This window comes from Saimiri boliviensis, chromosome 5 (assembly GCF_048565385.1).
Source record: "Saimiri boliviensis isolate mSaiBol1 chromosome 5, mSaiBol1.pri, whole genome shotgun sequence".
In the NCBI taxonomy this organism is placed as follows: domain Eukaryota; kingdom Metazoa; phylum Chordata; class Mammalia; order Primates; family Cebidae; genus Saimiri; species Saimiri boliviensis.
Window position 1 is genome coordinate 7,527,410 of NC_133453.1, and position 121,896 is coordinate 7,649,305.

Genomic DNA, 121,896 nt, shown 5'->3' on the forward strand with positions numbered 1-121,896 from the left:
GGCTTCATTGAAATTGAACATGGAAGAATTGATCACTGATGAGTAGATATAGATACAGACACACATATAGACCCACATAATATACATACGCACATATATTAGGTATATATGTGTGTGTGTATGTATACATATATATGATACAAAAATAAAGTCATAAATGAATCTGTAACAAAATGTTTGCCACCAAGTAACATGCTTCAGGTGAGGGGCATAAAACTGAATGGGTGCAGGAAGCCCTGTTTCTGATGGCCACTAATAGTCTGGTCTCAAACTGACTCAGCTGAATAACAAAGGCTCAGTAAACTTATCATAACAACCAAAATGGTATGTCCTATAATGTAATCTACAAAGTAGGCATTCAACAAACATTTGCTATTATTAGCAAACATTAGCTGTTATTAACAAACGTTAGCTATTATTAACGAATGTTAGCTGTTATTAGCAATTACGTTTTAAAAGCACACATCAGCTCCTGTTGGGTAGCTGATGCCTGCTGACATCTGCTTGGTGGCTCCATTTCTTAGATGCTTCGCCATCTGGAGGGAATACAGCCATGGACACACTAGTGATTAGAAAGGTTAATCCCAATATTTCCAGTCCCTTTCCTTCCAGGCACTGTTCTTCCCTGCTCCCTGGAGAGTCGATGTGGCTGCATGCTTTGCTTTGGCTCACAAGCTGTGAGTGGAGGTGGTTGTGTTACTACAGGAGAGAAGGGGACCCTCCAACATGCTCTCTTTCCCTGCCTCATCAATCATAGCAACACCAAGCCATCGCTTGGAGGACAGCTGCCCTGGGCCTGCTGTGGCCTTTGCATCAGTGAGAACGAAAGCTTTGTTGCTTTGAGTCTCTGAGTGTAGAGCTGTCACAGCGGCATAGCCAGGCCTGTTCTGATCAATGAAAACTCCAGCAGTTACCAAATTTTAATCTGGGTCTTCTAACTGTGGTTAATATAAATAGGTTTCCCAAGTCCTCAACAAGCTTTCGAGCCATTGAGAACATGAAATGTCTAAATCTTCCAAGCCCAAAAAACAGGCCCTGAAACTACGGAGACCTTGCTGGAGACCCTAGGGTAAAAATCGCAGGAAGAATCAGCCTTGTCTTGTCAACATTCCTCAAATGGTGGACCAGAAGGGGTCTGTGGACCTCAGCGCAGGAAAGGCTCCTCACTACAAATAGAGGGAACTACGCATTCCCTCTGTCCAGAGCAACTATGCACAATGCAAAGCAGTGTCAATCCAGCCCTAGGCTGGGAGCTCTGGGCAGGGCTTGACCCCCGCAATCAAAACGCTGGTCAAAGTCTACATCATCCTTGATAGCCCTTACAGAGCCCACAAAATACGGTAAAGTTGTGTGTGTGTGTACAATCCTGTGCACTAATTTTTATGCAGCCTGAAGTGTGAAAACCACAGGAAGGAAAAATGGGAAGTTTTATGTGCACACGTCTGGTTCTTAAATCATATTGTCCCTAGGAAATGATCACATCTTTGCTACAGCTTTTCAAAGAGCCCAGGTCTACTGATAGAAATGTGATCATTCACCGTACTTTGTGGGACAGCTAGTCCATTTCCATTTTAAATTTCTACTCCACTCCCACAAAACAGCATGGCAGCCCCAAATGAGCACGCTGAGAAAGGAAGGGAGACCTGTCCCCGACTTGTACCCAGTATCCTGGAGCTCAGGCTCAGCAGGGAGCAGGGCTCTTCTTTATTTCCCTTCATTTTATATTGTTTTCACTTCTGAGGATGTCACCCAGGGACCCCAGGGAAGTCATACAGCTTGGATAGCAAAGAGGGAACAGCTCCCCAAATTGTGGGGAGAATTGGATGAGACTGCACCGTATTGGGAGTTTGAGGAAAGGCTCAAATGTAGTCTACTTCTTGTTAGAAGGAAAGCCACTACTAAATGTCCTTGAGTAGTAGGCAGCTCTTCTCCTCCTATGTCTTGTCCTCCCAAGGCTATATACCTGGGAAGGAATCCCAGGTACTTGGACAAGTGAGGTTCAGAGTTGGCCTCAGCACAGCTAGGGCAGGTCCCGCCTCCTCGGAAGAATGGGAGGAAACACACTCACTTCTCTTTCCTCCGTGAACTTGCCCTTGTGAGGAGTCATCTGTGGAATAAGCTCCCTTGGGGTAGCTCCCAGTCTTCATGGCTGGGACCCTCCTGAAGAGGCTACTCTGAAGCCTAGAGGGAGAGGAAGAGGAAGACCCTGGAAATGCATCGGAAGTAAACTATCGAACTGTGAAACACCATCATCAAGGAAGATGGGCTTGAGTTCAGTGCTGGTGAAGCCATGGGGCTAATTTTCAGATTAAATTTATCTAAAAAATGCTTAGTTTAATGTTCAGTCTGATAGCTGAGATGCACTTCAGCTTCCAGGGAGAGAATAACCAGCCCTATTCTAAAGAAATATTCCTCACACATGATTGTCCAGACTTGATCATGAAGGGCAGACTCCACCCTCTTGCCGATCACTCTATAATTAAACTTTCCCTGCCCATCAGGGCAGAAACACTGTGAAAAGCATTTTGAAGAGTAAGATGATTCTAACCTGACTTGTCTGAAAAGCAATGTCAGGAGTTATGACTTCCTGTGCCTTTGATCTCCTTATCTGAGTCTATCATCTAACAGTGCCAATTAACATTTTTACAGTTTGTGGTTAGATGCCTTGGAAATGCTTCACTGAGTGTCTCCAGGAGCCCATGTCAATTATTTACTGGTCTTAACAGGTTTCTCTTTAAGAGTTTGCTCCTTAGGGGTCAGTGCCAATTCGGAGTCCCTGGGTCTGGATTATACCACCTGTTCCCATAGAACTAAACTTGGAAGAAGGAATCGTGAATGCTTTGATAGCCATTCTGTAAGACCTCTGCTTCCTTAGTTTGTTCGGTAACTGAACTTGCAGCAGAATTCCCTCATGCCTGCTCCAGACATGGGCAAAACTTGTCCCTTGCTTATTCATGGCAGCAGCTCCACAGTATTCTCACTGGTGAGATGCTACATCCTCTGGCCACAGTCAACCCCCAGCAGGACTTAGCCCCTGCAGGAAATTTCTTTCTTTCTTTCTTTCTTTCTTTCTTTTTTGAGACAGAGTTCTGCTCTGTCACCCAGGCTGTAGTGCATAACACAATCTCAGCCCACTGCAACCCCTGCCTCCTGGGTTCAAGCAATGTTCCTGTCTCAGCCTCCTGAGTAGCTGGGATTATAAGTATGCACCACTACACCTGGCTAATTTTTTGTATTTTTAGTAGAGACAAGGTTTTACCATGCTGACCAGGCTGGTCTTGAACTCCTGACCTTGTGATCCACCCTCCTCAGCCTCCCAAAGTGCTGGGATTACAGGCATGAAAATTTTAAAGACATGCGAGAGCATGAAAAAGCAGCTTTATAAATAACAATTATGTCACTTGATATTTTATAAGTGGATTATCTCCTGTCATTTCTTTTCTCCCCCAGTGGTTCTATGAGAGAATCAGTACAGCCCTCAGAGACACAGCAAGGAAACTTACTGTACATTCCTACTGGTAAAAGTGAAGATCAATGACCCCATGTGTGCCCAGGCTAACATTTGGGGCCATTTGGTGGCTTCATCTCACAGGTAGCATGATCCTCACTTTTCCTTCAACATTGGCTTTCTGGATGACCTTTGCTGACCTTGGGGCAGCACACACTAGTGAATGTTAGAAAGTCTCCTTCGGTATCTGTGAATATGATGAATGTCTGTAGCACTCTCTGAACACACACAGCTTCCTGTTAATGAGAAGCAGAAATATGAGACAGGATGTGGTCTTCTCTATCCTGAGTGAGCCAAATTCTGGGCCCTAGTCACTTGGCCACTTCCTGCTACTCTCCTGTCAGAGACCAGGACATGGAAAACACATTGATAGTTTCCTTTTATAAGTTCAACGCAGGGCCTAGCACAGCACTTTGCAGTTTAGCAACAAATAATTCTATGTTTGTTGAATGAATCCAATGTATAAATTTTTTAAATTGATGCCCTGGTAAATAGTTAGACCTCTTAAGAAGAAAGTTAAATAAGAATTGTTGTAACATGCTTTATTGATTCTACATGTTTTTGAGTTTCAGCCAACAGTGGGTTTGACAGGAGAAAATGGAGCTCCTGCTAGGAAATGCAGTAGAACCCTTGCTATCATTGGCTTAACCATTCTGAATTTCCACAGACTGCCAGGACACTTTCTCGTTCCATTCTCCTCCATGCAGAAAATCAGCCTAATCTACTGTCACCAGGACCACACTGTAACTGCCCAATAAATTCTCCATCCCTGCTGCCCAGATGTAGCCTATTTATCAAGATAGGGGAATTGCAGTAGAGAAAGAGTCTAATACACATAAAGCCAGCTAAACAGAAGACCAGAGTTTTATTATTACTCAAATTAGCCTCCTCCAGAATTTGGAGGCTAGGGTTTTTCAAATATAGTTTGGCAGGCATGGGGCTAAGGAATAGTTTCTACTGATTGGTTGGGCATGCAATTATAGGGGTGTGGAAAATGGTCCTCATGCACTAAGTCCACTTCTGGGTGGGGACCACAGGACCAGTTGAGTCAAGAGTCACGGATCCAAGTGGTGCCATCCAGTCCTCGAAAGTGTAAAGGCCTGAAAAGACATCTCAAAAGAGCAATCTCAGGTTATACAACACTAATGTAATTGACAGGGATAATCAGGGAAGTTACAAATCTTATGACCTGTGGAATAGTGGCTGGTAATTGTTTAACTATGCCTACATCTTAGTGGAATTCAGGCCCCTCTCATTCTCCTAACCTGGTGACTTTTCATTAGTGTTACAGAGGCAGTTGAGTTTTGGGAAGAACTATTGTCATTTGAACCATAAACTAAATTACTCTCAAAGTAAGCTTGGTCCTTGCTTAGGAATGACCAGGGGCAGTTTGGAAGTTAAACCAAGATGGAGTTGGTCAGATCAGATTTCTTTTTCTGTCAAAATTTTCCCAGTGTTACAATTTTTGCAATGGCGGTTTCAATGCTATGATTTTTGTGAGTCCTATTGCCTTTGCAGGTCCCTCCCATAATAATAGATTTTTGGAGACCCTGATATGGGCTAAATTATGTTTCCCAACATTTCATATGTTGAAGCCTTAATCTCCAGTACTTCAGAATGTGACTGTATTTGGTGATGGGGTCTTTAAAGAGGGAACTGAGTTAAAAAGATGACATTAGGGTGAGTTCTGATTCCAAGACTGGTATCTTTATAAAAAGAGGAAATTCAGATACAAAAAATACACAGAAAGGGTGCATGTGCACAGAGGATGACTTTGGGAAGAAGCAGCAAGCAAACACTATCCACAAGTCAAGGGGAGGAGTCCCAAGGGAGTCAATGCTGCTGGACCTGGGTCCTGGACTTCCAGCCTCCGGAATCCTGAGAAAATACATTTCTGCTGTTTAAGCTACCTTGTCTGTGGTCTTTTGTTCTGGCAGCCCTTGCAAACTAATATAGTTTCTAACATTTACCATTTATTTTTGATAAGAGAAAAAAAATAAAACATCTTTCACCCTAAAAGTTCATTTTTTTAATCTGGTTTTAGAAGAAATTGAAACATTTTTGTGGGCTCCTAAAAGTATCATGGGCTTTGAGCCGTGAGCTCCCTGTCCTGATGGAGAAGTTGGCCCTGATGATCATAGGACCCCAGAGAACGACCGAATAGTTTTATGATGAAACTCATTTTCCATCCTTATATTCCTCGCAAGTCTCTTTAAACACCAGCTCACATTTTATTATGGCCCAAAGCTAGATTGCTGAAATAAAAGAGCTTGGCCATTTTATAACCCAGCCTCCTTAGAGGATCTTTGAGGGGTGAGATAATTTAGAAATGCTTTGATAAACACCGACTTAAAAATCAGCCACATAGACCTCAGATAACTCTTTGTAGTCTGAGCAATGTCACCTCCAGGTGTCTGTTCCCCAGCAGTGGGTCTTCATGCAAGCCCTTCATTAAACTAACTTATGCATTTGAAACCAAAATAGGAAATCAGAGGTGGAAATGATTAGCAAGAGGTCACAGATAGTGCTTTATCTTGCAGGAAACAATTACATAAATTTTATGTGCAACTTTGCTGAGAATGAGGGTGTATTAAATGGATCAAGAATCTACTTGAGCTCCTGTTTTTACCATGACAGTGGCTCCTGTTTGGCAGGGCTTGGGCAAAATGGAACTCAAGCAAAAGAAATTCTGTGGGGGAAGGTGGGTCCTTCCAGGATGGGAGGGTGGGTAAGAGTACATCATGTGGAGGGGAGGGAGTCTGCAAGGACACAGGGACATGGACCAGGCATCGGGCAGGGCTGACTCAGGAGTATGAGAAGGGGAGTTGGACCCGAAAGCAGAAAAGAGTGCTCAGGGAGGGCTTTTGATGCCACCAAGTAAAAGAGCATGAACTTTATCCTTGGGACAAACTAGAGCCATTAAAAGATCTTAAGGAGGAGGAAAAGAGAATTAATTTACATTTGGGAAAGAATATTCTGGGACAAGGTAAAAAGTAGACTAATGTGGTGAATGAGAATAGAGCAGAGACCTTATCAGAAGGCCTATTAAGATGGGCCTTGCAGGAGATGATGGAAACTCTGGCTATTGGTTGGTGATGGTTTTGAGTTTTATTCCTTCTATCTGTCTTTGTGTACAGCTCACTTGATACAAATTTAGCTCAAATGCCCGTTTCCATAATGCTCGGTCAGACTAAGCCAGCCCAAGTAAAGAGCTTCTTTAGCTCTTCAGAAATGTTAATGCGAACAGACCAGGCAAGCCCCTATTTCCTTTCTGAAGGAAACAAATTGGCCAAACTGGGCTGTTGGGGCAGGGAAATGTAAAGATGTGTAGGAGCTGAAAAACCCCTGCAATTTTTGGATGTTTTTATGGTGTGAGTGGCCTGTGACCACATGCCTGAGACCTAGCCTGGCCTCACACAAACGCCCAGGCTGCATGGATCACGGCAAAGAGGTATTTTTTTGTTTTTTTTTTTTGCTTTTGTTTCCTGGAGGTGGAATAAAGGTGTACCTGAGGAGAGGCTAGGAGAATAAGCGGGAGTATTATTGTAACCCGCCCAGCTCCTGGAACGTGGCAGGTGCATTCTCCAGGCTGAAGGGCAGTATGAAGCACTCCAACTTCCTAAACAGTCGAAAAGGCATTTGTCTTAGTCGGCTAGGCTTCCCTAACAAAATATCACAGAGGCTAGGTGGCCTAAACAATAGAAGTTTATCTTCTCACAACTCTGGAGACTGTAAGTCCAAGATCAAGGTGTTGGCAGCATTGGTGCCTGGTGAGGGCTCTCCCCTCAGACTGCAGATGGCCACCTTCTCGTCATGTGCCCATAGGCCCTCATGACATTTTCTTTGTGCACAAGCAGAAGAGAAGGAGAGGAAGCTCTCTGGTGTCTCTTACAAGAACATTAATCCCATTGGATAAAAACCCACCCTTATGACCTCATTTAATCTTAATTACTTCTTTATTTGAAATACAGTCACATTGGGGATTAGGGCTTCAACATATGAGTTTGAGAGGAATATCAGAGTCATAACAATGTCTCTATGTTTCACATCTTTTAACTATGGTCCATCCGAGCCATCCTGTAGGTCAGGAATTGTCAGTGCTAGACAAGCCAAGTTTCTAAAATCCCTTCTTCCCTGCAATGAAAACTTCAAGGCTCATGCAGGCTATGGGGACCACACTGTACCTGCTCTGTCCCCCACTTATCACGTGAATTCAAAGCTGATCTTCACATATTCCCATTCCCAGGAGGTCCTGATGTTTCCCAGAACATAAGATGTGAACCTGTGTAAAGTGAGCTCTTGGCTCCCCAGAGATGTTTACATCTTAATCTCCAAAGCTTAGGAATGTGCTGCTTTACATGGCAAACAAGGAACTTTGTTCATAACAATTTAAGGATATTGAGATGAAGAAATTAACCTGTGTTATTGGGGTGGGCTCATGTAATCACAGAGTCCTTATAAGAGAGAGGCGGGCAGGTCAGAGTCAGAAGAAGAAAACATGAAAAAAAGACACAGAGGTGAGGGGCAGGGGGAAATCTGAAGATGCAATGGACTGGTTTTGCAGATGCAGGAAGGGCTTTCCTGCCTAAGAATGCAAGTGGCCTCTCGAAGCTGGAAAGGCAGGGAAGCAGATCTCCTCTAGAGCCTCCTGAAGGATCATAGCACTGCCATCCTGTTTTAGACTTTTGCCCTTCAGAACTATAATATAATAAACTTTGTTGCTTTAAGTCACGGAATTTGTGACAATTTGTTATAGAAGCAATAGGAAGCTAATACACTGTGTAGAAAATTGCATCTCATCTACACGTGGGCATGCACGGCTGTCCTTTCTGGTGGTGTGATCCTTCTGCTCGAGGGGCTCTGCATCCAGCCAGCCCATGACTAAGCTGCCATACTTACAGTTTCTTCATCTTCGACAGGAATTTTTTCAGTTCATTGGGAGAGACTGTATCTGGGGATGCCAGCTCAATGCAATTTTTAAACCAGAAGTACATTACTATTGCAGTTTGATAGATTTTTAATAATAATCAAAAGAAGAATAGTTGCCATGGCAAAATATCATAAATATCACTTAAGCAATTCGCAGAGATGCTATTGCCTAAATAATTAATTGCAGCATTGCTGTTTTTGCTGCCCTTAGGTAAACACTGGCTGTATGTGATCTTTTATAAGATGGTTGAATCTACATAATGGACCACAGTTGTGTTTACTTTTGGTACTTTTAAATCTAGTATCCAAAGCTTCCAAGGAAATGCTTTTAGCATTAAGCGAGCTCTATATTCTTGATTTGATCAAGTAATTGATGTTGCCCCAGAGTGACAGGTGAGAAGTTAAAAGATGACCATTTTCAGCTTTATGCACAGAAAAACATTCTATGAATGAAAACCGGGAAATGAGAACCATAGAGAGAACCATTATGTGAACTAAACAGGAGGGCGTGATATAGTGGCGAGATCTTTCTTTGCCCTGCAGAAGTTACTGGAGGGTGCAGCTTCTTCCCTGAAGATGGGCAGTCCTACAAATGGTCACCACTCCCCAGCACGGCCATCAGAGAAGACCTGATTCTCAGCACGAACAGGACTCCCTGCGTCCCATGGAAAAGAGAAGGCAAACCAGTTAGCGGTTTCGGACATTGAGAGAAGCTCTAGAAGAGCAAAGGCTGATTGCTTTTTGGTGCAGCAAACACTGAGTTTAAAGAACAAAACTCCATATATTCCCCCTCATCTCTCCACGGGACCTCCACTTAAACCTCCTTTCATTTAAGATCCAAGATCCCATCACTAAGTCAGAGAATGGTGACTTCCTATACTCCAAATCTGAGGAAGGGAAGAACAGATTGTTCTTTGATGGTAGTAACAAGTAACCACCATGATCAGTTTTAAAGCCATTCCAATCAATCAACAGCATCTTCACATCAGTAGCTGCACCTCTAAAAGCCAGCCAATCAATAACAGCTATATCCCAGTAGCCACAATATCACAGCTACGGGACAACTCACACTGGCTCCAAAAATCCTCCAATCCCTGAAGATCATAGTTCTCAAAACCCTATATAAAGTCAGCAGTTTGCTTCTTCAGAGAGACTCAGGTGCTCAACAACACAGTCCTCCCCGGCTTACATGGCAATATACTCAACTTTTGGTTTCAGATACCAAGTAGTCCCCCCTTTCTTTGACAGTAGTGGTTGTCTCTTGTTTGAAAGTAGCTGAGCCACTCACCCCACAGAGAAAGTCAGTGGTGTGCTGATAAATTTTTAATAACCAGTTCTCTTGGTAGAAAATAACAGTCCTGGTGCACAGCTTTGGCCAATTTCTGTGGTGTAAATGCTCCCAGCCTGACATATTTCAAACCACCAAAGAAACATCAATCTGCCCACAAAATTCCTAAAAATCTAATCATTAGCTCCTATGAGCTGGTCCAAGCTGGCTCCTGTATACCACTGACTAAGGGAGAGAGAGCCAGGGTAGGAAAGATCCATCATTATCCCGGGTAGAGTGGACATCCTGGGCCAGAGCTCCCATGTCCAGGCACTGTTCCCACATAAAAGCCAGAGCAGGATGCCTGCTGCGAAAGGAAATGCATGGCTGCTTCACGTAGACAGAAAATCAACCTCAGTCACAAGACCAGCGCCTTGTTGCCACTGAGGTGGGATTGCCACAGAAGGGAGAAATGGTTCCTCTCAACCCAAAGGGCACAGCCAATTGCCACATAGAGCTAGAGCAGGCGATAGCTTTTCCTCTTTCCCTCCTTAATGCCCCAGCCCCAGGCCAGGAGGAAGGAGGCCAGACAGTGCCCTTCATTCCACACCATGACAGCCACAAGTGTGGCCTGCCCAGAGGGCTTTAGATCAAATATGAGACTGAAATTTTTAAATTGGACAAGATTGATTTGTAATGACATGAGACTACTTTAATAATTGGACATGCCTAGAAGGTTGTGGAGTCCGCCTGAGGTCATGGGAAGGGAGCTTGCTCCATGGTGGAAAAGGCAGATGGGTCTTGCCAGAGCTCAGATACAATCAGATCCTTTACAAGAAGGAGCGAGGCTCCTGTCACAGCACTGTACTGGGAGAGGCCTGAAAAGACGAGTCTCTGAAACACCTTCCCAGCAACCTCAAGGTCCCTGTCTCTCCATCTGACTCCATCCTTAGCTTCACCCTGTTTTGCCATGGCCTGTTAGATACTGCCCCGGCCCCAGTCAGCTGCAGGTTTAGGCTGGTGTACGTGTTGGTGCCATGCAAAGCCCTGCTTCATACAGTTGCTCAGGGCTTCAGGATGCTGGCAGCTATGCCACCTTCGCCGTGTGGCTTCCAAAGTCAAGGTCACCTTGGACATCAACCTCCAGCCAGCAGATGGCAAAAGAATCTAGAGGTTGGGACATGGGGAGTGTCAGCAGGTCAAGCCTAGAGGTGGTCCACGTCACCTCTGCCACTGACAAGGGGCAGCTATGACCACACCTACCTGCAAACAAGGCCGGGAAATGTGACCTAGCCGGGGCTCAGGGACAGGAGGAAATGGCGGCCACTCGGCTGGGACTTCCTCCCCCAGCTGCTGTCCTGCATTATCAGTTTTTACTTCCAAACTTTTATTTCTTATGCATATTGCTGTATTTTTCATGAAATCATTGACTGCTTTATAAAACTGCTTATTTCACAAGGCTTCTTATGAACATCTTTCTTAGTCAACCAATACTTCCGGGTTTTAATGACTGCACCACAGGCCGTTGGGTGCACATGCCATTCTGTAGTTAATTGATCAACTTACCATATGACAAGACCTCACTTGTATGGATAATTTTACCCTTCGTTAATTGAACATCTCATTTATTTTCTTTCTTTCTTTCTTTTGTTTAAAGTAATTTACATGTTTGGTAATTTGAGGCATTTCCTGACCACTCTGGTTATCAGAACAGGCACGGAGCTTAGTGTATCTGAAGTGGGGGAAGGAGGTGGGGACAGGGACACATCAAATAATCACATTACAATGAAAGAAGGATGGTGGTACTGGAAGGCATCACAGAAGGTCTTGACTGAATGATGGAGGGGTCGGGAGGGCATGGTCACGAAAGCCTTCTCTAAGAAAGCGACATTTTAGCTATAATCTGAGAATAGTCCCAAACCTTTGTAAATACTGTAGTTTTCACATTATCTTGCCAGTAGTTTAACATTCAATGCTTGAAAAACTTAATTTGGAAAAGAAGATATTTTGTATCCATATAACACCTACAGCAAAAGAGACATGAATTTAATTTTTACTTGCAAGCCAGCGTCTCCCAGTGGAGGCCTGGCCCAGGAGGCTGCCCACGACGCCTCACGCCTGCTCTCCCTGGAGAGGACCAGACAGATGCTAGAGTACCCTAGTGAGCCAACCAGGGACCTTTGAGACAAGGAGCCAGACCAAACCCAGAATGTCCCAGCTGAGGGCCAAGTGCTTCTGGGTGGTGTGATTTTGCCATCGTGCTGGCCCCAGAGGGCTGTGGAGACTCACCTTCGGCATACCCCTTTGAGGGGTTTTCATGGCTTCACCTAATTGTCCTGGGCTGCAGAATTCTTTCTGCTTCCCACTCAATGTTCTCACCAAGACCCAACTAGTAGAACAAACTTGTTATCATTACAGGAAACAGAATTCACCTCAATGAAATGAGTCACTGGTTAGAAATGTAACCTGCAGGCAGTGGAGGCTGAGGGAGTTCTAATTTCTCAAAGAACAAAGGCAGGCAATCTGACAGCTTTTGTTGACTGTCATAGAAATACCCTAAGAGAGGGAGTCCGTTGCTTCATCCCAAGGAGGTCTGAAGAGGTAACAAGGTTTTCTTTTCAACTGATGAGCTTTATTGAGATTAAAACTGTACAAAATTCATCTAAAACATTTGCAGCCGGGCGTAGTGGCTCACGCCTGTAATCCCAGCACTTTGGGACGCCAAAGCAGGCAGATCACCTGAGGTCCAGAGTTCAAGACTAGCCTGGCCAACCTGGGGAAAACCCATCTCTACTAAAAAAATACAAAAATTAGTTGAACATGGTGGTGGGCACCTGTAATCCCAGCTACTTGGGAGGCTGAGGCAGAATTGCTTGAACCCGGGAGGCAAAGGTTGCAGTCAGCCAAGATTGCACCATTGCACTCCAGCCTGGGTGACAGAGTGAAATTGTCTCAAAAAATGGCATAATTTCATCTCTGTCTCCTACTTGCTGAATGTGTTGATGAAGAGAGTCAAGTTCTGTAAAATCTTTATAGAGATTTATTCTGAGCCAAATATGAGTTGACCAATGGCTCATGACACTACCCTCAGGAGATCCTGAGAACAAGTGCCCAGGGTGTTCAGGGTACAGTTTAGTTTTATACATTTTAGGGAGACATAAGTCATGAATCAAATTCATATAAGATGAGCATTGGTTCTGTCTAGAAAGGTGAGTCAACTGGAAGCTGCAGGGGTTAGCAGTGGGGAGGATTCCAGGTTGTAGGTAGATTCAAAGATTTTCTGATTGGCAATTGGTTGGAAGAGTTACATTATTGTCTAACGACTTAGGAATGTCTGGGGTAAGATAAGGGGTTGTGAAGACCAAAGTTTTATCATGCATGTGAAACCTCCAGGTAGCAGAGAGAATAGATTCTAAATGTTCTATTAGTAATTCTAAATGTTCTATCAATAATTCTAGTAAGTAATAGATTGTAAATGTTCTGTCAGTAACGAGGGCATAATGAGGCATGTCTGACCTCTGATCCCCACTCCCCATCACAGCCTGAACTGGTTTTACAGGTTAGCTTTGGAATGTCCTTGCTGAGAGGAGAGTTCATTTAGATGGTTGAGGGGCTCAGAATTTCTTTCTCTCTCTTTTTTCTTTTCTTTTCTTTCTTTCTTTTTTTTTTTATCTGCAAATGACTTTGGACAAACTTTGCATTTTCCCTGTGCCTCAGTTTCCTCATCTGCAGGATGGCAATGATGGTAGGACCCAACCCATCATGTTTGTGTGAGGATCAGCTACATTGACATGTGTGAAGTGCTCGAAATGGTGCTTGGGCTGTGGTAAGAGTGGCATGGGTGTTGTTAGAAGCATCCTGAAAACCCTCCTGGGGGCTGCAAGGTAGGCCTGGGCAGCAGGCTTAGAGCACAGCCCCTTCTGGGTCTTCAAGAGCTCTTCCTCCCCGAGGCCCGTGGGGCAGGGTCCAGCAGCCGCAGAGACCTGCTCCGTGGTCCCTGGCTGCACTGCACACGGCCCTCCCGCCACTGCTGGCCTCCTGGTCTCGCTCCTGGGCTGTGCCCCACACCTTCGGCAGTGGATGCTGATGCACGGCAGGGCTGTAGGAGGGTATGACGGTTGGGTGAAGTCCTAATCCCTGCCGCGTGCCTCCCTGGTCTCCCGCAGACAATCAGGATGACAATGGCCACCTCCCAGGGTGGCAGCAGGGAGGACCCAAGCCCAGGTCCCAGGTCCGAGGCTGCTGCTGGGCCTTATCGATGCCTGATCGCCATCTAGTGCCCAACAAGAGTCACTGAACCTCTTCCATCACAAGCAGCTGGTAGCGGTGAATGCAGGGCCGGAAATCCTTCCAGCTTGGAGCCACCCATTTTAACAATCCCTTCTAAAGAATCCCCAGTCCAGTTTCTGCTTAGAGTTCAACACGGGACTCCTTTGCGTTTTTTAATAACTCTAGGTGTGAGAATCTTATTCCTCAGCTGGAGTCCTATTCCTTACATTTTTAACCTGCAGTTTCATCCCAAAGCTCCCCAAAATGAGTAACAATAGAAAGGAGAAAGTGTTGAAGTGGCAGAGGCCTGACTCCTCGTGTATACTTGGCTGGCATGAGATTACTGTTTCTAAGCATTCACTTCCTTTTCCTTTCTTTCTGTCAATTAAGCAGCTCCTGCGTTTTGTGAACTGTGCTAAGATCTGGGAATAGAAAGGTAACAAAAAAATGCACGGACTTTACCTACCCTCACCAGGCTGGGGCAAGACCAGCTAACAGAAGTCTACAATCAACTGGATGGGGAGTGAGGAGAATTAAATCCCCATCTTCAGTCCCTACGGCATCCAAAGACCATCCGGGATAACCCAGGAGCCTTTAAACTGATGGCCAGGCTGCCTGCCACATGCTCATATCCGACGGCAGCTTGGCCATTGGCCTTTGAAGCCCCCTGAAGTGCAGCTGCCCCATGGAGGGTAGGATTAAGCCCCATCCAAAATTGGTTAGGATACCCAGACTGGTGCCTTCCATTGTTAGGATGTGAAAAGGGTCACATAACGTGACTTTCTTGGGAGATCAAGTTAGGCTCAATACAGTCCAGGGGCCTTGAGCAAATGAAGTAGGAATGATGGCAGGGGCATTGGTTCTTACTGTGATTCAAAGTGAGCCAGCTAGGTTCACTTAGGGAAAAAAAAAAGTGAGCCTGCACATAGGCCAAGATTTCAACTCCTCACGGGCACCCACGCACCCGGGGAGAAGTCATCAATGTTCTCATCAACTCGCCTCGATGTGGTTCCAGCAGGAGGGAAAGAGAAGGGTTTGAGAGCCATCAGTGGTCAGACACAAAAATGGAGCCTTTCTCTTTATTACGTTCCCCCAAGTCATCGCAGGCAAGCCTGAGAACCCCTCAAATGAATGGTCCGTGTTTCCCCAGCTGCAGAGAAGAGTCACCCTCGGGAATTTGCTTCAACACTGACTCCCATGCCCCAACCCACACCCACTGAAGCGCGTGTCCCGGGATGAGGCTGGTCATCTTGGCATCTGTCCAAGGGGTTCTTATCATCTGGGAGGCCTGAGGAGTGCCAGGCTTGATTCCGGCTGCAGGACTGCAGCGGGCACCTCCACTGAGAGCCCCTTTCCAGGTGACAAGGGGTTTTCACACACCATGTGGCTGGTCCTCATGCTGTGAGGCAGGGAGGGGAATGTTCAACCTCATTTTCAGATGGGGAGCCAGAAGCTCAGAGGCACCAGAGGAGCCCCGGAAATCAGAGGAACTCCAGGCCGGGAGCCTGGAGGCTCAGCTTCTGCGTCACGCTCCCCATCAGGCCTGGCTGGTTTTGCCATCATTCCTCACACTTACTTTTCCCTTCCCTGAGTCCTGCAAGAACAACCCCAAGAGGCCAGGCCCTGGTTTGGAACAAGGACTTGGCCATCAAGATGGCCCAGACTCACTGCCAGGATACAGGTATCTCTGCTGCAGGTAACCCAGGAAGGGAGGTGCTGCCCAGCTGGTCTCCTCTTCTCTAAAGGCAACACAAGCAAAAGGCTTTCTTGGTGCAGAGCCCGGTACTCTGGGTCTCGACTCCTGGGGGCACCCAGAAGGATTTCCTTTGGTCTTCTGAGCTCGCAGCTCCCACCACACGTGCCATGTTCCTGTGTCTTGGATCTCACCATTTTCAAGCTGATAGTGGCAAAGATTTCCTGCTTGACCGAACACTAGTCAGGCTTCTGAAACCTCCTGGCTCATCTAAGTGCTTTCTTATAAAACCCAGTTTTAGCAAGAACCCGCTAAATCAGTTTGACAAGAATCCTACACCTTCAATACCTGTTGACCCTTGATATCTAATCATGGTCCTCACCCCCTACCATCCCCTAGATGCTGTCTGACCACCCTGGCCTGTCTTCAGGTAGAATCCAGGTAGGTCAGTTTAGCCAGAATCCCTTTTAACCCTGCAGACTTCCCTTAGCGGTTTCCATCCACTGCCCACACCATGATCCTTGGCTGTAAATTCCCACTTGCATATGTCATCTTCAGAGCTGAACCTGATCTCTCCCCATCTGTAAAACCCCATTGCAGTGGTCCCTATGTCTATATTTAGAGCTCCTTACCATGCTTTCACAAGCGCCATTGAATAATTTTTTTCTTTAATAGATGTGACTGCAAAAAAGTTGCAGAATCTCCTATCACAGTGAAGCAAAAGGAAGAAGTGAACACTCCAAATGAGGGTCCCAGACCCACTGTCCTCCTTGAAGTCCCCAACCAGTCACCTGAAGGATCGGCTGGATTTGGAGAGCTTGTAATTCAGTCACTCTTCAGAGAGAATGCATCAGACACCAAATCAATTACTTTAGACACATGCTCTTGTAGAGCACAAAAATCTCTGACAGGACTACACTTGCTCAGCCCAGGAAGCAAGCGACATGTTTCTAGGGAGCGTGTTAATCCAGCTGGTCGGTAGGAATGTGAGTTCCTGCAAAGCTACCGCATGGTCTTGGGCCCTCTGTGGAGGCAGGAGTGAGTAATAGCAGTGAGGGAGCTGACTGTAAAATAAGAACCATGGCACACTTCATGTGTGGAAGGAATTAAAAATCCAGCTGGGTTGGCATAGCCACTTTGGAAAACAGTTTGGTAGTTTATTGAAAAGTTATGTACATATGATATAACCCAGTAATTTCACTCCTAGGTATGTATCCAAGAGACATGAAAACATACATCCACAAAAAGATTTGAACATGGATGTTCATAGCAATGTCATTTGTAGCAGCCAAAAAGTAGAAATAACACAAACATGGATATACTGACGAATGGATAAACAAAATAGAGTACATCCCTACAACAGAGAATTGTTCAGCAATTAAAACGGAACAAACTACTAACACGCTCAGCAACGCGGATAACCCCCAAAACACTGTGCTAAGGGAAGGAAGCCAGGCAGGACACACTACATGTTGTATTATTTCATTTCAATGAAATTTCTAGAAAACGCAAAACTATAGGCACCAGAAAGCCGTAGATGAGCGGTTGCCTGGGTGGGGTGGGAGTAGAGACTGACTGCAGTTTTGAGCGGTGATGGAAGTTTTCTAGCACCGGGTTGTGATGATGGTTACACAACTGTAATCATTTACATTTCCTAAAAGTCACTGAACTGTAGATTTTAAAAAGTTACGTAAGTTATACCTTAATGAAGCTGTTCTAAAAATCCAATTCAGTCAAGTATAATACAACTCACACAGCAGTTAGCAACACCACAGAAGTCTTTGGTTTTTAAAGTATGGTTTTTTTTTTTTTTTTTTTTTTTTTTTGGAACCTCACCTTTGTGTTCTCCTGAGCAGATGACGCAATGCCTGTGTCCAGAAGCTTCATGACGACGTGTGGAATCACAGATGAATGAGTGTGCTGGCCTTCATGCTGATGTGGTGCCAGGCACCGTTCTAAGCACACACATGTTATTATCTCATTGAATCCCCAAGGTAAACCATTATGCTCTCCATTTTAGAGCTGGAGAAATTGCGGACAGAGAAGTTGCTTAGCTTGTCCCAAGTCACAGGCTGGCCAGCAGTGGGCTGGAGCCGGCGCCCAGAACCCCGTTCTGATTTGCTCCCCATTCACCTGCACCATGTTTCAAGGGCTTTGGCCCATTTTCCCATTTGCCCCTGGCTCAGCCCTGTGGGGAGGCGTCATTGCCCCCAAGGCTTACTTTGAACCGGGACCGTATCCAGGATCTCCTCCAGTGGTTTCTGCGGGCTCCTGACTCCAAGTGCGACCCTGCAGCCACAGCCTCCTTTCTCGCAGTAGGACCAGCATTTCCAGCCGGGTAGAGGCAGCCCTACGGGAACAAGCAGCCAGCAGTGTACACTCCGGCTTCCAAGACCGAACGGGGCGCCTCCTTTTCTACTCCTCCTCCAGCATCCACGCATATGAGTTTGCCAGGACTGCTGTCAAAGCACCACAGATGAGGCCGAAACAACACACGTTTATTTCCCCACACCTCTCAAGGCTGGAAGTCTAAACCGAGCTGTCAGCTGGGTTGCTTTCTCCGGAGGCCTCTCCCTTGGCTCACAGGCGGCTGTCTTCTCCCCTTGTCTCCCTGTGTTCTTCCCTCTGTGTGTGTCCGTGTCTTCATCTCCTCTTCTGAGAAGGACCCCAGTCATATTGGATTGGGGTCCAATCTAACGGCTTCATTTAACTTAAGTACCCCTTTACAGCCCCTGTCTTCGTGATCACATTCTGAGGTACAGGGGGTTAAGAATTCCAGGTGTGAATTGGAGGGGATACAGTTCAGCCCATAGCACTGTGAGTGGAACAGGGACGTGTCACTTCATGACTGCTGGGCCAGGGGTCGGAAAATAGAAGACAGGAATTAGAGAAAGGCACTGCTGAGCTGCTCATGTGGACAGGGATGCTTCTGTCTCCCAGTGCCTCGTCATTTCGGGATTCTTGCAATTAAGGAAACTCCAGGATTTACCTGCTTGTTCTTCCTGGACCCTCCTGAGCTGGGAGTCCCTCTGGACATCTTATTCTGCCATGATCTCATCTCCATACTCCCTCAGTTAACTTTCCTCTCCTCTTCTGCCCCCAAAGTATTTCCATGCTCTCTGGAAGAAAACTCACACAAAACCTTTCATGGTTAATAAACCACTCCTGTTGTAAAATGCTTCAGCAACTGTTCCTTTTCCATCCTTGCCCTAACAGAAGTCTGGCCACACCCTGAGGGAGGTGCTCCCCAGTAGTCTTCTAGTGGATCTGACTATTCTCCTGCACCCCCTACTCACTCTTCTCCCTGCTGCCTTGAGCCTGTTACTCCTCCCTCAGCACAGCCAGCTGCCTACCAGTCATCTCCACTTGGCATCTCAACTCGATACAGCCAAACTTCACCATGTTCCTCGTCTCAATGAATGACTGATCATCAATCCAGTCAAATATGCAGCCCATAAATGGGATCCTCACTCTGTTGCTCAGGCTGGAATGCAGCAGCACAATCATAGCTCATTGCAACCTCAAGCTCCTGAGCTCAAGAGATCTTCTCACTCAGCCTCCTGTAGCCCCATTCTTGATCCCTCTCTTCCCCTTGCATGTAATCCGTTGCAAATCCCACTGGTTCTGCTCCCCAGCTGGTTCCAGAATCTTCTCCCAGTCTCTATTCATCCCTGTGTTTGCTCTCCCTGTCTCCCCCTTTTCTCACAATCTATTCTCCACACTGGAGCCAAGAAGTTCTAAAATGCAAATCCGATGTGTCATTTCTCAGCTTAAAACATTTTAATGACTTCCCATTGCCCAGAGTCATATTCAAAATCTTTACCATGGATTATAAGGTCATTCATAATGGAACAGGGATAAAATAAAATCTCCTGGGTAAGTATTTACATTTCTTTTCCCCTGTGAGACGGCCCACTGTCCTCCACACACAGGAGTGCCCTCTAATGAAGGAGGCTACCGTGATCTGAGCTTTAATTCCTTGCTCAGGGCAGTGAGTCAGTTGCACAGCTGGAAGAAGCCCAGAACGCCTAGACTGATTTGCTTCAACACGAACAGAAGCAAGTTGCTAAAGAATTCTCAGACCTGGCTCCCTGTCCCCAAAATGAAGCTGGGTTTGGACCTCTTAGCAACCTAGCAAGTGCAGAAGCCTTGCCACGGGGACCCACTGGTCCAGAGGCAGTGCCCGGAAAGAGGCAGCCATGTCCCAATGGAGCCTATTACCACACGTATCAGAAGCAAATCAAAGCCACTGCCTGGAGAGCTCACATAATTATTTCAGATGTGAAAGAAGGCATGTGTGTGGAGCTTAAAGTTTTAAAAGATGTATTTCCTTGAAAAGTATATCTATATACTCATTATTATACTCATGTCTTGGAAATAATAAAAATAGATAAAATTTCTCAAGTATTTATTATATGATGTGTATTTTACACACCCTCTCTATTTTTTTTTTTTTTTTTTTTTGAGATGGAGTTTCACTCTTGTTACCCAGGCTGGAGTGCAATGGTGCAATCTTGGCTCACCACAACCTCTGCCTCCTGGGTTCAAGCAATTCTCCTGCCTCAGCCTCCCGAGTAGCTGGGACTATACTACAGGCGTGCACCAGCACGCCCGGCCAATTTTTATATTTTTAGTAGAGACGGGGTTTCACCTTGTTGACCAAGATGGTCTCGATCTCTTGACCTCGTGATCCACCCGCCTCGGCCTCCCAAAGTGCTGGGATTATAGGCGTGAGCCACCGCGCCTGGTCTACACACCCTCTCTTTAATCTTCTTACCCTTATTATGTCCATTTTGCTGGTAGAGAAATTGTGACTTCAAAAGATTCAGGTATAAGTGCACATAGCTAGTAAGTGACAGAGCCAAGAAACAAACATGGACTTTCCTGGTACCAAAGCCCAGGCAGGTGATTACTGTGCTACAGCATCCAACAGCTCTGTTGAGACAAGGTGGATGTCTCAGATCAGGTCAGATTCCCCGGAAGCACAGCCTGAGTCAGGGATTTGGGTCGACATGATTCCTAGGGAGGGCACCCTTACGGAGACACCTGTAAAGGAGGAAGGAAGCAGGAAAGGGGAGGGAAAGGAGGAAAGCAAGAAGGTGACCTCAGGTAAAGTCTAGCCTTGGTTTCATCCATGGAGCGGGTATGTGGTGGTGGTGAGGGGGTGTTTGGTACAAAAAAATGTGCCATAAAATTATACCACCTGGAGGCAGGGAAAATGTGCTTTTATTCTACCTATATCAACCAGCACTCATGTAGATGAAGGATGAGTACACCAGGAGGTAAAAAGAATCTAGCAAATTCTACTACTCCAAACATACACTAATAATTAAGCACGCAGTGAAGTTTCTCAAAATCTCTAAATCTAATTTGGGATAAAAAACGTCATCCTTTCCTGCCCATGAGAACACATCTGAAATCTCTTGGACTTCCCTAAAGCATGAGGCCATAATCACAAAAAAAAAGTGGCCAAAGGCAGGCAGATGTCTATGATGGGCCAGGATCCCTGCTCACAACATTCATGACCCGAGTCTCCCTACACCCTGTGGGTACTGGCAGGACCACACTTCATCTCATCAGTAGAATATGGCAGAGTTAATGAAATAGGGACCAGTACTTCTGTGATTGAGTTACATTATTTCAGACTCTGTCTTATTCTGTGGCTTCTCCTCCTCTTTCCCACCTTTGAATACTAAATTCCTAAGCTTTGGGTCAAAGTTCTTTCTCTTTTTAAAAATGATATTTTCTTGGGCTTTTCTTTAATTTCTATTCCATCTATTTTTCTCTTCCCAGATGATTTTAACTGTTCTGAGGGATTTAAATACCATTTTTATGCTGAAACATACCAGATTTATACCTCTAGGCAGGACCACTTCTCTGAGACCTAAACTCACATATCCACAGTTGATATTTCTAGTTGAATGTTGTACAGTCATTTAAATTTAACATGATAAAACAGAACTCTTATTTTCCCCAATATGTCATACTCCCAAATGGATCCTTTCATGTTTTAATTTAGAGCAGCACCATGAAGCCAGTGTTCATGTCAGAAGCCAAAAAAAAGAAAAGAAAGAAAGAAAGAAGGAACAAAGGGAGGGATAGAGGGAGGAAAGAGAAAGAAAGAAAAAGAAAGAAAGAAAGAAAGAAAGAAAGAAAGAAAGAAAGAAAGAAAGAAAGAAAGAGAAAGAAAGAAAAGGAGAGGAAGAAAAGAAGAGAAAGAAAGAGAAAGAGAGAAAGAAAGAAAGAAAGAAAGAGAAAGAAAGAAAAGGAGAGGAAGAAAAGAAGAGAAAGAAAGAGAAAGAGAGAAAGAAAGAAAGAAAGAAAAGAAAAGAAAGAGAGAAAGAAAGAAAAAAAGAGGAAGGAAGAGAGGGAGTGAGGGAGGGAGGATGGGAGGATGGGAGGGACTCTATCTCAGCAAACTGGAAAGAGATTCTCCTGCTGGCCTTGAGGAAGTACCAGCCATGCTGTGGAAGACCTCTGGAGAGGGCCACATGTCAGAGAACTTCCAGTGCCCTTTTGGGAGCTCCTGAGAGTAGCCCCTGCTGGTAGCCAGCAGTAAAACAGAAACTTCACCTTCAGCCCTATGGGCACAAGATCAAATCTGTCAGCATTGGGAGAGAGCTTGGAAGCAGACTCTTCCCCAGTCAAGAACCCAGATGAGAACACAGCCCAGTCAGCACCCGGACTGTAGGCTTGTTCGACCCTGAGCACTGGACTCAGCTAAGCCATGGCCAGACTGCTGACCCATGGAGACTGTGAGACGCTTTAAACTGCTAAGCTTGCTCAGTTTGATGGGCAGCAATAGAACACTAATATAGGGTGATGTTGAGTCATGGACTGAATTTGTGATTCATGTGATAATTAACATTTATATAAGCTTAAATATACTCCAGAAATACAAGGACTATTATTATACCTGTAGGAAAAGGAATTAGAAAACTCTCATTGAGTGTAGCATAATGAATTCACTCAACAACGTGTAATTAAATGTAGCAAACTTCATTTTGGGACTCTTTACAAGACTTGATACATATCATTTTAAGCAAACATCACCACACCACAAATCATAATTTATCAAGCTACAAAGACACTTTGAGTCTCTAACTTGTTAATAAAATCTCACATTTTACATCTCAAATAATTGCTCTAAATTATTAGGATAAAATTATACTCTATATTGTAGTTATAGAAAGTTACCCATTTTGTTTTCTTTTAAAGAAAGACATTTTGTATTCTTTTATGGTTACTCAGGTGTGGCCACAAAAGAGACAAAGGAGACAAAAAAAAACCTGTAAATATAATCTGCACAGGCTCAAGAGACAGGAGGCACAGCATGCTGCATAAGACCACGTGGGAAAGGCACCAGGATGTTCTGAGGCAGAAGACATGAGCTTTAGGCCACTGTCTTTATTGAGGTTTCTAAAGGAAAAGTAGGGTAGGACAGGGTAGCTAGAACAGTTTAGTGTCTGGTTTTGTTTAGGATTGGCCAATCTGAACAATTGTAGCAGGCTTTGCACTATCAGGTCTCTAGCTGCCGGGTACCTGGTCCTAGGATAGTTAAGGCAGAGAAATTGACTCCAGGGGCATTGGAGGGTATAGATAGGTAAACTCAGCAAGCGTTAGGTGCATATCAAAGGCACACTCCTGGCTGGGCCCCTTAGTATCTTTAAGAATTGGCTACCCAAGGAAGGGCAGCCTCACCCAGCCAGAGAAGTTTTTATATACAGAAAATTTAAAAATATTTACAATATAAGAGAAATAGCATTTAAATGTCAGGGTTAGAATAACAAAGGCAAACTAGCTATATTTGCAATGGCTTCATTGTACCTCTCACCTTAAAAATCCATAAAGAAACCAGGCGCGGTGGTGGCTCATGCCTGTAATCCCGGCACTTTGGGAGGCTGAAGCAGGCAGATCATGAGGTCAAGAGATTGAGATCATCCTGGCCAACATAGTGAAACACTTTCTCTACTAAAAACACAAAAATTAGCTTGGCATGGTGGTGCGTGCCTGTAATCCCAGCTACTCAGGAGGCTGAGGCAGGAGAATTGCTTGAACCCTGGAGGCGGAGGTTGCAGTGAGCTGAGATCGCACTCCTGCACTCCAGCCTGGCAACAGAGTAAAACTCCATATAAAATAATAATAATAATAATAATCCATAAAGACAATCAAATATAAAGAGGAAGAGCCAGAAGTCAATTTTCAGGTAAAATTATTGCCATGGTATAAACTCCACAGATGGGTTGAGAAACACATGTTCCATCTTCTGAACCAGAAAACAAAATCTAATTCTCTACAATTTTCTCCTGCTATTTTTTTAAAACCGTAAAAACAAACAAACAAGAAGCCCAAACAACCAGATGGCCACCTGTCAGTCAGCTCTGCGGATGATTTCTTCTGAATTAGGAAGGCCCAGAGCCCATCACTCTCCCCAGCCCTCCCCACACTAGCTGCTCTCACCAGGTGTAGTTCACAGACTGTAATTCTCTGCAGGCCACAGGGTGGGCAGGGCAGGGGAATGCATCACGGTGGCTGCTTTTGGGGTGTCTTTAACAAGCAGAGATAGCATAAAGCCAGGAGCTCTGAGTGCAGAGGAATCCCAGCCGCTCTAGGCAAATACTCACACCCTTCATTGAACTCGCTACCAGTTTAGTCAGGACAAATGAAATGGCTGTTGGTTCAGGACAAGAGTCATCATTCATCTTGCACCAGCAGAACAAGAATCAAGCTTTGCTGATGCTCTAGATCTGCCATGTGCAGATCTTCACAGCACCTTTGGAAGGAACATCCTGTATGACCCCTGTTAAATTGAGTTTAGCTTAAAGCTGCCTCCATACATATTTAAATTCAGTTTAAGGATTTCTCTGTACCTAGTGGCCTGTAACCTAACTGGACATGCAAACAGGCTGTAACCTACTCGTGTGCCAATCACAGAATTTCAGCCAATCACAGACCTCCAACTGTTCACACTGTGTTCCAATAAGGCAACGTGGAACTCTAAGCAATCTGGGCTGCATTCTGCCCTTCACTTCCGTGTTCCTTCAGTCACTGGTCATTTTCTGCCCATAAATGTGAACCAACACTGTGGCAGCCCCAGAGTTGCTCAGAACTCATCTTAGTTCTGGGGGGTGACCGATTCATCCGTTGTTCTTTGCTCAATCCAACTCTGTCAAATTTAATTGGTCTTAAGTTTTTTTTTTTTTCTTTCTTTCTTTCTTTTTTAAACACTCCGTTCTGTAGATCTCAGAGCTAGTAAGTGGCTGAGTCAGGTCTGAACCCACGGCCTGGGCTTTTAACCACTAGACCATATGGATTCCCAGAATTGGAAGTGCCTAAAAATTCTTGCAAATTGGCCATATCTCTCTCCATTTATATCCATTTCCCAATTATATATGTACACACATATATATCTGTATCTGTCTTTATGTTTAGATCTGAGAGCTGGAAGCTGCCAGACTCTAAAAGGAGAGGGGCAAAATCTGTTCCAGCTGTCCTGGGTGTTGGTGGACAAGCACTCAGCTTAGGTAGAATTCTCTTTATTCTTCATTTCTGAATGACCAGGAATAAAAAAATAAAAAAAAAAAAAAAAAAAAAAAAGAAGAAGAAAAGAAAAAGAGAAAAGAAAAAACCTACTCCCGGGCCCTGGTAGTTTCTGCCTCAAGATGGTATGCAAATGATGATGCAAGTAATTAGCATTAGTAATTAGGAAATGTGTTAGAGACACTGATGACCTCTCCCACAGATGCCGTTTGCATCCTGAGCAGCAGAAAAGATTTGTTTGCAAGCCGGGCACGGTGGCTCAAGCCTGTAATCCCAGCACTTTGGGAGGCCGAGGCGGGTGGATCACGAGGTCAAGAGATCGAGACCATCCTGGTCAACATGGTGAAACCCCGTCTCTACTAAAAATACAAAACATTAGCTGGGCATGGTGGTGCGTGCCTGTAATCCCAGCTACTCAGGAGGCTGAGGCAGGAGAATTGCCTGAACCCAGGAGGCGGAGGTTGCGGTGAGCCGAGATCGCGCCATTGCACTCCAGCCTGGGTAACAAGAGCGAAACTCCGTCTCAAAAAAAAAAAAAAAAAGATTTGTTTGCAAATTACTTTCCACCAAATCTATCACAATTTCATTTCTGGTCTATTTATTTATGCTGCACACAGTATTCAGGAATCAATTCATTGCTGTCTGGAGATGACTTTCACTGATCAGGACGATGTCATTTCCCCTTCACTCTTAATACTGTCATTAGCATGAATCCTGTAGTCTCACTAGCTCCCCAGGGTCTGCTGTTTTGACTCCTCATTGAGTGATTTGCAAATTTAACCTTTGCTATCTAAGATCTCACCAGGTCTCTCCAGGAGGGACCTGGGTGTCTCCCTAGGAGAGTCTGATACTGACATGCCCCTGCCCCGCCCCCACCCTGCCCCTGGACACTATCTCTATAGACATCACGCCCCTCTCACCTCAGCTAACAGCTCGGGACTTTTCTTTCCTTGATTCTAAGCCTGACGTCTTCAAACTCATGCCCTAGACTCCTAGTTCCAGGCCTACACAAAATATGCCCACCTGTAGCAGTGGAAAGAGAATACATTGTTGATTCAGAAGCAAATCAAGTTATTTGATACAAGGCGTGTCCTCCCTGAACCCATTTTTTTAAATCCTTAAAAGCATTTGCCCAGTCTATATCACAACCATCTTAGTAAATGCTGTCTCCCAATTTCACATAAATACGACTCCATCTAAAAGAGTTTACCTGCATTGTTTTTATTATACTATTTATTTTAAATGTACAAACAGAAAGAAGAGGCAAATTTGTTGTGCATGATTCCTGTGTCTACTCCACAAGCAAGACAAATTGACAAAATGATGAGAGAAAGCCGTGGAAGAAGAGCTGGACTGGCCAGCATGCCCTGGAGGCTGGCAGTGAGGGCGAGGGACAGCAGCAAGAGGTTGGCAGCATGGACAGCAATCACAATTCCCAGGGACCCAACCCCCCCAGGGGCTATGTGAGGGGCTGATGGACACCACCAGGTTCAATTGGCAGCATCTGGGGGGTCCATGAGAATCACCCTCTCCTCCCACCGAGGACTCCAAGAAGGAGCGGTTGAGCAAGAAGGTGCCAGGAAAAGGTGGCACTGCCTGCTAATCAGGCAGTGGCCGTCTTAGGGTGTAAATATGGCATCCCCAGAAAAGGGGCACATCTCATTCACTGATGGGTGTGTTAGGGAAGCAGGAGCATAGGAGAGCCAGAGTGACACCATTTGAAAGCTAGGCACATTTCTTGCTGGTCATGACCCATGTTCGCAAGATGTTTACGGCTGAGGAAGCAGCTTAATAATACCTGCAAGGACACACTCCTCCGAGAGCAGAATGTTCGGCTGGCCCAATAGTTATGCACTAAATGTATTTACACAGCAAATGCCAAGGATTGTTTCCTTTAAATCAGCAAAGTAATAAATGCTGTCAGCCCACCTGCACACAGATAGAGCTCAGCTTTTTCGTAGATCAGACCCCAGTGTAAGAAAACCTTAAAGAGGAAGCTTTCCTACTCTTGTCTTCTGAGGGTGCCCTACTCTGAGTAGCTTTCAATAAACTCTCTCTTCTCACTGCACTCTATGACTCACCTTGAAATCTTTCCTGCATGAGATCCAAGAACCCTCTCTTGGGGTCTACATGGGACCCCTTTTTCTGGCAACAGATGCTGCTAGGAGACCAAAGGTCCTGCCTCCTTACTAATCACACTTAATTTCCAAAAAGTAGCTCTTTAAGATTGGAAAAGTTAGTTTTGATACATAACGACCATTATTTTACATACTCCTACTCATATTTAAAGCCTTTAAAGAATAATATTATTATTCTTAATTTTCTTCCTCCTCCTAACTAAATGGAAAAGGGCTGTTTTCCTTCCAGTTTCTCAGTTAATATTTGTTTAACAGATAACTAAGTCCTTTCATAAAAGTCCAGACTTTTAATAAAAATGTGAAATTCATTTAGTTCAACTGATTCATTTGGACTAGGTGCGGTGACTCATGCCTGTAATCCCAGCACTTTGGGAGGCTGAGAAGGGCAGATCACTTGGGATCAGGAGTTCAAGACCAGCCTGGCCAATATGGTGAAACCCCATCTCTACTAAAAATACAAAAATTAGCTGAGCATGGTGGTGCATGCCTGTAGTCCCCACTACTCGGGAGGCTGAGGCAGGAGAATCTCTTGAACCTGGAAAGTAGAGGCCACAGTGAGCCGAGATTGCACCGTTGCACTCCAGCTTGGGCATCTCAGCGAGACTCTGTCTCCAAAAAACAAAACAAAACAAAAAAAACATATTTTTTTTGTAGGCCTTTGAATTTATCAGATTTGGCTACAGAAATCTGCATCTTCCAATTGGGAAACCCAAAAAGTAAAATCAGGGTAGGGTTCAGAGGGGTGCTTTAAAATGCTTCCTTCTTCTTTTCTGGTAAAAGTAGGAAAAGTCCCAGGTTCTCTTTATTATTATGATTATTATTATTATTATTATTATTATTTTAGTAGTCTGATACAATCAACCAAACTATACCAAGACTGATTCTGTGTGATGAGGAATGGACAACTCATTGTCTGCCCCATCGCATGGCCTCCCTCTCAACACAGGACGAGTTTTCAGGGGCTACCGGCCCAATCATTTTTCTGTCTTCTAACTTCCTGGCTTATTACCTCGTCCTTTCTCCTGAGATTCCCTATCTGATTCTAGGATATCTTTGCTTTATTATTATGTGGTGAAGTGTTGGCAATATTCACAAAACTGTGCGTCCAAGAGATGGTCTCTGAGTGATGTCTGCAATCAGAGCTGTGAATTTTGATCTTTTGTTTCCAGACAAATGGTCATGCCTATGTGTTCATACCCACAAATTGATAGGGGTGTATCTATGTATCTTTTACTTCATTATATTGGCTCAGTGAGCTACTCAAGTCATTCTTTATAAAGTACTTATGCTTTCAGCACTTGACAGAAAGTAATTCATATCCCCATCTTTTTAATATTCAAAGCAGATTTAGGCTGGGAGCAATGGCTCACACCTGTAATCCTAGCACTTTGGGAGGCAGAGGCAGGTGGATTGCCTGAGCTCAGGAGTTCGAGACCAGCCTGGGCAACATGGTAAAAACACGTCTCTACTAATATCTGAAAAATTAGCCAGGTGTGGTGGTGCACACCTGTAGTCTCAGCTACTCAGGAGGTTGAAGTGGAAGGATGCTTGAGCCCAGCAGGTGGAGGTTGCAGTGAGCCGAGATTGTACCACTGCACTCCAGCCTGGGCAACAGAGCGAGACTTCTGTCTCCAAAAAGAAAAAATAAAAAAGCAAATTTAGTATTTGGTGCTTTTCAACTTTTAGATATAAGCCAAAAAGTTGAGATGAAAGCAGAAGGGTAAGAATAAGAAACAGGCCAGCACTTGATTTACTGGGCACTCTCTGTTTAAGGCTGTCCATTTGGACAGTAAGCCAGGGGCCAGGCTCACAGTGCTTAGCGTCCACCTCTCCGGCAGCTCTGTCCATTGTAGGTCAGGCTGTCTCTTAAACAATCACCTACCCATTATTTGCAGAAAGGGATAGAAAGAGGGAGGATGAGGAGAGAGAGAGGGAGAAATTAAGGATACCTCAGAATCACCCTACCAAAAAAATCTTACTCAACTCCAGAAGATCCAAGGCCAGATTAACCTCCTTTAAAGCGCTAGAGGAGAGGGCGGACTCATCTCCCAGAAGGACTGTGGAATCAGCATTGACTTCTGCCCAAAGCCACAGGACCAAATGCTGGAAGGTTAATGGGTGGCTAAGCTGCTGAGGTCCAGACCCCTTACCTGGTTCACGTAAGGCAGCTGTAAAACATGTTCGAGATCACATCATAACTTGGTTGACATGAGGGCCTCTTTTCCAGCATGCATGAGTATGCTATGGATATCATTAAAAGTCCCTAAAACTAGCCAGGCAATAGCATTGAATTAGAGAAAACAGTACTTCCTAGAAAAACATAGCAGTCTCCAGATGGTCTAAAGTTAAAATAATGAAAAATAATGGCAGCTCTGGCTTATAAACCCCTTTCTTAATTCTGGGTATTGAGCTAAGTACTTTGCTGATATTAACCTAAATTATCCTCAGAGCAAATCTATCAGGTGGGGATTCACACTCCAGGTTACCAAGGAAGCAACTGTGACCCATAGACCCTAAGCAATTCTCCTGAGGCCATGCAGACACTAAGGACCAGAGCAGACGCCAACCTAGGGCACCAGACTCCGATGCCCATGCTCCTAAGGAATGTGGGGTCCAGCAAGGTGGATCCTCAGAAAGGTCCTGTCTCCCATGCTGGGCACAGATAGGCTCCACCATCTGTAAGAAAGAGAACCAAGGGCACTATTCCTTTTGAAGAAAGCCAAATTCTTCCATTTGAAGAGCATTTCTTTATTCTGACATTATCATTTCTAACCTTTTCTTTGTGTTAGAATGTCCTTTTCTTTGGTAAATTGGTGGTGCTAGGAGAAGGTAGTTTGTTTACCTTAACATCATTTTTAAAGCAAAACTTTGTCAATATATGTGGCCTCCAAAATATGTATCTGTACAAATTATTGTGAGCCACATTATCCTAGGATCTGGGAGTGACCCACCTAGCATCTGTGTCCCTCATATGTGTTGGCAAAGGAAGGATGGTGACAAGGATCCAGCACTGGTGAGGGGGAGAAGAAGATGCCCTTCTGTGTTCTGGCCACAGGGCGATTCTCGCCTGGCCTTTCCCCCTCACTGCCTGGTCAGGGAGAGAGGCTTATGCTTCACATCCCCACTCTTGGGACTTGATGCCCAGGTTCCTACTCTCTGCCCAAAGGTGATTGTAAGCAAGTGGCCACACTTGTTGGACAGCAGGTGTCCCCAGATGTGTCAGTGGAGGCCATGCTGAGGAAAGCTAAATGCTGAGCTGTCCCTCTGTCCCTATTGCCCTCTTGGGACAATCTGAAGGTCCTTCTTTCTTTGAGGCTGGGAGGATTCTGCCCTCTTCTTCCACTTTCCAGCAGCCTCCCCTTTTCTTTGCTCACTCTCTAGTCTTTGACAACGGAAAATGGCTTCTGCAAGAATCTTTTCACTTTATGCATAGGTATCTTCCTTCAGAAGTTTCTTTTAGTCTATGTCTCAAGTTTGGGACTGGGGTGCCCTGGGGAACCTGGGAGAGAACAGAGGAGAGGATAGCTATGCCACCTATCACCCACCACAATCTGAATGCACATCCATAGTTAATTGGGCCATAAGAATAATTGCTCTTACCTCTTAAGCACTGACCCATTATGGGGTGAAGGGCTGGATGGAAGTCACTGAGTCCAAACAAATCTTTGAGGGAATTTTTATTGTTCTGATTTTAAAGAATGAGAAGACTGAGATAGAGTGAGTCTGAGTAAGTTTTTCCAAAGTGTCCCAGTTGTTGAATCAGGATCTAACTCCAGCTCTGTCTAACTCCAAAGCCAGTGGGTGTCATTCCATGTGGACTGCTGCCATTACCTGTGAGCTACCCTCCTCCTTCCACTGGAAACAGGTCCTTTATGCACAACCAGGTGCAGCTCTTCAAGGGTCTCTGAGAAAGACCAGCTCTGCCCCATTACCACAGAGCTCCTCCACAGAGAGGATTTCCATGGTGAGAAAAATCACAGACCCTGTGCAGAATTCCAGATGCTTCAATGGGCAAGAAGTATCCAAAGGAAAAAGACCTCCCTTAGCTTCCATTCATCTGCAACTGTGAACCTGGCCTTGAAAAAGCCTCTCTGCATTTTAAAAATCCTTGCCATATGTTGCCAAAGAATCACAGACTTTGGGATTTCTTGCTATTAGAATAGACACCACATACTTCCTCTGTTCACCTGCCTTCAGGCCCCTCCGTGGAGAGCTTAATTTTTACCTGAGATTTGAAAAGTTTTCTGTTCATGTCACCTGTAATGGCTTCCATTACAAGGACCTGCTGAGGGCATTCAGGTAGGCATAGAATAAACTAGAAAGACCAAGCCTCCCATCCAGGCAGTCCAAAAGTATCACCTGGATCCTGGGAGCCTGTATATTAGAGCAAGGCTCAGACTCCACTTTTCTAGCCATTGGTCTATGGGGATTGTATCCAGAGCACACATCCCACATCTGCACCTCAGAACACATGAAGATGGGGTATTTGGGCCATGAGTAGCAATTCAATCAGAACATAGACAACAATTCAAGGCCAATTGCAAGATGTCAAGGAACTTTGAATTTCAGATTTTCAATTGGTTGAATACAGTTATCAAGGATGCATCATTTTAACATTTCATCATGCCCACGATTATGTCAATAAGTAATCAGTTGTGTACAAAATCATACGAGGAGTTTCTATCTGGAAAAAAAAACTCTGGACATTTTCAGTAAATTAGAAATGAAATGCCTGAAATATAACTAGAATAATAGTAATTTTGGACTAGATCTCTTTAAAATAAAATTGTAGCTATAAAATTATCTACTCATTCAAAATAAATTTTACAAATAGGATAAAATACACCTGAAAATTTGAGTTGAAAATATTTCTTTCTTGTAAACCTGTGATTGCCATTAATAAATTTTTGTTTTCTCGAACAAAGAAAAAAACCCTTTTGTGAATTATTAGAAATCGATCAAAGGTTAAAGGAGAAGAAAGAGCTCTAAAGATGAGCTCAATTTGATATCTATAAAAACATCCAAAGTTCTGTAATCAATCATTAGTATCTCTATTATTTACTACTGCTGTGCAGCAAATCACCACAAAACACTGTGGCTTAAAGAAACCACAAACATTTTTTTTTATCTCTCATGGATTTTGTGGGTCAAAAATTCAAGAGCGGCTTGGTTATGTGATTCTGGCTCTGAGTTTCTCATGAAGCTGAGTCACATTTCAACTGGGGCTGCCGTCATCTGAAGGCCAAGAAGGGGCTGGAGAATCCACTTCCAAGTTGCCTCACTCATATGCCTGGCAGGCCAGTCTTGGCAAGTCCTCTTCTCTCCATGTGGACCTCACCATGGGGTTATTTGAGCATCCTCACAATTTGATGCTAGCCTTCCCCAGGGCAAGTGGCCCCAGAGAGCAAAGTGAAACCTGAAATACCTCTTATGGCCCAGCCCCAGCGTTCACACATTGTCACTTCTGCCATATTCTATGAGGCACACAAGACCAGCACTGATTCAGCATGTGTGGGGATACAGAAGAGTATGACTAAGAGATGAGAATGATTAAGAACTATCTTGGAGGCTGGTTATTACAGAACAGTATGGACTAAGATATCATGGGTGGGATCATCATTAAGCATATAAGAGAACACACAATAATATATCTTTTAGTGCAAACCAACCCAAATGCCCATTGATGATAGACTGGACAGGGAAAATGTGGCACATATACATGATGGAATACTATGCAGCCATCAAAAATGACGAGTTTGTGTCCTCTGTAGGGACATGGATGAACCTGGAAACCATCATTCTCAGCAAACTGACACAAGAGCAGAAAATCAAACACCACATGTTCTCACTCATAGGTGGGTGTTGAACAATGAGAACACATGGACACAGAGAGGGGAGCATCACACACTGGGGTCTTTTGGGGGGAAATAGAGGAGGGACAGAATGGGGAGAAATGCCAGATACAGGTGATGGGGAAGAAGGCAGCAAATCACACTGCCACGAGTGTATCTATGCAACAATCTTGCCTGTTCTTCACATGTACCCCAAAACCTAAAATGCAATTTATATATATATCTTTTAGTGCAATGAATTAACAGCAGCCAAACTAGTAGTTTATATTTTCCATGGATATTTTAATAAAAGCAACGCTGCCATTTTTTCCTTAATAAATAGATAACCAAAGTAAACAAGGATAAAAACATTTTTACCAATCATAAAAGCATTTCTACAAAAAAACAAAATTGATATTGATAAGATGTGGCCTGGCCTGTGACAGCAAAGGCAAAAGACCAGCCTGTGCAAATACAAATGAATCTTAAACTTTCTGAAATAAATGCCAATCACTGTATGTGTATGCTCGCCGTGTGTGTGTGTGTGTGTGTGTGTGTGTGTGTGTGCATGTGTGTATACCTAAATATATGTACATACACCTATTATATATTTGTATGTTTTATGCACATAGTTTGAGGTTTTTGAAGATTTGAACTATTTACAAAATGGTATCACCATTGTTATATTACTTAGAATTAGTTTCTGTTGCATATAACAAAAAAAAAAAAAAAGAAAGAAAAAGAAAAATGGGCTGGCCTCGGTGGCTTACATCTGTAATCCCAGCACTTTGGTAGGCTGAGCCAAGTGGATCACTTGAGGTCAGGAGTTCAAGACCAGCCTGACCAACATGATGAAACCCAGTCTCTACTAAAAATACAAAAAAAAAAAAAAATAGCTGGGAGTGGTAGTGGGTGCCTGTCATCCCAGCTGCTCAGGAGGCTGAGGCAGGAAAATCGCTTGAACCCAGGAGATGGAGGTTGCAGTGAGCCGAGATTACACCATTGCACATATGAGCTGGACAGAAGTCATTGAGTCCCAACAACTCTTTGAGGGAAGTTTTATTATTCTGCTTTTATAGAATGAGAAGACACATAAAATACAGTGGCTAAAACAAAACAGAAGATTTTCTCTCTTCCTGGAGAAGGCAAGAGGTCAGCACAAGGTTGGCAGCTCCATAGTCATCGAGGGCCCAAGCTCTTTCTCTCTTTCTACCCTTCTAATGTATGGTTTCCATTCTCATGTTTGTTTCATAGTCCAAGCTGGCTACTGCAGCTCCATTAATCTGAATTCTAGGCTATGAGGAAGAAGGAGAAAGAGAAGAAGTCAAAAGAGGACACAGCTCCCAGTGGGGCCAGTTGACGTTAAGGAGCTTCTCGGGAGGCACACAGGATGCTTCTGCTTATGTCGAAGTAACCCGGATTTAATCACATAGTCATACTCACATGCAAGGGGAACCAAGAAATGCAGTCTTTATTCCAACCAGCTAACATTAGGGTTATTTCTCTGGTTCTCTTTAAAAAGACAGGAAAATGGATCTTGTGCAGGAAAATAGCCATCTCTCCCAAATTGTCAATTTTTGTAAGACATGATTTACATTGCAGTAGGTATTGACTACATTGTTAAGTATTTGAAATACTGGAAGTTTATGAAATCAGTGTATTAATTCTTGAATGATACAAGTTTATAGACATTAGTCTAAATTTAAAGTTCATATTTTTACCAAGTGAGTATTATATGCTTTAAAAAATATGTTTCAAAGTCAAATGAGGGATTTTCTTTTTCAAAGGAAACAAAAATGCTGTCATTATAATTTCAGAGATATGATGAAAGTTTCAAAGAAGCTTGGAAGGCGTAAAGGGATTATGCCAAAATTAATTTCTGAGGGCTTTTGAAGCCAAAATAACCTTCCCTATTGAAGAGCTGAAATATTCAAAAGGAAGATATGGGGACAAGAATGACTTTTTCTTAAATGCTAATCTGCGTGTAACTTCTAACTAACCTCAAGTCACAGAATGCCTCCAAAATGTTGTTGATGAATTACTCTTTATGTAGGAACACCTATTCACTGTAGGTTTTCTTCCAAACAACGCTTGATGTTGTTGCAGAAATCATAGGCTGTGACACTCGTAGTTACCTACACATTCCTTCCAGAGTGTGTATCCTTCTTCTCCAAGCATGATCCCTGGGTTGGGGGGGTTGCAGTGTGGTGATCCACCTGTCTTATGGCCACCCAAGACCACACCTCTGAATCATCCCATACCGAATCAACCCATACTGACAAACTGGATCTGTCTACCTTTTCTAATTTGAAATTAGAAGATATTGACACAGCAGATATCAATCTGGATGAAGATATTTTGGATGACTGACTGTAACGTTTTCCATTTACCTGACTAAACAGATTATTATATATGGGTATTGATTGTTACCCTGACCACAGTGCTTTGAACTATGAGAAACTTCGATTTTTAAATGTAAATCCTGTGGATCGCTGGGAGCACAATGCCCACATCATCTTAAGAAGAGTTTATGTGCAGCATTTAAATCACTGTTTTCCTTGTTAACTAAAACAGACATGGGCTTTGATTTTTTTTTTCATACTATTAGACCATATCTCATAAAACCTTTTGAATTAATGAAAAAAAAGGGAGTCTCTTGGCTCCTTCAGCATTTTGGGGGGGTCGCTTTGCTTTTATGAAACAAAATTGTTCTATAGAAACAATGATTGCAGTGATGTATGTGGTCAATGTGTTAAGAGAACAGTATAAAATCAGTGTACAGAACCAACATTTGCGTATATAAAACAAAATTTTAATTGTTATGGTAACTTACAGAAAAAGAAAAAAATAAGAGCCATATTTAATGAAAGGAGCCACTATCTGTAACATAAAAAATTAAATATGCATGAGAATTCTACAGATTCATTGCAAAACCTCATCCCAGACATTCAATATACTTGAAGCTCTCAAATTATTTTTCTGTGGCTACCCAGCTAAGTAACCTTGGCTGTTTGTTAGTTGGTCTTCAAAAGGCAGTTATTAGGTTGTCAGCACTATTAGATTTGGGATTGACCTGGCCAATCACTAGAGTGAAGGTAAGGGGCTCATTTCCAATTCTTACTTACCTAAAAATATACTTACATAGCTCAAGGGGGAAAATAGACTCGAGGTTCAGTGGCCTGAGACAGATTCCTATCAAGCAGAATTTGTAACCAAATTCATGGAGCCTGGAGGACTCGCCGTGAGTGTACAAAATTTGACTGCTAAAATCGTGAAAGGGTAATGGTTTATTAACTTAATCACCCTATGAGAATTTTACACTTCAATTGCTGTGTTAAGGTTAGAAATGTAAGATGTAATTCCAAGGGTTTTTTTCTGTGTTTATCATTGAGTCTCTTTCCTTCTTTCTGCGATGTTGAATTTTAAATATTAAAAGGTTATTTTATGACAATATGCTATTTTATTCAAAACAAATAAATGGATGTTTCTGCTTCTGGCCAAGACGGAGTAACAGCAACCTTCCTGTCTTAACCTACTAGAGAATGGCAAAAATAACGTTTTCTAGAAAGTGGGCAATTTAAAAAGTTCAGGTGCCTGTAGAGAAGGTAAGCAAATAAGTCCCTACAGTTTCTCAGCTCACTGTCTGGAAGACGGTTCCAAGATTCAACACAGGGAGAAGAATCCAAATAGAGCCTGGTGGTCTCCCCAAGTTGAGAAAAAAGAAACTGAAGTCTGGTCAAGATGGAAAGAACTTTCATGGCAGAACGCTGGAGAGCACAGAGCTACAAAGAGAAAGTGAGCTTTCTGGAGATTGCCAGAAAACAGCCTTCAAATCTTTGGCTGAGAGTTCATCTATAACTATGGGAGAGGCAATTATCTGAGTCTGGCAAAAAAAAAAAAAAAAAAAAAATCACCAGAAAATAGAATGTACAACAATTCTCTGAGCTCACCCAGAGCTGGAAATAGTCTGTTTCCACCATTCAGAAAGACTTTGTGATACATGAGGCATTGGGTAAAACCCTCAGAGAATTGCTTTCCTCATGGGGATAGAAACTAGACCTAGATTGAAAGTTGCACTGAACAAGTCCTAACAATGCTTAAAAGCAAGCCTCAAAAATATCTGCTTCCAGGTAACTTAACTAAGTGATAAAACAAAATTAAACATCAGTAAGGAATTCAAAATATTCTAGCACTTGAGAACAAAAAATTTACAATGTTCCGTGTCCAAAAAAAGTTAGCACACAAAGAAGCATGAAAGAAATTTACTCATTAGCCACTGAGCCGGAAATGACAGACATGATGAAACTAGCAAAAGGAAAAAACAGTTTTCTGGATGATAAAAACTGTTATAAATAGCCCACATACATTAACGAAGATATAAGAAAACATAAATATGGTGAGGTGAAAGACGTAACATATATGAAAAGACTCAAGAACTTCTGGAGATGAAAAGTAAGATATCTGAAATGCAAAATGAGATTAACAGTAAATTAGACACTGCAGAAGAAAATATCCATGAACGGGAATACAAAGCAATAAAAAACTATTCAAAATAAAATTGATAGGAGGAAATAAGAATGTCTATGGCTATGTATACTGCTAAATGTTTTAATACACAGGTATGGAGTTCTAGGAGAGGAAAGGTGGAGATGGGAAAAACATTTGAAGAAATAATGGCCACATTTGATGTTTTCCAAATCTTTATGAAAACTGTAAGCCTCATATCCAAGGTTAAGTAAAATAAACTTTGAAACTATTTCAAGGCTCATCATAACCAGATTTCTAAAACCTGGTGCCCAAAAACGGAACACTAAAACTTGCTCTTAAAAATGACACTTTAAACAGAGAAAACTAAGACAAGAAAGACAGGAAACATCTTATAAAATGTTATGCACATTAGAATGCAGTAAAGCCATGTTTTTAAAGTGCTGAAAGAAAAAAAAAACTATCAAACTAGAATTCTTCACTCAGTGAAAAAATTATACGGAAATCCATGAGAAACCATTAAAAAAGTAACATGAAAAGGAGTAAGTACCATAAAAAGTGCGCAATCCAAAAGATGTCAGTGAGTAAAGAAAAATTACAAGGGAAATAGGAAATAAATATAAAATAAATCTCAGCATAGTAAATTTAAACCCAACTCTATTAATAATTACATTTAATGTAAATGGCTTGTGATCAACCTCACTGTGATGGCCTAATGCTATGTTGACTTCTGTGGGCTACAGTTCACAGCATCTTAATCAAATGTGAATCTAGATGCTGCTGTGAAATCATTCTGTAGACATGATTGAAGTCCATAATTAGCTGACTTTAGGTAAATGAAATTATCCTAGGTGATCTAAAACTTGTTCAATCTGTTCAAATGCCTAAGAGCAGAGCTGAAGCTTCTCCGATGAAGAAGAAAGCAGCAGCGTCCACCAAGCCTGAGTTCCAGTTCACCCTTCCTAGTGACCTGCCCTATGATTTCCAACTTGCCTAGCCAGTTACCACAATCACATAAGCCTATTTCTTACAGTAAATCTCTGACTATGTATCTCCTGCTGGTTTTACTTTTCTGGTTGAAACCCAACTTCTGTATCAATCAATTAAAAGGCTTTTCTGAATTGATAAAGCAATGCAATTCAAGAGCATGTTGTTTAAGAGAAACGCATTTTAAATATAAAGACACAGACAGGTTGAAAATAGCATGAGTAGCATGATAGAAATATATACACACATGTGTGTGGTATATATATATCATATATGTATATAATGATATATCATATATATATATATATATATATATATATAAAATACAAATTCTGATTTTAAAAAATCCTGGAGTGCTTATATTAATATAGACAAAGAATTTTAGAATCATCAGTATTAAAAGGGTTAAAGAGGGGGAATTTTATAATGACAAATGAGTTAATGCATTAAAAAGACATAATAATCTACATGCATACGTGTCTAGTAGCAGCTGCAAAATACATAAACTAAAAAATGATAGAAATGAAAAGAAATTGGCAAATTCATAATTACAGTCTGGGATTTCAATCCTAATCTCTCAGTAAACTATAGAACAAACAGACAAAAATCATTAAAGATATGGAAAACTTGAACAAGAGACAAAGATGGGCATTGAAAGGCTTTTTATGACTTATCCTTAGTCACACACAGGCACCTCTGCCACATTCTACAGGGCACACAGGGCAGACTCTGATTCAGTGTAAAGGGCCCTTCACAAGGGCGTAAATACCAGAATATGAGACCACAGGCAGTCATCTCAAATGCCAGCTATTACAGAATAATAAGAGCAGAAATGTCGTGGGTGGGGTTATCACTATTTAAGATCATAAAGTACTATATAGTAATATACTTCCTAGTGCAATGAAAGAACAATGCAGCCTAACAATTGACATTTTCCGTAGGCATCTTAAAGCAATGTTGTTTTTCCTTTTTTTTATTCAGGAACAAATAGACAATGCACATCAGCTATAAAAGCATTGCTACAACAAATCACAATTGATTTTGACTAAATGGTGGCATGCCCTGTGATGGTACTACCGGTAGGAAGTGAGGCCATATGACTGGAAAGGCAGCTTAACAAGAGACTTGCTGAAGAATATATGAATCAATACATATGCATAATTAATGTGTGCATATGTATACATAGTTTTTTCATTTCCCTCATTTGAGGGTTTGTGCTGAGATGCGCAGCAAGAGTCAGCCCAGAGGTTCACCACAGTTTCGCCACAGCTAGAAGCTGATGCCATCATTACAGAGGGACAGTGCGGACCTAGAGATGATTCACTGGCAGATGATGATAATAACCTTCCCTGCTTTCGAGCTTATAGAAACCGAATGGTTTTAAGCATATTGAGATTGTAATTTTCCACTTATTCTTTCCCTTCCAAAACTACAAAAGCTTACTTTTCCTATGGTGTGTTTGCCAAAAAGCAAAAGAACACTCCTAAAATACTGTCATCCAAGACATTTAGAACCTTTCATCAAAAAGACATGTGTCACAACAGGAATACCGAGCCTTGCTGGCAGAGGAGGATCTCAGCTTGTGAAGCCTGTGCATGTCTTCAGCACCTCTCCACTCACGATCCCCTTAACTCTGGGTCCAGGTACGTGTGATCCAGCATCACACCTCCACCTGCCCCCAACCACAATTCTCACAAAGCACTGCCCAGATATGCAATTCAGTGGCTTGTCCCAACTGAAAAGGGCCCCCAGAACACCGATAGTTCCTCTAGTGAGGTCAGTTTTACTATCCAGGTGCACCTGGAAGACCACAGTCCAAAAAGGTCTCTGGCATCTTATTTGTTGGTCAGGGCCAAGCATATGATAGGTTTCCATTGGAAACAAATGAGAAAGTTAATGGCTACCCTCCAGACAGCAGGGGAATTCTATCATTGGTTACTTCCACTTGCATTTTTGGTTTATACCAGGTGTGGCCATGAGGAGCCAGAATGGGAGACCTCCAAGAACCATGGCTGTTTAGAGAAACCCTAGACTATAAGCTGCAGGAAGCAAGGAACTCGTAATTTTCTCACCATTGACTCCTCAGCACCTAGGACAGTGCCTGGCACCTATTAAGCACTTCAGTACTTATTTAATGTTATTTAATCTCAATGAAAAAAACTTTTGCTGAAACATTACTCCACAGCTCTTTGGACTAAGGATCTGGAGGCTTTACTTATTGCTAAGATCCATTCTTTCTTTTCCCAAATAATTTATAGAGAAAAGTTCAAATACAAGAAAAAGTTGAAAGAACAGCAAAATAAACAATCACACACCCACTATCTAGGTTTAATAATTGTTAACAATTTATCTGATTTCTTTTAACATTTCAAATATATTTACATATGTTTATGTTTGTACCTATAAACATAAATATATAAATAAGTTTATATGAAAATAAAAGTGTATATATTCTTTAAACATGAATATGTATATACATATCATATGGATACCTAATTATGTACGTGTTTGTATTTACAGGTAGGCTTGTGTAGCAGCTGGGTTCAATTAGAGAAGCAGAGCCACTATTTATCTGTATTTCTTTACATCTGCAAGGCTATTCTTCATGTTTCATGCTGGAGATTCAGGCCCACAGAGCAGGAGTCAAGAAAGCAAGATGGATATGGAATAGGAGAGAGCAAGAGTAGGCTGGAACCCACGAGTGTGAGCTGGGCCTTCACTTGGATGGACAGACTGCTGGTCTTCAGCCAGCAGGTAACTCTACCATTGGTAGACTCTTGCCCCCCTTGTTGCCTCCAACCTTGATGAAGTGGGTGTCCTACCGAAGCCAGGGGTCCCTCCCTATGGAGCTAAATGCACACACCTGTCCCAGGAGCTGGAACAGCTGGAGGAAGATTCCAGAGAAGGCAGAGTGCTTGCCTGCTGACTCACACCAACAGGTGAGGGGAAGGGAGAAGCCACGGGTTCCTCCTTATGAAGCTAAAAGCACACACATGACCCAGGAGCTGTAGACACTGGAGGAGGTCCCAGGGAAGGCAGAATGCTTGCCAACAGGTGAGGGAGGGAGGGGAGCCAGGGACTCCATGATAATGCACTAGAGCTGCCAAATGGCTGTGGCTTCCCCTCTGCCCTCAACATCTCCTGTTTGTCTTTTGCAGTCCAACCTAATAAGAAACATCCAAGGAACCTAATTCAGCTTAGTCAAGTTGACACATTATAAAGCCATGATTTCAAAATCGATTTCAAAAAATATCGGCCCTTTACCCCTAAATGCTTCATTCTTCATGCCCAAGGCCCACTCTTATACGGCAGAAGAGAACAGCTGACCAAGGAATGTACAGTGGCAAATACTCGGCTCTCACTTGTAAGTGTTTACACATGTAAGGCCGTGTGTGATTGCAGTTCGACGCTGCTCTCATTTAACACAATATCTTCTTTTTTAAAAAAAGACTTTTGTTAGATTCATCTGGCCTGTCTGGCGATGATTTTTATTTTCCTCTACCAAATGTAGAATGAAACTATCAAAATTCTTGTGGCAAATATGAAATTTTTACAAATTTCTTCAGGAAAAAGCAGCACAAAATTTGTGATGGGGATACTGTTTTCCCACTATTAGCTTAAGCGTTAGGGTTAGCCTTTTGACAAATATTTTTGTCTCCTTTTCTCAAGCTATTACAGCAAAATTTCCATCCTGGAAAAGACAAACATTCCAAATCTTTCTTCTTAAGATCAGTACTAGCGCCCTTATGAAATATCACTCTGCCCTGTTTTTTTTTTTTTTTTTCTCTTGGTACTGGTTGGATAGCCATTGCTAGAGGAAAGACTAAAACTATTTAAAAATTTATGAATTTTCTCTCATTAGAGTCAAAATATCCCTTTAGGTGCAGACACTTGAGCTGAATTAGAAGCAGCAGATGAAGAATTTGTAACCAAGCAAAACTCCATAGCAACAAGTAATTAAAGTTGATTATAATTGTAAGACATTTATTAAGGATTTCTTTAATTCGTAAGAAAAATTCAACATGAAAGAACATGTCTCAGGATTTCAAGACACATAAGTTGGCAACAAGTAAAAACTATTCATGTTAGATTCACTCATTCAAAAAGAGGTGCATATTTTAAGCTTGAGAAAAAGCTTTGCTGTGAGAATTCCAACAAAGTCCGCAATCCCAATTAAGCCCAGGCTGAATTCTGTATATAAGCTGGTTGCAACCCTCAGTAGATCCTTCCTCAGTGGAAACTTCATTCCTGGTGGTATGATTTCCAGGCTAGTGTGCAAAAGCTTATTTAACCCACAAACACCCACCAGCTCTAATCATACTATTTTTTATATCTCGCTACATTATTTTGTGAAAAATGCGTTGTGAATTCCAAGTTGCAATGTCAAGAACACATTCTTCCAGAACTCAAGAGCCTGAACAAGCAACTACAATGGAAAGGGGAGATGTTGGTCAAAGAGTACAGAGTGAAGGGCACAGCTGGACGAGGTCAAGAGATCAAGACCATCCTGGTCAGCGTGGTGAAACTCTGTCTCTACTAAAAATACAAAAGTTAGCTGGGAGTGGTGGTGTGTGCCTGCAGTCCCAGCTACTTGGGAGGCTGAGGCAGGAGAATTGCTTGAACCTGGGATGTGGAAGTTGCCGTGAGCTGAGATTGTGCCACTACACTCCAGCCTGAATGAGATTCTATCTCAAAAAAGAAAAAAAAAAAGTCTTTCTTCTATTAAAGTGATATGAGAGATTTCTTGCTACTCAAAGTGTGGTCTATATATCCGGGAGTGCCTGATATCATGATCTGGGAGCTCATTAGATGTGTAGACTATCCCCCAACTCTAATGAACTAGAATTTACATTTTAGTAAGAACCCAGATCATTCATGGGGACATTAAAATTTGAGGTGTGCTTTTATGGAAAATTGATTTAAAGAACCAGGCAAAAGAATTGGTGTTTCTGTGTTCCAGCAGAAGGGGAGGCATGTTAGAGCTTGGCAAGAAACCTACCCATTCAAGTCAAAGGTCATGAAGTTAACTTGGTCCACAGTGGGAATTCAGGTGGCCAAACACCACTCAACAATAACAACAAGCCTAATGTAAAAATAGAACTGGACATTGCAAAAGAAGGTGGAAGGGTCCCACTCCGGAGGCTTTCACACAATGAGTAAAGGGGTCAGTCTGTCTTTGTCCAACAGAGCTTTCTAAGGTATGGGAGGGTCTTGTTACCGGGCTGGGATTCAAGGAAAAGTCCACATTCTCCTGGGGGAGAAGTTGGGAGGAGTAGGAGAAGGTCAAACAAAGCAAAGCAGAAGCTCAGGTCAGGAAACTGGGGCTCAGAGAGACCAGTGAGGCTGCAGCATGGGAAATGGGTAGCTCTGAAGATGAGAAGGCATTCAGGACTGAACCACTCTGGAACCAGTGTTAGGGCAGAACAGTCAAGGGGAAGGAAGCCATGGGGATCGAGGGAGGCTCACAGGGGTGAAAAGCCACAGGCTCCCCATGGACATTATTGGATATGAAAAGTCATCCCCAGAACCTCCTCCTTTCACAAATGCACACCAACGTAACAAGATGTCCTCGTAGAAGGATCACTCGAACGTTTGCTGCAGGAAAAATAGCAACCCTAAGAGAGAATGCTCCCTTTCTTATCCTTTTTCTTCTTATCCTTTTTCTTCTTACCCTTTTTTTCTGACTGTGGGAGAGAACAATTTTTCTCTTCCTCCACTGGTTGAGGCTGAGATAATACAAAACTGTGCACATCTTTTGGTTTCTTTTTCCTTTTTCTTTTTCTTTCTTTCTTTTTTTTTTTTTTTTTTTTTTCCGAGAAAGAATCTTACTCTGTCGCCCAGGCTGGAGTGCAGTGGTGCGATCTCGGCTCACTGCAACCTCCGCTCCCAGGTTCAAGTGATTCTTCTGCCTTAGCCTCCTGAGTAGCTGGGACTACAGGCACCCAGCACCACGCCCAGCTAATTTTTTGTATTTTTAGTAGAGACAGGGTTTCACCATGTTGGCCAGGATGGTCTCGATCTCCTGACTTCGTGATCCACGCACCTCAGCCTCCCAAAGTGCTGTGATTACAGGTGTGAGCCACCATGCCCGGCCCATATCTTCTGGTTTCTTGCTGACGCACAGTGAAGCTTAAACTGTTGGCTCATCCTTTTCATTTTATTTTTAAATACATTATTTATTTTTTTAATAAATAGTAAGAGTCTGTGGGTCAAAATTCAGGAAATAGCAAATATTAAATAAGGGAAAACATCTCCCTCCTTTACCTTCTCCACTACACAGTTTCCTTGTCTCCTGGTTTTCATCAGCTGCATAATTTCTACATGCCAATAACCAGAGTGCTTTGGTCTTAATCCTACACCTTAATGGAGTCAGTCAGTTCTCCCTGGTGGTCTTTTTACCATATTTTTTTTTTCAGTAAAAAATTGGTTGAACATCATCCTCTAGTAGTTTCTTCGAAAGCACCTCATGGGACCCACATGCTTTAAGAGCTTGCAAGTTCAAAGATGCTTTTCTGTTTTCTTATTTATGATGCACAGTACAGGCGGTGATGAAATTCTCATGTACATGTTTTCTCTTTAGGACTTTGTAGACTTTGCTCTACCAACTTCAAGGGTCGACTGAGGCTGTGAAGTGCTTTGAGCCAGGCTGATACTTTCCCTTTAAGAGATAATTTGATCTCTTGATCTACCTGTCCAAAAGATTCTTTCTTTCTCTCTGACGTTCAGTAACTTCATTCAGATGAGGCTCCATATCAATGGTTCTGTAAATATTTCCCTCTAAGACATACTGTTATACTCTTTCAAGTTGAACAGCCAAGTCTTTCTTTATTTTTAGTAATTGTACTGGGATTAGATCTTTATTTTTTACGTTTTAGTGGGAAGGTTGAATTTATTTTTTAAAGACAGGTAAAATTGTGCATATTTACTCTGTATGACATATGGTTGAAGCGTGTACACATTGTGGAATGGTGAACTCTAGCTGATGAATCTATGCATCACCTCAGATAGTTTTATCATGTTTGTGGTGAGAACACTTGACTTCCACTCCCAGCATTTATCAAGAATACAAAACATTGTGAACTATAGCCATCATGTTGTATAATACAGTAGATCTCTTGAATTACTTCTCTAATGAACCAGAATTCTGTATCCTTTGAACAACATCTCCCCAGCTTCTACCTCCAACCTTCTTAAAATATGTAATAACCTATTTGGCTGTTTTCTTTGGAGGCATTTATTATCTCTGATGAGGTGTTAACAAGGAGCCAGATTGCTAACAGCCCCCAATGCTGGCCATGCCCACCGTGCCTGCTCTCTGGAAGATAAAAAGGAAGAGACTGTACAGGACTGTGTGTGTGTGTGTGTGTGTGTGTGTGTGTGGGTGGGTGGGTGGGTGTGTGTGTGTGTGTGTCAGTCTGCCTTTCTCTCTTTTTCGGTCTCTCTTTCCCTCTGTCTCATTCTGTCTCTGTCCCTTTATCTTTCTGTCTGCCTGTCTCTCTGTCTCTGTCTCTCCATCTCTCATCACCCTCTCCCCACCCACAGACCACAAAGGTATTCCCCTCCACTTTGCCATGGACAGAGCATTCACCAGGGTCTCCACTATACTTCCATGGACAAGTAGGAAGTCAATTTTGGACTTTCGATCAAACTACAGTTTCTAGTCCATCAGCCATAAAGCAGTTTTTATTCATAGTTGATACTTATATTTCTTTTTTTTTTTTAATGGAGTCTCGCTCTGTCACCTAGGCTGGGAGTGCAGTGGCGTGATCTCAACTTACTGCAACCTCCACTTCCCAAGTTCAAGCAATTCTCCTGCCTCAGCCTCCCAAGTAGCTGGGATTACAGGCATGCACCACCATGCCTGGCTAATTTTGTTCGTATTTTTAATAGAGACAGGGCTTCACCATATTGACCAGGCTGGTCTCAAACTCCTGATCTTGTGATCTACCCACCTCAGCATCCCAAAGTGCTGTGATTACAGGCATGAGCCACCGCGTCTGGCCAATACTTATGTTTCTAAGCAACACAGTTTAGAACTCTGATGGCAGGGGATTTAATTACTTATCCCTTTACATCTTAACCACAGAACTTGTCTTGTGATCTGCCATATCTCAGTGCCAAGCATAGACCCTGGCATATACTGCAGGCTCAATATATATGTAAAATGGTAGATACATGTATTAACATTGTGTTCTAGAAAAGTAGCTTAGCATGCAAATGCAAGTATTGGGTACACAATTTTGTGTTAAATGTCAGCTGTGCCGCTGTTGTTTTTGCTTTCACCTACAGTCCAACATTGGAGAGGACTGAGGCCTTACCACAGATTTCCCTAAAATACCACAAAAGGAAATGATAAGAAGTCTTCGTTTTTAAATCATCAGTCTATCTCATTTTGACATAGTTTAAAATATTACATTTCCCAAAATATATGAACTACAGAAAAGATAACCAAACATGTAGTCTTAGTTTAAGCAACAGTCTCCTTACACTAAATATATTCTGCTTTTGTCCCTAAAGATTTTTTTCTTTTTTTTTTTTTTTTTTTTGAGACAGAGTCTCGCTTCGTCACCCAGGCTGGAGAGCAGTGGCCCGATCTTGGCTCACTGCAACCTCTGCCCCCAGGATTCAAGCAATTCTCCCTGCCTCGGGCTCCTGAGTAGCTGGGATTACAGGTGCCCACCACCATGCCCAGCTAATTTTTGTATTTTTAGTAGAGATGGGACTTCATCATGTTGGCCAGGCTGGTCTTGAACTCCTGACTTCAGGTGATTTGCCTACCTCGGTCTCCCAAAATTTTGGATTACAGATGTGAGCCACCATGCCCAGCTGTTCCTGTGGATTTTAACAATTAGATTAAGATAAGCTATCTTTTCTCTTAGTATCTGAAGATAGATGAGTCTCCCTTCCTGATTTTAAGAGCCTACCCAGGCCTCCTCTGTCACCTGCACACTAACTACAGCTGGGACCAGGCCCCACCACCAGTTTATGATGGACTCTATCCCAATTGATTCTTCAGATGAGACAACAGCCCTGGCCAACACTGACAGCAGCCTGTGTGAGACTCTGATGCAGAAGATGTAAATGGCGCCCAGGTTCCTGACCCATTGAAATTGTGAAATGGATGTTGTTTTAAGTGACTAAGTTTGTAGTGATTTGTTACATAGCAATAGATGGCTAAATACAGCACCATTTGGAACACCTCCTCTTCTCAAACTTCTTATATACTGTGTTAGTCTCACAGAGCTTCTATAAAAAGTTTCCCCAGTCGTCCATATCTGTGGGTTCTGCATCTATGGATCTGACCAACTATGGATCAAAAGTATTTGAAAGAAAAGAACTAATGCCTGCATCTGTGCTGAAGCATGTAAGGAGGTTTTTCTTGTCATTATTCCCTGGGCAATACAGTAGAACCACTCTTTACCTAGCATTTTCATGGTATTAGGTACTATTATAAGTAATCTGGAGACGATTTAAAGTATATGAGAAGATGTGCCTAGGTCATATACAAATATTACATTACTTTACATAAAAGACTTGAACATTTGTGGATGTTGGCATCCACGCGGGGTCCTGGAACCCCCAGGGATACTGAGGGATGACTGTGCCACAAACTGGGTGGCTTAAAAAAGCAGAGATTGATTGTCTCATAGTTTTGGAAGCTAGAAATGTGAAATGAATGTGTTGGCAGCGCCGTGCTTCCTCTGAAACCTGCAGAGAAAAATACTTCGCTTTTTTGTGGTTGCTTCAATCCTTGACATTTCCTGGCTTACAGCTGCATTAACTCTAATCTCGCCCCTGTTGTCACATGGTTTCTCCCTGTGTGTCTCTGTCTTCACAGACCCTTTTTCCATAAAGACACCAGTTATACTGGATTAGAGGCCTGCCTTAGTCCGGAATGACCTAATCTCAATTTAACCAGTCACATCGCCTGGGTGCGGTGGCTCACACCTATAATCCCAGCACTTTGGCCGAGGTGGGCTGATCATGAGGTCAGGAGATCGAGACCATCTTGGCTAACATGGTGAAACCACGTCTCCGCCAAAAATACAAAAACTTAGCCAGGTGGCGTGGGTGTGTGCCTTTAGTCCCAGCTACTCAGGAGGCTGAGGCAGGAGAATTGCTTGAACCCAGGAGGCGGAGGTTTCAGTGAGCTGAGATCGTGCCACTGCGCTCCACCCTGGGTGACAGAAAGAGACTCCATCTCAATAATAATAATAATAATAATAATAATAATAATAATAATAATAAATAATCAGTCACATCTGCGATGATCCTATTTCCAAACAAGTGACATTCTGAAGTACTAAGGGTTAGAACCTTACATGTCTCTTTTTTCCATGGGGCAGTGGGAGGCAGTGAAAAATGCAACTCATAGCCTGTACCAAGGATGCTTTTTACCAGCGTGCCACCTGCAGTCTGAGTTAAACAAGCTTAATCTGTTTTGACTGCAATGTTTTCACAGGGAGTAAAGGTTTGTGTTTTTCCCGATCCATATGAGACTGATTAAATAAAAAACGAAAAGTGAGAAGTGGCAGGGACATCCATCACTTAAAATATTTAGCTAGCACTCTCAAAACCCAATGGTGCACGCCTGCCGAGTAAACGCTTCACCGGATGACCTTTCTCATATTGCCGGTCGACATGGTTATTGCTCAGTGGAGGAAGGTGACAGAGCATGAAAAAGATGGCATTTTGTTTTTCTCTCTAATGTGAGTAATAGAAGGGCTGGGACGTTTATGGAGGTAGACAAGAACACGTACTTGAAGAAGAAATAAAATGTTTTATATAGTTTCCAGATGAGTGTTTTATTAATGGTAACAAGACCTTACATTTAGGTAATGCTCGCAATTTGCATTGATATTTCCTCCCTAGCAATGTGCCTTTCACATGATGGTTACCCAAAACATGTTGGAGAACTGATCATCACAACAAAGTTGGGGTGCAGAGCAGCTCAGATGAGAAATGTGCTAGGCAGATGTCGTTATCTTGATATTCAGATGGGTGGGCAGAGCCTGGAGACCTTAGGTTACTCCGTTCAAAGTCATTTCCAGATGTTAAAGCAGGTTGTCTGTGTTCCTGTCTAGTAACCTTTGTTTTCAGTATATTGCCCGGAATAACAACAACAACAAAAAGATGTGTTAAGGAGGGAAGGAGTCTGGGGAAGAATGATGTGAGTCACATGGAGGAGAGAGATAGAAGAGAGTGGATTCACCCACTCTGAAAATGGTCCCAGCCTACAGGAGGGAGGGATGTCCACAGGCTTCCCTGGTCCTCTCCTTCTCCCTGAGGAGGCACAGACTAGAGCAGGCATGTGAGGAAGATGTCCTCAGGAGGCCAAGGCTCTTTCTGAGCATTCCAATTGCAACGGGCAAAAACATTCCCATCAAAAAGCAAGAACTAATTGGAGAGCCAGATTCTCGATTAGCATGTCTGCCCATATCAAAATGCTAGAATGTTATTGGCCAGGCAGGCACCTTAGTGCTTCTGCAAGCCTCAAGAAAGACCATGGGCTGGGCAAGGGGGCTCAAGCCTGTAATCCCAGTGCTTTGGGAGGCAAAGAACAGGAGGATCACTTGAGGCCAGGAGTTTGAGACTAGCCTGGGCAATGTAGCAAGACCCTATTTCTACACAAAATGAGATGGGCATGGTGGCAGGCACCTGTAATTCCAGCTACTCTGGAGTTTAAGATGGGAGGACTGCTTGAACCCAAGAGTTAGTTCCAGGCTGCGGTGAACCGTGATTGTACCACACTGCCCTGGCACCCTGTCTCAAAAACAGACAAACTAGAAAACCTCAAAAGTTGGGCTATGAAGATATGATGTCCCAAACAAATGCTGCTTCACTGACTTTATCCACTCTCCGTTAACATTAAAGATCTCTCAGAGAAGCCTGTTGATCCACCAAAGCACAGCATGTTTAGAAAGGCGCAAGGAAGATGAACTGTGAGATGGAAACAACTGTAGACTGTTCTCAGGAGACTGGATCCTGGCTTCTGATCTTGCTCTCAATATCCAATGATCTTGGACAAGTCCTTTAGCCTTGGCTTGTTGGACTCTGGTTTCTTGCATAAAATGAAATGCATTGAACATGATAGTATATCATGCTTACGACACTTTAGCAGTAACAGGCAGCCCAAAATGACTTAAACAGTAAAGAATGCATGGGTTCTGGAAGTGCAGGATGGGTTTGAGGCTTAATTGAACTCTGCAGCTCTGGCTCAGTGTCTCTGATTCTCTCTCCTCCTTGCAGCAACTTCATCTTCAGCTACGTAGAAGAAGGAGAAACCTGTAAAGCAGGAAAATGTACCCAGCAGGCTCCAGCAAATTTGTTCTTGCCCATCCCAGCCTGAATGGACTCATGGGCCCATTTCTGAACTAGTCACTGGAAGGAGCTGGTGTTCCTACCACTGGCTGAGACCACATTGGCCCAAACTGTGAAAGAGACAGAAAGGATGTTGAAAGAGACTGTGTACTTTTACTGCAGAAGTTCTCTAAAGTTTCATCTAACTCTAAAAAGTCAACAAGTTTTGTAAAACAATTTTTAAAAATTAAAACTTAGGAAAATCAAGGAAACCAAACTAGAGGAATACTAATCAAGAAACATAATTCCAAATAATTTAGCAAAATTGTCCCCGGGTCTTCTAGTGATACTGTGTACAATTTAAGGACCAATGTCTTTCAGCCTTTCATATACTTCGAAAGGGATGTTATATGTGAAATAACCTGCTCATGACAATGTTACTAAGACAGCCTCTCTTCATGCTGTATGGTGGTGTTAACTCTTCCTAAAGAAGAGACACTGGGAAAAAGATGCTGCAAAGAAGAAGGTGGAGAGCTGGCGTGCATCTGCTTTGGACTTTGTGTGTGTGTGCACATGTGTGCAGGTGTTCATATGCACGTGTATGTACATGTGTGTATGAACGGGTGCATGTCTGCTTGTGTTTCTTCTTTAGAATCAAAGAATGTTACTTAATAGTTATTGGCCAAAGTAATAATGTTTTTCGTATTTAATTATATTAATCAACTTCTTTCTAGACTAAATTTTTAATGTCACTTTTAAAAGTGACATTTGACCTAGAGTTAAAATTACACGGACCTTTTTTATATATATATAAGCTTATGAGCAGCCATAGGGCACCTATAAACTTGCAATTAGTATTTGTGCCTCAACACAATAGCTAGTTGGGTAATAATTTTGTGATTTATTATATTGTTTCTAATTATAACCTTGAGTATCAAGATAGGTGTTTATATAACAATCAAGTGTTTCATTCAACTGAAAAAATGAGCTCATCTCCTGGTACAATTGCATCTGTTTAATATAATTATGACCTTTATGATTGTTATTTTGGCAAGGTCTAAACTTATGAATACTGTCTTTGAGCAGAGCACACAGAATGACTTGTCCAGATGATGTGGTTCAGACACATTTACCTCAATACTTGGAAATGGATATGCAAGTCACCTTCACATGGGCCATATACATGTTAGCAGGAGGATCAAACCTTGGAAGTCTTAGAGTTTACTTAGCCCACCATCCTTGTTGCCCAGAATATGTCACCAAGTTTAAGTGACACTCACAAACATTCCCAAGGAAAAAAATAATTGTAAGTTAGCAAAATACAGGTGGAATCCCAGATCCTTTGACCCTAGATAAACGTAGTATTCAGCAGCTCTTCTAGGCCAACTTCTTCAAAACAAAGATGCTCAAAGCCTTCTTGAGCTAACTTTACTGCCACAGCTGGTGCCTTTATTTTATTAGGCATTGAAAAGTGAGGAGGGAGCTGACCCAAACCACTTTTCCTCGTGGTACTTAAGAATAGTTTGCTACATTTCAGAATTTGCTTTTAGAGTTGAGACCAATAAAAGAAAAGCCACAAAGAAGCCCATTTTTAAATACACATCTGACACCAAATTTGAGGGATGTGAGCTAATCGTGACTAAAATATATTGAATGGGTAACCCAGACAGCCTAAGTATTGGGTTGTGCCTGGTTTTCAGAAGGTTGTTTTTCATGCTCACAAGGACTCATTTGAAATCATTGTTATATAAAGGAATCACAGTTATTACACATCTTGTACCAACTAGTAGAAAATAATATTTATGGAAATTATAGGCTCTAAGCAATAGGCTTCAGGCAAGAGAGGCGCATATGGCGCCAATGCTGAGGGTGTATCCCTTGGCCCAGTAATTCCATCTCCAGAAAGATTTCCTAAGGAAATGTATGTTCAAGCGTTGGTAATTTCTTATCAGTCATTGTAGTTCAATTTTCAAATATTAAATATTTTATGATAAAGAATAGGTTGGCTTCCTCATACTACAGAATACTGTTCTGCCATTAGGAAGCAATGTTTATATTATTTTTTGGGTATTAGTTTTCTGTGGCTGCCATAACAAAGCACTGTGAACTGGGTTGCTTAAGACAATAGAAATGTATTCTTCTCACTTATGAAGGCCAGAAGTTCAAAATCAAGGTGTTGATAGGGCCATGCTCCCTCCCAAGACTCTAAGGGAGGATGCTTCCATGTCTCCCCCAGCTTCTAGTGTCACCAGGTGTTCCTTGGCTTGTGGTAGCGTCACTCCTACATCTGCTTTTGTGGTTATGTTGCCTTCTTCTCTCTGTGTCTCTGTGTCTTCCTGTCTTCTCATGAGGACACCTGTGTCTGGGTTAGGCACTATCCTAAACCCAGGATGATCTCATCTCAAGACCCTTGATTGAATTATAGCTGCAATGATCCTTTTCCCATATGAGGTCACATTCACAGGCTCTGTTTGGACATGTTTTTAAGGGACAGGGGCTGAGGGGACCATAAGCCAACCCACTACAACAAGTCAGAAAGGCAGGAGAAAACCATACGTGGCCCTCCCTCCATAGTGGAAGAAAATAGAAATGTAACAAGATGCTAGGATGGGCCTGGAGAACCAAAATGGCCAAAAAGATGCTGCTCCCACCCCCATATCCAGAAATTTCAAAGGGAATGAAGGAGAACTTATGGCTCATGGCATGGACCCCGTGGTAGGACCACAGATTTGCAAAGAGGTCAGAGGGAGGGAGGCTTTGGAAAATAGACTGTGAAGAGATCTCTGGAGAGAACAGTTTTCTTGCTGTTGAAGCCCACCCTTGAAGAAAAGGAAGGGGATCACAGCGCTGAACCACAGCCCGGGAGGGAGCTTCAAGGGGACCATCTGAAGTTAGTGACACCTGCCGTCCAATCCAAAACTAGGATGGAGAAATTGGACAGAGAACTGGGATCCAGCTGCCCCCAGGAGATTGAGAGACCAGAGCAGAGCTGTGCCAGGGCTTTTAAGGAAGGGCCAAGAGAGGACTTCGATAGAAGGGCCAGGCTGCCCTCCAGGGTTTGTCAGGACAAACAATGCATCAGTGCTTCCTGGGACTACCTGTGGGCAAGTAGGGAGCAAGCCAGTATATTCACTTCCGGGGCCCCCTTAACAAATTTTCTCAAATGAAGGGGTTTATACCAACACATATTAATTTTTTCATAGTTCTAGGGGTCAAAATTCTGAAGTCTGGTTGTTGTCAGGGTCGTTTTCTTTGGAAGTTCTGAGGGACAATTTGTTCCATGCCTCCCTCCTAGCTCCTGGAGGCTCCAACACCACATGGCGCTTTGTGGCTTGTGGGCATGCACCTCCCATCCTGCCTCCCTCAGCACATGGCATTCCTTCCTCTGCCTCAGCATCTCTGTTTTATCTACTTATAAGGACACCAATCATTGGGTTAGAACCCACTCTAATTTGGTATGACTTCATATTAAATGAATTTAACTAATTTAAACTTAACTAATTAGATCTGCAAAGATCCTATTGCCAAATAATGTCACTTTCTGAGGTTCTGTATGGACATGAATTTGGAGGTGACACTATTTAACACAGGACAAGATGGGGTCATCCTGAGTGGGTTCACGTGGACGTGGGGAGGGGTGAGACACTCAGGGAAGGAGGGTGGGCTGCAGGTTGGCCTGGGGCTGAGTGAGGAGCTGCGGGTAATATCTGGAATGGAGCTGGGTCCACTCTGGGCCCAGGAGAAAAGAACACCAGGGAGAAGGGAACGCAGGTCATTTCTTAGGACCTCTGAGTGGAAGAACCAAATTACCGTCTACCAGGGCCAGGGCACCAAGCTATCCAGTCCCCTGCAAACTGTCCAGTCCCCAGCCCGTGCCTGCAGGGTGAGGGTGAAGAACAGAACCACCTCCTTTTCCCCCTCACAGGCTCAGCTGCAAATGCAACTGAAAGAAGAGGCAAGAAATGTTGATACTTGGCTAGAGTGTTGACTGTATCGTGGACATATGCTAATATATATGTAATGACACACACTATGCCCAAGTATCCTGCAACCTGACATCATCCTAATTAAAGATGTGGGTCTCTTTTAGCACTGGAATTGACCACAGAGCTTTTAATTGCCTGAGATAAGCCACGGCCAGCCAGCATTCCCATTCTTTGTCAGGAGAGGATTTCCACAATCGATTTTTTTTTTTTTTCTGAGACAGAGTCTCACTCTGTCACCCAGGCTGGAGTGCAGTGACACGATCTTGGCTCACTGCAACCTCCACCTTCCGAGTCCAAGCAATTCTCCTCCCTCAGCCTCCCTAGTAGCTGGGACTACAGGCACATGCCACCACGCCTGGCTAATTTTTTTTGTATTATTAGTAGAGATGGGGTTTCACCATATTGGCCAGGCTGAAATTGAACTTCTAACCTCGACTGCCCACCTCCGCCTCCCAAAGTGCTGGGATTACAACCACAATAGATTTTAAAGGGAGCACAAGAGATGCAAAATGTATGTGGTGGGATTCTTGGTGAATTTTGATTTTTTTTTTTTTGAATCTGAAGGATCCTTTTACAATGCAATGCATTTTTTTTTCCAAAAAATCTAAATTTGGCCCTTGCAGAAGCAAACCTGTGAAGAGTTGAGAATGGAATGTTCCTAACGCCACGTGTGGTTTGGGACAGAAAGCGGTGACCTCACCCGCCCTCTGAGACAGCAGGGTGGTAGACTGGGTGATGTCCCAGCGAGCCGGTCCCAGCAAGGAGAAGCAGGAGAGGGGAGATGTCGTGGCAGGAAGAAAGGAGGGGAAGAGTAGGCTGAGGAGGCAGGCAGACGTGAGCAGCTGCGGCAGCCAGGAGAGCTCTACTTTGGAAGAAGCTGCAGCGGCTCCTGCACGCCTATCCACAGAAGGACATGCGTTTTCCAATCTAACTGTGATCATTGACTGGAGCCTGGAGAAAATACCAAGCCTGCTCTCATCGCCACGAGCCCAGGGCCCTGGGAGCCTGCAGCGCTGCAGCGCTTAGCAAACTCTGCCACTGAGTGCCCTCTGACTCAAAATGCCCAGAGCAGGTGGGGCACCAACCTTGGAAACCCAGCTTTGTTTCTCTCTCCCTCCTCCTCCAGTTTATTCACAAAGCCTTTACCTCCCCCACATTCTACTTCAGAGAAAAATAAGTCTCAGATTTCCTCTCTGTTCATTAATTTTGTGTTTCCTTTTGAGGCAGGTTTTATTTGGCTTTTCAGGATGCCAATTTTCTGTTGAGTGGAGGCCAAGGGAGTGTCTATTTGGATGTCAAAAGAAAGAATGCCAGGGTCACGGGCAAAGGAAAACTTGGAATGAACCCCAGCTCCTTGTCTAATTTCATGAGCTGAAAAGTGCAGGCCTTTGGTCTAGGGTTTAAGCAAAAGTGTTAGTGTTTAACAAGGTCCTTTAGGATAAAATAATTCCACCCCCCTCCCCGCATGTGCAGTTTCGGTAGCTGCATCAGACTCAGAGAACCAAGACTTCCGGAATTCCTTAGGAAGCTACTTAATATCTATTTTTCAGAAAGGCAGGCAGGACTGCAAGGGGGGCTTGCAATTATTCTGTAAGAAATGAACACTGGCAACATCTGATAGCCAGAGAGGTACATCAGGCCAGCAGCGTGGCTATCATCCCCATTGCTTCACATCTATCCAGAGAACTGCAACTCCATTGATTTTTTATTATTATTATTAGAAGAGAGAAGACAGAAATCAGAGGGCTAAAATGTAAGTCTTGATTTGGCCTCTTACTAGCAGTGCAACAAGTTTTCCCTAAGCCATCTTTTCTTTATTGGTAAAATTGAGATAGTGATGGTAGCTACTCAGTAGGGTTATTTTAAGAATTAACTGATATAATATATGTAAGTTCCTGCCTGGCCTGCAACATTCAACACGTGGCAGCCGTTTGGATGGTTTGTGGTGGTTGTGGTAGATTGAAAAATGCCCTCCCACCCACAAAGGTGTTCACATCCTCATCCCCAGAATCTGTGAATATGCTACTTTCATTCTTGTTTGGGCTGTCGTAACAAAATACACAGGCTGGGTGACTTATGCAGTAGAAAAGTATTTCCTTACAGTTCTGGAGACTGGAAGTCTAAGATCAAAGTGTCACGAAGTGTGGATTCTCCTGATGCCTTTCTCCCTGGCTTTTGGGTGGCCCTCTTTGTCCTGTGTCTTCGCATCACAATTCCTCTGTGTGTGTGTGTCCTGATCGCCTCTTCTTATAAGGACACTACTCATGTTGACCCACCTGTATGAACTCATTTTATTTTAATTTCCTCTTCAAAGGCCCTCTCTCCAGATAGAATCACTTTCTAAGAAGCTGGAGATTAGGACTTCAACATACAGGTTTTGGGGGGCACAAGTCAGTCCATAGCAGTTCCCTTACATAGTGAAAGGCAAAGGTGTGATTAGGTTACGGATCTTGAGATGAGGAGATTATTCTGGATTATCCAGGCAGACCCAAAGTAACCACAAGGGCTCTTCTAAGAAGGACAGAAGAGAGTCAGAGTTCGAGAGAAAGCCGGCCGTATGATGATGGAAGCCATGGCTGGAGTTTCACATGGAGAAGACAGAGGAAGGAACCATGAGCCAAGGAATACAGGTGGTCTCTAGAAGCTGGAGACAATGTGGAAACATTCTCCCGTGGAGCCTCCACAGCAACCAGCCCTACCAACACCTTCGTTTTAGCCCAATGAGACCCATTTCAGATGTCTGTCTCCCAAGACTGCAAGATAATAAATTTGAATTGTTTTAAACTGCTAAGTCTGTGGCAATTGCTTTAGCAGCAATAGAAAACTAATACAAGTATAAAAACCAAAACCCCCCAAATGTGTCACATGAATCATGACATTGGTCAGGCTCCTTCTTCAAAAATTAATAAACTTTAATTTTCAGAGAAACTTTAGGTTCTTGGTCAAATTGAAGAGAAAGGACAAAGTTCCCATATACTCCCCACTACTACGCATGTTCAGTCTCTCTCGTGATCAACATCCCACACCACAGTGGTGCATTTGTTACAACTGATGAACATGCACTGACACATTCATAGTTTCATTAGGGTTTACTCTTAATGTTGTACATTTTGTGGGTTTGGTCAAATGTATAATGACATTTTTCCACCGTTGTAGTATCACACAAAATACTTTCACTGCCCTAAAAATTCCCAGTGCTCCAACTATTCATCTCTTTGTCTCCCAACCCCTAACAACCACCAATCTTTCCACTATCTCTTAGCTTTGCATTTTCTGGAATGTCATACAGTTGGAATTGTGCAGCACGTAGTCTTTTCAGATTAGCTTCTTTCACTTAGTAATAGACATTTGAGTTTTTTCCATGTCTGCATGACTTAATTGTTCATTTATTTTTAGCAACTGAATAATACTCTATTGTCTGGATATGCCACAGTTTGTTTATCCATTTATGTACTGAAGACTATCTTGGTTGCTTACAGGTTTTGGCAATTATAAATAAAGCTGCTGTAAATATTCAAGTGTAAGCTTTCAGATCATCTGGGTAAACACCATGGAGCACGATTGCTGGTTCTTAGGGTGCAAGCGTGTTCAGCTTTATAAGAAACTACAAAACTGGGCCAGGCGCGGTGGCTCAAGCCGGTAATCCCAGCACTTTGGGAGGCCAAGGCAGGTGGATCACGAGGTCAAGAGATCGAGACCGTCCTGGTCAACATGGTGAAACCCCGTCTCTACTAAAAATACAAAAAATTAGCTGGGCATGGTGGTGTGTGCCTGTAATCCCAGCTACTCAGGAGGCTGAGGCAGGAGAATTGCCTGAATCCAGGACGCGGAGGTTGCAATGAGCCGAGATTGCGCCATTGCACTCCAGCCTGGGTAACAAGAGCGAAACTCCTTCTCAAAAAAAAAAAAGAGAGAGAGAGAGAGAGAGACTACAAAACTGTCTTCCAAAGTGGCTGTACCATTTTGCATTCCCACTGCAGAGAATGAGTGTTCTTGGTGCTACACATCCTCAGGAGCATTTGGAATTGTCTGTGTTTTGGATTTTAGCCTTTCTAGTAGGTGTGTCTAGCAGTGGTATTGCACTGTTGTTTTAATCTGCAGTTTCTTAATGGCATATGACGTTTAGCATTTTTTTCAAATGCGCATTTGCCATTCGTTTACCTTCTTGGAAGAGTTCTACTTACATTTTAAAGTTGAGTAGTATCGATCCTCTGGCTTTCTTGTTGTTCTTGACTTCCGTATTTGGTGTTTTCAGCATCTTTATATACATTTTAGAACCAGTATTGATATCACAAAATACCTTCCTGGGATCTTTATTGGGATTGTGTTGAATAATTCTATTTATACATTATTTTATTTGATTCGTTAGTATTTTGTTGAGAATTTTTGCATCTATGTTCAAGAGTGGTATTGGTTTATATGTTTTTTCTTTTCCTGTAACCTCTTTGTTTGGTTTTGGTTTTAGGTTAATGTTGGCCTCACAGAATTAGGAAACATTTCCTTTGCTTCTGTCTTCTAGAAGAGACTGTAGAGAATTGATATAATGTCTTTGTTAACTGTTTAGTAGAACTCCCCAGTAAACCCATCCGGGCTTTGTGCATTCTATTTGGAAGATTATTCATTACTGATCCTATTTCTTTAATAGGTATAGTCTTATTCCAATTGTCTATTTCTTCATGCGTAAGTTTTGGCAAATTGTATCCTTTAAGGAATGGGTTTGTTTCACCTAGGTTATCAAATTTCTGGGCTTAGATTTATTCATAGCATTCCTTTATTGTTCTTTTAATGTCCATGGGATCTGTAGCGATTCCTCTTCCTTTATTCTGATATTAGTAATTTATATTCTCCTTTCTTCGCTTTCCTTTCCTTCTCTTCTCTTCTCTTCTCTTCTTTTCTTTTTTCTTTGTTAGCCTGGCTAGAGCTGATAAATATTATTAATTTTTTCAAAGAACCAGCTGTTGGTTTTATTCACTTTTCTCTGTTGGGTTCCCATCTTAAGTTTCACTGATTTCTGCTCTAATCTTTATTATTTTTGTTCTGCTTACTTCAGATTTGATTTGCTCTTCTTTTTGTAGTTTCCTAAGGTGTAAACTTAGACTATTGATTTCAGATCTTTTTTTCTCTTTTTCATATGCATTTAATGCTAAAAAGTCCCCCTAAGCACTGCTTTTCCAGCACCCTACAAATTAAGTTATAATTTCATTTTCATAGTTCAAATTCTTTTGGAATTTCTCTTGATGTTTTTTGGCCCATTTGTGATTTAAAAGTATTTTGTTTAATCTCCAAATATTGCGGAATTTTTCAGCTATCTTTCTGTACTAATTTCTAACTTAATTCCACTGTGGTATGAAAGCAGACATTGTTTGATTTCTATTCTTTTAAATTTGTTAAGGTTTATTTTATGGCCCAGAATGTGGTCGATCTTGGTGAATATTCCATGTGAGCTTGAGAAGAATGTGTAATATGCTGCTGTTGGATGAAGTTGTCTGTAGATGTCAATTATATTCAGCTGATTGATGGTGCTGTTGAGTTCAACTATGCCTTTCCTGATTTTCTGCCTGCTGGATCTGTCCATCTCTGATAGAAAAATGTTAAAAACTCCAATCGTAAGAGTAGATTCATCTATTTCTCCAAGCAGTTCTATTGGTTTTTGTCTCACTTATTTTCATACTTTTTTGTTAGGCACATACACATTAAGGATGGTTGTTTTCTTGGAGTATTGACCCTTTTAACATTATATTATCACCCTCTTTAATGCTGATAACTTTCTTTGCTCTGAATTCTGCTCTGTCTGAGACTAATAAAATTACTCCTGCTTTCTTTTGATTAGTGTTAGTATCATATATACTTTTTCCATATCTTTACTTTTAATCTATATGGATCTTTATATTTAAAGTGGGCTTTTCTTAGACAAGATGTTGGGTCTTGTTTCTGAACCACTCTAACAACTTCTGTCTTTAATTAATGTATTAGGCTGGTGCAAAAGTAATTGCAGTTTTTGCCATAAAAAGTAATAGCAAAACCCACAATTACTTTTGCACAATCTAATATTTAGGAAATTGATGTTTAAAGTGATTGTTGAGATCATTAGACTAATATCTACCAAATTTGTTACTATTTTCTGTTTGTTACACTTGTTCTTTGCTCTTATTTTTGTCTTCTACACTGTTTCTGCCTTTTGTTTCCATTGAGCATTTTACATGATGCTGTTTTCTCTTCTTTCATAGCATATTATATATTTTTTATTTTTTTAACCCTTTTTAGTAATTTCCTCAGAGTTGCCAACATACATTACAACTAATCCAAATCCACTTTCAAATAACACTTTGACATTTCATGGGTAGTACAAGTACCTTATAATAATACAATATTCCTAATTTCTCCCTCTTCTTCCTTGTGTTATTGTTACCATTTATTTCATTTATACATAAGCATATTTTATTTATATATATATATATATATATATATATATGAATAAAATGTGGCTACTATTATTCTGAACAAACTGTTACCTGTTAGATCAAATAAGAATAAGAACAATAAAAATTCTGCTTTACCTTCACTTTTTCCTTCTCCAGTGCTCTCCATTTCTTAATGTAGATAGAAGTTTCTGATCTATAACACTTTCTTTCTCATCAAACAACTTCTCTTAACATTTCTTTCAAAGGCAGGCCTACTGGCAACAAATTCTCTTAATTTTTGCCTAAGAATGTCCTTATTTCTTCTTTATCTAAGCAGGATAATTACATGCAGACTAGAGAAGTGAGTTTCTTCTCTCAATATTTCAGATATTTTGCTTCATTCCTTCCTTGCTTGCGTGGTTTCTGAGAAGATGTCACATGTAATTTACCTTTGCCTTTCTATAAGTAAGGTGTTTTCCTCTGGCTTCTTTCACGATATTTTCTTTATCTTTGATTTTTCTGGAGCTTGAAAACGATATGCCTGGCCTACGTATATTTCTTTTGGATATTTATCCTGTTTGATGTTCTCTGGGCTTCCTGGATCTGTAGTTTTGGTGTCTGACATTACTTTGGAGAACCCATCAATCCTTGTTGCTTCAAATATTGCTCTGCTTCTTTCTCTCGTTGTCTTCTAGTATTCCCATTAAGCATATGCTATGCTTATTGCAGTCATCTGACATCTCATAGTTCTTGAATATATCCTCTTTTTTGGGGGATGGGGCGGGGCTGGAGGAAACGGGTTTTTTTTTTTGTTTGTTTGTTTGTTTTGCTTTCCAGTTTTGGAAATTTCTATTGAAATATTCTCAAGCTTGGAGATTATTTCCTTGTCTGTGTTCAGTCTGCTAATGAGCCTATCAACAGCATTCTTCATTTCTTTCAATATTTTGTATCTCTAGCCTTTCTTTTCAATTTTGTCTTAGAATATCCATCTCTCTGCTCACATTATCCTTCTGCTCTTGTGTGTCATCTATTTTTTTCATTAAAGCCCTTAGCATATTGATCATAGTTTGGGGATTTTTTAAATGATTCCTGTACTGAAAATTCCAAAATTCCTGCCATATCTGACTCTGGTTCTGATATTTGTTTAGTCTCTTCTAACTGTAGGGTTTTTTTCCCTGTTAGTATGTTTTGAAATTTTTAATTAAAAGGTAAATATGATTCTGGGGGGTATTTTTCTTCAGTGTTCACTGCGAGGGCCCTAGAGAGTCTCATGGTGAAACACAAATGTGTGGAGACTTCCTTCGAGTCAGTCTCCTGGTTTAATGGTCAGACTTGTCCATCCTGAGCCTTCGGCAATTCATCAATTACAGCTCAGCTTTCCCTACCCTGGCATGGTTTCCCCAGAGGTTTATGCTTGCTGATTTCTGCTCTGGAAAGCTGTGACTCTCCGTATCCACCTGTCTATCTCTCCAACTTTAAGATCAGCAGTTGGTCCTGTGACCTTACTTCTCTGACAACTCTAAGAATCTAAAAATCTTGATTTTTTAGTTCATTCAGCTTTTACTTTTTGTTGAGACGGAGTGGAGACTTTTAAGTATCTTACATGATGGATCAGAAAATCCAAGATTTTAATTTTTATGAAAGGGATTTCCTCCTAGTCAATAGTTCAAGGGTTCGGTCAGGGTAAACTTATCAGCAAGTAAAATATTGATTGAGAAACTGATCATTAATTATATTAATATAGTCACATTAAAATAGAACTTTAGAAATGAGTAGACAGCATTTGAAATAAAAAAGGTCTGCACAAAAAAATAGCACAAAACAATAGTGGACAGTGAAGGGAAATATTCAGCTCATTTTATTACTAACTTAAGATATGGTAGAAAATAAATGCTTGATACTTTGCATAACTTATATCATAGAGGAATAATAGCCAAAGCAATCTACTACCAAGGAAGGAAAGCATGGGAATCAGTCACAGACATTTGGTACCAAAACCACATCCTACATTATAAGGGCACAAAAATACCAGGAGGGAGATGTACAACCTTGAGCTGGGCAAGGAAGAAGTCAGCTCTGGGGCCCCACCCAGGAGTGGTAAAGAATATCCTAGTGAGGTGGAAGGCACAGATGAAGGTGGAATCAAAAGAGAGAACAAGAAAATGTGTGGTTTGGAGGAACATACGCAAATTAAAACATGTGCGTTTGAGAAACCTGGGGGCCTCAGACTGTGGCTTTTGTCACTAACGTATTGCTGTTCCATGGAAATAAGTGTGGTTGGAAAATCAGTAAGAATGAGCAGGTTGATATGGTTTCTCTTTCTCTGCCCACTGGTACCTCCAGGAAGACTAGTTCTTATCCTGCGGAGTCCATTCATTTGGCAGGGCGATCTGGGGGTGCTGAATTGAAACTGCAGCACCTGTGAGAGTCCAGAGAGGCAGCAGACACACTCTTGCTGATCTGGAGAATGGGCTAGCACTGGGTAGGGAAGTGGGGGTGAAGTTGGTCAGCAGCTAAATATGTGACCCCAGCTCTCAAAGCTCCCTTGGCCAGTGGAATGTGTCACTGCTCTGATGTGTCTAATGCTCCGTGACTGTTATGAACTGAGTATTTGTCTCCCACTCAAGATTCATACATTGACCCTCTAATCCCAGTGTGATGGTATTTGGAGATGAGGCCTTTGTGGGGGTGATTAGGTTTAGATGAAGTCCTGAGGGTGCGGCTCCATGATGGAATTGGCGGGTATCCTTATCAGAAGAGGAAGAGGGGTCAGAGCTCCTTCTGTCTCCACTGTGTGAACACACTGTGAGAAGTCAGCCACCAGCCAGAAAGAGGGCAGTCACCAGGAACCAAATCTGCTGGCACCTTGATGCTGGATTTCTTGGCCTCTAGAACTATGAGCCATAAATGTCTGTTGTTTAAGCATTGAGTCTATAGTATCTTGTGATGGGAGCCCAAGCAGACTAAGATACTGCCATTGTTTCCTTGTCCCTGTGTGATCCTGGAAGCTCCCTACAGCTCACCACAGTCAGAGACTTCATGTGTTCCTTGAACCAGTGGCCACAGTCATTGCCATAGCAACTGTAGCTGGGCCCCTGAATGTGCAACACCAGTTTCAGCCTGTGTCTTGACATCAGATCTCAGCCTGGTCTGCCAAATATCTGGGAGCACCACTTTCTCACTCAAATTCTTCCTCTTGCCAAGCAGTCTGATGTGACAGGGGTCTCGAGTAGAGAAAATGGGGCAAGAGAGAAAGATACAACTTGTCACCTTTGCAGTACAGAACATTCTATGGAGCAATTCACAACTTGCCCCTTTCCCACTTCTCTTACACACAGTCTTTGTGACCCCTAACATCCCCAAATCACTGAAGAAATGAGACAACATATTGTGAAATGCAATATAAAATTATTCTCATAATCAAAATCAGATCTCTTGTTGCAATTGGGAAAGAAAAATAACATGGAACAGAATCGCCCTACGAAGCTGCCTCCAAACTTGAGGAGGACACCAGCTGATTTTCAGGCTGACACATCCCCAAAGGTGACAAGAACTGACCATCCAGCTTCTCATACACGCAGTAACCTGGGCAAGTGAGGAACAATGTGGTGTACGTGTTGGCAGCAAGTCTGGCAACATTGAGACATTCCAAGGATAGAAAACAAGAAAAAACATTAAATATTTGAACTCTGGCAAATTTTAATCCCAGCTGTGAAGGGACAGGAGGGTAAACACAATCGGTCTATAAAGGGTGTGCACATTCCCAGGGACTCCAAATAATGCAACATTGTTTTGCTCGTCCATGTAGCTGATGGTTTCATAGTAAAAAACTCACTATAGACAAGTTGGCTCCAGTCACACCTGCCTCTGGAGAGAGGCCAAAATTGTTCCCCTGCAAACCTCACAGTGGCACACTGACATTTTAATAGAGGGGCTTTCCACTGTTTGCCTTGCGCCGTGATTTCTACAGGGGTTAGAGCTGAGAGGGAATCTTGACGGTGACCACATTCTGCAACCCCACAAGTGGGGACAGGTGTGCTCCACTCAAAAAAAGCCAGAGTTCTCTTTGTTTAACAGAAAGTTAATTACACACTTGGATTCTGGCCTGAAGGAATTAGACCATGTTTGTGTTTCAAAACAGGCTCATCTGAGAGTGCAGAGTATGTGGGTCCCACAGCCTCTGTCTGCATCTTTCACGACATCTCTGTTGCTGCCAGCAACCATGTTCCCCACTATGTGTGTTTCTCTTCCTGCTACTGTGCTAGTGCCCAAGGAAATGCAGTGCTCTGAGAAGGCATGGGCTGGGCAGGGGCCTGGTAGCCAGGTTAATGACGGAATTGGCTCCCACAATCCCAAAGGACATATTCATAGAATGCACGAGACAGCTCTGATGCCAGTATCCCTTACACACACCAGCACTCTCCTGGGCCAGCGACCATTGCTAAGCAAAGATCGAACATTCCAAGACTAGTATTTGTTTGCTACTATTCTCTCTCTCCAGAAGAAAGGGAAAGAAAATGAAGACTATTTTTGCCAACTTTTCAGAAGAAAGTGGGAGAAGAAGGCTTGGAAAAGGTTGCTGAATTCAAAGATTGGCAGATTATAAAAATTATGTAAATTAATATATATTACCTTTTAGGCAGTTAATATGCTATTCAGACCATAAAGAAAAATCACACATGCCCTCCGTGGATATTTAAAGATAGATCCTTTACTAGACCAGAGTGTTGGAGGTTGGTGGGGCAGGAGGTGATGCTGTGGAGAGACTGCAGAGATGGAAGCAACGTCACAACCCAGACACCCAAACCAAACTGACAGCACAGAAATAAACTCGAGCTGGTTCTCACTCAGGGAGCTTAATGTAAACCACCTAAGCAAAACAGTGGTGTATTTACAGAGTAGCAAACTGTGACCAAGTGGGGTTGCCCCAAGAAAGCAAAGACGGTTCGATAAGGTGATTCGTTAACAATTTACTTTTTGTAATCAAAGAAGAAAAAAATTAGGTAATTTCAAGACACTTGTTAAAGTTCAGCATCCATCTATGTTGTAAGCTCTTAATGGTGGAAGAACAGATGCAACTTTAATGTGCTAAAAAATATAGACCCTCTTACACCAATACAGAAGTCAGCATTGCCCGTGAAGAAACACTAAAATGCTTCTTAGAATGCTGTCAAAGTAAGGCACAGGACACAGAGGAGTCTATTATCACCCTGTAATTTAGTCCTGTTGGAATAGACTCATCAAAGAAAATAGGAAAAAGAAAGAAGTGATGTTTAAAAAATAACAAGAAGGCAAAATTAATATTATTTGAAAAAGGTATGGTTGTAATACATGGAATATCCAAGAGTATCAGCTGAAAACCTGTTAGTAACAATATGAAAAGTCAGCAGGAAGAGAGGCCAAAATCTTACATTAGTCAATTTCATGTTACAAAATATAATGGCAAAGGATCCCATTTATAATAACAATAAAAAATTGTAGCAATAAATAAATCTCAGAGGAAATATGCAGAACACATATGAGGAAATTCTTAAACTCAAGGAGCATAAAAGAAGATTTCAGTACATGGAAATGTTTATCTTAGTCTTATGGAGCAAAACTCGAAAATCTAAAGAAGTCATGTTTTTCTAGCTTAATTCGTAAATTTGATGTAATTAATTTGATTGGAAATGCTAACAGAGTTTCCTTCATAACCTGACAAGCTGATCTTGCAGTTGAAATAAAATAAGCAGATGAAAAGAGTAAAGTTCTGGAAAAAATATAGAAGAGTCAGGGTGAGATAGGGACTGGCCTTATCAGACATTTTAAAGCTGTAATAGGTAAAGCAGTTTGCCACGGAGCAGAATTAGACAGTCACATCTATACCCAGGCACAAATGACTGATAAAGACTCAGTGTATCACTCATCCAGAAAATAGTGTTCAATGGTTCATGATGTCTTTAGCCACTGCCATGGTGACTCGTGTGTGTTTCAGTCCTGGCAGGAGACTGTGATTGGTTTAGGGGATTCTCACATCCTCAAATTCTTTCACTGCTCAGTCAGCCCCAGAGCAGGCCTGGCTCCAGGAACGGAACCTTTGGGAGCACATTTCTAAGTAAGTGGTTTGGAAAACAAAAGCCCCAGTCTTCTGGGTCTCTTCCTGGTGATACCTGCTTTGACAGAAAGCTCACTTTGCTGCTGATTCCCTAGACTGAGAAACCTGGAGGAAAAAAAGCAATAAGGGTATTTTCATGGAGACGATGTGAAACCTCTTACTCCTTAGCCACCACATAACTTTTTTATTAATAAACTTTATTTTTTAGACCAGTGTTAGGTTTCTTAAAAAGTTGAACAGAAAATACAGTGAGTTCTCAGATATCCCCGTTCCCCACCCTAAACTTCACCCCACACAAGTTTCTCCACCGTTGTGAGAGATGGAAAAGTTCTTCAAAGTTTGTATCTTAGACTACACTACAAGGAATTACAATCTCTTGCTTTATGGCCATTGTCCACTATTAGCATAAACATATATATATATATATATATATATATATATATATATATTCTCTAAATCAGCCACATCCTAAATCAGCTTCTTGACTCACTCCGGAATTTCTGAACAGAGGTAGGCAAGCTCCAAACCCCGGTGCCTGTCATTCCTTATTTGGAAACTCTCCTGACCTTCTCCTGACTGGCTTCCTCTTCTTCCTCATCTTGTTTCTCCTTATCTATTCAGGAAATTTCCAGGTTTTTAGCCAACTGGGTCAAGCATAGAATGCGAGATCCCATTCCAGCTGATGGAAACTGGACACAGCAGTAAGGTGATTGTGTCAGGATATGAAAGTTATAAATGTCCCTGTCTTTTTTGTTCAGGTGTGCTTTTGTGGCAAGACTGCCAGTGAGACCCAGTGCTGTCCCTCAGACCCTGCAGGAAGTAAAGTAGCCTTGCTGCATGATCCGTTGTCTCAATGTTATAAACCTGTTCCCTACAACCATTAACATCTCTGGTGAGCGTGATGCATTAAGATGTGTGCTCAGTGTTGTACATTTGATGGGTTTTCACAGTGCATCATGTCATGCATCTCCCATTTCAGTATCACACAGAAGAGTTTCACTGTCCTGAAAGCCCCTGAGCTCCATGAACGATTTTTCAAAATTAAAATCAGACATAAAGAGAAAGACAGAGCTCTTCTGACACGGAGCTGCTTGTCTTTCTAATAACATAATTTACAGCCATTGTGAATTGACCTAAAACACACCAAACACCGTCACTTCGTGAGTCCTCAACTCCTAAAATCCTTAGCTAATACCAATCTTCTCAGCCCGTTAATTTCTCATCAAAAAATTTCTTAGCTAATGTTACTTACAAAAAAAAAAAAAAAAACAGGCAATGAAAGAAAAAGTCTTACAAGAAAAACAAGACATTTATTACAGATTGAAACTGATCAGAAGAAAAAATACAGAATTCATAAAATCATTCTTTGTTGGAACTTCTCTTCCTTCCAATCATTTTAAAAGGAGCGTGAGGGTCGGACCACCGTGGCATGCATTCACATTCCTGCTTTGGAGGTCTGGGACCCCAGAGTCCTGGGCATTATTCAAAACCAGATCTGATGGTACCAGACACTAGAGCAGCTATGCGAAGCAGCAGCTCCTTGCACAAACCACAGGGGCGAGAGACACCTACAGGAAGAAGAAGAGGTAACTGGGTCTGGGGAGCAGACACACAGCCCCAGAAAAGAAGCTCAAGTCTCATAAAGAGAAGAATCAAAGAGACCCCAGGCAGAGGCTGTCGTCAGGTGTGGGGCCCCGGGCTGGCTTATGAAGGTGTTTGTGGTGTGAGGTCAGGAAGGAAGGAAGCAAGCAAAAGCGAAGGAGTAGGCTGGCCACAGCTGCCATTGTGTGCAGGAGTGAGGCTGGAGATCAGGATACTCCATCCAGCCATTCATCCATTTATCAGTTCATCTGTTCAGTAAGCATGTATGCACTGAGCATTTGCTGGGGATTACAAGGATCAATGAGGCAAGTTTTGACCTCAAAAACCTCCCACAACCTAGTGAAGAGGATGGAAGAAGTTAGAGTACAGCTGGGCAAATGCAATTCCAGAGACGCCCATGTGTGGGAAACCCAGAGGGAAGGGGTTCCTGGAGAGGACGTGCAAGCTGAACTCGGAGGATAAGCTGGGGCGGGGATACTGTATCCCAGCAGAGGGGGTCTGGGAGTGGAGGCGAGACCCAGACTGGGGCCCCAGGGGAACAGTCATCTAGATGAGGCTCTCCCATGTGACTCGGGAGGCAGAAGCAGCAGCTGAGGCAGGAGACAAAGGCAGGGAGCACACTACCAAGTGGGCGTGAGAGGACTGCCGAGGTGCACGCTCTGAGGGAGCTCATACCCCATCCTCCAGCAGAGCAAGGCCCCAGACTTGTGATAAGACGACTCTGGTGGCAGTGCAAAGGTGCCTTCAAGGAGAACAAGACACAGCCACCAGAAAAACGCTGAACATAGCAGGCTAGAGATGCAGCTGAACTGAGGCCAGCAGCATGGAGAGGGCAGAGTTGGGAAACATTTTAGAGGGAGCATTAGCAGGCCTCTGTGACCAACTGGGTGAGGTGTGGAGGAGGTCGAGATGTATCTGCTTCAGGCCTGGCGGAACTGGGAAGATGAGTTGGAGACAGGAGAAACGTGAATCTGAGAAAAGAATTGCATTTTGAACGTGGCGTGGAACACCCAGACAGAGGTGTCTGGCAGGCTGCTGTTGACTCATGCCTGGAGTCCAGGCTGGAGGGGCAGTGTGGAGGAGATGGGGAAGAATCCCTAAACAGCTAGGTGTCAAAGCCCTAGGGGTGCTTGGCATCACCCAGCAGAGAGGGGGCTGTGAGCAGAAGGAGAACCGAGGTTGGAACCCTGGGGAACATCACGGTTTCAGGGACAGCAGGAAGATGCCTGTCTGTGAAGAGTAAGACGTCTTGGCCTGAGAGGGGACCAAATCTCAGAGGTCAGAGGGTTTCAAGAAAGAAGGAGTGGTCATCCATATCCAAAACGGCTATGAGGTCCAGGAGGAAAAGGGGTGGATGTAGGGATAGAACAGCAGCGAAGAGGTGGCTACGGAGCAGGGCGGTGTCAGGTGCAGGAGGAAAGACTGCGTGAAACCCTGGGGAACAAATGCAGATGGTGTTTTAAAAAAGACAGGATGAGAAGAGATCCAGGGAGGGTAATGACAAGCCTGGGATAAACTAGGGGAGGGGAACCCACTCTGCAGTCAGTCCTCATTAGTCACAGATGCCATATTTGTGAATTCACCTACTCACTGCTCACTAACTGTTACTTGAAACCCCGAAATCAGTACTCATGGTGCTTTCTCATTCATTCTCAGACAGTCTCGGAGCAGCAAACAATTGGAGTCATCCTGCTCACACCTTCTCAGCTGAGGTCAAGCAAGGCAATGCTCTGCCTCCACGTCTCAACTCTCCTGCTGTCAAATGTCCTTTTCACGGTCTGTTTAATGCCCCACTTTTTGCATTTCTGTGCTTTTTGTTGATGATGTCACTTTTTAAAATAGCCCCCAAGTATAGTGCTGTCAAGTATTTCTAAGTGCAAAAAGGCTGTGATGTGCCTTACAGAGAAAATATGTGTTAGAGAAGCTTCATTCAGGCATGAGTCATAGCGCTGTTGGCCATGAGTTCATTGCTAATGAATCTACAGTATCTATTAAATACAGCATCTAAACAGAAACACACATAAAACAAAGTTATATGCCAATCAGTTGAGGAAAATGTTGGGAACAGAGGCTCAAAGAACTCTAACCCTGTATTTCCTATACCAGCAATGATTTCGTATTTCCTAATTCAATGTTCAAAGCACTTATAGACCATAGCTGCCTCAAATAAAAAGAACCAACTCTACTTGGTGCAGTAATTAATAGTGTCCTGTGAATGTGAATCAGAGAAAGTGTAAATGAATACACCTGCATAGTCATGTCTGCCTCTGGAGTCTCGGTTGGGTCTTTTCTGTCTTCTGTGAGGTCTTTTTCTCTCTTCAATAGGTGGGCTGTCATGAGTGACCATGATAGGACGTTGTCAAGAATGAGTCTGATACCTGACTGTGGAAATCACTCAGGTATCAGTGGAAGCCACTGGAGGTGGTGTAGGTTTTAGGGACCAGTTCTCCCACATAGTTCATGATAAACGGATACCATGCTAACACTTCCAGTCAATTAAAGTCTTTGCCATGTAGTTGGTGACTACATTTCTAGTTTCACCCAACACATGACAAATGATTCTTAAACAAATAAGCCTTGACATTTTGCCCTCTCATGCTATTTTTTAAATATGGAGATATGAGAATCACAGGAAGGAAAAGGGAAGAGGCTTTGGAAACAGACATAAAGAGTGAAATCCCAATCCCAACTCTATCTCAAGAGCAGGGGCCTCTAGATGCCTCTGCTTCTGCTTCCTTCTCTATGAAACAGAGATAGCAATATGAATAAAATTTCATTTGATTGCTGCAAGATTTATGCAAGGCAATGTATGAGATGGGTCCAAACACAGACCCAGGGACACCTGAGTGCTGTGATGTTCGCGGGCACAGAGGCCAGGCACAAAGGGGCATTTAATGAACATTTGTTGAACAAGTGGATCATGACACTGATTCTTTTTACTATGCCCTTATTGACAAAAGGCCTCAACAAGAACTGCCCCCTTTGCTGCTTTTGGGCATAGTTTAAGAACACCACACTAATAATCAAGATCGTGACATAAAGAAAAATGCATCATTCGCATGGCTATGGCTTGGGTGCTGAAGGTCTTCTGGCTACTATATAATTGAAAAGTCAGAACTGAACTACTCCGGTCACAAAGATAAGAAAGTCTAAGATTCTCAAATAGATTTTTTTCAACATGAGAGGTGGGACCTGATTTTCTGCATTTCCTACCTTAGAGTAATAAACAAGAAAAAAATTTAGAGCATTTAATTTAAATATTACATTTTACTATCCACTCATACATTAAATCATTTTCTGGCAACATTGAAGAATCCTAAAACAGTGTTTAGGGCTCTAGAGATTCCATAAGAAACAAGCCAAACTCTCTACCTTGAAGGAATTCCCCAGTGGAAAAATGTCACTCACAATTTGAAAATAGTAATTTTGGTTCTGGCCATGTATTCATTCATTCTTTCCTCCCAGCCTGAGAGATTATATTCTATACACTGTTCTTAGCACTATGATATTGACAAAGGATATTTTTAATAATTTCATGTAGATATATTATTAATAATATTTTTACTTGTTATAAAACTGAAATAATTAACAAGGAGAATGCATCTTCAAGACGCTTATGGTGGTGGTGGCTCATGCCTGTAATCCCAACTTCGGGAGGCCAAGGCGGGTGGATCACTTGAGGTCAGGAGTTTGAGACCAGGCTGGCCAATGTGGTGAAACCCCATCTCTACTAAAAATACAAAAATTAGCTGGGTGCATTGGTGCACACTTGCAATCCCAGCTGCTCGGGAGGCTGAGGCAGGAGAATTGCTTGAACCTGGGAGGTGGAAGTTTCAGTGAGCGGAGGCTGTGCCGTTGCACTTTAGCCTAGGTGACAGAGCAAGACTCCATTGCAAAAAAAAAAAAAAGAAAAAAGAAAATTTATGGTCTAGTATGGACAAAAATAAGGAAAAAGAAATAATAAACTCTTGAAGGAATTGCACCCTGAGAGGTTAAGGAATTCGCAGATGGGAGAGCAGGCTCAGAACCAGGCCCGTGGATTCCGGGTCCCATCGGATTGGCTTCCTCATTAGCCCCTCTGTGCTGGCCTCACCAGCTTCACTCTGTGATTTCAGGGAACTCAGCACAGTGTAGAAACCTGCCCTGCTAAAAGTCACAGGAGGGCAGAGACATAACTGGGACTTCAGTCAAATCCTGTGTTCAGGTCAGGGCTATGGCATGGCTCTTTTGTCAGTGCTGTCTTTAAAAATAAATGCTTTGAGTGACCAATCTCTTCATAAAAATCAGATGACGGATTTATATTGCAATATACATATGTATACACATGCAACGTTATCATATTACTAATAAACGAAAAATCCAATCCATCAAGAACTCTATCCTCCCTGTCCCCAACCCATGATGTTCTGTAAGAAAAAAAGGTATCATTTACATTTATAAAAAGGGAATATGATGTGTCTGTTTCTTCATAATGAGTGGTTTCTTGATCTCAGCATGGAGCTGGTTTTTATTTTTAGAGTTGCACCATAGATTAAAAAGAAAACCTACCATTTGTGTCTTTCATCCAAGAAGTCCTCACTGGTAAATTTCCCTTCTATTTTAGTAAAATGTCAGTTGACTTCTTTCAAATTCCATGGTTAAAAATTAATTATACTATGCTTAACTGATTTTTTAGAAAAAGAATTTCAAGAACCCAAAGTGAAGGATGTCATTCACTTAAAGAATATGTACTGAGTGTGATTTACTGGGTGTGCCGGGCTGCGTGAAGGGCACCAGGGACAGTGGCAGCTGAAGTTCCTTGAGACCTGCTCTTAGGGAGTCTGGTAGTCAGATGGGTGTCAGGAGACAGCCAATTGCAGGCCCTGTGATGAGAACCTTACAGAGGCCCAATCAGGGACATCATCTCCAATCCAGTGGTTGTGGTTTGTGGTATCAGCAAGGACCTCCAAAGGGAAGCGACAACTGAGCTGGGACCTGAACAATGAGGCAGAACTACTCAAGTGGATGATCCCGGTAGAGGCAGCAGCCAAAGAAGCTGCAAGCACCTCAGTGCTACAGGAGCGGAGGGCCAGGAGGACTTGGGAGAGGTGAGGCTGGAGATGTGGCCAGAGCCAGGTGGTGAAAGCCATCGTGAGCTACACTGGGAGTTTAGACTTTATCCCATAAGCATGCAGCATTACACAGACTGTAAAGCCTGTGAACATGCCAGCTTCATTATTAACACGTGTGTGTGTGTGTGTGTGTGTGTGTGTGTGTGTGTAAAATACCTATGTATGGAATCAACATCTATCATTCCATCTTGAGATTCTTCTTACGCGTGCCCTTCATAATAGCTACATTTGCTCCAATCCCATCGCTAGTTATGGGGAATTTATACACATGTGGGACTCTACGAAGCTCAGTGTCAGAGTGATGAACCAGGACTCCATCTCTAGCTTTCTACAGAACTGGGGTAGATAGGCTGTTCAGTGTCAGGTTGCTGTCCAGCTCTGCTCAGTCCCACAACTGAAGCAACCATTAGAGAGTTTACACGGGGCAAGGATCAGAGTCTTCTCCATGTTCATGATAAGCGTGAAGACAGCAAGCAAGGTAGACAGTGTGGGATCAGAACCTAAGGCAAGAATACAATCAACAGTTCACTGGTGATGGTAGTGAAGTGGTGGGCCAATGCCAGAGAAAACGTGTGGGAGAAATGAACAAGACCAGACCCCTATGTACATTACGAGAAGATGAAGGATGAAGTGGAGTCATTGATGCCCTCAAGATCTTTAGCCTGAGCAAATTAGGTGAATGGTGATGCCATCAATTAAGAAAGGGAGCTTGGTAGGAAGCTAATTGAGTTTCAGGGACTCCCAGGATACCCAATGGCAACTGCTTTCAATAGGCAGTTGATATAAAGGCCTGGATCCAGACATAGAGTGTAGAAGAGAGATGTTTGGAAATAATTATGCATCATTGATAGTTAAAGTCAAGCAAGAGGAAGAGATAAAGGAATAATTGTCTGGATGCAGTGGCTCACATCTGTAATCCCAGAACTTTGGGAGGCTGAGGCAGGCAGATCATGAGGTCAGGAGTTCGAGACCAGCCTGGCCAACATGGTGAAACCTTGTCTCCAAAAAAAAAGAATAATCTACAGAATTGGGAAGTGATTAAACTAAGGAGATCACACAAATGCTCACCAGCATTTAAAGTATACATTGGCTGGGCATCCTAGCACTTTGGGAGGTTAAGGCAGGTGGATCACCTGAGGCCAGGAATTTGAGACCAGGAATTTGAGACCAGCCTGGCTAACATGGTGAAACCCTGCCTCTACTAAAAATACAAATATTATCTGGGCGTGCTGGTGGGCGCCTATAATCCCAGCTACTTGGAAGGCTGAGGTGGGAGAATCTCTTGAACCCAGGAGGCAGAGGTTGCAGTAAGCCAAGATCGCGCCATTGCACTCCAGTGAGGGTGATGAGAGCAAAACTCCCTCTTGAAAAATAAACAATCAATAACGTACACATCAATAAAAGGAAGTTAGATCAGATTTCACAGATGAGGTGAGGAGGTTGAGGAAGCAACCAGAGACCACAGTTGTGTCAAAAAGCTTAGCAGGGAAGGAAGGATGGAGGGAAGGCAGTTGCTTGGATGGATGAGAAGGGCCAAAGGAAGGAGCTGTGGACAGACTTAATCACATCAGCGGCAACAGAGACAAATGTCATGGGAAAAAGATTGAGGGTGCATGAGATTGAAGAGGTAACTGAGGAGAAGTCTTAGGGAGGAAGTCAGAGAAGCCAAAAGGCGAGGATTTGAACAGCACATTGCAGATATTTGAAGGTCGGCAGTTTTAAGGCATTCACTCCACGTGGCTTCTATTTCTAAATACACGTGTTCACCTGTGTTTTCTTACCTCAAGACTGTTACTCAAAGTCAGTATTTATTCTTGCTCTGTGCCGGTAATTTGGGTACCTTCTATTTCCAGGAGGAAAAGCCCTTCTCATGATCTCTAAACATAGAAATGGGAAGCGTAGGCTCTGTCAGTCATATGAAGACCTGAGATGGCGTGGACTATGTGACTACAAATTAATAAAAAGGATTGTGACCAGCATAACCCGAACCCATCTGTCACAAGAATACCTGAGGACGCAATAACTTCATCATCTTTATTCTACTCTCTCTCCTTCTTCCCTGTGTTGTGTTACAGCTGGGTCCAGCACTCATTTCTCCCCACTCTGTATTACCACATGTGATGTCTCAACCACCATGGATGCCCTTGAGGGCAGGAACTGCCACATTTATCTTTCAGTCCTCCATGGGATCTGCCCAGTGCTTGTCACACACATTTGTCGAATTGAATTAAATCATCATGTTCAAAGCAGTCTCTAAGACAGCTGTACTTCTGTGTCAATGATGTTCCCCGAGGCCCAATGTGTTTTTAGATTTTGACTTAGAAATCTCTTCAGAGACATGTAAAAGAATTGGTCACATACATTTATATCCATATAATATTTTTAGTCTTAAATGGCATTTGTCCAATACAGTAATCAGTTTCCAAGATGGCTTCCTGGTACTCACACTCTTGGGCAGTCTTTCCCCACACTTGGGCAGGATTGGCTTGTGTGCTTAATAATAAACCACGAGGTCAAAAGATCGAGACCATCCTGGTCAACATGGTGAAACCCCATCTCTATTAAAAATACAAAAAATTAGCTGGGCATGGTGGCGCTTGCCTGTAATCCCAGCTACTCTGGAGGCTGAGGCAGGAGAATTGCCTAACCCAGGAGGCAGAGGTTGCGGTGAGCCGAGATTGCACCATTGCACTCCAGCCTGGGTAACAAGAGCAAAACTCCGTCTCAAATAATAATAATAATAATAATAATAATAAACTATGCAAAGATAATATATCACTTCCAAAATTAGGTTATAAAGACTGTGATTTTTGTCTTGGGTGCTCTTGCTTGCTCATTCTCTCTCTCTCTCTCTCTCTCTCTCTCTCTCTCTCTCTCTCTCTCTTCTCTCTCTCTCTCTCTCTCTCTCTTCTCCTCTCTCTCTTTCTCCCTTTCTCTCTCTCTTTCTCTCAAATCATCATCTCTGAGGGGATCCAACTGTCATGTTTTGAAGACATTCAGAAGTCCTATGGAAAGGTCATATGGTGAGAAACTGAAGCCCTTCATCTACTACCCTGTGAAGAACTGAGGTTTCCCAAAAACATGTGAGTGAACTTGAAACTGAGGCTTCCCAACAACATGTGAGTGAGATTGGAAGTGGCTCCTTCAGCCCCAGTCAAGCTTCAGCTAAGATCACAGCCTAATCAACATCTTGTCTGAAACCTTTTGGTAGACCCTCAGCCAGAACCACCCAGCTAAGTTTCTCCTGGATCTTTGACCCTCAGAAACTGTGAGAGACTAAATGTGTGTTGTTTTAAGCTGTCAAATTTTTGAGTAATTTGATATATAGCAATAGATTACCAACATGCCCAAGTTGATTATTAATCTGATTCATCAGATTTATTTCCAAATGTCTTTTAGATATTTCCAACATCAAATCCAAGGGCAGATGTTTGCCACCAGTATTGAGAGTCAAAGTAAAATAAAACAAAACAAAACAAACAAACAAACAAAAACCTCATGGATTCTGAAAACAATTCCTAAAGAAAAGCTCATGAAAACATTTCAGCAATGGTCATGCCATTATAATAACTGCATGTTCTCCCAAAGTGACAACTTGGATGAGATATAAAACAGGCATTAAAATAAAATCAAGCGTCAAGTTAAAAGCCCTAGCACTTCAAATAAACTGGAGTATGCCTAATGAAGGTCAGACTTTGAGCTCATTGAAATGTTAATATCTGTGTTATTCATTTTAATGGGGAATGCTGAACATCAGGTGGATTTTGCAGCTCTTCTGGGAAGCAGCATGAAACAGGCACAGGTTTTAGATTCTGACAAATCCGATTAAAGTCCTACATTGGCAATGTAGCCACAAGCAAAGTACAGAAACTCACTAAGCCTCAATTAGCTCACTTGCAAATGGAGAAGAATATAGTCCTACCCCACAGAAGGAGAAAATTATGTTACAATTAGTATAGGGTAGGTAATTTGCATATGCCAATTAATGCCATGAGTTCTTATTGCTTTCTTCATCTACATAAGCAGGTAACACACTTGGTTTACAGGGCTATCGCAAGGACCAAATGAGAAAACTTATCTGTATAGGAGAGGGACAAAATAACTTAGTTTCATCCATTTGATGAGAAGTTTGGTTGAATATGGCAAAAAGAAGATCATTAGGTCCATTGTATGCCTGTATCAAAATATCTCATATACCCCATGTATATATATATATATATATATATCTCCATAAAAACTAAAAATATTCTTAATTAAAAAAGAAGATTATTAGAGTTCATCCTATTTTTTTAAAATGCTCCAGAGTATGTCAGGAAAAAAAAAAGTCAATGCTTATTTCCTGAGCCAGATTTGATATTTTGATTCCTGGTAACTTTAAGTCAGTTAGTGCCTCAAGGTTACCTTTTCAATAATTTGCAAAGCAAGTTTATATATTACTATTCTTTTCATTTTTACTTAAAATATTTTGTATTTCAGAGATTTAACTCCCATGGAACAAGAAACAGCTATAAAATAGGATTTCTCAGGAGTCCAGATTGATCAGAAAAGGATCTGGTGGCACAGCAGGAAAGAGACAACTTACCAAGTGATCGATCATACAATTGTTCACTTATGGACTCATCTGGAATGAGACCTGCAACACAGTAATAATCATAAGACAAGACTCCTCTGACTACTCCAGAATGTTCTGTGGCTTTATTATTAATGCCACAAATATACTTCTTAAGCAAAGATGCAGTGAGAGATCACCTCCGAGTTTTGTTGCCATCAGCACTAATAGGAAAAACACCTCCTAAGTCATAGAGCACTAACCCAACCCACTTTGTATTAAAGGCCACACAAGAAAAGGAAGAAGGAGAGCCCTTTCTCCCTGAACCAAGACACTCAAGGAGATGATCAGCTCTAGTGGTATGGCTGAAGGATGACAGAATTAACCCTGTTTAGTTCTGATTCTCCCAGCTACACATTCCTAAGGGGAAAACCAATACCAGCTCTGCTCACTTGGCAGAGATGTTGGTGCCATCAAATGGAATTAGGGATGGAAAAGCCCTGTTGTGAATACAAAGGAATATCTAAATAAATAGTTGTATCATTATTATCTAGTGATAAGAAATGGGCAAAAGCAAAACAAAATGTTAATTTTCTATGACTGTAATTGTTCAGTTTATATACATATATATTTCTAGTTTTAAGTGACTCGCTAACAAAAAACTGCAATATGAAGTTATTTTAAGCAAAAAACTTAAATAAAATATCTTAACTTACCAAATGGATAATTGTTTCTCCATTTATGAGATCCCAACATGTCCCCAAAAATCATCTAAAGAAATGTAGGCGTCAGGATGTGTCAGCACATGAAAGAAAAAGGAAAGACACTGAAAAATGTAAATGTCACCTGGAAGCCTCTGATACAGGCTATATAATCCATTTTTAATGAAATAGGCAATACATTATATTAAATAACTTTATATGGTGTCAAACACATAAGTCTAAAAAGCACATGGGGAAGAGCAACCTATGTGAAGTTTAAATTGCCCACCGATCTTTCCCCTAGACTGAGAATGTACTCCCAAACATTGCCAAACCCCAGAAAGGCAAAACTCTGTTACACAGACTTGCACAAAGACTAAGTTTAGGTCAAATTTTAGCGTTTTCTCTCTACAAAGTCATCATAATATGTTCAGTAGGAAATGTTGTCCACAAGATGTTTTTATGAAACCACTCAAAGTCCATGCAATCATCACAAAGGGAAGTGGCTGCTTGGCTCACAGTCTTCCTACCAAGAGTCTTGGCAGGCTGCCCTCTCCATCCTGAACAGTCACAGGTAGTCTCTTGGCCTCCATCACAGTGATTGGACCAGGAACACATACCAAGGCAATTTAAGAAAGAAATAATACTCTTCTCAACAAATAGTGCTGATACAACTGGATATGCACATGCAAAAGAATGAAGCCAGACCCCTTCCTCGTATCGTATGCAAAAATCAAATCAACATGGATCATAGACCTAATGTAAGACTGCAGAAGTGACAAAATAAAAAATAGGTAAACTAGACTTCATCAATATTTAATTTTGCTCTCCAAAGGACATCATCAAGAAAGTAAAGGACAACCCACAGAGGGGGGAAAATATTTCAAAACAATTCAATAAAAAGACAAATAGTGCAATTAAATCATAAGCAAGGATTTGAATACACATTTCTCCAAAGAAGATGTACAATGGCCAATCATTAGTCATTAGAAAAATGTAAATTAAACCGTGATGAGAGCCAGGCACAGTGGCTCACGCCTATAATCCTAACATTTTGGGAGGCTGAGGCAGGCAGATCACCTGAAGCCAGGAGTTGGAGACTAGCCAGGCCAACATGGCAAAACCCTGTCTCTACTAAAAATGCAAAAATTGGCTGTGTGTGGTGGCACACATGTGTAGTCTCAGCTTCTTGGGAGGCTGAGGCACTACAATTACTTGAACCCAGGAGACAGAGGTTATAGTGAGCCAACACTGTACCATTGCACTCCAGACTAAGTGACAGAGTAAGACTCTGTAAAAAAAGCAAACAACAACAACAACAAAACCCTATGTTAGAATGGCTAAAATAAAAAAGACAGGCACCAACACACATTGACAAGAATGTATAGAAACGGAAATCCTCATACGTTACTGGTAAGAATGTAAAATGGTACAGCTACTATGGAAGAGAGTGTGGCAGTTCCTCAAAAAGTTAAACACAAAGTCACTATATGGTCATTAAACATAGAGTTACTATATGATCCAGGATTTCTGTTCCCAAGAGAATTAAAAACGTGTGTACACAAAAACTTGCACATGGATGCTTCTAGCATCATTATCCATGATAGCCAAAGAGGGAGAATAAACCAAACATTGATCAACTAACGAATGGATCAGTCTAATGTGGCTCCATAAAATGGAACAATAGGAATGAATAAGGCACTGATGTGTGCTACAACATGGACAAACCTCCAAAACATGATGCTAAGTGAAGCAAGTCGTTCACAAAAGAACACAGGCTGTATGATCCCATTTGTGTGAAGTGATCAGAATGGACAAATCCATAGACACACAAAGTGGATTCGTGGTTTCCAGGCATTGGGAGAAATGAGGAATAGACAACGACTGTTATTGGGGTCACTTTTCAGCATGATGAAAGTGTTCTGGATTTAAATGGCGGTGGTATTTGTGAATATAGTAAAAACCATTGAACTATACACATTAGAAGGGCAAATTCTATGGTATGTAAATTATCTCTCCACCAAAATGTATTTTAAAAGGGGGAATCAAAACATCACATTGTACACAGTAAATATATAACATTTAAGATAAATTAATAATAAAGTTATAAATGTATAAAAGAAAGAAAAGAGGGGACACTGAAGCCAGGCCAATAGGAGGAATGCCAAGAGGTTTCCCTGACTGGCAGTAGAGGGAAATGCCTCCTTTTCCCTCTAAGTACAGAGGACAGAAGTCTGGAGTAGCTCGGGGTTCTACTTCCTACTGCAAGGAAAATGCCTCTCTGCAGTAAAGGTGGGCGTGGAGTCGGGGAGACACAGTGACAGAGAGAAAGAGAAAGAGAGAGAGACAGAGAGAGAAGAAGGAGGAGAAGACTGAGGAGGCAGAGAAGGAAGACGAAGGAGAGAGAGAGGGAGGAGGGAAGGGAAGAAGAGAGGGAGAGAGATAGGGGAATGAGGAAGAGGAGGAGAAGGGAGGGGGAGAGGATAGGGGAGACAGGGAGAGAAGGGGGAGAAGAATGTGGCACATACAGGAGGGAAGGACACTCAGTCGAGTTGTCCATGAGGCCAACTTCTCTCCTTCCTTTCTGGGAATGTGTTCCAGGGAACTATCCGGTTTTGGCTTAGACTACTTCTAGTTGAATATCTACCTTTCTAAATGAAAGGCAGTAAATAAATTAAATGTCTGTCACCCCTCCCTTGAGCTCAGAATTCCTGTCATTATTCTTCCTCAGTTTCTTTCTTTTGGACTATTTTGGGTCTCTTGTCTGAAACCCTAGCTGACTTCATACTATCCATTCCAAATCAGAAGGATTTGTCTAAAATCAAACTCACTTATTAGAAACTGAAGAAAGAAAGAGAGGGCACCAACCTACAATTGTACTAAATTGTACCATTTCAGCATTGTACTCTTGTGGTGCCTGCACCATGATGAGGCTGAGCCTGCACCATGCTTATGCACCGTATGGAAAGCTTTTCTCCTCTATGTGTTTCTCTTTCAGGACTGAAAAAGAAATAATAAAAACTACCAATAATTCACATATCTATTTGGTTAAGGACAAGAGAATATTTCCAAATTTAGAAATTTATTTTCTCAATTTTTTATGGTTACTATAACTGTTAAAATTATGTCATGGAAAGTCCAAACATTTTATATTCAGCTCTCTTATTATGTCCTTACCAGACTTACTCTAAGTCCTTATTAGTCATAATTTGGATTTTGGGGCTTATTTGCCATGACTTCCATTTTTCTTCACTTTGTATTTCTCTTTCTGAAAATTCTTCTACATTCTCTAAATGTTTTTCATGTGATCTTTATTTTTATTGCTCTGGGAGGTTTTTTTAGTTTTATTTCTTCTATTTCTTCCTTCCAACAATAATTTATTTGTTCTATGACTAAATTTATCATAGTCTATTATCTTTCATATTTATAATATTATCACTTTTTTCACTGAAAATGATTATCAGCCGTTCTCTCCTTTCTTCTCTTCTTCTCTGTTTCATGTAAGAAATTCATTTCAGAGTTTCCAGGAATTACTTAAGTCTCTATCTTCTTTCTTCTTCTTCTTTTAAATCACAGAATTTTTAAATTTGAGCATTTTTTAAATAGATTTGCTTAAAATATTTTATGATCACCTAATCTTTCAGGACACGCAAACTGGAAGTTTATTTTAAGATATAGTTTGTTCAAAGGGCTAACTTAATATCTGAATCTTCTTAGAAAACTTGGAATTGGAAGAAAAGAAAGTGGTGTTCACTATGCAATTCGAAAGTTGCAACAGATTTGTGGGCTTTCCAAACAGTTAGAACCCACTAAATCAGGGGTGGAAGAGGGGTTAACTTAGCTACTCATTTAGTACATTGATTTTGTGTTAAAGGTCATAAAATGAACCAGAATCTATTTCTTTCAACATTCACTCCTAAGCCCTAGACCCAGTTAGCATTCTCTCTCACCTCTTATTTATTTCATATTTACTCCACATGTTTTCTTACCTAGTTCCAATCTATTCATCATCTGATTCTGTCACCATCCTCCACTCCCAGCATACACATACTTAAAATCCCTTTGATAGCCCCGGTGTCATTAGGATAAAGCCAGGCATCCTCAACAAGACCCTCAAAGTCATCTTGACTGCTCATGCTCCTCCGGCTCCACCTTGTGCCTCTCTCCCCATGTTTTTGTTTGTTTGTTTGTTTGAGTCGGAGTCTCACTCTGTTGCCAGGCTGGAGTGCAGTGGCCTGATCTCAGCTCACCGCAACCTCCATTTCCTGGGTTCAAGCCATTCTCCTGCCTCAGCCTCGCTAGTAGCTGGGACTACAGGCATGCCACCACGCCCAGCTAATTTTTGTATTTTTAGTAGAGACGGGTTTCACCATGTTGGCCAGGGTGGATCAAGAGGTCAAGAGATTGAGATCATCCTCTTCACATCATATTCTTGGCCATTTCTTCCCCAGTTTTCTTGCATTTATGCAAGTATTTAGTGAGCTGTATCAAACATTGTCCTAGGCTGACAAAAACAAACATTTCCTGCCCTCTTGAGACGTACAGTCCAGGAAGGAAAGCAGGCAATAATCAGTCAAATGTATAATATAATTTCAAGGCAAAACTGTATATATTATTAATTTTACAGTATGATTGCAAATCACTTTTAATGCAGTTGAGGAAAAATAAGGTTCCTGCCACCCACTGAGTATCCCAGTGCCAGGCCAGACCCTTCATGACCATCAACTTACCACATTCTCTCAACAACCTATCAGGTGGTCTTTATTATTGCTGGCATTTACCAGATGAAGAAGCTGCGGATCATGAGGATTAAATGATGGTCAAGTATCCTGACCTGGACTGCAGAACTGGGAGATAGTTTTGAACACTGGTCCTACAAATATGTCCTTCTTGATTACACTAAACCACGGTGTCAGGGAGCCACATACTTAGGTCTGAAACTTCAAAGGTTTGCTCATTGTTACTTTAAGGCCATTTCCCAAATCCCAGGGAAATCAAGAGAGAGAGAGAAAGAGAGAGAAAGAGAGAGAGTGAGAATGAGAGAGAGAGAGAGAGAGAGAGAGAGAGAGAGAGAGAGACAGAAAGAGAGAGAAAGTGTAAGAGCAGAAGAATAGTCTGGGAGAAGTAGGGGATGTGGACAATGAGGCTGTAAGTGTCCAAGAGAGAATCCCACAGAGTCAGCAGAGTTCTGCGTCCCCAAGCCTGGGTGATGATCCAGCCACCCAGCAAACCACTCTGCTTTTCACAAACCCACACAGAACCTAAGAGATGTGGTCTGGGAAGAGACAGGGCCCCAGTCATACCTCCTCACTGCTGTAAGACTCAGACGTGGAAGAGGACCAGCTGCAGCGAGCACGCACGCCCTGCACCTGCTGGCCAGATACCTTCACGGTGCTTCTGCATACAGCTGTGGGCTGGAAAAGACAAAGTGGTGAATTCTCTCTTCAGCTGCTCATGGAAAGGGTTACCCTCCATCCAGTAAATCAAGCAATACTGTCAGGTTTGATGAAATGACGAAGAAAGAAAAACTTTGCAGAGGCGTTTTGTTTTTCCAAAATGAAAATTCCTCAAGACTGAAGCAGAACCAAATGGAATATTTAAATATCTCTTTGGTGTTTGACCCATTACAAGTCTCTAAGAAAAGCAAACATTTCCGAGTGCTGAGTGGGCTTCCCTAAGTCAATTCTCATTCAGACAAAAAGAAATGAGGAAGAACCCCACAGGACTTCACTCTCTTCTCCTTTGCCCTCAGATTTCATTAGAAATAGAAGCTTGTGGCACTTTGGTATGAGTCCTTTGTAAAACAGAGTCACAGTGAATAGTTTCATCAAACAAATAAGAAATTAAACAATCCTCTTTTAAAGAACAAAACCCACAAGCTTGCACCTCAGATTGCAAACACTTTGGAAAGCAAATTTTGGACTGCAGGCATTGCCCTGTTCAGATGGGATTAATGCTCACGTGTGTTGATTAAGTGTCTGTGGAGACCAAATGTATTCCACCTTAGATGCCAATCCACCATGTTGACTTCTCATTAACCTATTTCTGGGAATCCCTCTAAGAGTTCCACTTTCACATAAATACTGTAAATCCTGGCCTTAGGTCAAATCCCCTACAGAACATAAACCCTGGGTCTGAGAGGAAATGGCATGGGGATCCATGGTCTCACCTCCACCCAAGACATGGGTCGTGTTTGTAAGTCCCTATGAATTGTTCTTGTTTGTTTGGTTTGTTTGTTTCCTGAGAATCTGGATTTGGCAGCCTCTTTCTTCAGCCTCTCGGCTCCCTTGGCCTTTGCTGTTAGGTTTGCATGGGCCTGCTCACCGTGGAACAGTACCTGTTCTGGTCATAAGAGACACAAAAACGAACATGCCATGTTTCTGATCTCACTGAGCCTGAAATAGTAGGGAAGGCAGATGCTGTTCAACAGTCAACTGCAAAAGAACACGACACGTGCCGGGAACACAGTCAGTTTGAGAGAGAATTTTGTAAGAGAATTTTAAGTATGTCTGGGATTTGTCTTTGTTGGCTTCTTTATACTCACTTTTCCTGATACAAATTCATCCTCATGTTAAAGAGCAGGAAACTGAGGCACCAGGGATTAAGTAATTTGTCAGGATCGCTCAGGATCTCAAACTCCACAGATCAATGCTCAGCCACTGTGTGACACTTCCCCCACCAGGTGATACTGGGTCCACACAGTTAGTGATGTGGCCAAATGCCAGCCAGGCAGGGGCCGAGTTCTTTGTGTGACTCCAGGTGATAGAAGTGAGGCTTTTCCTTTTGTTAGTTTCTGGGTCTGGTCTCCTTCCACTGTACTTACCACATAGTAGTCCCTCTGGAAGGCACACGTAGAGGGATCTTCTCCAGAATCCCTCCTGCATGTAGTCTCCCGAATGCTGAACTCTAAATTCATGACCAAGTTGTTCTCATCCAGGACCTCAACCTTCACAAAAATAAAGTATCGGAGTGTGATCAATGCATTTCTGAAGTTTATGATGCTATAAACCATTCTTTCTGCCCCATGAGAAAAAAATTACAGAATCGTCCACCATGAAAGCAATAAATTATCTTAGCAATCACTGACTTCTATGCCTTCCTTCTGCAGACCAGAGAATAAAAGTGACTTACCAAAGTTGTACATAGTTTAGTGACAAAAATGAAAACAGAATGTAGGTGTTCTAAATGCAAGGCCAGTATTGCTTCTAACACTTTAACAGTGACAACTGATCCTCATTATTTGTGAATTCCACACTGGTGAAATCACCTACTCACTAAAACTTATTTGTAACCCCAAAATCAATACGAGTAGCACTTACTTTGGCAACCATCTATGGACATGTGCAGAATGACAAAAACTTGAGTCACCCAGCGTGCACGTTACCAACAGAAGCGGACCAAGGAGTCATTCTGCCTTCTTGTTTCCGCTCTCATACTGAAAACAAGTGTGCTTTTGTATGGTCTATTATAGTGGCTTTTTTAAAATTTTGTGGTTTTTGTCGGTCACTTTAGTGTTTAAGATAGCCTCCAAGCCTGGTGTGGAAGAACCCACTAGAGTTCTCAAGCACAAGGCTGTGATGCCCCTGACACGGAAAATATGTGAATAAGGTAAGCTTTGTTCAGGCAGGAGTCACAGTGCTGATGACCATGAGTTCAATGTTAATGAATCAACAACATATATTAAATTAAGCATCTTTAAGCAGGAACTCACACACACATGCAAAAAACCCATTGATGGGTTGACAAAAATGTTGTGACCTGAGGCTCACAGGAATTGAACCTTTTATTTCCTGTAGGAGCAATGATTCCATGTTTGCTAATTCAGTGTTCATGGTGATCTTATGCAACATAACTACTACAAATAAAAGAATCAACTGTGCATATTTCTAAGTGTCATTTGCCTAAAAGACTGCTCCATAATTTCTTAATAATTCCTGAAATAAATAATTAAGCAACAAGTGCATCTATGCAGTACAGACTATTCTCCAGCCCCAGCTTCCTTCTTGAGCAGTTCTAATCTGTGAATGAATTTAAATGATTTTATACTCCTTTCCACAAAGAAAAGTTGTCTCAACTTCTTGACAAATCTGGGGAGTTCTGAGGTCATAAAGTCCAGTGACTTATTGAACGCTCACTGTGAGTTCAGCACCAGAGGCAGAGCAGGGAAGATGCCATGTGGCTTAACTTCCAGAGAAAGTGCCACGCAGTGGATGCATCAAAGAAAACAATACAAGATCATCATCCCAGATAGTTATGGAACTATCAAGAAAAACAAGACAATGGGGGTGAGGGAAGGAAGAAGCTGCTTTAGAGGAAAATGCCAGAAAAATCCTCCTAAAGAAGGCAAATTTAAACCGAGCATTGAATGATGGGAAGAAAAAGCAGAGCCAATGTCCTGGGGCAGGGAGAAGTCTGACTGTTGTGGCTGGGGCAACCTGACCAAGATGGGATCTATACACTGTAACTTCAGAGCAATGGGGAGCATCAGGCAAGGTATGGTCTTGGAGCCCATGGGAAGGTGTTTAGATTTCATTCTCACTGCAGCAAGATGCTATCAGAGGGTTTTAAGAGCTGCACCTGAATCACCGTGGCTGCCTCAAGGTAAACAGATTAGGGCCGGAACAAGGGGGCAGCAGGAAGCCAGTGGGGAGCCCACCATGGTCCATCACCTAACACCCCCAGGATCCAAGTCACTTCTTCCCTCTTAGTTTCTGAACCCACCTGGCAGCAAACTGAAGTCAGCAACACATTGAGCCTACTGCCCTGGAGGAGAGAGATGGAGGCAGCACTCTTTCTGTGAGAGGGGGATCTACTTACAAGTAGGGAATAATAGGCACGTGCAGAACATTTTGTTTTGTAAAAAAAAAGTGGCAAAATCCAAGCTTAGGATGGGGATCTTTATGTTTCCTGACATAGGATGCATAATGAGTGCTGATAAAAGTAGAATTTTCTGAAAACAAGTAGAAATAAAAACCTTACCATCAATTACTACCTCATATATTTATAATTTTAATATATTGGATGTTAAATCTGAATCTCATTAAAAAATGAAAACCTCTCCCATCGACTGAAGTCTGTTGTGTGGGACCCTCCACTGCAGAGCATGCTGCAGCAATTCACCCTAATGCAACCTGATAAAAGCAAGCTGGCAACACGAAAGCTTCGCTGAAAAGGTGAAAATGTGGGCTTTTTTTGGGGGGGTTACAGATTATTTTTTGAGTTATGAGGTGATTTTGCAAACTCTTCTGCATCTTTAAGGGTTCTTACAAGAATAGGGAGAAACACCTAATATTTTTGCTGTTTCATTTAAACTCACTTTCTGCCAGTAAATTTCTATGCTGTGTTATTCAAAAAACATGGGACAGCCTAAATGCTCAACAATAAGAAATCGACTGGAGAAAATTAAAAACCCAGCATTACTGCTGAAATATGGTAATTTATGATCAGTGTTGCAGTATGGCCCTATTTTTCTTTAAAAATATACTTTATACCTTCATATGGAGAAAAAAACTCCGAAAGCATATCCTCTCATGGGTTTATAGTGTGTCTCAGAGAAATAAATAATGAATGTTCTTCTTTTTCATTTTCTCTTTCTTGTGTTTTCTGACTTTTTCTAATGACTATATTTTAGTTTTTATTTTTTAAAAGAAATAAAAATATGTAAAAATAAAAGACCCATAGCAATTCCATTTGACAATTGTCATGGTTAATTTTATGTCTCAAGTTGACTGAACCATGATGCCTGGATATTTGGTCAACATTATTCTGAATGTTTCTGTGAAGCTATTCTTTGAATGAGATTAATATTTAAATCAGTGGACTCTGAGTAAAGCAGATAACCCTCCATTATGCGGTGAGTGCATCAAATCAGTCGAAGCCCTTAATAGAATAAAGACAGAAATCTTACCATCAGAAAGGAATTCTACCAGCAAACTGCTTTTGGATTCAAACTATAAATTGTACCTGAATCTCCAGGCTGCTGGCCCACCTCCTCAGACTTTTTTTTCCTTTTGGACTTGCCACCCTCTGAAATTGCATGAGGCAATTCCTTATAATAAATCTCTCTCTCTCTCTCTCTCTCTCTCTCTCTCTCTCTCTCTCTCTGTCTCTCTCTCTCATATTCATATGCATGCATTTATATGTGTATACATGTCATATTGGTTCTGTTTCTCTGGAGACCCCTCATTAATAGAGTGTCACTGATCACTTGGGTTTTTCAAATGAATCCCTCATTAATGGACAAAAAGTAAAGATCAGAAGTGGCCAGCTGAGAATAATCTGGAAAACCAAAAACCAAAAAATGCAAGTAAGTTGAAAGGTAAAATGAACACATACCAAAAAGGTATGGAGACCTCAAGGACCCCAAACCTCCATGGTTTTGCTTCCAAATGTGCCTCAAATCTGTCTGCTCAGCCATCCTCCCTGCCCTACTTAAGACTCCACACCAGCATCTCACCATGCTCAGCTTCCCACCCCACACCCCACTCCATGTGACAGCTAGAGAGATTGCAATGGACTGTTTGTCCCCGGCCCCAATCCCTATGCTGAAACCCTAATCCCTGATGTGGTATTTGGAGGTTGAGCCTTTGGGAGGTTATTAGGTCTTGAAGGTAGAGCTCTCATAAGTGGGATTAGCATCCTTATAAGAAGAGGTTGGAGAGTTAGCTAGCTCTCTTTCTGCCGTGTGAGGATACAACAGGAAATCAGCAGCCTGCAGCCCAGAAGAGAGGCCTCACCAGAACCGGACCATGCTGGCATCCTGATCTTGGATCTAAGTCTCCTGAACTCTGAGAAATAAATTGCATAAACAATAGATTATGCGCCGCCTAGTCCATTTCATTATGTGTTCATGGCCCAAACTAAGCAGAGATGTTTTGCAAATGCAGATGTCCCCAGGGGCTACCCATTGCCCTTAAAACTGACCCCAGGCTGGGAGCAGTGGCTCATGTCTGTAATCCCAGCACTTTGGGAGGCCGAGGCGGGTGGATCACCTGAGGTTGGGAGTTCGAAACCAGCCTGACCAACATGGAGAAATCCCATCTCTACTAAAAATAAAAAATTAGCTGGGCGTGGTGGCTCACGCCTGTAATCTCAGCTACTTGGGAATCTGAGGCAGGAGAATCACTTGGACCCGGGAGGCAGAGGTTGCTCTGTGCTGTGAGCCGACATCATGCCATTGCACTCCACTCTGGACAATAAAAGCGAAATTCCATCTCAAAAATAAAACAAACTAACAAGAAAAACAGACCCCAAACTCCTCAAAATCATGACCTAGGCATGTCCCACTCATGCCCACCTCTCTGACCTCTCTCCACTCCCACCTTTCTCTCCCAGGCTCGCTTGGCTCTAGCCAGCCTCCCTCTCAAGCCCTTTTGTCCTTCAGGGCCCTCCCACTGGCTCTGCCAGCTCACCTCAATATTTCCTCAAAAGATCTTTCTATGGTGGGAACTTCTTGTCATGCGAGTGAGTCTTAACTCAAAGATGCAGCCTCAGTAGAGATTTTCCCCATCTGACTGCTGCCCAAGACTGGGTCCATCATGTCAACCTGCTTACCCTCCGCTATGCTACTCTCCACTATTGGAAATGAATTTGGTTTACTTAACCGTGTCCTCTTCTTCTTCCCCTATCTTCTCCTTCCTCTCCCTCCCCATCTCCCTTCCCTCTGCCTGATAGAAACTGCTCCCTGTGAAACTACAGCCTGACCTGTTCTCTTTGCTTCCTTCCGCCCAGCACAGGGCCAGTGCCCACTCTTCCTTTCTCTGCTTGTGTCCAGAGGGAACATTCCAAGTGAGCCTACTGTCAAGGTTGGGGCAAGAAAGCCATCAGTGCTAAAGTCTTGTGGTTTTTTTCGTTTCTCATCCTTTTCCAAATTTGGAGCCCAAGAGGTGAACAACTTGAAATCAATTACAAGAATATTTGACCCAGGTCTGTTGGTAATACCCAGTGGTTCTTCACCCAAACTGCACATGAGAATGAGCAGGAGAACATTTAGGAATATGAATCCCACCCCCCAGAGACTGGGATTTAAGGAGTCTACCATCCCTCCTGGACATCAGAAATATTTAAATCTCTCGTGCAATGATAATGTCAGTCTGAGTCAAGAATCACTGGGCTTAATAAGCAAACTTGGGGACAAAGTAGAAGGGCCCAACCGTTTTCCCTACAACCATTGAACTGTACCCCAAAATACTCATGACTAAAGCACATCATGAGTATTTTGCTTTTGACATATTCTTAGAAGTGAAACTATGCAATTGAAAGGTTTAAGTATTTGCTAATTTTAATGTTTAATGTGCTTGTAAATATGCTTAACACACATTTCCAACTAGCTTTTCAAAGACAATTTTAGAAAATTACAAACTCTCAAGCAGTAGTTGTGGTTTCTTTTGCCCTTTGTTATTCTTTTACCTTGTTATTATTCTTTTACCTTGTTATTATTCTTTTACACATTGCTGTTTTAATTCTGCATTTTTTTTCTTTCAGTTAGAGAGGTTGAATGCTTTTCCAAATCCTTCTTAGTATTTTGTATTTCCTCTTTTGTGAGTTGTTTGTAACCCCACTGTTAGTGATCCATTCATTCAACTATCTCCTGAGGGTTTTCCCTCTTAGTGTATCCCTCACGTCTGCTAGGGTAGAGAGAATTGGTATATTTGGAGCCATCTATAGGGTATTTGTAGAAGACATGGTTAATACACACATCATAAATCAAAATATGAAACATTCCCAATAAAATATATATCACCAGGAGAGATCAAAGGAAGAGAATCTCCCTTCCAGGGAGAGAAGAAATAGAGTTCTCAATAAGAGGGCATGGTAACTGCAGCTTGCCCAATGAATTTGAATGATCAGAAAAGGCTAGGGAGAGGCAAGAATAGGCAGACCTCCAGGTAAAGGAGCAGTGTACTTGAGGTGGAGAGGCAACCTTCTTCATGTGCCCATCAAGAGTCATACACATCATGTATAAGTATATTTATTTTTAGATGCATGTGTGGCTGGGCTCAAGTCTGGGTGACTATACCAAGATGGCACATGAGCCAGAACGTGCTCTGGTTGCTGTGCCTTGCAATAGCTCATCCCCACAGGCCAGATTTCCATGGTATGAGTACTTGGTTCTCTTGGGATCTGTCCTCATGCTCAGATTCATCTAATAAACTACTAACTTCCTTCTGTAGTGAGCAATAGCTGAATCAAAAGTAAATTTAAACTGTTCATCTGCAAGGCTGGCAACAAGACCTTGATTCCACACCACCACAAGTAGATTTCATTAAACGCCCATGGAAACTGGCATTTGAAAAACAATAAAAGCAAGGAAGGAGGTTCTCTGTTCTGATACAGAAGCAGCTCAATCTTTGGTGTGGCAGCTGACCAGTGCCTCCACACCACAACATCCAAATCAAGTGACCTCACTCTGACCGTGATCCTGGGACAGCACCTAACAAAAGCATAGCCCAGAGTTTTTATGAACTATAACCAAACTAGAAAAGAAAATGGACCATTTGATTCATTTCCCTGAAATTTGGAAAAGAGTAACTGGGAGTCAGGTTCTGAAGAAGATCAAGCTGAATATGTTGCATTTGGAAACTAGAACTAGGAAACCATGAGCCAACTGCTCTACAGAGTAGCAGAGGGAACAAGCCAAGGGTGAGTCCAGGAGGAATGAGATGAGGGAACAGGCAGAAAAGAAAGAAAGCAATGCCCATCTGGTCTCTGCTGCCTGGACCTTCGGTTGTGTCTTCATTCTCATTCTCATGCTGCCTGGCTGCACAGAACTTTCATTCCTACGACATGCAACTTTATAGAACCTCCCTACCTCCCACCTTAACCTAAATTTGCTTGAAAATGCATCCATTCCTACTTCCTAATGAGCCCCATCAAGACGATAACAAGGCAGTGAAATTACCTGAGGAACAGGAAGAAGGGAGGTGACTTGCTGCTTGTTTCTCATTTCCTTTGAAGGATATTTTTACATTTATTTTCTTGCATATAACAGACTTAGTCACTGGAACCCCAAGTGATTACTCTTTCTCTAGCTCCCAAAGCCAAGAGGAAACGGACTATTACCAAATTGACACAGGAAGGTGAATTTCTTTGGCTCAAAAACCAGATTATTTTCAGTAAGTATTAGGAGCAGAACTGCTGAATTTGAAAGGAGATTCGCTTCAATAAATGAGAAGTTCTTCATAAAACCCCTCAGAAAGAACCACGAGGACTTCAAGTACAAAAGCAAGATGCAGGGAAACAAAGCAAAGTTAGAGAGAAGAATACAGCAGAACAATCAGTCATCAAAAGTGGCTTGAAAAGCCTCGTGACAAAAATTGTAATTAAATCCTTTCTCTGTCAAAGAAAACAGACAGTATGAAGGAGATGACTAACTACTTTCATTTTTAAACTGGAGAAAATTTCTTAAAAGTATATCCAATGAACTGACAAAAGGTAGACAGCATTGTAAGGAGTAGAGAAGACTTCACTGAGCACTTACTCTTTTTAATGAGCTTCTGAATGCCCGAAACAGATACGGACTCAGTGACTGGGAATTCACTTTTGCCACAGAGGCACTGAGGGCGTCCCTTAAGGAGGATGGATCGTAGTCATACACTGGGAAACCTGGGCACACAAGCACATGGGGCAAGGTGAGACGAGACACAGGTGCCAGCGTGGCTCTGCATCATCCAGAGCAGGTGGCCAGGTTGGTGAATACCTTACCTGAGCAAGACCAGTAGTTCGTTCCAAGAGCAAATATAATCAATACCTTCATCATCTTCTTCTCCATTCTGGAAATAATGATTTTAATTGAGAGACAGAGAAAATGTCTCTCTACGTGTTTGGGGATGACAATTCTTGCTAAGAGGAGCTGTCTTTATCGAACACTGGCTGCTTATTTTGACTGCAGCAATCTGTAACTTAAACAGAAACAATTGATCCTGGGGTCAATATTTTCTGCTGACTTTTCCTGTGGAATGGTTCCAGTTTGAGGACACTTTTGAAGTTTACACCTCACCAGGGAACTTTAGCCCAAGGCAAAAGGCATCAAGAGGCTCAGGATTCCACGTGTGCTGTTTATTTTCCTCTATTTTAATTTCATTCTTTTGGGGGAGGGGATGTAATCTTAACGTTCAACAAAATGGTTAATCTTTAACTGCTGTGCATTGAGTTCCCCTCATGGTGCTAAAGCTCTTGCAGTTGACTGCTTATAAAAATAGTGTAGATACTTCAAGATCTTCTTGGAAATTATGACTTTGGAGAATATAATTTAATATAGGGTCCTAAATACTCCAAGCAAGTACATGTGCAGTAAAAACCTGGAACACACCATCCTGTTAACCAACCTTCTGTGCTACTGGACACTTTTGCATGTCATCTGGATAATAAGGTATTTACATATTGATGATTCCCATGCACTGTAAGATCCCAAGGTAGCTTTTGAATCATTAAAAAGGAGGGCTACTTTATCAGAAGTACAGTTTGTGTTGCATGTAGGTCATTGTGGTCTTATTTGTGAATTAAGGTGCATAAGAAACTGTTATGGCTCAGACAGACCTGGACTGGGATCTTGGCTCTACCACGTACCAGGTGTATACCCTTGGGCATTGTACTCAACACCTCTGAACCTCACTTTTCTCATCTATAAAATGGGCTTAAATGATTAGACGTCAGGTGTGTTATTAGTCAGGGTTCTCCAGAAAGGAGAACCAAAAGATAGAGGGAGAGAGAAAAAGAGATTTTGAGGAGTGGGCTCACACAATTGTGGAAGGTGGCAAGTCCAAAGTGTTGGTGTCAGCTGGGAGGCCGGAGCCCTCGTGAAGATTTGCTGTTTCAGCCAATGGCAATTGACTGGCAGAATGTCTTCCTGCTCCGGGGAAGTCAGTCTTTTTCTATTCAGGGCTTCAACTGATTGGATGAGGCCCACCCACATAATGGGGGGTAATCTACTTTACACAAAGTCTGTTCATTGAATGTTTATCTCATTTTAAAAAATACCTTCCCAGAAACATCTAGAATGGTGTTTGACAAAATGTCTGAGTACCATGGCCTAGCCAAGTTGACACATAAAGTTAGTCATCATATACGGGTTGAATAACAAGCTCTCAGAAGAGTGCTTGGCAATTAATTGCTCAACAAATGGTAACCACTAGTAAGAACTCAATTCAATAGATATTTTTAATACCTGCTGTAAACTTTATTCTCTGTAGGTTTATTGATGAGTTAAAAACGAGGAAACTGAGGCCAGCACAAGAAAATTAGATGCCAATTTATTCAGCTCCCGGGCGAGGTTCTGTGGTCCTGGGGAGAGGGGCCAGAGAAGTCGCACCTGATTCCTCTCAGGAGTGGGGTTTTATAGGGAGTGAAGGCATTTGATTGGATTCTGAGAAACACGATGTGGATGGGGTGAGCTGCTATTGGTAGGTAGGTGGGACTTCCGGTGAGCGGGCTAAGTGTTGAGTGCAGAGGGGATTTCCAAGGGTGGGGTTAGGTGCCGAGTGCAAAGGGGATTTCCAAGGCAGAGCTAGATGATTGACATAATGTAAATTTTCAAGTCGGGAGGGAGATGGGCGTGTCCGAACTCCTGGTGAGGCAACCAGCCTTACACCTGCTATGTGTAAGGCAACAGGTCCAGAGAATATCTGAAATGAACTGATAATCCAGCCTGTCCTTCATAAACAATGCAAATGTGTGTGCCAACACAGGAAGTACAAATCCCTGGAGGAATTCAGAGAGAAGCTGAAGAAAGACTTCCTGGAGTTGGTGGAAACATTGGTGGTTTGCGTTCTTCTCTCAAGTTCAGTGCCCAGGAGACCATGTGTCTTTTTGACCTTGACCTTGATGGTTTAAAACTCATTCAACAGGAGAGAAGGGCCCTCAGCCCAGGGCAAAAGACCAGAAAAAGGCAACACTGGGAAGGGGACTGCAGTCATTTGCCAAGGGATGTAGAGGCGAGCAGGGATGTTCTTTAAAAGCAGGCCAGGCACTGTTATCTACCAGGAGGAGGAGGAGACCTAAACATAATAGATGCCCCCTGTAGGAAGGCAATAATGCAAAGTTTAAATTACTGCTACTAATATGTAAGGCAACTTTATGAATCAAAGTATTGCCTCAGTTTTGCCTGCCCTCTTCACCAAGCGACAAAAGTATGCTTGTGATGACTTTACATACTGGCCAGGTCATGATGCTCTCATGCGTATCTACTGCCCTGACCCAAAAGACATTCTTGCTACAAGTCTTACTCATCAGCACTTTGGCACAAAGGCATATTTAAAATCCCTGGATAATCTCAGGTTCTAAATGCTCATTCATCTCACTCATGTACAACTCTGGGTCCAGCAGCTTCTGGCCACTCTCCAGCCTCATCTGCAGCCATCCTCCCTTCCTCACTAGGTGTCCTTGAGTTCCTTGGGGACACCAAATGACTTCCAAGCAAAGGACTTTCCACATGCTATTCACTGCATCAAACAATAATGACACTCCTCTTGCATGTCCCCAAATCAGCTTCTCTCTACCATTCAAGTCTCAGCTTAAAGAGCACCTCCTCAGAGAGCTTCCCTTGATCAAGCCCTGACCTAAGCCACTCTACCCTTTACCCATCCATGCCAGTTCCCTGCTTCCCCTGTTCTGAGCACTTACCACAAATGGATAATGATCTTGCTGGTTTGCTTGATGTTGTCATTCTCCTCTGGTAGACTCTAAGCTCCATGAGGCAGAAACCATGACTGTCTTATTTGTGGTATCCTGAGCACCCAGATAGGAATACGATTAAGTATTTGTTGAATGAGTGAGTGGTGGTGAATGAGCATACTTGGTCTCTCTGGACTTTAATCTAAGTCTTGCTGTTTGAAGCCGGCACTAATTTCTCGTATGTAACAGGTACACAGAGCAATGTGCTATGAGGTGATGACCATCAAAATTTGTAATTCTGTTACTTTTAACCTGCTTTGAACTCAATTCCATTAGAGTCTTCCAGATTTAACTAATGGCACCATCTGGCACCAAACTCCATGGTCTCATTAAATGAGCAGTAGTAATAAAAGTAATTGCAAAAGAGTAGAAGAGATTAAGGAGACAACAATAAAATAATGTTGCCAGCACAGGGCTATTGATTTTGTTTGTAGCTTGCTGGTGTGGGGAGAGATTCTTTCATTTCTCAGATTCTCTTGGCTACAATTAAACATTGGCACCAGACATGCAGGGCAGGCACTGATCAGTGCTAAAAAGTTATGATCTAAAAATGCATCCGCAGACTTCCGTCATGTCTAGTAAGCCTAGAAGATTAAATACAAGCCATCTATTAAGTTTCAGGCCATAATAATTTCATTTACTAGTCTTTCTCCCATCTGCAGAAATGTGTACAGCACTAATGCTCCCCAGTTTTCTGCTGCTCCAACACAAATTATTCAGGAATAGTATTAAAAATTATGTGACACTAAGTGAAAAGAGTTGTGTATAATAGCATTTTTTTTAACATAGCCTCTGGAAATTTATATAAAACTTACCACAAAAAGCTTGGCAAGAGCAATTGGAAACCTATCGAATAAAGACAGGTGGGCATGCACATTATAGACTAATAAGATTCATTGCTATAATCTTTATCATTTCTTTTGAGATTATTCTTTTCATCTTGATCATCTCTATTGTTTGAGAAAAATCACCGCATTTAGAGCAAATGTAAACCAAACCTTCATCTAACGCATAAACCACAGTTTCTGGTGCTGCCTTCCAATGTCACATAATAGCATGATTTCTAAAATTCTGAACTCCACTCTCAAGATTTACCTTGATGGCCTATAGTTTGCAATACTTCCATGTTCAATGCTATTGTTACATTTATTTGGTAGGAGCCACAGGTTTATCTGTTAAGCAAAGTAGTATAGACCAGCAGTTCTCACAGTGCAGTCCCCAGACCAGCAGCTTCAGCACCTCCTAGGAACTTGCAGATTCCCAGGCCCTATCCCAGACCTGCTAAATCAGGAACTCAAGGAAGAAGATCCAGCCATCTATGCAAGAACAGGTTTCCCTGTGATTCTGACTTACACTCAGGTCTGAGATTCACTGGTACAGAGCAATACTTCTCAGCAGGAGTGATTTTGCCTATTAGGGAGTATTTGGCAATATCTGGAGTCACTACCAGTTGCCACAACTGGAGGAAAGGGTTCTACTGACATTTAGTAGGTGGGAGCTACTACTGAACATTATTAATATAATGCACAGAACAGATGCCAAGAAGAAAGAATTATCTGGTCCAAGATGTGAGTAGTGCCAAAGTTGAAAAACCCTGGTGTAGGAAAGGGCAAAGAAGAGTGAGCCTCATCTCTTTAAGGACACCTCCCAAAGGTCACATGCAGCATTACTGCCTGCATCTCATTGGCCAGAAATAAGTTATAGAGTTAACCTACTGTGAGGAATGGCAGGAAATGTAATCCACTAACTGAGAGGATAAATGTTGGAATAGTAAGCAAGACTTTGCCAACTTGAGTTGCAGAAATCAGAGAATTTATGCTGCATAGTACAGAGGTGAAGGGCATCTCCAGTAAGACAGTTGTGCGGGAGGCTAGAGGGCCATCCTCACTTGGAAAGTCTCAAAGAAAAGATGAAATTAATAGAGTCATTGATAAAGAATATGCAGAAGAGATTTATATTTCTGATGGAAGGTTTTAGAGTTTAATTTCTGGTAGATACTGAGAAAACAAAGCACTTTTTTTCAATGAAATGTTATTTTTAGGAAAAATAAGCATTTATTCAAGAAATGTTTATCAGTTGGGAAAGTCTTGGTTATAATGTGGTAACTAACATTTCCAAAGTTGCAGTAACTGAAAATAATCAGGTTTCATTCTTTGCTTATACTACATATCTACCACAGGTTGAAAGGGGGGGGTTCTGTTCATCATAGTCACAAATGGATGCAAGGTAATGAAGCAACAATCTATTATTATTATTATTGTAAATAACACATAGCAGTAGATCTGCTGTCTTAACAAACTTCAAGTATACAGTATTGTCAACTACAAGAACAAGGTCACACAGCAGATCCCTCGAATCTTTATATCTTGCATGACTGAAACTCTACACTCATTGAACAACTCTCTTTCCTCTTTCCCTCAACCCTTATCCTCCAGCAATCAACATAATATTTTCTGTTTCTATGAGTTTGGTTACTTTAGAAACCTCATATAAATGGAATCATGCGATATTTATCCTTTTGTGAATGGCTTATTTAACTTAGTGTTACGTCCTAGCATAATGTTCATCCATGGCATAACATACGATAGGTTTATTTTTATAGCTAAGTAGTATTCCTGTATATATACCACATTTCCCTTATCCATTCATCCATCAGTGAACATTCAGGGTATTTCCACCTCTTGGCCCTTGTGAACAATGCCACAGTAAACATGGGAGTGTAAATAACTCTTCAAAAACATGATTTCAGTTCTTTTGGATAAATTCCCAGAAGTGGGATTATGACTCATAAGGCAATTATTTTGAAATTTTCGAAGAGTCACCATACTGTTTTCTATAGCAGCTGCACCATTTTACATTCACGTAAACAGTGTTCAACAGTTCCAACTCTTATGCATGTTCACCAGCACTTGTTATTTTCTGGTTTTTGGATAATGAGCATTCTAACAAGTGTAAGGTGACATCTTCTCATGGTTTTGATTTGCGTTTCTTTGATGACTAGCGATGTTGAGCATCTTTTCATATACCTGGTTGGCTATCTGTATCTTATTTGGAAAAATGTCTATTCACATCTTTTGCCCATGTTTTCATTGGGTTATTTGTGGGTATTTTGCCATTGAGTTGTAGGAATTCCTTATATCTTTCAGACATTAATCTTTTATTAGATGTACAATTTGCAAATATTTTCTCCCATTTTGTAGGTTTCCTTTTCACACTGTTGGTTGTTTATTTCATTCTGCAGAAGTCTTTTAGTTTAATTAATTCTATTTGTCTATTTTTGTTTTAGTTGCCTGTGCTTTTGGTGTCACGTCCAAGAAATCATTGCCAAGACCAATGTCATGAACCTTTTCCCTTATGTTTTCTTCTAGGAGTTTTACAGTTTTAAGTCTTATGCTTAACTTTTTAATCCATTTTTTTTTCTTTTTAATCCATTTTGAGTTGATTTTTGTGTGTGGTGCAAGATTAGGATACAGTCTCTTTTACACATGGATATTCAGTTTTTCCAATACCATATTTGTTGAAGACACTAATGCTTCCTCACTGTTTATTCTGGGCTCCCTTGGCAAAGAGCAATGGATCATTTTTTGCATGGATTCATTTCTGGGCTCTCTATTCTGTTCTATTGGTCTGTTTATCTATCTTTATGTAAGAAGCACAGTGTTTCGATTACTACAGCTGTATTTTGAAGTCAAACAGTATAACAACTCCATTTTTATTCTTTCTAAAGATTAATTTATGGCCTTTTTTGGTTCCTTATACATTATAGAATTGCTTTTTTTCTATTTCTATTAAAAGGCCCTTAGAATTTTTATAGAAACTGCATTGAATCTTTAGATTTCTTTGGGTAGCATGGTGAACATTTTAACAATATTATGTCTTTCAATTCCTAAAATATAGGTTGTCTTTTTATTCATCTGTGTCATCTTTGACTTCTTTCCCCAATGTTTTGTAGCTTTCAATGTGCAAGTCTTTTGTGTCTTTGGTTAAATTTATTTCTAGGTATTTAATTCATCTTGCTGCTATTGTAAATAGTTTTCTTAATTTCTTTTTTAGATTGTTTGTTGTTAGTGTATAGAAATGCAACTGATTTTTGTGTGTTGATTTTGCATCCTGTAGCTTTGCTGAATTCATTTTTAGTTCTAACAGGATTTTGTGAAATCTTTAGGATTTTCTACATATAAGATTATGTCATCTGTGAACAGAGATAATTTTACTCCTTCTTTCTCAATTTGGATGCCTGTTATTTCTTTTCCTGGCCTGCTACTCTGGCTAGGACTTCCAGTACAGTGTTGAGTAGAAGTGGTGAATATGGACATCCTTGCCTTCTTCTTCATCTTAGAGGAAAAGCTTTCAGTTTTTCACTGTTGATGTGTGATGTAAAGCTAACAGTATGATGTTAGCTATGGGCTTTATATATATGGACTGTATTATATTGAGGTAATTTCCTTCTCTTCCTACTTTGCTGAGTGTTTTTTATCATGAAAGGGTGACAAATTTTCTTAAATGCTTTTCCTGCATATATTTAGATAATTGTGTGATTCTTATACTTTGTTCTGTTAATGTGTTATATCACACTGATGAATTTCTGTATGTTCAACTATTCTTGCATCCTAGAAATGAATCCACTTGGTCATGGTGTATAATTCTGTTAATGTGCTGTTAAATTTATTTGGCTAGTATTTTGTTAAGGATGTTTGCACCTATATTCATCAGGGATATTAACCCATAATTTTCTTTCCTTGTAGTTTCTATTTCTGGGTAATTCTGGTCTCATATAATGAGTCTGAAAATGTTCACTTCTTTCCAATATTTTTGAAGAGTTAAGGGATTGGTATCAATTCTTTAAATGTTTGGTAGAATTCACCAGTGAAGCCATCTGGTCCTGGGCTTTTCTCTGTTGGGAAGTTTTTGATTACTATTTAATCTCCTTAGAAGTTATACATCTGTTCATATTTTCTATTTCTTCATTATTCAGTCTTTGTGGGTTGTGTGTATACTTAAATTTTAAAGAGAAGATCTCTCATTATGTGTTACTTATCAGAAAAATCTAAGTTTTCCAACGTATTGTCATGTAATTGTTCATAGTAGTCTCTTAGAATTCTTCTTATTTATTTGGCATTAGTTGTAATGCCTCCTCTTATTTCTTATTTTATTTATTTGAATCTTTTTACTCTAGTTAAAAAGTTATCAATTTTATTGATCTTTTCCAAAGATAAACTCTTAGTTTGGCTGATTTTTCTATTGTTTTTCTATCCTCTATTTTATTTCTGTTCGAATCTATATAGTTTTATTCATTTTGTTAACTGTAGGGTTAGTTTATTGTTCTTTATTCCTGTTCTTTGAGGTGTTCATTTAGGCTGTTTATTTGGGATCTCTCTCTTTTCTTAAAATGTAAATATTTATCACCTCCCTCTTACTACTGTGTTGTCTATATCAAGTAAGTTTGGGTATATTACTTGTTTTCGTTTGTATCAATATTTTCTGATTTCTCTTTCACTTCCTCTTTGTCTCACTGGGTGTTTAGGAAGGTGTTAATTTCTACATATTTGTGAATATTTGTTTTCCATCTGTTATTGATTTCTAGTTTTATTCCATCATGGTTGAAAAAGATACTTGGTGTGATTTCAATCATTTTAAATCTATTAAGACTTGTTTTGTGACCTAACATGGGTTCTGTCTTGAAGAATGTTCTGTGTGTTTAAGAAAAGCATGTATTCTTCTGCTCTTGGGTGGGATGTTCTGTATATGTCCATTATGTCCATTCAGTCACAGTATTGTCCAAGTTCTCTGCTTCCTGATTGATCTTCTATCTGGACTTTCTATCCATTATTGAAAGTAGAATATTGAAAGCTCTTACTATTATTCTGTTGCTGGCTATTTCTCCCTTTCAGTTCTGTCAATATTTGCTTTACATATTTTTGTGCTCTGATGTTGGGTGCATATATATTTATATTTATATGTATCTTCCAAGTAAATTGACTTTTTTATCACAATATGATGTCCTTCCTTGTCTCTTGTGACAGTTTTGACTTCTTATCTATTTTCATTGACATATAAGAATGGCCATCCATGCTCTCTTTTGGTTTCCATTTGCATGGAATATCCATTTCCATTCTTTAACTTTCAGCTTATATGTGTCCTTAATTCTAAAGACAGCATTTTGTATACAGTGTACAGTTGGATCTTGTTTTTTAAAAATCTATTCCCCATTTGATAGCTTTTGATTGAGGTTTTTTTAATTGCATTTTAGGTTTTGGGGTACATGTGAAGAACATGCAAGATTGTTACATAGGTACACACATGGCATGAGATGTTTAATCCATTTACATTTGAAGTAATTACTGATAGAGAAGGAGTTACTATAGCCGATTTTTAATTGGTTTCTGTCTTTTTTTGTAGCTATTTCATCCCTTTTCTTGTTGTCCTTCTTTGTGTTATGTTGACTTTTTTGTAGTGACATGTTTTAATTTTTTAAATTTTTTGGTATATCTTCTGTAGGTATTTTCTTTGTAGTTACCACAGGGCTTTCATAAGACATCTTATAACAATCGATTTTAAGCTTATAGCAACTTAATTTCAATTGCACACAAAAACTCTACACTTTAATTTCTCCATGAAATACTTTATATTATTATTTGTTAAAGAAACATGCTTAGATTTATTTTTTAATTTTTTTATCGATGTATAATATTTGTACATTTTTATGGGGGCACATGTGGTATTTTGATACATGCATAGAATGTCTAATGATCAACTCAGGGTATTCAGGGGATGCACCTGAATGTACTTATTATTTATAAGTGTTAGAAACTTTTTAAGCCCCCTCTTTTTGCTATTTTGAAATACACGATATATTGTCATTAACTGTAGTCACCTTATTCTGCTATCTAATGATGAAACTTATTTCTTCCACCTATCTGTGTGTCTGTATGTTTGTACCCATTAAACAACCTCATTTCATTTCTCCTTCACACACACACACACACACACACACACACACACACACACACACACACACCCTTCCTATCCTCAGGTAACTGTCATTCTATTATCTACCACCATAAGATCTTTTTTTTTTTTTTTTTTACCTCCCATATTAGCGAGAACATGTAATACTTGTCTTTCTATGTTTGGTTTATTTTACTTAACATAATGACCTCCAGTTCCACATGTTGCTGTAAAAGAGAGAATTTCATTCTGTTTTTAATGGCCAAATAATATTCCTTTGGGTATATTTACCACATTTTCTCTGTTCATTCAAATCGCAATGTACACTTAGATTGATTTCATGTCTTTGCTATTGTGAATAGGGCCATAAGAAACATGGGGTTCCAGATTTCCCTTGGTTGTACTGATTTTCTTTCCTTTGAATGAATACCCAGTGGTGGGATGGCTGGATTGTATGGTAGTTCTATTATTAGTTTTTTGAGAAATTTTCATGCTGTTTTTCATAATGGTTGTACTATTTTGTACACCAACGATGGATAACAGTTCTCTTTTCCCCACATCCCTGCCAGCCTCAGCTATTATTTTTCTTTCAAATAATAGCTATTCTAACTGGAATAAAAGGATATCTCATTGAGGTTTGATTTGCATTAGCCTGATGATTAATGATATTGAGCATTTTGTACATCCTTGTGGTCACTTCTAGGTCTTCTTTTGAGAAATGTCTGTTAATGTCCTTTGTACATCTTTTAATGGAATTATTAGGGGTTTATTTGTAATTGAGTTGAGTTTCTTATGTATTCCAGGTATTTATCCGTTACCCGATCAATCATTTGCAAATATTTGCTCCCATTTAACAGGTTGTCTTTTCAACCCGTTGTTTCTTTTGCTGTACAGAAGCTTTCTAATTTGATATAGCCCCATTTGTCCATTTCTATTTTGTTGCTTATGCTTTTGAGGTCTCAGCCATAAAATCTTTGCCCAGACCAATGTCCAGAAGAGTTTTTCCTACATTGTCTTTTAATAGTTTTATAGTTTTAGGTCTTTCAGTTTGTCTAGGAATCTAGTTTCATTCTTCTGAATATAAGATTTAATTTCCTCACCACCACTTATTGAAGAGTATGCCTGCTCAACAATATATGTTCTTGGTGTCTTTGTGAAAAATCAGTTGGCTGTAAACACATGCATTTATTTTAGGTTTCTCAGTTTTGTTACATTGGTCTATGTGTATGTTTATTTGGGAAACTTTTTGGTTCCATATGAATAGTAGGATTGGTTTTTTTTCCTATTTCTCTGAAAATATAAATTGATATTTTCATAGGGATTGCATTGAATCTGTAGATTGCTTTGAGTTGTATGATCATTTCAACAATATTAATTATTCTGATTCATGAGCATGGGATGCTTTCCATCTGTTTGTATCCTCTTCATTTTCTTTAATCAGTGTTTCATAGTTTTCCTTTTAGAAGTTTGTTACCTCCTTAGTTAAATTTATTCCTAGGTATTTTACTTTTTGTGTGGTTATTGTAAATAGAATTGCCCACTTGATTTCTTTTTCAGCTATTTCATTACTGATGTGTAAAAACATTGATTTTCATATGTTGATTTTGTGTCCTGTAATTTTACTAAATTTGTTTATCAGATTAAGAGGTTTTTGGTGGAGTCTAGATTTTTCTAAATATCAGATCATGTATCTGCAAAGAGGGACAATTTGACTTGCTGTTTTCCAATTAGGATGCCTCTATTTTTTTTTCTCCTGCCTAATTGCTCTGATTAGGGCTTCCACTAACATGTTGAACAAGAGTGGTCAAAGTAGGCATCCTTGTCTTGTTTCAGTACCTAGAGGAAAGGCTTTCAGCTTTTCACCATTCAGTATGGTGTTAGCTGTGATTTTTTTTATACATGGACTTCATTATGTTGACATATGTTTCTTCCATGCCGAGTTTGTTGAGAGTTTTTATCATGATGCTGGATTTAATCAATTGTTTTTTCTGCAATGATTGAGATAATTGTGTGGTTTTTATCCTTCACTCTGTGTATACAATATATCATGTTTATTGATTTGCATATGTTGGGCCATCCTTGCAGCCCTAGAATAAATCTCACTTGATCATAGTGTATTGCCTTTTTGATGTGTTGTTGGATTTGATTTGCTTGTATGTTGTTGAGAATTTTTATATCTATATTCAACGAGGATATTGGCCCACAATTTTCTTCTGTTCTTGTGTCCTTGTCTGGTTTGGGTGTCAGGGTAGTGCTGGCCTCATAGAATAAGTTAGAGAACATTCCCTCCTCTTCAATTTTTTTGAATAGTTTGATGAGAACTGGTGTTAGTCCTTCCTTGAGTGTTTTGTAGAATTCAGCAGTGAAGCCATTGCATCCTGGGCTTCTCTTTGTTGGGATGGATGGATAGATAGATAGACAGACAGGCAGGCAGGCAGGCAGGCAGGCAGACAGACAGATAGATAGATAGATAGATAGATAGATAGATAGATAGATAAATATCTTTTATATTGGATGCCTTTTACCTTTTTCTCTTGTTTAATTGCTCTAGTTAGGGCTTCTACCATCATGTTTAATAAGAGTGGTCAGAGTGCATCCTTGTCTTGTTCCACTACTTAGAAGAAAGGGTAAAATATATATTTTATATATCTATTATATTGTTTTTGAGACAGGTTCTTACTCTGTTGCCCAGGCAAAGTGCAGTGGTACAATCATAGCCCACTACAGCCTCAAACTCCTGGGCTCAAGTGATCCTTCTTCGGAGACTTTTTATGACTGATTCAACTGTGTTACTCATTATTGGTCTGTTCAGGTTTTGTATTTATTTATTTATGATTCAATATTGGCAGGGTTTATGTGTCCAGGAACTTATCCATTTCCCACAGGTATTCCAGTTTGTTAGTGTATAGTTGTTCATAACAGTCTCTGATGATTTTTTGAATTTCTGTGGTATCAGTTTTTTATTTCTATTATTGTTTTTAATTTCTTTTTCTATTTCAGATTATGTTTACTTGTATCTTCTCTCTTTTTTCTTGCTTAGTCTAGTTAGTGATTTATCAATTCTAACTGTTCAGATAACCAAGTTTTCATTGTGTTGTTCTTTCATATTTTATAGTCTCTATTTTGTATAGTTCTACTCTAATCTTTATTATTTCTTTCTTTCTTCTACTTTTTGGTTTGGTTTGTTCTTTCTTTTGTAGTCTCTTGAGGGGCATCATCAGATTTTTTATTTGAAATCTTTCTCTTTTTTGATGTAAGTGTTTATTGCTATAAAGTTCCCTTGTAGCACTCCTTTTGCTATATACCATAGGTTTTTGGTGTGCTGTGTTTTTATCTTCATTTGTTTCAAGAATTTTTTTAAATTTTCTCCTAAATTTCTTCATTGACCCAGTGGTCTTTCAGGAGAACATTGTATAATTTCTATGTATTTGAGCAATTTCCAAAGTTCCTCTTGTTATTAATGTTCAGTTTTATTCCACTGTGGTCTGAGAAGATACTTGGTATGGTTTCACTTAAAAAATTGTTGAGACATTTTGTGGTCTAACATATGATTTATCCTGAAGAATGCTCCATGAGCTGATGAGAAGAATGTGTATTCTGCAGCTGTTGGATAAATGTTCTATTGATATCTGTTAGGCAAATTTGGTCTACAGTGCAGTCTAAATTCAATGTTTCTTTGTTAATTTGCTGTTTAGATTATCTGTATAATGTTAAAAGTGGAGTGTTGAAGTTCCTAAATTTTTAATACAATGTTGGAGGTTATCTTTTTCCTTTAGATCTAATAATAATTACTTTATATATCTGAGTATTCAGGTGTTAGATGCTTATACATTTAGAATTGTTATACCTTCTTGCCAAATTGATCACCTTATTATTATATAATGACTTTTTTTGTCTCTTATTACTGTTTTGGACTTAAAGTCAATTTTATCTGACTTAAGTATAGCTACTCCTGCTTGCTTTTTGTTTCTGTTTTGTATCTCTGTATTTTCAGTCCATAAGTGACTTTACTGATGAAACAAGTTTCTTACAGACAGCATACAGTTAGGCCATTTTAAAAAATAACAATAAAAGTAGCTAATGTTTATTGAGTGCTTACCATATGTGCTAGGACTATACTTAGGTGCCTCCCCTATGTTAGCTCACTCATTTCAGTAACTGGCTAAGAATCAAGACTTAAGTATCTATTCTTTTTTTTTTAATTGTACTTTAGATTCTGGGGTACATGTGCAGATCATGCAAGATTGTTGCATAGGTACATTCATGGCAAGGTTGTTTGTTGCCACCATCCCCCCATCACCTATACCTGACATTTCTCCCCACGTTATCCTTTCCCCACCCTCCCTCCCACTATCCCTCCTGTAGTAACCCCCAATGGACCCCAGTGTGTGATGCTCCCCTCTTTGTGTCCAAGTGTTCTCATTGTTCAACACCCACCTATGAGTGAGAACATGTGGTGTTTGATTTTCTGTTCTTGTGTCAGTTTGCTGAGAATGATGGTTTCCAGGTTCATCCATGTCCCTGCAAAGGAAACAAACTCATTGTTTTTTATGGCTGCACAGTATTCCATGGTGTATACATGCCACGTTTTCTTTGTCCAGTCTATCATTGATGGGCATTTGGGTTAGTTCCAGGTCTTTGCTATTGTAAACAATGCTGTGATGAATATGTGTCTGCATGTGTTTTTATAATTGAGTGAGTTATAGTCCTTTGGGTATATACCCAGTAATGGGATTGCTGGGTCAAATGGAATTTCTATTTCTAGATCCTGGAAGAATCGCCACACTGTCTTCCACAATGATTGAATTACTTTATACCCCCACCAACAGTGTAAAAGTGATTCTATTTCTCCACATCCTCTCCAGCATCTGATGTCTCCAGATTTTTTAATGGTCGCCATTCTAACTGACATGAATGAGACGGTATCTCAATGTGGTTTTGATTTGCATTTATCTGATGATCAGTGATGATGAGCATTTTTTCATATGTTTGTTGGCTTTATATATGTGTTCTTTTAAAAAGTGTCTGTTTGTATCCTTTGCCTACTTTTGAATGGGTTTTTTTTTTCTTGTAAATTTGTTTCAGTTCTTTGTAGATTTTGGATATTAGCCCTTTGTCAGATGGGTAGATTGCAAAAATTTTTTCCCATTCTGTTGGTTGCTGGTTCACTCTAATTATTGTTTGTTTTGCTGTACAGAAGCTCTGGAGTTTAATTAGATCCCATTTGTCTGTTCTGGCTTTTGTTGCCAATGCTTTTGGTGTTTTAGTCATGAAGTCCTTGCCTATGCCTATGTCCTGAATGGTTTTGCCTAGGTTTTCTTCTTGGGTTTTTATTGTGTTAGGTCTTATATTTAAGTCCTTAAACTAGGCCATTTTTACAAATTTATTCAGCCAATATATATCTCTTAAGTGGAAAATGTAACTCATTTATATTCAAGTTTATTATTGATATGTGAGGATTTATTCCTGTCATTTTGTTTATTGATTTCTGACTGCTTTGTATATCTTTTGATGTTTTATTTCTCTCTTATTGTTTATCATTGCAGTTTGGTGGCTTCTATAGTGGTAACATTTGAGTCTTTTCTATTCCTCATACATGTATTTGCTCTGCCAGTGAGTTTTATACTTTCATGTGTTTTCATGAAGGTAGATATTATCCTTTCTATTCCAGGTTTGGAACTCCCATAAGCATTTATTGCAGGGTCAGTCTATTGGGGATGAGTTTCCTCAGTTTTTGCTTTATTTAGAAAGACTTTATTTCTCCCTCGTTTATGAAGGATAATTTTTCTATGTATACTATTCTTGGATGGCAACTTTTTCTTTCAGCACTTTGAATATGTCATCTAGTTCTGTCCTGGGCTGTAAGGTTTCTACTGAGAAATCCTCTTTTAGTCCAGTGGGGATTCCCTTATATGTGGTCAGACTCTTTTGCTGTTTCTACAATTCTCTGTCTTTGACCTTTCGCAGTTTTATATAATGTGCTGTGGAGATCTTTAGGATTGTATTCATTTGAGGATCTCTGAGCTTCCTGGATCTGGATATCTAAACGTCTTACTAGACTTAGGGAGTTTTTAGCTACTGTTTTGTTAAGGGAGTTTTCTATGCCTTTGGCCATCTCTTCACCTTCTGGAACATCCAAAATTCACATATTGGGTCTCTTTATGGTGTCTGCATGTCACATCTGCTTTATTCATTCTTTTTTCTTCTCTTCTTCCTCTTTTTTTCTATTTTTGGTCTTATCTTTAAAGACCTGTCTTCAAGTTCTGAGACTCTTCTAGGTGCTCTAGTCTATTATTGATGCTCTTGAACAAATATTTTATTTTTTTCATTTAATTCTTTAGTCCCAGAATTTCTGTTTGGTTTTTTATTTTGTTTATGATATTTATATCATTGGTGAATTTCTTATTCATATCCTCAATGGCTTTTTTTATTTCTTTGTATTGTTTCTTTGTTTTCTTTGATTTGTTTGTATTGTTCTCTTTTATCTTTTTACAGTCATTATTTTGAATACTTTTCCTGGCATTTTATAAATTTATTTTCATTGGAATATGTTGCTAAAGAATTATTGTGTTCCTTTAGAGTTTTCACATTTCTATGTTTGTTCATATTTCTTATATTTTTTAATTGATATCTGTGCACCTGGTACAATAGTCACTTTTTTCCATTTTTAAAATTGGCTTTCACAGGGAAAGATCCTATTCCCGAAGATGAGTCTAGGTGTTTGTTGGGTGGGACACTTTAGCAGCTTTGATTCTGGGTGTGTGTAGAAGTACAACCTTGCATGATTTATTTGGCTGTAGCCAGCATTAGTGGTGTCTGATTTATTCAGTGGCTTGGGCTGCAGTTATTAGTGGAGGCTATTGTGAGGTTTTGCTGGTGGCAGCGACACCAAGTGGACCAGTCTTTGGGCCCCATTGGTGACAGTGGTTAGTTGGGTTGGTCTTTCCTCAGGCCTCAGGAGAACTGCACAGAAACTATAGGTGATGGACAAGGCAGGGTAATTCCAGGACCCCCAGTGATGTACTTGGGCATGGGATGTTGGGGGCACATGTGCGTTGCCGGGACAAGTAGTTCTGGCCTAAGGGCTCCTGGTGGTGTGCTTGGGTGCTGGCTATGGCAGCAGGGCGGGCTAATCCCCAGACCTTCCTCAGCAGATGCTTGGCTGCCTGCATCACTGAGAGCAGTGGTTGTGGGGAGCCTGTCCTTGGGGCATGTGCAGGTGCACTATGGCCCTGTTGCTGGAGGAAGCATGGCTGCTGACAGTGGCTGAAGCTGCAGGTAAGCTGTTCTCGCATGCAAGGGAACACATGCTGCAGCTCTGCTGCTGAGGAGGCAGGGTTAATGTCAGTGGCACACATTTCATCCTTCACAGGCAGCAGAAGTGGCTGCAATGGATGGTGGCTGAGTCTGTTCTCAAGTGTGTGCACAGCAGCCCTAGTGCTAGAGGAGGCAAGAGTTCCTGTCTGTGGTAGCCACCCCATGTATGCAGTTCTCGGGCTCTAGGAAGCACATGCTTTGGCCCTCTTTGTCCCGTGGGCAGCCTCCATAGTGTCCTTCGCTGTCTGTTCCCTCAGGTGCAGGACACTCTGTGTGCTAAGATGCTGGGGACCCTGGTGCTCCATTGAATCCAACTGGCATTGTGATGAGGAGGTCCTCTTTGTGAATGCAGTGGGAATGTTAGTGTGTCCCCAGAAATGTGTAAATGTAGGGACTGTTGGGTCCCAAGACAGGATGCAGTCTGGTAGAAGCTGAGCTCTCAAAATGGTGCCATGCTACAGCTGCTTAGGATTTGGGGAGAGGGGCTGGTTGTTTAACCCAGTGTGAGGCCCCTTTCTGGAAGGGTCTCCAGGCAGCTCCTTATGCTATCTTAGGTCTCACAAGGGTTGAAGGGTTCTCCCACGGCTAGAGTTGCAGAAGTTCATGGTGGGAATGTGTATCGCTGGGGATCTTTACCCTCTCCAGGCTCCCAACCAATCCCAATGAACTGACTGCCTTGCTTCTCTCTCCTTCCATGCCTGTGATGTTTTCTGTTACTTCTCTATTAAATTCCAGTGTTCTCTCTCAGATTCGCTATTCAAAGTGTGATTGTCTACTTACCATTTTGATTTTTCATGGAGGAGGCAAATGTCTGATGCCACTAGTTGGCCATCTTGAAGGTCCTCCTCACAGTCTATGTTGATGATGTAACATTTCTTTATAGCCAGCTTGTATCCTTTAACATATTTTTATAGTTATTTTTAATACTTTGTGTTTTAGCTTCTGTACCAGCATTTAAAATGATGTATGCACCATCATTGCAGTATTACACTATTCTGTATTTATCTGTATATTCAATTTTATCAGCAAACTTCATACTTTTATATGTTTTTGTGTTGCTATTCAGCAATCTTTTATTTTAATTTGAAGGACTACTTTATCATTTCCTCTAAGGCTAGTCTAGTTGTGATGACCTCCCTCAGCTTTTGTTTATCTGGAGAAATCTTACCTTTCCTTCATTTTCAAAGCACTATTAAGCCACATACAGTATTTTTAGTTGGCAAGTTTTTACTTTCAGCACTTTGAATATATCATCTGAACCCCGTGATAGCTTATGTCATTTTTTTAATCATATATATATATATATATATATATATATATATATATATATAATTGCACTTTAGGTTCTGGGGTATATGTGCAGAACATGCACATATGCATGCAACATAGGATTGTTGCACAGGTACCTACGTGGCAATGTGGTCTGCTGCCTCCATCCCCCTATCACCTATATCTGGTATATCTCCCCATGTTATCCATCCCCAACCTCCCTACCAGCCACTGTTCCTCTCCTATTCCCCCTTAACAGACCCCAGTGTGTCATGCTCACCTCCCTGTGTCCATGTGTTCTCATTGTTCAACAACTGCCTATGAGTGAGAACATGTGGTGTGTGATTTTCTGTTCTTGTGTCAGTTTGCTGAGAATAATGGTTTCCAGATTCATCCATGTCCCTACAAAGGACACAAACTCACTGTTTTTTATGGTTGCATAGTATTCTGTGGTGTATATGTACCACATTATCCTTGTCCAGTCTATCATCAATGGATATTTGGGTTGGTTCCAGGTCTTTGCTATTGTAAACAGTGCTGCAATGAACATATGTGTGCATGTCTCTTTATAATAGAACGATTTGTAATCTCTTAGAAATATATCCAGTAATGGGATTGCTGGGTCAAATGGAATTTCTATTTCTAGGTCCTTGAGAAATTGTGACACTGTCTTCCATAATGGTTGAACTAATTTACACTCCCATCAACAGTGTAAAAGTGTTCCTATTTCTCCACATCCTCTCCAGCATCTGATGTCTCCAGATTTTTTAATGATCGCTATTCTAACTAGCATGAGATGGCATCTCAATGTGGTTTTGATTTGCATATCTCCAATGACCCAGTGATGACGAGCACTTTTTTCATATGTTTGTTGGTCTCGTAAATGTCTTCTTTTGAAAAGTGTCTGTTCATATCATTCTCCCACTTTTGAATGAGTTTGTTTGTTTTTTTCTTGTAAATCTGTTTTAGTTATTTGTAGATTCTGGATATTAGCCCTTTGTCAGTTGGGTGGATTGCAAAAAAATTTTTCCCATTCTGTTGGTTGCTGGTTCACTCTTATGATTGTTTCTTTTGCTGTACAGAAGCTCTGGAGTTTAATTAGATCCCATTTGTCTATTTTGGCTTTTGTTTCCAATGCTTTTGGTATTTTGGTCATGAAGTCCTTGCCTATGCCTATGTCCTAAATGGTTTTGTCTAGGTTTTCTTCTAGGGTTTTATGGTGTTTTGAGTTAGCCAATTCTTCTGCTGATAAAGTCTGTCGAACTTCTCTAATGAATTTTTAGTTCACTTAGTATTCTTCAACTCCAAAATTTCTCTTTTTTAATATTTTTTATTTATTTGTTGAAATTCAAATTTTGTTGAGGCACTATTTTCTTGAGCTCACTGAATATATTATGATTATTTTGAATTCTTTGTTGGGTGTTTTGTATACATTCACTTATTTAGGATCAGTCTCTGAAGATTTATTCTGTTTCTTTGATTAGGCTGTAGTTTCCAGTTTCTTTCTGTTTCTGTAGCTTGGAGTTGATGTCTGCAAATTTGAAGGAACAGCATCTTTCCCGGTCTTCACACACTGGCTTTAAACAGGGAAAGACCCTTGCCAATCAGCACAGGTAGAAAATCTGGGAGCCTCTCAAACCTTTTCTATGGATATGTTTTCTCTTTGTGAGTGTATGTAAATTTCTAATTAGAAAAATTTGCTTGTTTCTATTTTCATATACTCATAATCTCTTACTTCCTCTGGTGTCTACCTGCTGTAATGTGTGTCCTCTGTAGCAGCAGCATGTGCCCCAGCTTTTGAATTTTTTTCAGTAGTCACCAGGAATCCAGAATACGTTAGGTCCCATCAGCATCCTGCATTGGATGAGACAGAAATCAATACTTCAGGCAGCTCTGCCAAATGCCTTGCTCCAACAATTTCTTTCCCTAGGGAGAAATTATGGTTTGAGAGTTTTTAACCCACTCATTCTATGCTGAGCCGAGGAGGAGGGGCTATGGTAAACGAGTATGTATTAGTCCAAATTGTTGCCTTTATTTTCAGTGACCCTACCAGCCTGGAGCTTCTTCCTGCCAGTGCTTATATTCAAGCAGACAGAAACCAGTCCCTCAGGCAGCCACTCAGAAAGCTGGACCATTAGACACATGCTTCATTTCTTTCCCTCCTAAGGAAGAAGTCAGGAGTTGTGGGGTTTTTACCCATTTGTTTGTGCTGTACTGAAGGGAAGGACAAGGCAAAGAAAAAAAAAAGTGCCCTGAATTTTCCTGCTGACTTTTATGCAGCTGGTCTTATGCTCATCTTGGATGCAGGAACTTCTTATCTGTTTCTGGGTTTCTCAGAAAGAAAACTACCCTATGCGTTATTATTAAATCAGTGTGTACATGGGAAAAGGGCGGGGGGGGCTGGATCTTCGAATCCACTATTATGCTAGCATCACTCATAAACTTCTTCTTGAATATTGGTAGTTAGCAATGCCAGATGGAAAGAGAGCTCTGGAAAGTTTCACAGCAGTAAATAAATGCTGTAGCCTGGAGCTCATTGGCTAGACCTAGTCACATGACTTTACCTAATTCAAAGAGAGCAGGAAAGCAAGTCCTGCTATGTACCTTAAAGGCTGAGACCAAAATACTTGTCACAGCCCACTAATGACAACCACAAAAGGAAATATGGTGTTGCTGTGAACAATATTTATAGTCATGATAATACAAACACTGAACAATAACTATAATATGACTCTGTTGGGAGGATGAACATGGGTTTGGGAACAGGGCATGAAATGACTCAGTCTTCATTCTTTCACCATAGGAAGTCACAAATACTAAAAAATCAAAAAAAAAGCGGTACAAGGCTATCATTTAGAAATAGGAAAAGGAAAACAAACAGGCAAGAGAATTTTAAGTGCTTACTTCAGCTCTTGGAGTGAAGTAGGGCAAGGATTTCAATGCGCAGTAATACATGTCATCCATCTATGAAGAAAAGGGAAGAATGCAGTGAGTTGCCTTATCAGCTTCCCTGCCAATCAACTCCAGATGCTCAGACTTAGAGCAAATCCTGTGTCTGCTTCCAGTTTCACAGCCAGAAAATTAGCACCATTTAAAAGCAGAAAACCTGAAGAACTGAGTAACTTTCATTCGAAGGATAATTTGCAAATTTGGGCACTTCCAGTAACCAAGTCTAATCCTGTGCTAACCGCTTGGAAGCACAATAGCATTACTATGTGACCAGAATTCAAATATTTTAAAACAACACACTTTCAGTTTTAAAATGTAAATCAGTGAACATGTTTGTGGGCTCAGTCATTGAAGGCACTCTGAAAACTTCTCTAAAAGCTTCTGTGATTATTTCAAATTCTTGAGATTGCTTTGTACCTCTCCAAAATTACTAAGAAGTATGAAGTTATTTTCAACCTGGTAAGATAGATACATTTTTAGAACAATCATTTTCCAAACACGTGCTATTGAAAAATATGGTGAGAGGGGCATGTCTTGGGGTCCAAAACTTCTATCTTCTTGCAGGCTTCTGACCAAGGCACCTAGTCCTTAGTGGCTGAAATCATTAAACTCTTTTTATTTGTCTCACTTAGATGTAAATAATGATGACTGCCTTGCTTCTTCTCATTGGATGCACTCAATTGCCTGTATCTTTCTTCTGAAGACTGTCATGAAGGTGTTGGTGGGAGAGTACTCAAGATAGGGAAATAAAAAACTTGTAATTTCACCTCATTCTGCATTTCAAAGCCAACCTCCTGCTGCTTAATCCTATTTTGCACATTAGAAACTGAAAATTACCTTGGCCTCCCTGTGTGACTCTGAGATACTTCTAATCTCTTCTCCATTCTCACACCCAGGCAGATGGAGGTCCTGGGCCAACTAGGGGTGATGTCATGTTCTCAAATAGACAAAAAAGAATTGAGATAAATAATTTCCAAAGTATTTTCCAGTTTCAGTGCAACTACTTGGATGGTTTTCATGTGCTAAAAACCATGCTGAGCACTCACATCCCCATGAAAACCCAGCAGGAGAAAGCAAATGTGACTCCCTTTTTGCAGACAGGAACATGGTGCCCAGATTGCAGGGTTAGTCATGGAGGCAGATGCCTGAGTTCTCCACTGGGTTGTTATGCTGCCTTCCACTAGGCACACTTGCCATGGCCATATGGGTGGTAAGATTCTCCCTTAGGAACACCACTGTAGGTTTGGAGGGATTGGGAGCCAAGGCAAAGCCTAAGTAGAGAGAAGAGGGAAGAGATTCAACAAGCATTGCTGGGGACTTACTCTTCCCTTTGACTAAAACCCCCTACTTCACCTTCTTCATGGCCAAGTTACTTTGCCCTACCAGACTCAGCTTAGACTCCACCTCCCTTGTACAGATTAATCTCATGCTCTCTGTCTCTGCTCCAACCCCATGGGTTCTATAGCAGCCCCCTGGAATTTTCTCTATTATGCTCCTCACACTATATTAATATCTTGAGTTTGTCTTTCTCTCTCATTAGACTGTGGGTTTTTTGAAGGCAGGAGTTATGTCAAGTATTGCAAATAATTCAATAAGTTATTGTTGAATGAATAAATAAATGCATAAAGGAATGACTGGGTTCAGATGAGAAAACTGGAGCTTTAAGTAGTTATGCCTGTACGTGTCTAAAGGTTATGTCTCCTAATTTCTGACCCAGGGCTTTTTCTACTATACGTCACTAAACTCTGAATTTCTTTTTCTCTTTAAAAGTCCCCTATAAAATTCTGCTTACACTCCCAGAGAAGTTAACGTAACTATTTGAAAGGAAATATAACATAGATTAAGGACATAAGAAAAAAAATGACAAAATTGGGAGGAAATGGGAACATTAAAAATGAGTAAATAAAACAGATAGCCAGTAAAACCTTTACTTATTTCAGATTATCATGTAGGGGTGATCTCCAGAATGTCGTTTGGCTATGCATAAGGAAAAGCAGGGATGCATACTCAAGAGATTCACGTGTTTTATTTCCACATGTTTTGATACTAAAGTTTAAGAAATATATAGAATTAATAATATATAATTAATTAATAAATTAATGTCAAAAACTGTGAAGGGTCTGAGATTTCACCGATCATGCAACGAGTATGAGTGCTGAAAGAAGACACAGATTTTCGTGTTAGAGATGAAAGACAGTTTATCACTCACAGCAGGTGCCAGGGTTTCAGTATTGTTTGCATTGGTTACTTGAGCTACAGTTCTCACAGAGAAACACGAAAATAGCCATATTATACCTGCATATGCAGTCAATTTTGTTTACAGCAGAAGAACAGTACACTGATCTGAGAGAAATGGAATCATTTATTATGGGCAGGAAGCACACCTGCCCTTTTCTTTAGAGAAAGACATTATCTGTATTATATTGGGAAGCTAGGATGTCTGTCCTCTGTTCTGAAGGGAAACTTTATCTCTATATTCCAAGGCTGTTCATAACTCAAAATGCTTGAATAGACAGTCAGAAACAAAGGTAGTCAGTATCTCTATTCATAAGATGTGCAGAAATATAAGAAACAAATGAATAGTCACCTCCCACCCCCATTAATAATGAACTGATTTATTTGTTGACTCACCTATTGAGTAATGTTTAGTAATTATGTGTCAGGCACTGAGCTGCATGTGGGGGATACAATAGTGAGCGAACCTCCATATGGTTCCTGGCTTCAGGGAGCTTACACTTTAGTGGAGAAGATTAAATATTAATCAAATACTCTCATAAATACACACAAAGTGACACAGTGACAAAGAATCTCAAAAGGAGTCAATAGCACTCTGGAGGGGCTCTGCAAGAAGTGTTGCAAAATTACATCACAGGAGCATTTGAGTCAAGAAAGTAGGGAGTCAAGAAAGGCTTTCCTGAAAAAGTGGATCTTGAGATGAGACCCAAAAGACAAGTCAGAATTAATGAGGCAGAGAAGAGGGGCCAGAGGTTCCAAGGCAGATGGAATAGAGCAAGAAAAGGGGCTGCAGCAGGAAGGAGAATGTCATTCCTGAGTGAGGGCATCCATCATACAGTTTTGCTCAATGTGGCCATATTTTATGCCTGTTGTCCTAGACTAATTATTAACAGCATCTCTTTCCCTCTCCATAGTGTCCTTGAGGAATTGAGACAGTCAGAGATCAGAGAAGGGGAATGTGTATCAGATAAGCCTAGAAAGGTAAGTAGGACCAGAGCATTTTGAGCCTTGCAGCCTCCAGTAACAATTTCGTTCATTAATCCAAGAGCAAGAGGAAGATGTTTAAGGATTTTAAAATACTACATGACCAGAGTTTCATTTTGAAGAGAGCATTTTGGTCTAGAGTTGGAGAAGAGTTAGTGGAGGGCAAGAATAAGTAGGTAAACAAGGAAGTGTTTCTATTACTGTGGTTCAGGCAAAGATAACAGTCCAAGCTGGACAAAGATGTAGGGGTAGGGAAGGAGAGAAGTGATTAGATTTAAGAGATATTTAGAGGATACAATCAACAGGATATGAAGAGAAAGGTTAGAGGGTGCCAAAAATGACTCCAAGATTTCTGTCTGGAAGAAACATTAAACATTAAAAAGTGGCAGGACATGACTAAAGAGTAGCTCATGCCTATAATCCCATAACTTTGGAAGACTGAGGCAGGTGGATTATTTGAGGTCAGGAGTTCAAGACCAGCCTGGCCAACATGGTGAAATCCCATCTCTACTAAAAATACAGAAATTAGCCTGACAGCAGTGGAGTACACCTGTAATCTCAGCTTCTTGGGAGGCTAAGGCAAGAGAATTGCTTGAGTCTGGGAGGCGGAGGTTGTAGCAAGTGGAAGGAGAGCTTCAGACAGAGCACATGGGCACACACGCACACACTCACACAAGCAAGACAGGGCCCAAAGTCCTGCTACCCCTCTCCACACTTGATAAATTCTCTCAAATGCAGTCAGGTAGGCCTCCATCCTGCTTTCCACTTGTCTGCCTGGACCCTTCCTGTTCCCTCATTTTTCTACCACCAGGTTCATTCCCACAACCAAAGACAGCCTGGTGGGCCAAGCAGGAAACTCCACTCTTCAGAAGGCTGTGAGAGGAGAGGGAAGGGACCAACACTCATCATGTAACACGTGTCCTTTCCTCTCTGCCACATTCACAGAAATCACTTAAAAGGAACCCAAATGGTCAAGAAGATCTGTTGGTATTTGGACCAAAGTCCATGTGCTCTCCTTCCATTGATTCTGGCAGTGACAAGATGTCAGCATTTCAAAGCAGGGAGAGCCTGCATAATTATTTGGCTCAAATCATTCCTTTTTCTGATGAGGGAACTGAAGCCCAGAGAATCTTTGTGATCATCAGTGAGGTTTTCGCATTCTTTGAGAATGTGAGACACTGGAGAATTCATCTGAGCACATCGGATGAAAATGAACTTATCTTCCCTCTCTGAACTCAAAAGTGCTTCCGTTCAAGTCAAATGTTCTTCAAGTCTGAAAATGAAATCCTCCTGTCTTTTAATAGGGAGAGAAATTGCGTCACGTAATTACGGAAGGATCAGAAGAGGAAACCTCACAACAAAGGAACCTAAATTCAGGATTCAGTAGCTCTCAGCAGTGGAAGGAAAATCGTTCTTCTGACCTGGAAATGACCCTCCCTTGGAATGAGAGTTTCATGGTTTCCTGACACTCCGAAGGATAGCAGGGCTCAAAGTCCTGGGGCTTTGATGGGTTTTGATGGGGGGGGGCGGTGGGGAGGGTGGGAGAAGGATGGGAGTTTCTGCAGGGGACAGGGCTACTGCTTGGTGTTGGTGTCCTCAGGTTGTCCTGGGGAAGGGGCTGTTAGGGAATAGACCGTGGAGAAACCTGCAGGGGTCCAGGAACTCCAGTCTTGTCAGTTCTGGGTCACTGAAGGCACATGGCTTAGAATAATGCATCCATAAATCGCCTTATGCATCTGAAAGAAACTGACAGCGGGGCTCCAAAGGACATCCATTTCCGGAATAATCCGAGAGTGCTGCAGCTTCAGCAGAGCAGATTCGATGGGGAGGGGGGAATTTTCATTTCGCAGTAGTTTTGCCTCCTTTGGGAGGTTTATCCAGAGGACATGAGAGGTGAAGTTGAAGGCAAAAACCCTCACCGTCAACCCAGAGAGCAGTTTCCCTTGTATTCTTCTCTAATCTCCGAAAGAAAGGAACCAGACATTATAGCCGTTTGCCAGTGCAGAAATAAAAGCAAGAGACAAAAAGGAAAAAAAAAAAGTAGGAAGCTTGAAGGTAGGGTGAAAGGCATAGGAAACAGAGACAGAAACCCTGCACTATTTAAGGTCAAGTGATTGGAAGTTACCAGAGCCATAACAGAGACAGCATGCACTGGGAAGCATTATCTGTCTATCTGTCCCTTTGTACTTATTAAAAGCAATAAGGCAAAATGAGCACATGAAATTTCAGTTATAGCCACACAAAATTATTGCAAATGCTATTTTCCCATCTCATAACTTAAAAGAAAAAAAAAAAAAAAGCTCTGCTAAAGCTCTTCATTTGGAGACCTGCAGCTTTGTTGTTGTTGCTGTTTTAATAGAAAAGGGGAAAAAAAAAAAAAAGCATTCTACTGGGTGAAAAAACCATTTTGGGGTTGAGGGTAGGCAGATGTGCTTTAATACCCACACCCCATGCAGGGCTCTCCCCTGTCCGGGTAGGAAACCTCCCTGCGGTCTTTAGCCCACAGGTGCAGCTCCCGGAAGGCAATTGACTTGTTTTCCTTTTTCTCAGGCAAAATCATTCCTGACATGGGAAGGTGAATTTCACAGGATAACTGTGAAACACTTTGCCCAAAACACAGATTTTAAAAAAAGTTGGTAAGTGATGTGTAGCCACACAGCTAACATTTTATGAGTATGGACTGCATGCCAGGCCAGGGTCCCAGCGTATTTTAGAGATGGGATTTGAGCCCAGGCCGGCCAGTTCAAACCCATGCTCTCCACCACTAGCTCACATGTGTTTCATTTGCTTCAAACGCTCCTCCCTGTTAAGTCCTATTTATCCCTTATCTGGGTTCTGGGATGCCTTCCTGCCTTCTCCTCCACATCTAGGTTGAGACGCCCTCCTACCTGCTCCCCTGATGCCTTGCACTAAAGCCCCGATCACAGCTCATGGCTCATGACTGCAATGAGCTTGCACCTGGCTTTCCTTGTGGACTGTAATTCCATGAGAGCAGGTTTAGGTTACATCTAAGCACATTGTGGCACACAATTTATGTGTCTAAATGCACACATGTGTGAATTGATACAAATGTCCATGGCTTTGTCCCACAAGAGCTTCTAATCTGGGGGAGTTGGGGAGACAGACCTGGGAT

General features: G+C 41.4%; 1 protein-coding gene and 1 long non-coding RNA gene across 4 annotated transcripts; one reads left to right on the plus strand and one right to left on the minus strand.

Annotated features, from left to right (window-relative positions):
* Positions 1-34,239: 34,239 nt before the first annotated feature.
* Positions 34,240-94,280, minus strand: SPP2 (secreted phosphoprotein 2). Of its 3 annotated transcripts, none has more exons than XM_074398826.1 (8): positions 94,095-94,280; positions 93,871-93,995; positions 86,215-86,337; positions 84,695-84,805; positions 79,407-79,461; positions 78,724-78,774; positions 75,923-76,018; positions 34,240-34,470 (listed from the first exon to the last, which is right to left on the minus strand). In XM_074398826.1, exons 1-7 carry the CDS (start codon positions 94,159-94,161, stop codon positions 75,933-75,935), a joined length of 618 nt encoding a protein of 205 aa, XP_074254927.1. In that variant the 5' UTR covers positions 94,162-94,280; the 3' UTR covers positions 34,240-34,470; positions 75,923-75,932. The 3 variants fall into 3 exon arrangements, with proteins under 3 accessions (XP_074254927.1, XP_003936787.1, XP_010345522.1); XM_003936738.4 differs by lacking the exon at positions 34,240-34,470 and adding an exon at positions 68,718-68,996; XM_010347220.3 differs by lacking the exon at positions 34,240-34,470 and adding an exon at positions 72,108-74,641.
* A 303-nt stretch (positions 94,281-94,583) lies between these two features.
* Positions 94,584-120,240, plus strand: LOC141584435 (uncharacterized). The gene is made up of 3 exons (XR_012517492.1): positions 94,584-94,761; positions 118,694-118,760; positions 120,068-120,240. It is a non-coding gene; the product is annotated as an uncharacterized LOC141584435 (long non-coding RNA).
* Positions 120,241-121,896: the final 1,656 nt, after the last annotated feature.

What these genes read in the sequence shown, in the direction of transcription:
- SPP2 (XM_074398826.1), bottom strand. Translation starts at nt 94,161, where the DNA reads ATGGAGAAGAAGATGATGAAGGTATTGATTATATTTGCTCTTGGAACG. An exon ending in GAACTACTGGTCTTGCTCAG is followed by an intron (nt 93,996 to 94,094) that starts GTAAGGTATTCA and finishes TTGTGTGCCCAG; the next exon opens with GTTTCCCAGTGTATGACTAC. An exon ending in TCAGAAGCTCATTAAAAAGA is followed by an intron (nt 86,338 to 93,870) that starts GTAAGTGCTCAG and finishes ATTTTTGTGAAG; the next exon opens with GTTGAGGTCCTGGATGAGAA.